General features: G+C 41.2%; 1 protein-coding gene across 3 annotated transcripts; it reads right to left on the bottom strand.

Annotated features, from left to right (window-relative positions):
• Positions 1-18,830: 18,830 nt before the first annotated feature.
• MTMR7 (myotubularin related protein 7) lies at positions 18,831-131,519 on the bottom strand. 3 transcript variants are annotated; one of them, XM_047771873.1, is made up of 14 exons: positions 131,366-131,519; positions 86,986-87,108; positions 85,639-85,801; positions 72,073-72,230; positions 66,436-66,564; positions 62,716-62,850; positions 52,879-53,011; positions 37,348-37,457; positions 35,050-35,175; positions 33,398-33,447; positions 30,325-30,525; positions 25,219-25,359; positions 23,191-23,317; positions 18,831-19,696 (listed from the first exon to the last, which is right to left on the bottom strand). In XM_047771873.1, exons 1-14 carry the CDS (start codon positions 131,387-131,389, stop codon positions 19,334-19,336), a joined length of 1,983 nt encoding a protein of 660 aa, XP_047627829.1. In that variant the 5' UTR covers positions 131,390-131,519; the 3' UTR covers positions 18,831-19,333. The 3 variants fall into 3 exon arrangements, with proteins under 3 accessions (XP_047627829.1, XP_047627831.1, XP_047627830.1); XM_047771875.1 differs by lacking the exons at positions 85,639-85,801; positions 86,986-87,108 and having other exon boundaries at positions 131,366-131,498; XM_047771874.1 differs by lacking the exons at positions 85,639-85,801; positions 131,366-131,519 and having other exon boundaries at positions 86,986-87,049.
• Between the last annotated feature and the right edge of the window lie 2,049 nt (positions 131,520-133,568).

The following is a 133,568-nucleotide window of genomic DNA, read 5'->3' as shown; positions in this document are numbered from 1 at the left end:
GTGATCATCACAACCCAATTTTACAGCATTTCCATCCCAAACCCTTAGTCCATCCTCCCCACTCCCAACCTGATTTCTTTGGAAATCATAAGTTTTTCAAAGTCTGTGTGTCAGTATCTGTTCTGCTAAGAAGTTCATTGTATCCTTTTCTTAGATTCCACATGTAAGTGATAGCATATGATATTGGTGTCTTACTCCCTAACTTCACTTAGCATGATGATTTCTAAGTCCATCCATGTTCCTGCAAATTCCATTATTTCATTCCTTTTTATGGCTGAGTAATATTCCATTATGTATAGGTACCACATCTTTTTTATCCATTCCGCTGTTGATGGACGTTTAGGTTGCTTCCATGCCTTGGCTGTTGTATATAGTGCTCCAATGAACATTGGAGTACATGTATCTTTTTGAGTCATGGTTTTCTCTGGATAGATGCCCAGGTGAGGGATTGCTGGATCAAATGGTAATTCTATTTTGAGTTTGCTGAAGCATCTCCATACTGTTTTCCATAGTGGTTTGACCAGTTTGCATTCCCAACACCAGTGCAAGAAGGTTCACACATCCTCTCCAGCATTTATTGTTTGCAGACTTTTTGATGATGGCCATTCTGGCTGGTGTAAGGTGGTACCTCATAGTAGTTTTGACTTGCGTTTCTCTAATAGTGATGTTGAATATCTTTTCATGTGTTTTTTAGCCATCCGTATGTCTTCTTTGGAGAATTGTCTATTTAGATCTTCTGCCCCCCCCCCCTTTTTTTTTATAGGCAAGAAATACATTTATTAGGATAGGACGTTTATGAGAAATGCAAACAGGCAGGCAAGGAAGCTCTGCCCCTGAGGATCCAGTGGACTACAGTTTTGTCCTCCAAGGGGAGTGGGGATTGGAAAAGCCCATCTCTTCCTTTCTGGAAGTAGCAGCTCCTCCTTGGTGTCCAGTAAGGTTTGTATTCAAATCAGCAGAAGGACAGTCCTCAAACTCTTGTCCTTGGTCTGAATCTGAATCTGAATGCAGGCCTAATCCCATCCCCCACCCAATGACCTGAGGCAATTCTCACACTTCCACTAGTCAAGCAAGCCTGCCTTGTTCTGATGGCTTTTTTGAGCAGTTTATTTACTTACAGTGATCTCCCAATGTCCCCTAAGTTTCCCTCATTTCCTGTGGTCCTTTATTGGGACTTCTAAAACTGCCTGTGCCTACTCCATCCCTATCATTCCTCCCTCCAGGTTTTTACCCCTTTTATGCTTAAAGGGGAAATTGGGTGAAGACCATTCAGTAACTACTTCCTGCTGAGGTAGGATATAGATCTGCCTAGGGAAGGAGCAAAACACCTGGCTAACTGTCACTTTTCTGTTGGGAGGGCTGTAGGCCAATGTCTCTCTGGTTAACATTATTTTCCCAGCCATCTTAGAGATTAAACAGTGTATGGTGAAATGTAGCACCAGGAGGACCAGCACTTCCATGAGTACCTTTGGGGCCAGGAACACCAATGGTACCAGTGGGGCCAGGGGAACCAGCATCACCTTTAGCACCAGGTTGGTCATCAGCACCAGGGGGACCAGCGAAGCCAACAGGACCCAGGGGGATCAGGCTCACCACATTTGCTAGGGAAACCTCTCTCACCTCTTGCTCCAGAGGGGCTGGGAGCACCAAGGTCCCCAGGAACACCCTATTCACTGGGTTTGTCTAGAGTGGCATTAGTAAGTCCAGGGGGTCCCTGAGCTCCAGCTTCTCCATCTTTGCCAGCAGGACCAACAGTGCCAGGGGGTCTGGAAATACCTCACTCTCCAGCTTTGCCAGGCTCTCCAGCAGTGCCCAGTCCACAACATTCGCCAGGGGGTCCAGGTGGGCCAGCAGGTCCAGGTTCATCTTGGTCTCCTCACTTGCCTTCTCCAGCAGGGCCAGGGGGCCTTGACTACCAGTTGGGCCAGGCTCTCCTTTGCTGCCAGGAGCACCAGGTTCACTTCTCTTGCCCCTGGGACTGCCCATTTTTTGATGGGGTTGTTTGGGTTTTTTTTTTTTGGTATTGAGCTGCAGGAGGTGTTGATATATTTTTGGAGATTAATCCCTTGTCAGTCGCTTCATTTACAAATATTGTTTCCCAATCTGTGGATTGTCTTTCCTTTTGTTTGTGGTTTCCTTTGCTGTGCAGAAACTTTTAAGTTTAATTAGGTCCCATTTGTTTATTTTTATTTTTGTTGTCATTACTCTAGGAGGTGGATCTGAGAAGATGCTGCTGTGGTTTATGTCAGAGAGTGTCTGGCCTATGTTTTCCTCTTAAGAGTTTTATAGTATCTGGTCTTATATTTAGGTCATTAATCCATTTTGAGTTTATTTTTGTGTATGGTGTTAGGAAGTGTTCTAATTTCATTCTTTTACATGTAGCTGTCCAGTTTTCCAAGCAACGCTTATCGAAGGGACTCTCTTTCCTCCATTGTATATTCTTGATCTTTTGTCATAGATTAGTTGACTGTAGGTGCGTGGGTTTGATTCTGGGCTCTCTATCCTGTTCCACTGATCTATATTTATGTTTTTGTGCCAGTACCATATACGGTTTTGCTGACTAGCTTTGTGGTATAGTTTGAATTCAGGGATCCTGACTCCTCCAGCTCCATTTTTCTTTCTCAGAATAGCTGTGGCTATTCTGGGTCTCTTGCTTCCAAACAAACTTTGAAATATTTTGTTTGAGTTCTGTGAAAAATGTCCTTGGTAATTTGTTAGGGATTGCTTTGACTCTGTAGCTTGCCTTGGGTAGTGTAGTCATTTTGACAATATTAATTCTTACAATCCAAGAGCATGGTATGTCTTTCCATGTGTTTGTGTCATCTTTGATTTCTTTCAATAGTGTCTTACACTTTTCAGAGTACAGGTCTTTTGTCTTTTTTTTTTTGTCTTTTCATCTCTTTAGGGCCACACCCACAGCATATGGAAGTTCCCAGCCTAGAGGTCAAATTGGAGCTGTAGCCACCAACCTACGCCACAGACAAAGCAACACACGATCTGAGCTGCATCTGTGACCTACATCATAGCTATTGGCAATGCTGGATCCTTAACCCACTGAGCGAGGACAGGGATCAAACCCACATCCTCATGGATGCTAGTCAAGTTTGTTAACCACTGAGCCATGACGGGAACTCCCGTCTTTTGTCTCTTTAGGTAGGTTTATTCCTAAGTATTTTGTACTTTTTGATGCAATGGTAAATGGGATTATTTGCCTAATTTCTCTTTCTGATTTTTGTTGTTCGTATATAGAAATGCGATTGACTTCTGTGTATTAGTTTTGTAACCCGTGACTTTGCCAAATTCATTGATGAGCTCTAAGTTTTCTGGTAACATCTTTAGGATCTTCTAGGTATAATATCTTGTCATCTGCAAACAGTGATAGTTTTACTTCTTCCTTTCCAATTTGGATTCTTTTTATTTCTTTTACTTCTCTGATTCCAGAGCTAGGACTTCCAAAACTGTATGAATAGAAGTTGTGAGAGCAGATGTCCTTGTCTTGTTCCTGATCTGAGAGGGAATTCTTTCAGCTTTTCATATTTTACCATGTTGAGGTAGTTTCCCTCTATGCCCACTTCCGGGTTGGTTTTAATCAGAAATCGGTGTTGAATTTTGTCAAAAGCTTTTTCTGCATCTATTGAGAGGATCTTATGGTTTTTATTCTTCAGTTTATTAATGTGGTGTATCACACTGATTGATTTGCAGACATTGAAGCATCCTTCATCCCTGGGATAGATCCACTTGATCATATAGTATACTATACAGTTTGCTAGTATTTTGTTGAGGATTTTTGGGTTTATGTTCATCAGTGATATTGCCCTGTAATTTGCTTTTTTTTTCTAGAATCTTTAGTTTTGGTATTGGGGTGATGGTGGCCTCATAGAATGAGTTTGGGAATGTGATATTGCCGTGTAATTTGCTTTTTTTTTTCTAGAATCTTTAGTTTTGGTATTGGGGTGATGGTGGCCTCATAGAATGAGTTTGGGAATGTGATATTGCCCCGTAATTTGCTTTTTTTTTTCTAGAATCTTTAGTTTTGGTATTGGGGTGATGGTGGCCTCATAGAATGAGTTTGGGAATGTTACTTCCTCTGCAATTTTTTAAAATAGTTAAAGAAGGATAGGTGTTAGCGCTTCTCTAAATGTTTGATAGAATTCACCTATGAAGCCATCTGGTCCTGCACTTCTGTTTGTTGGAAGTTTTTTAATCATAGTTTCAATTTAAGTACTTGTGATAAGTTTGTTCATCTTTTATCTTGGTTTAGTCTTAGAAGATGGTACTTTTCTAGGAATTTGTGCATTTCTTCTAGGTTGTCCATTTTATTGGCATAACATTACGTATAGTCTCTGATCCTCTGTATTTCTGTGATGTCCATTGTAACTTCTTTTTTCATTTCTAATTTTATTGAGTTCTCTTTTTTTTCTTGATGAGTTTAGCTAAAGGTTTATCAATTCTGTTGATCTTTTCAAAGAACCATCTTTTAGTTTCATTGATCTTTTCTATGATTTTCTTCATTTCTATTTCATTTATTTCTGCTCTAATCTTTATGATTTCTTTCCTTCTGCTGACTTTGGGCCTTGTCTGTTCTTCTCTCTCTGGTTGCTTTACATGTAAAGTTAGGGTGTTTATTTGAGCTTTTTCGTTTGTTTGTTTCCTGAGGTAGGTTTGTGTTGCTATAAATTTCCCTCTTAGAACTGCTTTTGCTGCATCCCATAGGTTTTGGAGTGTTGTGTCTTTGTTGTCATTTGCTTCTAGGCATTTTTAAATTTCCTCTTTGATTTTTTCAGTGATCCATTGGTTGTTTAGTAGCGTTTTGTTTAGTCTCCACGTGTTTGTGTGTTTTGCAGTTTTCTTCATGTTGATTTTCAGTCCTATAGTGTTGTGGTCAGAAAAGGTGCTTGATATGATTTCAATTTTCTTAAATTTACCAAGAATTTACTTGTGGCCCAGAATGTGATCAGTCCTAGAAGAATGTTTCATGTGCACTTGAGAAGAATGTGTATTTTGCTGCTTTTGGATGGAATGTTCTATAAATATATATTAAGTCATCTTGTCCAATCCATCATTTAAGGCCTGTGTTTCCTGTTTGATTTTCTATCTGGATGATCTGTCCATTGCTGTAAGTGGGGTGTTAACATCCCCTGCTGTTATTGTGTTCATGTGATTTTTGTCCTTTTAAGGTTTTAGCAGTTACCTTATATATTGAGGTGATCCTATGTTGGTTGCATATATATTTACAACTGTTATAGCTTCCTTTTGGGTTGATCCTGTAATCGTTATGTAATGTCTATCTTTACCTCATATTCTTTCATTTTTTAAAATTTTTTTATTTTTTTGTGCACCACAGCATGTGGAAGTTCCCAGGCTGGGGTCAAATCAGAGCTACAGCTATTGGCCTATGCCACAGCCAACGCAGGATCTGAGCCATGTCTTCAACCTCCAGCTCATGGCAGGGTCGGATCTCTGACCCAATGAGTATGGCCAAGGATTGAACCCACATCCTCATATATGCTTGTGGGATTCATTTATGCTGCACCATAATGGGAATTCCATAGTATTCTTTATTTTAAGGTCTACTTTGTCTGATATGAGTATTGCTACTCCAGCTTTCTTTTGATTTCTGTTTGCATGGAATATTTTCTTTCATCCTCTCACTTTCAATTTGTATGTTTCCCTAGAACTGAAATGTGTCTCTTGAAAACAGCGTATATATGGGTCTTGTTTTTGTATCCATTCAGCCAATGTATGTCTTTTGGTTGGGGCATTTAGTCCATTTACATTTAAGCTAATTATTGACATGTATGTTCTTATTGCCAGTTTATGAACTGTTTTGGACTTGTTTTTGTTGGGTCTTTTTTCTTCCCTTTTTTGTTCTCTTGTGATTTGATGACTATCTTTAGTATTGTATTTGGATTGCTTTTTCTTACTTGTGTGTGTATCTATTGTAGATTTTTGGTTTGCAGTTACCCTGAAGTTTAGATATAGGAGTCTACAGATATACAAGATTGTTTTAAATTGTTGGTCTCTTAATTGCAAGTGCATGTCTGGTGTCCTTCATTTGTACCCTCCTCTTACGATTTCTATTTTTGGTAGTATATTTGTGTGTGGATGATTTCCTACCTTTATTTATATGTATGCCTTTACTGGTGAGCCTTATCATTTATAGTATTTTTGTTTCTAGTTGTGGCCTTTTCTTACCCACCTAGAAAAGTTTCTTTAGTATTTGTTGCAAAGCTGGTTTAGTGATGCTGAATTCTCTTGGCTTTTGCTTGTCTGCAAAGCTTTTGGTTTCTCCTTCAAATCTGAATGAAAGCTTGCTGGGTAGAGCAGTCTTGGTTGGAGGTTTTTTCCTTTCATCACTTTAATTATATCATGCCACTCCCTTCTGGCCTGCAGAGTTTCTGTTGAAAAATCTGCCTGTAACCTTGTCTGGGTTCCCTTGTATGTTATTTGTTTCTTTTCCCTAGCTGCTTTCAATATTTTTCTCTGTCTTCAATTTTGGTCAGTTTGATTAATGTGTGTCTTGGGGTGTTCCTCCATGAGTTTATTTGATATGGTACTCATTGTGCTTCCTGGACTTGGGTGAGTAATTCCTTTCCCATGTTAGGGAATTTTTCAACTATTATCTCTTTAGATATTTTTTCTGGCCCTTTCTCTTCTTCTGGCACCCTGGTATGATGGTTGTTCATACATTTAACATTGTCCCAGAGTTTTCTTAGACTGTCTTCATTTCTTTTCAATTTTTCTTCTCTTTTCGGTTCTGCATCAGTCATTCCCACTAGTCTGTCCTCTACCTCACACATTCATTCTTCTGCCTCCTGTATTCTGCTGTTGGCTGCTTCTAATAAATTTTGTATTTCAGTTATTGTATTTTGCATCTCTGCTGCTTAATCTTTAAATCTTGTATTTCTTTGCTCAGTGTTTCTTGTAATTTATCACTCTTTGCCTCCAGTTTATTTCCAAGTTCTTTAATCATCTTTCCTACCATCAGTGTAAAGTCTTTTTCATGGAGGTGTGTAATCTCCAGATCACTTGGCTGTTTTTCTGGGGGGCTTTCTTGCTCCCTTATCTGAGTCATAATTATTTGTCTTTTCATTTTGTATAGATTTTTGCGGACTAATAGAGTTTTAGCCTCTCTTCTGTTGTCTGCCCCCATTGTGGCTGAAGTTGTTACAGGGGTTTGATGTAGGCTTCTTGATGGGTGAGACTGGTGCCTGCCTACTGTAGGTGGAGCTTATTCTATCCAGTGTGTGGGGCTTTGTCTCTGGGTGAGATTAGAGGCAGCTGTGTGCTTGGGTGGGGTGGGGGGCTTTAGGCAGCCTGTTTGCTGATGGGTGGGGCAGTGATCCCACTCAGATTATTGTTTGGTCTGGAGCTTCTCAACCCTGATGGGTGGGGCCAGATTTTTCTAATATGGCCACCTCTAGAGGAGCACAGGCTGATGATTATTCCTGAGAATTTTGCCTCCAATGTCCTTCCTGCACAACGACCCATAGTCATCCCCTGTTTTCACAGGAGATCCTCTAAGAACTGCAGTCAGGTCTGACCCAGATTCCTGTGGAGTCTGCTTTGCCCTGGGACCCAGTGTATATGTAGGCGTGTGTGTGCATTAAAAGAATGGAATCTCCAGAATTCCCTTTGTGGCTCAGGGGCAATGAATCTGACAACGATCCATGTGGATGTGGGTTTGACCTCTGGCCTTGTTCAGTGTGTTGAGAATATGGTGTTGCTGTGAGCTATGGTGTAGGTCACAGATGCAGTTTGGATCATGCATTGCTGTGGCTGTGGTGTAGACTGACAGCTGCGATTGCAATTCAGCTCCAGGCCTGGGAACTTCCCTATGCCTTGGGTGCAACCCCCTCAAAAAAAATAAAAGAATGGAATCTCCATTTCCCCTCAGTCCCATGGAACTCCTGCACATATGCCCTGCTGTCCCTCAATGCCAAATGCTCTGGGGGCTCCTTCTCCCAATGCCAGATCCCCAGGTGTGGGAACTTGATGTGGGGCTCAGAACTCTTACTCCTGTAGGTGAGTCTCTGTGATACAGTTACTTTCCAGTCTGTGGGCTACTCACCCAGCAAGTATGCAGTTGCTTATATTGCACAATCACCCCTCCTACCATCTTGATATGGCTTCCTCTTTGTCTTCTAGAGTAGGATTTTTTTTTTTTTTGTCTTTTTAGGGCTGCACTCATGGCATGTGGGGGTTCCCAGGCAAAGGGTCTAATCGGAGCTACAGCTGCCAGCCTACGCCACAGCCACAGGAACGCCACTTCCGAGCCACATCTGTGAACTACAGCAATGCCAGATCACAGCAATGCCGGATCCTTAACCCACTGATTAAGGTCAGGGATTGAATCTACATGCTCGTGGATGCTAGTCAGATTCATTTCCGCTAAGCCACAATGGGAACTCTAAATATCTTTTTTTGATAGTTTGTAGTCTATTAGGTTGAAGGTTGTTCAGAAGTTGGTTGTAATTTTGTTGCTTTTATGAGAGAAGGTGAGTTCTAGTCCTTCTACTCTGCCATTAATCCTGTCTGCAAGAACAGTTTTAGTAATAAATAGTATTTAATTTTTAGGCAGTCCAGTTTTTAATTAATTTAATTGGATTTGCTTTAATTTGCACTATGCGAAGCAGTTTTCTTTTATGCCACATTACGGAATGAACATATTTTATGGGGAGCCATGAAATATAATTAGGTAGAAAATGTTGAACTAGATACCTGAGGCTTGATAAGGTAGTACCCAAATCACAAAATTTTTTTTTTTTGCTATTTCTTGGGCCGCTCCCACGGCATATGGAGGTTCCCATGCTAGGGGTCCAATCGGAGCTGTAGCCACAGGCCTACGCCAGAGCCACAGCAACGCAGGATCCGAGCCGTGTCTGCAACCTACACCACAGCTCACGGCAACGCCGGATCCTTAACCCACTGAGCAAGGGCAGGGACCGAACCCGCAACCTTATGGTTCCTAGTCGGATTCGTTAACCACTGTGCCACAACGGGAACTCCCAAAAAAAAATTTTTAATGCCTGTTATTGTTTCAGCTTCATCCCTACATGATTGCCATTCCAAATGCCAGCATACAATACAGATTTTACCTTTCTTCATTCTTCTTTCTGTGCATGTTTCTGGCAATAATACTTTAGAAAAAACAAAATTATTTTCTTAGACTTAAAAAATGCTTATTACTTAGTCTGTGTTTGTGGAAGGATAAGTATTCACATGGACTAGAGAGATAAAATTTGGATAGAGAAATTAACTTTATTAATGACTCTTCTTCCTGGTACTGTGTTAATGGCATGCCATTTAATCTTCGAAATGACCAGATGAAGAAGGTATAATTATTATTCTGGATGTATAGATGAGAAACTGAGGTAAGTGTTTCAAACTTGTGGCAGAATCTTCTGAGTATTCAGACACCTCTCCCTACTGCACTGGCCACAGAAGCTTCAATTTTCCCAGCAATCATCACAGTGGAGGATGTGGTAGTCCCTATCTTTTGCCAACCATCAGGAAGCTTTCCTAGAAACCCATTGCAGCTCAACAGGTTAACCTAGCATAGCATCTGTGAGGATGCAAGTTTTATCCCTGGCCTAGCTCAGTGGGTTAAGGATCTGGGGTGCTGCAAGCTGTATAGGTCACAGGTAAGGCTCAGCTCTGCCATGGCTGGGGCTGTGGCATAGGCCCACAGCTGCCACTCTGACCCTAGCCTGGGAACTTCCACATGCTGCAGGTTTGGCTGTAAAAAGAAAAAATAAAAACAGGCAAAGTCCAAAACAAGAGAATAGCAGACCACAGCCATTCTATAAGGATATTAATTTATTCCATCTACTAATTTTATTAAGCATGTACTAAGCCTGAGGCACTGTGGAAATACTATACAGCAATGGTTCAAACATGGTCTAAATGTTTAGGTAATTAACCACCTTCCCCTCCACAAAAAAGCATTATTTTCTTACATCGTAAATCTCTTCTATAGCATCACATAAGTAATTCATCTCTACATTTTTTATTCTTTAAACTTGAACTATCCCAGTTTCATTCTATACCAGCCAACATACCTAATATATGGTATGTTAAGGTATGTTATCTATAATTGTTAGATAATCGCCTAACAACCCAGTTAGTAAAAACAGGAGTCTGATCATCATTACCTGCATTTAACTGACAAACTACTTCAGATAATAGGTCATATAAGTAATCCAGGATGGAAAATATTCAAGTGATGTTTTAATAATTTTATGGCTGTATTATTTTCTTCTGAAAATTGGCCTTATTGGAGAAGCAGTGCCAGAGGGAGGGAAAAAAATGCCGGCCAAAGCAGAGATTCTGACTTTGAGCACATAATAGAAGACTAGATGGAAATAGTCTAGCAGGATAGTACAGAAAAGCTTAGGAATTACTAGATTATTCAGAGCATGAGTTTGTCATGGGTAGAAATTTAAAGGCTAATATCTCGAAGAAGAAAGTGTTCTAAATAAATGAGATACATGATGAAGATGCCTGTTTGAAAGTTGGAAGGTTTCTAGGAATAACCTAGACCAGGAAATTTATATTGGAATAGAGATTGACAGGTAAGTGTAATCATAATTCATATAGGGTTAAATTGAAGGACAGCTCAGATTCTGTTTTAGGGGAAGAAAAGAAACAAATTGTGTTTGTGCTCTGAAAGAATTAAAACCTATCCTAGAATTTCCCTTTTCTTCACCTTCACTTATTCTGAAAAATTTCCTTTGTTAATTGCTGAATCATGATCAATCCCCTACTTCTTACCATTAAAATTTCTTGAAAATCACTAAATAATAAATCAGCTGAGCTCTAAATATTACTAGTTGGGAAGTAATCTGCCTTGAGTCAGTTTTACTTTGGTTTATTCCCTATGATTTAAACCAACTGCTTTAAGTAAAACACTTCCTAATTGATGTTTGATTTAAAATGAAGATGGGCTATTCGAGATTTTAGTCTTGTTGGATTAGCCATGCTCTTTTAAGGCCCCATGAAGCACAGTAAAATTTTCATAAGCAATAAATGTAACCTTTAAAATAAATTTCAGTTAACTTCTAATAAGTAGTCTAAATGAACATATGCATAAATTTATAATGTTTTGTAAAATATTTGGTGGGGACTGAAAAAAAAAGTTTGATATGAAAGACCTCCCATTAAACAACTAAATTTTAAAATATCCAATAGTTATATTATTTGCTTTTCAAAATAAATGCATAGTTCTGTTCACTGTCATTTTTTAAAAAATTGTTATTATTTATATATTTACTTTTGTAGATGTGTGCTGCCAAATGGAAGAAGTTATTTCATCATCAGTATTAGGCAAAGAAGTTTCTAAAAGTTAATAATCAACTACAAGAATGGTATGGTGTGAATTACGTTATAAAAATGCAAACGCTATTACAACCACATCCTAAGTATCATTGACAAGGTATTCCCTACCACATACCGTGTATTGCAGAAAATGTACTTAATTTGGAACTAATAGAACACACTCAAATTTTATATTCCAAAAGAATTATTCTTGCTTTATTTACATTAACAGAGTACTTTTATATTTTAAGGCTCCAACATAATAAAGTTCTATTTTAAATACGTTTGACACAATTACAATAATACTGTATTATTTCATTTACATATATTGCTACATTCCCTCCAGTCCTTCATATTAGAGAATGCAGCCATGTAGTTTCCTTGCCCTTTCTGTTTTTTTCCAGTTTTATTGATATAATTGATGCGTATCACTATATAAGTTTAAAGTATACAGCATAGTGGTTTGACTTGAATTTATCTTGAAATAATTACCACAATAAGTTTACTTATTATCCATCATCCCATATAGATACAATAAAAACAGAAAGCAAAAAACAAATATTTTTCCTTGTGATAGCATTTAGTGTTTATACTCTTAAACTTTCATATAAGTCATACAGCAGTATTAACTAGAATCAGCATGCTGTTTACAACTCTAGTATTTATATATCTTGTAACTATACCTTTTGACTACCTTTCTCCAATTCCCCATCCACCCTCTACCTCTACCCCTACTTGAAGTTAACCACAAATCTGATCTCTTTTTTTTATGACTTTAGGATTTGTTTGTTAGGTTATGCATGTAAGTGAAATCATATGGTGTCTGTTTTTCTCTGACATTTCTATGTCTAAGACACTTACTTCTTCATTTCTAATTCTGATAATTTTTATTTCTTTTTCTTGCCTCATTGCTCTTGTAATGACTTCCAGGACTAGGTTGAGTAGAAGTGGTCAGAATGGGTACCCTTGTCTTGTTCTTGAGCTTAGCAGAAAACCTTTCAACCTTTCATCACTGAGTATTATATTAGCTGTGGGCTTATCACATATTGCCTTTATTATGTTGCAGTACATTGCTTGTATACCTAATTTTTTAAATTTAACTATGCATGTAAGTGAAATCACACAGTGTCTGTTTTTCTCTCTTATTTCACTTAGCATAATGCCCTCAGTTTCATTCATATTGTTGCAAAAGGCAAGATTGCTCATTTTTTATGTCTGAATACTATTCCATAATGTATGTACTTCTTTGTTCATTCATCTATTGGTTGACAGGTTGTTTCCATGTCTTGGCTATTTTAAATAATGTTGCTGTGAACGTGATACAGATATCTTTTTGAGTTAGTGTTTCCTCTCCTTTGTATATATTCTCAGCAATGAAATTGCTGGATCATATGGTAGTTCTGTTTTTTAATTTTTTGAAAATTGTCCCTATCGTTTTGCATAGTGACTGTACCAGTTTACAGTCCCCATCAACAGTATACAGGGATTCCCTTTTCTCCACATTATCACCAGCGTTTCTTACCACTTGTCCTTTTGCTGTTGGCCATCCTACCAGATGTGAGGTGATACCTTATTTATTTATTTTTTTAATATAGTTTGGTTTTGATCTGTATTCCCTAATGACTAGTGATGTTGAGCATCTTTTCATGTACCTGTTTGCCCTTTCATATATCTTCTTTGGAAAAATGTCTGTTCAAGTCTTTTGCTTATCTTTTAATTGGATTATTTATTTTTGCTGTTGAGTTGTAGGAGTGCTTTATTTTGAATATTAACCCTTTATCAGATTTTTTTTTTCCATTCCATAGCTTGTCTTTTCACTTTATCAGTTGTTTTCCCTGTGCAGAAGCTTTTTAGTTTGGTGTAGTTCTTATTTTTTATTTTGTTGCTTGTGCTTTAGATTTATATCCAAAAAAATCACTGCCAAGATATACAATGAGCCTTTTTTCTGTTTTCTTCTGCAGGTTTCCTGGTTTCAGGTCTCACATTTATGTCTTAATCATTTCAAGTTAATTTTAGGGAGTGTTATAAGATAGGTGTCAAGTTTCATTCTTTTGCATATGAATATCCAGTTTTCCCAGCACCATTTATTGAAGGGATCATCTTTTCTCCACTGAGTATTTTTGGATCCCTTGTCAAATATTAATTGCCCATATATGCTTGGGTTCATTTCTGGGCTCTTGATTTTGTTTCATTGATCCATTTGTATGGTTTTATAGAAGTACCATACTTTATAGATTATTATAGCTTTATAGGATAGCTTGAGGGCCAGAGTGTGATGCCTCCCATTTTGTTCTTCTTTCTTAAGAATACATTGGCTATTCTCTGTGTTCTGTGATTCTATATAAATTTTAGGATTGTTTTTACTGCTGTAAAAAATGCCATTGGAATCTGATGGGAATTGCATTGAATTTGGTTGTATGGTCATTTTAACAATATTAATTCTTCCAGTTCAAGAATACAGGATACTTTTCCATTTATTTGTGTCTTTGATTTCTTTCATCACTGTCTTACAGTTTTCAGAATAGAGAATTTCACTTCCTTGGTTAAATGTCTTCCTCAGTATTTTATTGTTTTTGATGCTACTGTAAATGGGATAATTTTATTATTAGTATAAAGAAATGCTAGGGGGAAGAGCTTCTTTGCCTGCCTTCTTATATCTCTCACAAGTGTCTTAATAAATCTATTTCTTGCCTAAAAAAAAAAAAAAAAGCTATTGACTTTTCATGTTAATTTTGTATCCTGCAACTTTACTGAATTTGTTGGTTAGATCTAACAGGTAGGGTAGTCTAGAATTTCCTATGTCTAAAATCATGTCATCTGTATATAGAGACACTTTTACTTCTTCATTTCTAATTCTGATGATTTTTATTTCTTTTTCTTGCCTCATTGCTCTTGTAATGACTTCCAGGACCAGGTTGAGTAGAAGTGGTCAGAATGGGCACCCTTGTCTTACTCTTGATCTTAACAGAAAAGCCTTCAACCTTTCACCATTGAGTATTATATTAGCTGTGGGCTTATCACATACAGCCTTTATTATGTTGCAGTACATTGCTTGTATACCTAATTTTTTGAGAGTTTTTATTGGGAATGAATGTTGAATTTTGTTACATGTTTCTTCTACATCTAATCAGATGATTATCTTTCTACTTTCATTTCATTAATGTGATTTATCACATTGATTTGTGTATGTTGAACCATCCTGCATGCCAGGTATAAATCCCACTTGATCATGGTGAATGATCCTTTTAATATGCTGCTGAATTCAGCTTGCTGGTATTTTATTGAAAATTTTTACATCTGTATTCATCAGGGATATCAGTTTGTAATTTTCTTTTTTGGTGATGTCCCTTTCCAGCTTTGATATCAAGGTGCTGCTGGACTCATAAAAAGCTTAGGAGTGTTCCCTCCTCTTCAATTTTTTGGAAAGAATTTGAGAAGGATTGGTGTTAATTTTTCTTTAAATGTTTTGTAAAATTTACCAGTAAAGACCTCTAGTCCTGAACTTTTCTTCAGTGGGAGAATTTTAATGATTCAGTCTCTTTACTAGTATTTGGCTTATTCAGACTTTCTATTTTGTCCTGATTCAGTCTTGGTAATTAGTATGTTTCTAAGAATTTTGCATCTCTTCTAGGTTGTCCAGTTTCCTGGCAGACAGTTGTTTATGATAGCCTCTTATGATTCTTTATTTCTGTGCTATCAGTTGTAATGTCTCCTTTTTCTTTATAATTTTGTTTATTTTGTGTCTCTCTTTTTTCCTTTGTTATTCTAGCTAAATAAAGGCTTGTCAGTTTGGCTTATCTTTTCAGAGAATCAACTCTTAGTTTGGTTCATCTTTTCTGTTTTCCTTGTCTCTATTTCATTTATTTCTGGTTTGATCTTTACTGTTTCTTTCCATCTACTAACTTTAGGCTCAGTTCTTCTTTTCCTGGTTCCTTAACTCATAGAGTTAGGTTGTTTACTTGGTATCTTTCTTGCTTCTTAGTGTAGGCATTTATTGCTCTGAACTTCCCTCTTAGAACTGCTTTTGATGTATCCCATAAGTTTTCGTTGTGTTTCCATTTTCATTTGTCTCAAGAGACTCCTTGTATTCCCTTTAATTGCTTCTTTGACACATTGTTGTTCAGAAGAAATCTAACTCTATGTATGTGTTCATGAATTTTCTAGTTTTCTTCTTGTTACTGATTTGTACTTTCATACCATCGTGGTCAGGGAAGATACCTGCTATGATGTCAATTTAATGAATTTGATGACTTGTTTTTTGGCTTAATATATGCTGTATCTATCCTAGAAAATATTTGCATGCACTTGAGAACAATGTGTATTCTGCTGTTGTTGAACAGAATGTTCTGTATATAGCTATTAGGGACGTTCGTTATATAGTGTAGTTTAAATTTGCTGTTTCCTTATTAAGTCTCTCTCTGGATGATCTATCGATTCTCTAGAGTGTGCTATTAAAGTCCCCAACTATTATTTTATTGTTTTTATTTCTCCTTTTAGCTTTGTTAGTTTTTGCTTTATCTATTTACATGCTCTAATATTGGTTGCATAAATTGTTATGTCCTCTTGATGTACTACTAACCCCTTTATCATTGTATAATGACCTTGTCTCCAGATTTTTTTTTAATCCATTCCGCTGTTGTATGTCTTTTGACTGGAGAATTTAATCTGTTTAAAGTAATTATTGATAAGTAAGGACTAACTGTTGCCATTTTGTTCATTTTAACACCCTATTTAAATAACAACTTCAATAGAATTCCTAAGCTTTACACTTTTACTACTCCCCTTCACATTTTAGTTTATTAATGTTACAATTTACATATTTTTTTATGTTGTATAACTAATAACATATTATTGTAGTTACATTTTTTTTCCTGTTTTGTTTTTATTTTCCTAGCTATGGTTATTTTTTACTGTTTTGTTTTTTTTTTTAACTTTTAAACTAGAGTTGTGAGTTATACACCACCATTACCCTATTATAGAATCCATCTTTGCCCAAATATATATTTGGCCTATCTTTTCATAGAACCAACTCAGTTTTATCAATCTTTTCTGATGTTTCCCTTGTCTCTGTCATTATTTGTCATCTGTCAAATGAGTGTGTGTATGTATGTGTGTGTATATATACACACACATGCATATATATAGCATTACCAGTTTTACACTGCCTTATGTATTCCTAATTATATTTCATTGTTTTTCTAGTTCCCTAATCTCCTTTTAGAGGATTATTCTGAATTTTTTGACAGTTCATAGATTTCTGTATCTTTAGATTAGTTATTAGAGTTTTATTAGTTTCTTTAGGTGGTGTCATAGTTACCTGATTTTTTGTGACCTTTGATTCCTTGGAATCTACACATTTGAGTAAGTGGTCTCCTCTTCCAGACTTTGCAATTTTGCTTTGACAGAGATGGTACTTTACCAGTCAGTTCCCTTTGGGTTTCTGGCATGTCTACTGGTAATATCTCTAGGCAAGTGGAGCCCGCTATTAGGGTCTATTTGGGGGCGAGGCATCTGTTCAAGCACTGCGGGGGTGGGGAGGGGTGCTGGCTGAGATGGGTAGTGGTTCCCTGTCTCAGTGAAGTTGTAGGATGGGCTTCAAGGTTGCTTGGATTCTCCGGTCAGTGTTTTCTGGTCCCCGTGTGTAGTTAGGACAGTTGGGACTGGGTACTATACTCAGCGTTAGGTGAGGCTCTGAAATCAGCTTCCTGCCCTGGTGGGGCAGCAGGATGGGACACAGGGCTTGCACAGCTCATTGTGTGCACTGAATATCTTGGTCTGGTGAGGCCAGCAGTTTTGCTGTGCAGACAGGGAAAGCTATGGGCTGTGCTCTCTGTTCAACTGCCATTGTAAACTGGGCTGTTGGATGGGTTACACATCTTCCCATGGGTTCTGGTAAAGTTCCCTGGTCAGGCAAGCTGATGGCTGTTTTCAACAGTAAGTGAGGCTATGGATTAGCTTCCCTGCTCAGGCACAATGTGAAAAGCAACTCAAAGGTCACTAATGCTCTTTGTTGTGATCTTAACCCTAGCCAGCCTGTACCCCAAGTTCCCTGGCCAAACAGGGCCACTGGCTTGGTCTGAGGGCAGTCAGCTCTGCCCATTTACTTCTCAGCTCAGAAGCTGCTGGGTTACGCAGCTTTCAGGTGTTCTTACCAACCCTTCCAGTCAGATGGGGCTGGGGGCGATGCTCTACAGTGGGTGAAGCTATGTCTCTCTGGCTTCTGCCTGGGAAGGACTGAGAAGGCCCATTTCAGAAAATTTCCACATTTTCCTCAACTGGCTTTCTGGTCAGGAGGGGCCAGGAGCCATAATCTGCAGCAGGTTGGGCTATAGCTCAGCTCTTCTGCCTGGACATGGGCAGACCAGGTGCAGAGCCAGCAGAACTCTTCCTTTGGGAGCCCAAGTTAAGCAGACCTGCACCCTTGGAACTTCCTGGTCAGACTGCACCACCTGACTCTGCACATGAGCAAAGCTGCTAGTTGGGACTACTGCTTGGGCTCTGCAGGTAAAATGTCAAATAAACCATATTAACCAGTTACACAGTTTCTAAAGTGACAGATGACAAAACTTATCCCACTGGTTAAATAGAAATGACAACCAAATTCTCTAGTTCTTAACTGAGATTTTCCCTCATTGAAATATTTCATGGATCAGGCTGGTGGTTGACCCTGTTGGTAATGTAGCCTATGGAATAGTAACAAAAGGTTGGTATTTAAAAAGCTAATATGGGAGTTCCCGTCGTGGTGCAGTGGTTAACGACTAGGCACCATGAGGTTGCGGGTTCAATCCCTGGCCTTGTTCAGCGGGTTAAGGATCTGGCGTTGCCGTGAGCTGTGGTGTAGGTTGCAGACGAGGCTTGGACCCAGCGTTGTTGTGGCTCTGGCGTAGGCCGGTGGCTACAGCTCCGATTGGACCCCTAGCCTGGGAACCTCCATATGCCACAGGAGCGGCCCTAGAAAAGGCAAAAAGACAAAAAAAAAAAAGCTAATATGATTTGAATTCATATTTAAGAACTAGAGAGTAAATGTTTCTACTTTATTAGGTATTTGACTGGTGTTACAGAAAAGTGAGCTATAAGTTTTAGCAGTTTTGTAAATGATGATAGGAGAAATACGAAATTCCAGAAAAAGGCAACATAATTATAACAATTCAAAATATATTATCTAAGGAAAACTTAAAGTGATTATTAAACATGAAAAATAAGCTTAAACAATCCCAAAGCTCATCAGTTACAGAAACAGATCTATCAACCAAAATGTTGGTTGAAATACCAATAACAGGGTCAGGAAGGAAGGTAACATCAAATATTTTAGGAAACAAAATATGCACCTGGGGAGTTCCCGTTGTGGCTCAGCAGGTTATGAATCCCACTCTTATCCTTGAGGATGCAGGTTTGATCCCTGGCCTCGCTCAGTGGGTCAGGGATCCGGCTTTGCCATGAGCTGTGGAGTAGGTCGCAGACTAAACCTGCGTTGCCGTGACTGTGGTGTAGGCTGGCATCTGCAGCTCTGATTCCACTCCTAGCCGGGGAACCTCCATATGCTGTCAGTGGGACCCTAAAAAGCAAAAAAAAGAAAAGAAAGAAAATGCACCTTGGAGGTGACATAAGGGGAAAGACGTGATGATAACAAATGTGAAGGAGAGAGGTCAGGGCACTTTCTGAGCAGATGCATGCTACGCAAGGAAGATTTAAACTGATCACCTCAGGTGATGGTAGAGGTCATTGCTTTGTATTGAATAAAACTTCCATAGTCTAGAATGATTTTTAAAATGCATAATTTTCCTTGTATTTATGCAATAAAAGAAATGTCTACTTGCTGTTCTTTAACACCTGAAGAAACCAAGACGTGGACTTTTTTTCCCTTCTCATTGCTACATTTTATAATCCTCAATGACCTGTACCATTTCTTGAGGTTTTTTTTTTTTTTATTTGAAATTGCACTGTTCCCTTTTTTTTTTTTTTTTTTTTTGGAAAGTGTTTCTTGTGTGTCCTTATTAGGGAACCCCACAGGGGAACTTCAGGCAGTGAGAAACACTGCTTCATCGGAATCACGGTCTTTGGCACTATCCTCACTCGGTGCACACTCCCCACCACTTGGAGAGCGGCAGCTCAGGTCCTCCACCCCAGACTCCTGGTCACTGTTGGCTGACAGATCTGGGTCTGAGCTCTTCAAATTGTCTTGGGTTAGAATCAGAGCAGAATCTTCATCGCCTTGTGAAGGGCTCCTTGATGGAAATGATTTCACATTCCCACTGTAATCCTGGGGAGTGTTGGCTGTGCTGTTGTCTGAGGTAGAAAACCCTGAGTGTTTGCTGGGTTCACTTGGCTTACTCTTCATTTTAGCGCGATTTAACTGGACTTTCTGAATTTTTTCCAGCCTCTAAAAAAGAAATAACAATTTCAGGGAAAATCATAAGAAATATATGTTTTTATATGTACATGTCTTTAGTATTCATTCCCTTCCAGCTGGGTATAAAGTTAAGAACATGTGATTTAGATGGACTTGGGTTCAAAGCTAGGCTTTATGTCCTTAGACAAAATAAGATTCTGTGAGCCTTGTTTTCTTCATCTCTATTTAATGATGGCACTGCCGTAGCAGAGCTTTTCTATAAAATGGCAAAAAACACAGCACAGGTAAAGCACCTGGCAATGAGTAGTCATCCTTCTTTCTGTATCTATATGGTTTTCCGTAATGATTTTCATCCTAGGAATTCAAAATACATTTTAAAAAAATCAGGAATGAAGTGTTCATTATCTAATTCTTTACGATATAAGTAACTTACCTTCTTAAAGTGTATATTTCACTGGTTTTTAGTATATTCAGAAGGTTATGCAACCATGCACTACTATCTAGTTCCAAAATGTTTTTATCATCCCTAAAGAAAATCCTATGTCCCTTGGCAGTCATTCCCCATTCTCCACTCACCACAATCCCTGATAACCATTAATCTACTTTTGATCTCTATGGATTAGCCTATTCTGCATATTTCATATAAATGAAGTCATGCAATATTTAACCTTTTATGTCTGGCTTCATTCTCACTTAGCTTTTTTCTCAGGGTTCATCCTCATCATAGCATGTAATCAGTACTTCATTCGTTTTTATGGCTGAATAATATTCCATTGTAAGAATATTCCCATATTTTGTTTATCCATTCATCAGATGCTGGACATTTGAGTTGTTCAAACTACATTCTACCAGATTTCATCCTTCAGTGTCAATAAGAGCTATTATTGACAAATATTACATACATATTCATTCAGAACTCAATTAAGTTGTTATGTCCAAAAACACTATGCTTGGTAGTATGAGGAAAAGAGATAAATACAGATCCAGCTTTAAAGAACTTTTACTACAGAGTTCACAAAATGTAGAAATCTGGAAGAGGCCAAAGTTATTTAAGGAGTTCCCATTGTGGCTCAGTGGAAATGAATCTGACAGGCATCCATGAGGACGCAGGTTCAATCCCTGGCCTCTCAAATGGTTAAGGATCCGGTGTTGTCATGAGCTGTGGTGTAGATCAAAGATGTGGCTTGGATCTGGTGTGGCTGTGGCTGTGGCCAACAGCTACAACTCCGTTTGGACCCCTAGCTTGGGAACCTCCATATGTTGCGGGTGCAGCCCTAAAAAAAAAAAAAAAAATGTTATTTAATATAGTGAGGTGGGTATAGTTTGAGGGAAGGGAATAGAGAAAGCTTCAGGGAGGAAGGAATATTTTGACAGATGTAAACTTGGATGTGCTAAGAATGGTTAGTCTTTTTGGCAGGAGGGACAGTGAGAAGCAGAAAAAAAAAAGGAAGGCATCTGCTGTGTCCAAGAAATAGAGAACAGGTAAATTCAAGCAAGAGGCACAGTGGAGAATAAAGCTGAAAAGGCATATTAGACTGGACTGTGGGAAAATCTCAAAGGTCAGGCTAAGGAATTTTAACTTTGCTATAAAGCAAAAAGCCAAAGGTTTTTAATTAAGCTACTTTAAGATATTCTATTTTTTTTTTTTTTTTTTTTTTTTTTTGCCATTTCTTGAGCCGCTCCCGCAGAATATGGAAGTTCCCAGGTTAGGGGTCGAATCGGAGCTGTAGCTGCCTGGTCCATACCAGAGCCACAGCAACGTGGGATCTGTGCCACGTCTGCAACGTACACCACAGCTCATGGCAACACCAGATCCTTAACCCACTGAGCAAGGCCAGGGATCGAACCTGCAACCTCATGGTTCCTAGTCGGATTCGTTAACCACTGAGCCATGACGGGAACTCCAATTTTTTTTTTTTTTTTTTGGCCAGGGGTCAAACCCACACCACAGCTGTGACAGTGCTGGATCCTTAACCCTCTGAGCCATCTGGGAACTCCCTAAATAATTTTTTATTAGTATTTTAACTAGAACAGACTGATAGAATCCTGACCCAGTGATGACATGAGTTGGACTTTGAATAGCAGCTTTTACTACAGCCCCAGAATTCTAAAAACTTAACCTGTGCCTCCTTTCAGTTATCTGCATGTGTTCTTTAATTCAAGGTCTTTCAGCCCTGGTGGTAACTCACAGTAACCTATGGCACTTTAAAGACTCTCCATCAAAACCTCTAGGTTTGGAACCCAGGCATGATGGGTTTTTTATGAGGGGGTAATTTTGATGCACAGAGTTAAAAAACATTGCTCCAATAATAAAATTAAGGCAGAGTTCTCCATGTAAAGTCCAAAGATGTTTAACTTGCAAATTTATAGTAGACCAAGATTTATACTTCAAAAGTTCTCAAAACCAGCAATTTAATTTCCTGTGTTTGTCTTACCCATCTGGCTCCAGTTATGCACTTGAGTTTGCAACCCTAGTCTATGATATTTATGTCACGAAAGGTGATGTTTTCTAGGAATGATATGAGGGAAACAGAGGAGTCAGCTTTACCAACTGCCTCTGAATGACCATCTCTCTTGTTGGGACCTCTGCACCATTTTCCCCAGGCCATCATTTTCAGAGATGACCTGCAGGTGACTATCTGCTGCAAGAAGACTTTGTTGGACCCTAACTTGTTGATATTTTGCCAACCTTCATGTCGACCTGTACGAATCAGAGAGTTGGAAACTGGAACTTGACTGCTTTATGAACTATAATGAAGAACTTCCCCAGCCTTCATCCTTATACTTTTTTTCTATACTGCATATGATATCGGGGCTGGAGGATGGGGAAAGCATTCCATCTTATTTAAAATATTCAGCCTCAATTCAGAATTCAGGTACAGACAACTTGAGCTGCTTGCCAATTCTTGAGCAAGTGAATAATGTGATAATAGTATAGGATTTTAAGAAAATGAGTGGGGCAGAATAAAGCAAAGAATCCAGGTGGGTTTGGTGAGCAACTAAACAAGTGGTATACAATTAGGACAAATATGTAAGTACATTATAACTTCCTCTGGCCAAGTACTGGGCAGTGAGAAAAATCAAAAAATAGACTACCGACAGTCTCAGCTATTATCATTTATAGATTAATACACTGTCATTATATAACTATTCTTAAAAGTAGAGAAATAGGTGTTTACCACCGCTGCATTATCTAATTTTTTTCTTTCACTTTGAATCCCATTTTTTTCATGTATGCTCCAGAAAGAATTCGTTTTAGTTCTCTCAAATAATAACAACAAAAGTAACCAACAGGAGGAACAGCCAACCAGTTCAACAAACCACAGGAGTGAGCCAAGTCAGATGGCCCACGTGTACTAAGTGCCTAGGTTTGGCTTCAGTGATCCGGATGCTAACCAGGTTATCCTCTGGCTAAAGATAGGAAATGGCCATGTTGCCATATTTCACACACCCTAAGGCAGGAGAGGCTTTCCCAGAGCAGTGACTGTCTAGAAATAAGATTAACAAGAGCAAGTGTGTCTTACTTCTTCTAGGGCCTCTAGTTCCTCCTGTAGCTGCTGCGTCTCCTCCTTCACAGCCATGAGGTAATCGGTGACAGACTGTCGGGGCTGCAGCCCCTTTTCAAAGCGGTTATACATCCCGTTCCAAAACCTGGAAGGACACAGAGCCTTGTGATACACCATGTCACAATCGCTATATCTCAGTCTCAGGGCTCTTTCAAACAGTCCCACAGTCCTAACAATAACCAAGTGCCAAGTGCAGGCTCAAGAGAGCCATTCACTTAAAGTCATCACTTCATGTTGATGTTTTCATTTTCTTTTGGGGAGTGTAAATTCATGAAGAGTCTCCATGTATAGAGAGTACATCAGAAGGCATATAATACATACATATTTTTAAATAGGCTGAAGTAGCACATATTTCCATTTTTTTGGTTGGTTAAAAACGGCTCTTGAGAGTTCCAGTCATGGCACAGCGGAAATGAATCTGACTAGGAACCATGAGGTTGCAGGTTCGATTCCTGGCCTTGCTTAGTAGGTTAACGATCCAGGGTTGCCGTGAGCTGTGGTGTAGGTTACAGACACAGCTCAGATCCTGCGTTAATGCAAGTCTGGGGTAGGCCAGCAGCCATAGTTGCGATTAGGCCCCTAGTCTGGGAACCTCCATATGCCACAGGTTCAGCCCTAAAAAGACAAAAAAAAAAAAAAAAAGCTTGGTTTGAGGAAAACTAATATTTGTAGTAGTAATCAGAATCTTTCAGCTGCAAATGGAGTCTTGTAAATGTGAGGTCTTTAGCTTGTTTTTAATCACAACCACAAATTTACATTTGCCAATAAAGCCTTCCTCTTTCATCCTACACAATAAAGCATACTGGAGTGCAAATGGGAGTATAAGTGTACCTTGTTTTATTGCACTTTGCAGAGATTTCATTTTTTTACAAATTGAAGGTTCACGCAACCCTGCATCAAGCAATTCTGCAGTACAGTTTTTCTCACAGCGTTTGCTCACTTTGTGTCTCTGTCACCTTTTGGTAATTCTCAGGTTACTTCAAGGTTTTTCATTATTATTTGGTTTGTTATGGTGACCTGTGATCAGTGATCTTTGATGCTGCTACTACTACTCACTGAAGGCTCTGATGATGGTTACCACTTTTTAGCAAAAGAGTATTTTTAAATTAAGGTATGTATGTTGTTTCTTAGACATAATGCTACTGCACACGCAACAGACCACAGAGTAGTGTATACACTAGGAAACTAAAAGAAAATCTCACATGACTCTATTGCAACATTCACTTATCACAGCACTTAGGAACCAAACCCACAGTATTTCCGAAGTAAGCCCGTAGATGGTATTATCATAAGGGTCTACTCTTTACTTAGAAAAGTACTTGGAGAGCAGGGACTTGGTGTCACTATTTGTTTTATCCTCAGTGCCTAGAACAGTGCTTGATTCTCAATAATGTGTTTGCTGACTGGCTAATAATAGCAAATTAGTTGTAAGACAGTGGATTGCACTGTATCTCAACAGCTCTCAAAACTGCTCTTTCACACAAAACAGAGGCTTTTTTTTTTTTTTTTTTGAGAGAATATTCTTCGAATCTGTAGGGTGCCTTCCTGCTCTCCCATCCCAGTACACACAGTCCTAAACTAATTTATTTCTACAGAGACATAGTTCCATTAGTCTTGACTGAGCAGCAAAAGAGGGGAAGCTGTGTGATGATCACTACCTAAACTTGTGATTCCACATTTAATTTCTAAGGCACTTGCTTTATTCAGTCAGTCCTTCCTTCTTTCCTTCCTCCCTCACTTCGAAATAAACTGGAACTTAAATTTTTTAAGATAGCATTACCACAAAATATCACCTTCTAAAGAGAATTCCATATTTAGGGGGAAAGGAAAGGGAAAGGAGACACTGACAAAAATACGAAATCAGATATTTAAACATTTGTGTGCCTATGTCTGAAAAAGCTCAGTGTTTCATACACGTCAGCCTCCAAACAGAAAACAGTGCCAGAATCTTAAGTTCATGAGCATACCAAGTAAGGTCCTACATACTTGTACATGAAGTTGCAGGGCGCTGTGGAGAGATGAAGGGTTCCCTGGGTCTGCCTGTGATCGGCTCTAAACAGAGGGTTCATATAGTCGGCCCGATTCTTCCACAGGTGAGCCCATAAAGAGTATGTTCTTTCTTGAATTCTGTTATAAGGAAAATAAGCCTGAAAGTGACTTGTCTTGATTCTTACAAAGAGCAGCAGGTAATATTAGAGCTAGGAAGCAATCAACAGAAATGAATTATCAGGTATCCCTGTTCTCTATTTACAGTGTCTGTGACTTCACAGTATAGCAGCAGAATACTGGACAGCCTCAACTCCTGCTCTCTATACTGGCCTCAGCAAGATGTCAGATCCCTCTGAGTGTAAAATAAGACCACATAAATTTTTTTTGGAGTTCTCCCCCAAACAGTCATTGGATTTGGGGGGCCAGGTACTATTTAAATGTTTCAGATATTTTTAATCCTCACTGAATTCCTATGATATCTGTCCCTTTTATAGATGAAGAAACAGGGTGAAAGAGATTTAATTTCCCAAGGTCACAAAACCAGGGAGTGGAATGGCCAGGATTCAGAACCAAGCTGATAACAGTACACTGGCTAATCTACAGCTACAAATCACATAACCTTCTAGGAAAACAGGTGAACCATAGAGGATGTACTCTGCTACTTTTAAATCATTACCACTTAACAAGGGTCAAACTTGAAAGTTCCTTGGAGAGAGAGAATTAAGATGGCGGAATAGAAGGACTGGAGCTCAACTTCTCTCCTAAAAACAACAAAATCCACAACTAAAGACTGAGCAATCTCCACCCAAATGAACTGGAAACCTTAAAAAAGATATCCTACTCCAGAAGAAAAAGAGGAGGACACATCAAGAGGTAGGAGGGGCAACTTCGTGATATAAACAACCCCATATCCCCCGGATGGGAAGCCCCACAGACTGGAAACTAACTGGTTCACAGAGACTCACCTACAGGAAAGAGAGGTCTGAGCCCCACATCAAACCCTCACGTACAGGGATCCAGCATTGGGAGAAAGAGCCCTTGGAACATCTGGCATTGAAGGCCAGTGGGGGTTGTGCGCAGGAGCTCCACGGGACTGGGGGAAACGGAGACCCCATTCTTAAAAAGGCGCACACAGACTTTCATGTGCACTGGGTCCCAGGGCAAACAAAGCAAAGTCTCCATGGGAATCTGCCTCAAACCTAACTGCACTTCTTGGAGGACATCCTGGGAGAACAAAGGTGAATGTGTCCTGTTGTGAGGGAAGGACATTGAAGGCAAAGCTCTTGGGAATATTCAGCAGCTTGCCTTTCTCTGGAGGTGGCCATTTTGGGAAAATCTGGCCCCACCTGTCAGTCAGCCTGAGAAGCCCCAGGGCAAACAACAATCCAGGTGGGATCACAGCCCCGCCCCTCAGTAAACAGGCTACCTAAAGAGCCCTCAGGCACACAGCTGACTCTAATCCCATCCAGAGACTAAGCTCCACCCACCAGAGGGATTAGAATTGGCCCCACCCACCAGTGGGCAGACATCAGCCCCTCCCATCAGGAAGCCTACAGCAAGCCCCCATACTGACTTCAGCCACAAGGGGGCAGACACCAGAAATGAGGGAGGCTATACCTCCATTATCTGTCAAAAGGTCACCACACCAAAAACCTATACAAATGAAAAGACAGAGAACTATAACTCAGATGAGGGAGAAACAAAAAACCCCAGAAAATCAGCTAAGTGTTCAGGAGACTCTCAGCCTCCAGGAAAAAGACTTTAGACTGTTGATGCTGAAGATGATGCAAGACACTGGAAATAAACTGGAGGCAAAGATGGATAACTTACAGGGAACACTGACCAAAGAGATACAAGAGAGAAAACTTCAACAAGAAGAGATGCAAAATACAATAACCAAAATAAAAAATGCACTAGAAGCAGCTAAGAGCAGAATACAGGAGGCAGAAGAACGAATAAGTGAGATGGAGGACAGATGAGTGGAAATTATGGATGCAGAACAGAAAAGAGAAAAAAGACTGAAAACAAATGAAGAGAGTCTCAGAGAACTCTGGGACAACGTGAAACGCACCAACATCCGTATTATAGGGGTGCCAGAAGGACAAGAGAGAGAGAAGGGGACAGAAAAAATATTCCAAGAGATAACAGCCAAAAACTTCCCTCACATGGGAAAGGAATCACTCACTCAAATCCAGGAAGCACGAGTACCATATAAAATAAACCCAAGGAGGAAGACACCGAGACACATATTAATCAAACTGACCAAAATTAAAGACAAAGAGAAAATCTTGAAAGGAGCTAGGGAAAAGAAACAAGTAACATACAAGGGAACCCCAATAAGGTTATCCACAGATTTTTCAGCAGAAACTCTGCAGGCCAGGAGGGAGTGGCATGATATACTTAATGTGATGAAAGGAAAAAACCTCCAACCAAGATTACTTTACGGAGGAAGGAATTCATTCAGATTTGAAGGAGACATCAAAACCTTCACAGATAAGCAAAAGCTGAGAGAATTCAGCAACACTAAACCAGCCTTACAACAAATACTCAAAGAACTTCCTAGGCAGGAAAGAAAAGGCCACAATCAGAAACAAACATACCACAAATGACAAGGCTCACCAGTAAAGGTATATATACAGTAAAGATACAAAATCATCCATGCGCAATTATACCATCAAAATCAGAAATCATGAGAAGAGGTGGGTACAAATGCAAGACACTGGAGATGAACTTGCAATTAAGAGAACAACAACTTAAAACAACCTCACATACATATAGACTCATATCAAAACTTCAGAATAACTGCAAACCAAAAATCTACAATTGATACATAAACAAGGAATCTCTGGAGAAGAAATATATCTCATAGTAAATAAGTGCATAATCCACCATGAAGGGGGTCATTTGACATCATTCTTGGAATGCTGAAGTCTTCTTACATCTGACTCTGATTTCCCCTCCATCAAAGAATTTATGATAATTATAATTAAATAATGCCACTGTACAATTAAATAATACAATTCTACAATTGTATTATTATAATCATTTCTCTCCATGGTACAATGTAAGGTCTATAATGTCTTGTTTATCACATCACCTAGAATGGTGTAATGCCTATATTGAAGAATCATGAAGATGTAACAAATTGTGAGGACATATTTATATAGTTACATTGTTTTTAACCAATTTATGCATTTTATATTTTACTTATTTTCAGAGGGTGTATTACTTTTGCTATTCTTACCAGTTATTCTTTTTATTATGCTCTATAAAATATTTAATGGTATATATGGCTTTCTTCTTTATAAATTTTAGTTGCATAACATACACAATATAACGCTAATTTTTAAAGAAAAATTGAAATGTAATAGACAATACTAAATAGTAAAGATGAATGCCATACAAAATGGGATAAAGTATAGAATAAATTTCCTATTTGTCTCAGCATATTTTCCATTCTACTTCTCCAGAGGGAGTCACTTAATCTGTTTCTTAAGATCCATGATATAATAATCTGTGTGAATGTAATTGTGTTTAAATATATGTATTTAATCTGTAAAAATAAAAATAAAATTTCAAAAAAAAAAAAGTTCCTTGGAGAAAACATAAATTTGTATCTACTAGAAAAAGTTACTTTCTTCTTGTTGAGACAGTATAAAACTAGTGGAGACTATTTTATTTGAACTGACCATTTCCAAAATTAAATCTGTTATTATATATACCACAGTTAAAATCATCTTATGAAAATTTCAAAAATGTTTTTTCATTTGCAGTTCATAAGTCACTTTGCTGTTAAGTTTTTGACTTTATAAAAAGTTCACATTTTGGGAGTTCCTGTTGTGGCTCAGTGGGTTACAAACCGGGCTAGTATCCATGAGGATGCAGGTTTGATCCCTGGCCCTGCTCAGCGGGTTAAGGATCTGGTGTTGCCATGAGCTGCAGTGTAGGTCACAGACAAGACTCAGATCCCAAGTTGCTGTGGCTGTGGTGCAGGCTGGCAGCTACAGCTCCCATTTGACCCCCGGACTGGAAACTTCCACATGCCATGGGTGCAGCCCTAAAAAGCAAAAAAAAAAAAAAAAAAAAAAAAAAATCCACATTTCATCTATTCTTTCCCTCTTGATAAAAACAATACAGTTTTAATCTGAGTTTCTAATTTACTTTCCTGGTTATACAGTAACTACCCCCTGCCCCATCCCTCAGTGAATGCCTGAAACTGGATAGTACCAAACCCAGGATATATATATTTTTTGCTATACATACATACTATGGTGAAGTTTCATTTATAAATTAGGCACAATGAGAAGACACCTGAACTGCCAGCATCACTGCCCTTGCACTTTGGGGCCATTATAAAATAAAATAGAGGTTACTTGAACACAAGCATTGTGATACCGGACAGTCAATCAGTGATTAACAGGCAGGTACACTGGATGAAGGGATGATTCTAGTCCCAGGCGGGACAGAGAGGGATGGCATGAGATTTCATCATACAACTCAGAATGGCCCACAACTTATTATGGGAGTTCTCTGGCGGTCCAGTGGTTAGGGCTCAGTGCTTTCACTACTGCAGCCTGGGTTCAATCCCTGGTCTGGAAACAGATCCCACATCAAACCATTGCATGCCACAGCCAGCCAAAAGAAAGAAAAAAAAAAGATGACCAAAAACACAACAAAAAATTGTTTACTTCTGCAATTTTCCATTTAATATTTTTGGACCATGATTGACGTCAGATAACTGAAATTGTGGAAAGTGAAACCATGGATAAGAGGAGACTACAGTGTTTGCTGTTCTTATTAGGACAGTACATCCACCATAGATGTCTTTTACCTTTTAAATGCAAAAATCACTTTCTCTGACTCCAGGAATCATCCTTCCATATCCGTGTGTCCCAGTCTGCCTACCTGTCTGTGGACATCAGGCAGAAACTGAGCAAAACAGACTTGTACCTGTCTTTGTCAGCTGATGACATTAAACGATTAAAGTGATGTCCTGAAAAATTATAGATGTGTGGGTAAAATAGTCTTCAAAATTACGAAAGCCCACCTGAAATTCCCAGTTACAAAAATCTTTAAATAAAAATTAAGCACTGAAACACTTACTTGAGTTCTTGTCTCTCCTTCTGGCTGTTACATAGGAAGTTCCCAAACTGGCAGGAATAGATGTGATGTTGAATATGAATCAGAAATCTCTCGTTGAACTCAAAGGCACAGGGAAACTGTTCCATTAACTGCCAGACACACTCAATGAACTGGTCAATAACTGGAGAGATTTCTTTGGGATCACCGTCTAGGTTGCCATATCTGTTAAAGTATTAGAGGCTTCATGTCCAAGTTTTTTTTTTTTAAATTAGAAAGCTATACATGTAAAAGCAATCATAAAAGCAACCCTAGTTCCTAAACAGATCTGATCTTATAAACTAAAATGCAGAAGAAGTGGAAAAAATAACTTCTAAAACCCCAATTTCAAGAGAAACTTTGTAGTGAAGGTCTGGGCAGAGAAGGGACACATTTTCATGCTGTAATACAAAAGCAAGTGTTAGTGTTGAAGACAAAATTCCAGGAGTCTTCCTGTGGAAAAAGAGCATCCTTTAATTCAAATTTTAAAAGTACAGCAGAACTTTTGAAAATAAATCCTCCACTTTCTTTTCATTAGTGAGTGGGAGTGTGGGGAGAAATGCCTAAGCAATTTTAGAGTTTTTCACTTTTGCATTGTTTTGTTGGGAAGAAATGAGGAAGAAAGATAACTTGAAGAAACTGTGATTCCCCAAGTTTCTAGGGATATTTCCATTTCTAGAACAGTGTTAAAACTTGTCCACATAATTTATTCCACATGACCTCAGATTCCCATATGCCTTTATATCTCCTGTATCTTTGCTTTTCAAGAGTAAATCAGAATCTCCTCCCTCACATTTGTACTGATATTAAAATAAAGATTGTTTAGTCCTTCACACTATTGAAGGACTAAGATTTGGGTGGCATCAAATATATAATGTATTCTTCTAAGCAACGGATAATCAATGTGAGGAATAGAAATGAGCAAGGATGGGTTGGGCAGTTTTTCCATGGGTGGAAACATTAGAAACTGTCTGAAGACCTCTCAAAGGATTTAGTCCCACTTACCTTTAGTAGCTTTAAAAAGAGTTGTCCTAGAGTTCCCGTCATGGCTCAGTGGTAATGGACCCAACTAGGATCCATGGGGATGTGGGTTTAATCCCAACTTGCTAAGTGGGTTAAGGATCCAGCATTGCTGTGAGGTGTGGTGTATGTAGACCAGCAACTGCAGCTCCAATTCGACCCCTAGCCTGGGAACTTCCATATGCTGCTGGTACGGCCCTAAAAAAAAAAAAAGAAAAAAAAGAAAGTTGCCCAATATAGTCTTTCCTCACAAAACACATATCAGCCATTTCTATGTCCTTCCTTCCTCACTCCCTCACTCTCTCCCTTCCTTCCTCCCTCCTTTCCTTCCTATCTTGCCACATCTGTGGCATAAGGAAGTTCTCAGGCCAGGAGTCGAATAAATGTGTAGCCACAGCCACCAGCCTAAGCCACAGCCACAGCAACTTGGGATCTGAGCTGCATCTATGACCTATACCACAGCTCATGGCAATGCCAGATCTTTAACCCACTAAGTAAGGCCAGGGATCAAACCCACATCCTCAAGGATATTAGTCAGGTTCCTTACTGCTGAGCCACAACAGGAACTCCAGCCATTTCTATATTCTGTCTGTCCATATAGCCTCTATCTCAGAGATCCTAACTGCCTAGCAGACAATGGAACCCCCTGAAAGTGAAAATAATTGTGATCTTAAAGTTACTTAATTGTTTGGGGGTTTTAATTTTTTCATTTGAAAAATCAAATCATTGTGCTTTCCTCAAAAAATAATTATAAAAACAGAATTCCCGAAAATGACACAATAAATACTCAACTGATGCGAAATGCAAAAATTATAAAAATATGGGCAGCTCCATAAATTCAGTTTATTTTAGGAAAACATTCAATCAAAAATGTAAATCAAAAATCTAAATTACTATCATCATGCTACCTCAATTTAAATTTTAGCTCCCAAAGACGAGACCATTTTATACCAGCTGCAATACATAACATTCAGGGATGAGAGACACAAGAACAGCACTCAGGCATTACCATCAACACTGATCAAAGGAAGCCAACAGCTAATGTTTATGGAAAGCCCAGTCAATGGGCTAGTGGGCAAGGAGCCAGGTTAGTTACATAGTTGGCTTTAAAAGCCCTTCTATAATCCTATGCAACAGAGAGGGTCTCCCCTTCTCACAAATGGGAGACCAACCCTCAGGACAGATGCCCAAGGCCACACAGTAAAGGCCACAGCCTGAACTTGGGGTTGGACCTGCTGGACTCAAAGCCTCAGCCATTATCCTATAGTAGCTCTCCAGAGACATGTGGGACAGACCTTTCCTGTGACACAAATGCCCTATAACAAGCCCAATTTCACTCCCAGGGTGGAAGACCAAAGAGGAACTGTCCCAAAGACATTTCACGGCTTGCAGCTTAACATGAATGTTCACTCTTCAAAAATGGAATAATTTACTACAAAAAAAAAAAGAAAAAAGAAAGGGAGTTCCCGTCGTGGCGCAGTGGTTAACGAATCCGACTAGGAACCATGAGGTTGCGGGTTCGATCCCTGCCCTTGCTCAGTGGGTTAACGATCCGGCGTTGCCATGAGCTGTGGTGTAGGTTGCAGACGCGGCTCAGATCCCGCGTTGCTGTGGCTCTGGCGTAGGCCAGTGGCTACAGCTCCGATTGGACCCCTAGCTTGGGAACCTCCATATGCCTCGGGAGCGGCCCAAAGAAATAGCAAAAAGACAAAAAAAAAAAAAAGGAATAATTTAGTAAATCAAATGTGAGTAGAAGGAAGGGAGAGCCCATCCTTTCTGGATCGATTAATGAACAGACTTCTCTGTCTCTTCTGGAACAATTTAACACTAATTAGTTCTGCTCAGTAAATACCAAGATCACTCAGAGTTAGAACATCTTTATCTGTGATACAACATATATGACAAAATTTTTACTTTCTGAATCAGATACACAAGGAAACTTTAAAAACAAGGCTATTTTCCCCAACTCAACTGAGAACTTCAGAAACAGATTTATTTTATCTTAAGCATTCACAACAACAGATTTTAAAATATTTACCTGTGATTAAACTTATGACCAAAGGAAATCCAGTCCTTTTCGATTAATACCTACACAAGAAAGAATATAAATATCATGGAGAGAAGCAAACGAGGGAAAATAAGAGACAGAAACCAGAGTAACCATTGTGGCTCAGTGGGTTGAGAATCTGACACAGTGTCTGTGAGGACTCGGGTTTGATCCCTGGCCTTCTCATTGAGTTAGAGATTCAGCGTTGCCACAACCTGCAGCATAGGTCATAGATGCAGCTGGGATCCCACGGTGCTGTGTCTGTGGTGTAGGCCAGCAGCTACAGCTCCAATTCGACCCCTAGCCTGGGAAATTCCACATGCTGTGGGTGCGGCCCTAAAAAGAAAATAAATAAATTTAATGTAATTTAAAAAGAGACCAGAACCAATAATTCTGAAAGAGACAGAAGATTCTTAAAGCAGGAGTCACTGTGGGTTTGGAGCACATTAGAAGTCTCAGCCCTGCTTTGGAGTTAGGGGTAACATGGGTTTATGCTCTCAGATTGTCTGGATTTTTAAAAAATATTAATCAAATAATATAGGACAGTGCCTATATCCCCATCAACAACACCAATGCTCTAAAATGGCCAGAGATTTCCCCTTAAAAAAAAGAAGGATTAGTTGAAGTTTGGCTCTGACAACTCGGTAAACTGAACTGGGAGGAATCAAACAGAGCCAGTGGTGGTGGAGGATGGTGTGAAGGAGAGGCCCCTGGCTGTGTGTGACTCAACCTCCACACTCCAGATGTAAATGAAGGACTCCAGCTCCTAACCTCAGTCCAGTGTCACTCTGAAGTCCCAGGACTGTTACGGTAATAGGAAGTTCTCTGACACTTTCCAAAAAAGAAAAAAGGCACGAGAGCAGAAACCTGCTACTTCTCTTGTGCCCAGAGTGTCAGCTGCTAGTACTCGATAAAGGAGACCCAGCAGTGGAACTACCCCGTCAGGCTGCCGGTCAGCATCTCTCCCAAACATGGACTTGGGATCCTCTGAAGCTCCTTTTACCAAATCATGTTCAAGAGGCACGAACTAAGTAACCTCCCAGCCACTAGCAAGACCCTGCAGTCATTAGCTAAAGCTTCACCATTCCAGGCAACTACACAAATATTCTGCAGTTGGAAGCGACATGTCAAGTTTTGATGCACAGCTAAAAGCTGCAAAGTCTAGGAGAGGATATATGCACAATTTCAGCAAAGAACACAAAAACACTAAGAAATTTTTGATATTCTCATCCAGAGTTGTGAAGGACAACTTAAAATATAAAAGCACTAAGGGAAAACATGTTCTCCTGCGGAAAGTGTTTTCTATTAGTCATATTACCCCAAACTTGAAAATGCATGTCGAACTTGCAATGTATTTATTCAAATGATGTATAAAACTATTTTACAAACCACTGGATATTTACTTTATATTTGCTCCCCAATTCACCTTTAACAGCATTGTTGTGAACTGGTTCCAAAATCCCCAGAAATTCACCTCCTATTCCAAGCTTATTTTAACTTTCCCCTTTAATTAATCTTGCTGACTTACTAAGAGAAAAACATGTTGAGGAGCAGGAGGGAAAGATGCCATTAGTTGCCAAAAGAGAGGTCCATTTTGTCTGGGCTCTGCATGTGTAGGACAGTGGCCTGCTAGCCACACTCACCATGAAGCCCTTCAGGGTCCGGTAGTGAGGATCCAGCAGGAGGCTGGCCACCGAGCACACCTGGGCTGTTCTGTCCCAGCCATCAGAACAGTGAACAAGCACGCTGGCCCCTTCCTCTGAAACTGCCTGAAAAAGGAAAGAAAAAAAAAAAAAAAGGATTGGCAAAGAGTCACACAGAATGGCTATCAGTAAGAAAAATCTCTCAGAATTAGATTTGTTCTTGGACTCACAGAAAGAACCAGAAAAAGATATACAGGCAACCCCCCCCCCCAAATTCAGAGATCCCGCAGTGGCACAATAGGATCAGCAGCATCTCTGGAGTGCTGGGACACAAGTTCAATCCCCGGCCTGGCACAATGGGTTAAGGATCTGGTGTTGCCACAGTTATGGAGTAGGTCACAACTGTGGCCTCAATCTGATCCCTGGGCCAGGAACTCCATATGCCATGGGGCAGCCAAAAAAGAAAATAAACAGAAACAACAACAACAACAAAAACAGAACTCATTTATTTATTGAGTGTTCACACCCCCTCTAATTAGGGCAGAGCCAGGGAGTAGTTTGATGCCGATAACTAAAACATAACATCCCTTTTCTTATGTCCATAAGCCACCACCCTGGCCACCTCACAAGCTTCTGCACCACATATAACATGCCTCCCACCCACCTCCCACCCTCCCTCCTCCCCACTGGGTTTCCACCGAAGCCTTTCCAATACTGAAACTCTGGGGCTGCTGCTGCCTCAATCATTCTCAAAAAGGAAAAGACAAGCAGGAGTTCCCATTGTGGCACAGCGGAAACAAATCCAACTAGGAACCATGAGGTTGCAGGTCTGATCCCTGGCCTAGCTGCTCAGTGGGTTAAATCTGGCATTGCCATGAGCTGTGGCGTAGGTCGCAGATGCAGCTCGGATCTAGTGTTGCTGTGGCTGTGGTGTAGGCTGGCAGCTACAGCTCCAATTCGACCCCTAGCCTGTGAACCTCCATATGCCAAGGATGCGGCCCTAAAAAAAAGACAAAAGACAAAAAAAAAAAAAGGAAAAGACAAGCAAATTATAAACTGTAAAACTATGAAGGTAGAGATGAAAGGATAAGAACCAAGTAATGGCTCCAGGGCTGGGGAAGGAGGAGGAAACAAAGGTAAAATTATAGCAGCAAGTCTCTACTGAGAAAAGAATCTCCACATGCTATTGCAACAGTGCACAATTTTTAGCTGAGGATCTCAGCAGGAAATGCAGATTGAGAAACATGGTGGAGATTATGTCACACCATTTATCACTATCTAAAATTCCATTTTTATTCAGGTCTCCATTTTCTGTCTCCCACACCAGGACATAAAGAAAAAAACCTGCTCTGGCTGATTTGGCATTGCATCCTTAGCATCTAGAAAAGTGGCCGGCACTGAACAAGTATTTGTTAAATAAATGAAATCTCTAATAAAGTGGAACATACCATGTCATTAGAAAAGACAGAGTTGTCTTTAGGTATAAATCTGAGGGGAATTGATTTTAAAGAAAAAAAAAAAAACACTGAACAACAAAATAGATAATGCACTTTTTTGTTTGTTTGTTTTAAGCAGCTTTTATGGAAGTTGCAGCAAAATCTTCCTCTGGCAGAATGGAATCTACCTGCCAGGTTCAGGATCATGACTTTTGTTTATGCCATTACTGAAATTGAGGAATTATGAAGATGGAAGCCTCAGGCCTGGACCACTGAAATGACTCTCATTTGGTTATAATCTGCTATAGAAAATCCCTTCCTCCACCCAGGACCAAGACTAACTGAGGAGAGACTATTGTGAAAGATTTTTACCACTTGATTGCCTTGATGACATACTATTGACTGAGCACCGTCCTCTCGCACAAAGTCCCATCTTCAGAAGGCAAACTTCTTAGGAGTTCCCATCATGGCTGAGTGGTAACAAATCCAACTAATATCCATGAGGATGCAGGTTCAATCCCTGGCCTGGCTCAGTAGGTTAGAGATCCGGCATTGCCGAGAGCTGTGGTGTAGGTCACAGAGGCAGCTTGGATCTTGTGTTGCTGTGGCCGTGGTATAGGCTGGCAGCTGCAGCTCCTTTCAACCCCTAGACTGGGAATTTCCATATGCTGTACCTTCGGCCCTAAAAAGAAAAAAAAAAAAAAAGAAGGCGGCAAACTCCTCGGAGGTATGCAAAGCCAGCTCCCCACTTGGCATCTCCTGATTAGCAAAGTAGAGCTCCTGGAGAGGGAGAGGATCTCCAGCCAGGAGTCAGGTGCATGGCTGCTCTGCCCCATAACTTACACACCCTGCAATCACCTACCTTTGCTATGAAGATTCCTGCATCCATGATGGCCTTAATGTGCCTCAACCAGCCAGAGTTCTCCAGTCCCCACAGAAAATCACTCATGGAGGGAGATTTCAGTTCACACACTGCAAGATAAATCATGTTATAGAGGCAAAATACAGGAGAGCTCTCATTTCACAAGTGATGGTTTGTTTACAGTTCCTTCACTGTGGTATTTTCTGGAAGACTTGAGTCAAAACGTAAGTGCCCAAGCATACTAATCCTGATTCTACTGAACCACTTCCAAGGAAGGCTTTTCTATCTTCTTTGGTCCCAGGGGATGTGGCATCTGTTTAGAAGTATTACACTGGTAAACCTTAAGGTCTAATATTAATGAAAATCCTTGAATGTTGCCATGGTAAAAGTAACAGAAGATTTTTCTTCCAGCAAAGATATTCAAAAGTGGTCACCAATGAGCACTTGAGTAAGAGTGCTATGGAAGAAAGGACTTAGATACCCAACTCTGGGACTTTCCCAGTTAGAACCCCATCATACAAGCCTTTCAGTTCAAGGACTGCTGTAAAACCGCAAAACAGAACTGCCCTAAGAGTCTTAGATGGAAGTGAAGGAACTCCTGCCAACAACCCTACCCAATGGGAGTAAAGCATGTGAACTTAAATATGAGACCCTATACCTCTCAATGCTCCTAGAGCATCAAGCTGGGGGTCTTCCCTTGATTGAGAATGGAGATAACCTGTATTTTTCAAAACTAAGCCAGGTATGCAAACCCATCCATAAATTATCACAAGCAATTTCATCTCAGGAGCTTATCTTTTAGTTAACATGCAGCGTGAAAAAGCTTTGGACCTCAGTGTTCTGTCTACCTATCACAAATATAACATTCCAAAGTTTATGGGGTTTATACATACAAAGCCCTTCTGAAGAATCCTATAAATCCATTAAGAAAATGAAATAATGTTCCATAGATTTTGTCTAAGTGTATTTTACTCTGTGTGTCAGTGACACATGCAGGGAAGAGGGAGTCTGATCTTCCAACTCTGTCAGTAATTAGCAGTATAATTCTGCTCAAGTCATTTAAACCCTTTGGACCTTGATTTCTTCATTTTAAAACAGGGAAGGTGCACTGAATTATATTTAAGTGCCTTTATATATAATTCAATTTTTTTAGGACCAAATTCAACTCTGTTAAGTCTTTGAAAGCATCATGCATTTGCAATACATAATAACCATTAACAATGTTTATCAACTATGCCAGATAACAGACAGTTCACTGGTACTTCCTGCAACATAAGAGCCACGCACACAAAAAACCCCACAAGAAGTTAAATTCTGAGTCAGAGGTGTCAGCAATGATAAAGGAAATAATGCTGAGATTTCTAGCAAAAGGCCCATCTTAAGAAAACCCTCCTGTGTTCCCCTAGACTTTAGTTTTATATAACTAACCCATACACATTAGAATCATGATGTGTATGCAGGCAAGAGCAGATGCTACTGTTGAAGGGCATGAGCTTCTCAAATTCCAGCTCCGTCCCCACCAGGGTGTTTGACCTGGGCCAGGTACTGAGCCTTCATCTTCTCAATGAGGGGAAAACACCTCCCTCAGATAATTGTCAAAGGATGAAATAATACACATAACTTATGCTGGCAGATAGAAGGTTCAAGCACGGTAGCCACGATATGCATTTTCTCATTTGTTCATCCAGCTGGTTTCCTTAGATGCAGGGGGCATTAGGCTCATTCCAATTTATGAAAGCTGAAGTTCCTGTCATGACTCAGTGGTTAACGAACCCAACTAGTATCCCTGAGGATGAGGTTTCAATCCCTGGCCTTGCTCAGTGGTTAAGGATCCAGCGCTGCTGTGAACTGAGGTGCAGGTGGCAGATGCAGCTCAGACACTGAGTTGCTACGGCTTTGGAGTAGGCTGGCAGCTACAGCTCCGACTGGACCCCTAGCCTGGGAACTTCCATATGGCACAGGTGCGGCCCTAAAAAGCAAAACAAAACAAAACAAACAACAACAAAAAAAACTTCACCATCCAAAGTTGCAGCTTCTAGTCGCATGCGGCTACTGGACCCCTGAGATGTGGCAGGTCTAAATTGAGACAGGCTGTGCATATAAAATATATCCCAAATTTTATTTTATTTTTATTTATTTATTTATTTTTGTCTTTTTGCCATTTCTTGGGCTGCTCCCGCGGCATATGGAGGTTCCAAGGCTAGGGGTCTAATTGGAGCTGTAGCTGCCAGCCTACGCCAGAGCCACAGCAGCGCAGGATCTGAGCTGTGTCTGCGACTTACACCACAGCTCACGGCAACGCCAGATCCTTAACCCACTGAGCAAGGGCAGGGACCGAACCCGCAACCTCATGGTTCCTAGTTGGATTCGTTAACCACTGCGCCACGACGGGAACTCCTTAAAAATTTTTTTAATGTGGTCACTAGAAAATTTTAAATTATAGATGTTGTCTACGCTTTGACCTCCATCACACTCTGGGACAGCAGTGATTTAGACTGCTCAGGGAACATTAGTCTGATTTGTAGGCTTCAAATACTTTTGCACATGTGCCCCTCCAGTGATTTTTAAAACTACGTACCCTCATGTGCAGCCTGGAATGATGCATCGTAATGAGACTGGAAGGGTGTTTGCGCTTTGCAAGGCAGCAGAAGGGTACCTGGTGAGGTGAGACAGGCTGCTGGCTCACACCTGGTCTAGAGCATCTCTAAGGCAGGCGGTATTTTAGGAAGGAGCATGTGCAGAAATCAGGGCCAGAAAGCTATTCAGCCAGGATGTCTCAGGAAATCTTCCCATGTGTTCAGGGGGTATACAAGCAGCATGGAGATAGACGCTCAATCTGCAGCCATGGACAGAGCTGGCCCCAGTGAGAGAGTGAGCCAGGTACCACTCTGTTCTCAGGGGTTGCTCTGTCCTTGGGGCTGCTGCTGCAGTACCAGCCAGGCACTCCACACAACCAGCCTTGGTCTCTGTCCCAGCCCTGGCCATGACTCAGACGCTCAACCTAATCCTAAAACACGCACATTTCACATTCCCGTGGTGGGGTGTCTCAGGACCCACTGAGGCCTTTAAATCCCCTACAGACAGCATTCACTTGCAAACAGTTGGATTGATTTTGTTTTTTCACCTTTTTTTTCCAATGAACCCGCCAAACTTTCTGGTTGTTCCAATGGGACTTGGGGCTAGCTGGCATCTTCCTTCATTTCATAAAGTCCAGGGAACTGGAGGGATGTCTTGGCACCTGAACTCTAGAGCTCAGTCCAAGAACAAATGATCCTTTTCGCCCTCTCTTCTCACCAGGCATGGAAATGACAGCAAGTTTAAAAATAAAGATGCCATGCTTTCCAGCTAACCTGGAGGTGCCTGGGCCTTGGCAAGAGGGGACGGACCAGCTGGCAGGACAAGGCCCTGCAATGTGCGGGAGAGGCTGCCCTCTGCCCTGAGCTCTGGCCCGAGTCAACCCCCTTCCTTCCACACCAAGAATGGCCCTTTACTAGCATGTCTGCTTTCAGAAACATTAAACGTGAATCCATTCAGCAAAATAGCCTCCCCAGGTTTCCCGCAAGGTGACTGCTGAGAGGGTATTTTACCCCAATGCTGAGTGGCAGCTGTGAAGAACAAACAGCCCTGCAGGTGATAAACACACATGGGCAGATGGGGGACACTTGAGACTGAAACAACTCCTGGATTTTTAAATATAAATCTGGTGAGTTTGTTTGAACAAACTCAGGATAAGGCAGAAACACTGACCTGTTCACTCTGGTTGCCAAGTCCAAGCCAATATTGACAAACCATTCTGCTGAACAAGGCTCATTTCAGCTGACCTCAGAGGCTTAAGCCACAGATGACAGCAAACCATACTTACTAACCGGGGGTTTAATGCCCAGGTCCAGTGATATTTGTTTCACATAACAGGGCAGCTGTATCCCACAAACATAAACATAACCCTCAGAAAAGACAAGATGATTATGGTGCCTGAGGAAATATGAAATGTATTTGGAAGGAAATGAACCTCCGATGATCTTCCTTAAATACTTCTTATCTCACTTCTTCCTATACAGGGGCTGGTGGGGCCAGTGAGGGTGCAAAGTCGCCATGTGAACCCTGTGGGAGTGGTCTTGTCTCCTAAGATCTAACGTTGACATGTACATGGCACTCCATTAATTGCCAGCCTGACACACAACCGAGTTCTCTTCAGGTGTGATTTGTCTCTTTCCCATTCTGAAGTCAAGAAGCCAAGCCCAACCAATGAAATGGTCTTCAAAGAACTAGCAAAATGATGATAATCTCCCTTGATTGAGCATCCCAGCAGGTGCGACCATCCAAGGGGACTTAATTCTGGCCTGTACAAGGGAGATGTTTGGTAAAGCCCATTTTGTAGTCTGCCCTGTTTACTTAGAGCCCATCATGGTGACACAGAATAAACTGCAGTGAACTGTGTTGAGTTCACTGCTGTCGGTGGTGCTCCCCCCACCTAACTCCACCCATGCCAACTGACGTGGACCCTCTTTATAGAGGACTTTACATTAACTGGACAGATTTGTAAATAAGCTTCTCCACTGGACACCAACAAAGTTAATGCTTATTCTTTAAAACAGTTCCGGCTTTGTTGGTGATGCTATTTTCTGAGATCTCCACACAATTAATAATTCCACAAAAGCCATTTTTGAATACTCTTGTTCTCCTTTAAAGAATTTGACGATAATATAGAATGGCAAGGTGCAACCCAGCCTAAATGCTGTATACCTGCTTGCATTAGCATCATAGATAATAGTATATAAAAACATACATGTGCATGAGTGTGTCTAGCTACTAAAAACATGTATGCATATGCAAATGCATGTACACATACACACACACTCCAGTAATACTAACTGCCCAAAGAAAATCAAGCATCAGCCTCACAAAAGAATGCCCCAATAACATTTATTAGCTTTGCATATGAATTTTGTGCCTAAGGACACAATGCGCAGCACATAAGTTTTAAACTATATATGCCCATTTATATTACTTTTCCATATATGAGGCTTGGGGGGCTTGGTCATTTTCTCTCAATGAGCAGGAACTCAACTAATTAGAGCTTAAGGAATGATAAAGTCTAAAGCAGAAGCGTAAGGCCAATGGAACAGAGAGGTCTAGTCTGGGAAGAAGAAGGGGCGCTGGGAGGCTGGGAAGACGGGTTGATGTGATATGTTAGTGTAGATGCTGGAGAGATGAGTGCGTATCGTGTGAGATTAAGATGCTGGCAGCAAGTAACTGAAGTGTGGAATCAACAGTGTGGGTAACCGAGGACCCAACAGGTAGAGATCCTCATGGTGGCTGAGGAGAGTAGCCAGGACCAATGCACTCTCCCAACCTGAAACCATACTGTCACCTGCAAGCAGATACTGAAATACCAAATCTCAGCTACAACCTGATGGAAAAACAGCTGGCCATGTCGCTAACTTGAGTCATGTCTATCTTTAGCTTTATGGGAGACACTTTCTTTTACAAGTCCTCCCTTTATCAAAGGCCCTAGGTATCCAAAAACTAGCTGTCATGACGAACAAAACAGAAACAATAATTCTAAGGGTGAAAAATTTTTAATTAATCTTTGAATTGTCCCAGTGAAGCATCTTGAGGATAAAAACAAACACTCTTCTCTCATTAAATCCGTTTACACTATTTGCTCACTCTTCTGTTTTCTCTTGTCCTCTCCTTTGTGAAAGTCACCCAGAGATGAAGTCTTTGGCCTTGACATTGATCAAAACATTCAACCGTCTGACTAACCCAAGGACAGCCCTCAGGCAGAGTGCTGACAAGCAAGGGTCATGCTGTTTTCCTGCAATGATTTCTGCCCTACACCAAAATCTGTAATAGCATTTTGTATTAGTGAATCAAGCATTTTTCTATCCAACGCCCAGCACAAAGAAAACTCTCGATAACTCTCTGATGTACAGATGAAGGTCTGAGATAACTACGTAGTCCTAATTATTAAGTACTGTACTTAAACAGGTGTACTCTACCTACATTTTCTACCAAATAGGGTACATTTACTCCCAATGTGCAGACTGCCAGGAAGCTTACCAAGTCATCCATGGTTACTTCCAGCCATAACTGAGCTGGAATCCAGGCCACAACACAGACCCCAAAGGCTCATGCTCTGCCTTGGTGCTTAGAGCATTACTGCCTAGACCAGAAGACACCATCCAGCCCTCTTCAGCCACATTCTACATCCTCTTACAGCACCACAGGGAGCAAGGTGCATTTCTTTCTTCCAAATGACCATGAATTGATAACGAGCAGAGCCTGACAGACAGACCTGTTGGTCTAGCAAGACACTCATTAAAAACCTTCCTGGTGGATGGAGCCATTCAGTCCACTTTAATGGGAAAGTGGGTTTACTACATGGAAATTAGTAATCTCAGGAAATTAATAATGGGGGAAAAGTCAGAAGACAGAGAACCGAAAAAAGATCAACCTTCATAGCCTTTTGTGAGCTCGTATGTGTAGAACTTCATGACATAAACTTGTCAGCAATGGGAGTTCCCTTTGTGGAGCAGCGGAAATAATTCCAACTAGCATCCACAAGGATGCAAGACTGATCCCTGACCTTGCTCGGTGGGTCAGGGATCCAGCATTGCATGAGCCGTGGTGTATGATGTAGATGCAGCTCAGATCCCACATGGCTGTGGCTGTGGCACAGGCCAGCAGCTGCAGCTCCCATTCGACCCCTAGCCTGGGTCCTTCCACATGCCATGGATACAGCCTTAAAAAGCAAAACAACAACAACAACAACAAAAACCCAAAAAACTTATAGGCAATGTAACAGGAAATACTTTAACATGAACAGCTTAAATCTAAGTATCTATAAAGGGTTGAACTCTTCCATTTCTTACAGCCACCACCTCATAAAGAAATGAGGTGAGGAAGAGGGTAGCAAATAAAAAGGACAGTGGAACTGGGAGCTACAAACTTACCTCTGAGGAAAGAGAAATATTTCATGGAAACTGTGGAGATGAGTGTGTGAGGGACTGTTCCCTTTCAGACCTGGGTGCACCCAGGACAACGTGGGAGGGACACTGGAGCAGGGTAGTCCTAAAAAATGATACTCACTGCACGGTGGCTCATGTGACATACACCAACTTATCTGGGCTCAATAGTCCCTTCCACTCTCAACCAAGTTTGGAATAATCAGGCCTCAGAACCTTCACACAGAGATGTGCAGATCAGGTATCAGCTTTGGGCCACCTGATTGTACCCCAAAGCTTTCTCTGTCAATGCCACCAATTCTAGGGGACATGACAGAAGTGCTTACCACTTGGGACCTGCTAAAGGGATTCCAGTCTTTTCAGCTGAGTCTGACAAACAGCCCTTCACTACAGAGCTGTCCAAATCGCTGAATGGGCACCGGGCCTCTGCGTCCATGCCTGGGTGTGCTCCAACCTGATCCGGGGTCATACCGAGGTTGATATTGCTGTCAAACTGCTGTGAAAATGCCTACAGGGCCCCACCTGTGGTTTATGAAATTATTTTTGATGAACTTGTGTTGTGTGGACACAGACAACATCACAAGACAAGCACTTTTGTGCCTATGAAACTGTGCTTACTCCATGTCTCCTGAATGAAGAAATTAAGAAGTTATCTGTAACAAGTAGGGGACCAATCAACTACCTGCCTAGCTGCCTGGGTTAATTAACCCAGCTGCCTGGGTCCATTAACTTATCCATTTTACGCAGTACTGACTTTAAACTATAATCTTATTTCCCAAGAAAAAGCAAAATCCACCTTACACTGGATAGCACTTTATAGTTTGCAAGAAATCTTTTAAAATAAGTCTGTAAGTTAGCCACCATATATAGCTTACATGGTTTTACAAGTACATGAAACGAGGTTTGTTCATGTTTATTCAGAGACTAAGACAAGAACCCAAACCCACATCTTCAGACATTCAGGCCAGGGCACTTTCTACCCAAGCCCCTACCTAGAGAGGTTGTAAAGCCAGAGTGTGGTGTCAGGATTCATACTAATGAGGTGAAAATCGTGGTTCCACTTACTGCTGTGAATTTATATAAGTATCTGAGGCACTGTGCCTCAGTTTCCTTATTTGTAAAATGGGGCTATTAAGAACAGCTACAGGAGTTCCCACTGTGGCTCAACAGGTTAAGAACACAACATAGTCTCAGTGAGGATGTGAGTTCGATCCCTGGCCTCACTCAATGGGTTAAGGATTCAGGACTGCCTCAAGCTGCAGCATAGGTGGCAGATGCGGCTCAGATCCTGAGTTGCTGTGGCTGGGGCTGTGGCAAAGGCCTGTAGCCGCAGCTCTGATTCGACCCCTAGCCTGGAAACTTCCATATGCCATAGGTGCAGCCACAAAAAGACAAAAGAAGAAAAAGAAGGAATAGCTAAAATATGACTGCAAAGAGAATTACTTGAATAAAATCACATCTGAAGAAATTAAAAGTGTCCAGTACATAGTAATCACTCCATACATGTTATGTCATCATTACCATGCAGGTGGATATCTATGAGCCTACCCAATAAAAGAACCACAAATCAACGAAGATCAACTGTAAGATGATGGAAAGTACTAGGCTTAAACCTTGCTTTGTTATGTGACACAGGGAAGGATACGCTTTTTAAAAGTTTTTAATTAAAAACATAATACACTAGACTTTGTAACTGAAGAGAGCTGCTCCTGGTGGCCTTGAAGAAAGAAACTGTTGTGTTGTAAACAGCTTATGTGGAGGTCCACGTGGCACAAAACTCTAGGACCTGAGGGTGATGACCCCCAGCCAGCAGCCCTCGGGGTTCTCAGGAGAATTCAGCCAACGACATGAATCAGCCTGGAAACAGATTCTTCCCCATCCAAGTTTCCAGATGAGAACACAGTCCAGCCAGGCCCTTGCCTGCTGCCTTGTAAAACCTTGGGCAGAGGGTGCCTGGGTCCCCATTTATACATGACACGTGTATCACTTCTTTAGTTGCCCAGACTTGTGAGCCACAGAAACCCTGACATAATAAGTGTCTTGTTTTTTGTTGTTGTTGTTGTTATTACTATTTTTTTTTTGGTCTTCTTTTGCCATTTATTGGGCCACTCTCGCAGCATATAGAGTTCCCAGGCTAGGGGTCTAATTGGAAGTGTAGCCACCGGCCTATGCCAGAGCCACAGCAACACGGGATCCGAGCCGCATCTGCAACCTACACCACAGCTCATGGCAACGCCGGATCTTTAACCCACTGGGTAAGGCCAGGGATCAAACCCGCAACCTCATGGTTCCTAGTCGGATTCGTTAACCACTGTGCCACAATGGGAACTCCTGTTGTTGTTGTTGTTATTTAATGTAACAAACAAACCATAGAGAATATTTTGTAAAGAAAGAAGGAAAAAGAAAAAATTCACCCACTGTCCTCTCAAGCTAACCTAATTAGCATTCTGGACATTCTTTATAAATACGGCTTACTGTACAGTGAATCAGAGTATGCCTACAATTCTACAACCCGAATTTTTCACCTACATTATATACATCCTCCCATGTTAGTAATGTTGTTTTTTTTTGTTTGTTTGTTTTTTAGGGGCTGCACCTACAGCATATGGAAGTTCCCAGGCTAAGGGTCGAATCAGAGCTACAGCTACCAGCCTACACCACAGCCACAGCAATGCCAGATCTGAACCATGTCTGTGACCTACACCACAGCTCGAGGCAACACCGGATTCTTAACCCACTGAGTGGGGCCAAGCATCAATCCTGCATCCTCACAGATACTAGACGAGTTCATTTCCACCGAGCCACAATGGGAACTCCACGTTTATTATTTTTAATGGCTGTAAAATTTTCTATGAAGAGGTAGAAGAAAATCATTTAATCAGTCTACTCTTATTGAACATTTCTGTGGCTTCTGAAATTCTCTATTATAAGTAAAATACAATTATCAAAATAGGTCTTATATGACTTTATTTTTTTACATGATTTTTTGGATTAGTCCCTAATCCCTAAAAGGAAGCAATCTGGTAAAGATACATCTCTTTGAACAAAATATATTGGGTATTTCTTGCCAATTTCAATGATACTGGAAATATTTAAAGTACTAGTTTTACCACATTCTTTTCATATTGGATATTTTAACTAAATTTAAATAAATTTAAAAAAATAAGTGAAAATGGTATTTAACTTACATTTCTTTAATTATCAGAGCAAGTTTAAATGTTTTTCTGTTTGTTTCAACTTAATACTTTTTCTTCTTTTTTTTTTTTAAAACAAAAACAGGCAACATTTATTGAGAAGTTCCTACATATCAAGATCTAGCTATTCATCCATTAATCTTTTTTCCCCTTAATGTGAAATTTATTTATTTATTATTTATTTTATTTTATTTATCTTTTTTTTGGCCATTTCTTGGGCTGCTCCTGTGGCATATGGAGGTTCCCAGGCTAGGGGTCGAATCGGAGCTGCAGCTGCCGGCCTACACCAGAGCCACAGCAACACGGGATCCGAGCCATGTCCGCAACCTACACCACAGCTCAAGGCAACGCTGGATCCTTAACCCGCTGAGCAAGGCCAGGAATTGAACCCGCAACCTCATGGTTCCTATTCGGATTCGTTAACCATTGCGCCACGACAGGAACTCCATATTTACTTTTTATTTTTTTTAATTACTCAAATGAATTTATCACATCTGTAGTTGTTTAATGATCATCACAATCCAATTTTATGGGATTTCCATCCTACAACCCAAGCAATTCCCCCCACCCCCCAAACTGTCTCCTCCAGAAACCATAAGTTTTTCAATGTCTGTGAATCAGTATCTGTTCTGTAAAGAAGTTTGGTCTGTCCTTTTTGCACATTCCACATGTCAGGGAAAGCATTTGATATTGGTGTCTCGTTGTATGGCTGACTTCACTTAGCATGATAGTTTCTAGGTCCATCCATGTTGCAAAAAATGCGGGTATTTCATTTCTTTTAATGGCTGAGTAATATTCCACTGTGTGTATGTACCACATCTTCTTGATCACTCCTCTGTCGATGGACATTTAGGTTGTTTCCATGTCTTGGCTATTGCAAATAGTGCTGCAGTGAACATCGGAGTACATATGTCTTTGCAAGTCGTGGTTTTCTCTGGATAGAGGGCCAGGAGTGGGATTGCTGGATCAAATGGGAGTTCTATGTTTAGTTTTCTGGGGAATCTCCATACTGCTTTCCACAGTGGTTACACCAATTTACAATCCCACCAACAATGTTCTAGGGTTCCTTTTTCTCCACACCATCTCCAGCACTTACTGTTTGTAGACTTTTTTGGATGATGGCCATTCTGGCTGGTGTAAGGTGGTACCTCAGAGTGGTTTTGATTTGCATCTCTCTAATAATGAGTGATGTTGAACATCTTTTCATGTGTTTCTTGGCCATCTGTATGTCTTCTTTGGAGAACTGTCTGTTTAGATCTTCTGCCCATTTTTTGATGGGTTTCTTTGCTTTTGGTATGGAGCTGCAGAAGGTGTATGTAAATTTTGGAGATGAATCCCTTGTCAATTGATTCACTTGCAAAGATTTTCTCCCATTCTGTGGGTTGTCTTTTTGTTTTGTTTAGGGTTTCCTTTGCTGTGCAGAAACTTTGAAGTCCCATTTGTTTAGTTTTGTTTTTATTGTCAAAACTCTAAGAGGTGGATCTGAGAAGTTGCTGTCATTTATGGCAGAGAGTGTTGATACTAGAAATATTTAAAGTACTAGTTTTACCACATTCTTTTCAGTATTGGATATTTTAACTAAATTTAAATATTTAAATAAATTTTAAAAAATAAGTGAAAATGGTACTTTGTTCTAACTTACATTTCTTTAATTATCAGAGCAAGTTTAAATGTTTTTCTAGGTTTGTTTCAACTTAATACTTTTTCTTTAAAAATATTATCTTAGATTGAGTTGCCCAACTTCACTGAGACTCAGCTTCTTTAGCTGTAAAGTGCAAGATAATATTACATACAGCACACTGTTGCTTGAAATCAAATACAGGCAGGCCTTGTTTTATTGCATGTCACAGATATGGTGTTTTTTATAGACTGAAGGATTGAGGCGGCCTCGCGGGCAAGTCTGTTGGTACCATTTCCCAACAGTATTTGCTCTCATCACATCCCTATATCACATTTTGGTAATTCTGAAAATATTTCAAACCCTCCACCAGCAAAAAAGATTACAATTCTCTGAAACCTCAGATGATGGTTACCTTTTTAAAGCAATATACATATGTATTTTTTTTGGGGGGTGCATCTGTAGCATATGGAAGTTCCCAGGCTAGGGGTGGAATTGGAGCTGCAGCTTCAGGCCTACACCACAGCCGCAGCCACAGAAACATGGGATCTGAACCTTGTCTACAGCCTACACCTCAGCTTATAGCAATGCCAGATCCTCCCACTGGGCAAGGCTAGGGATCGAACCCACATCTTCATGGACACTAGTCGGGTTCTTAACCTGCTGAGCCATATTGGGAACTCCCCAAATATTTTTAATTAAGGTATATACCTTTATTTTTTTTACACACAATGCTACTGCACACTTAACAGACCTCAGTATAGTGTAAACAGACTGCATGCATGTGCACTGGAAAACCAAGAAATTCGTGTGACTCGCTTGTTGCGACACTCATTTACTGAGGTGATGCAGAACCCAGCCCACACTACCTTCAATGATTGCCTGTTATGGAATCATTTAAGTGAAAATACTGATGAAGCCTGGCACGCAGCAGTGGCTCTGTTTTAATTAAATGAACAAATCAACAAGTAAGTGGTCAGTTATACAGAACTATACGGTGGCCAACAACATTCATCTAATAATCATGTAGCATCCAGGCACCATGAAACTAGCAGTGGGGGAGAAAGGGCAATTTTCTGGGCAACATACAAAAGATGGACCGTGGTGACCAAAAAAGGAGCAAGGTGTCACTGCCAGAACATCTACCTTGAAAACAGGGATTTACAGGGAGGTATCCCAATGCAGCATGACCTCGAAAGCCCAGAAGCGGGAGTCATTCCGTGTGCACCTCCCACCCCCCAACTCCTCTCCCAAGGAAAGGGTGCCCTAGAAGATTTTTATCTCCACACCTGAGGATAAGTTTCCTCTGCCTTGGAAAGAGCCAATTCCAGGTTTTTCTACTGCCTGTTTCAATGAAAAAAAGAAAACATAGGGCATCCTTTTATTGTTTGAGGGGAAAAGCATTATTTATATGACAAAAGGAAAGCCTCTGTGGAAAGCACTTAATCAGCTATGAAATTTCCATGTAACTGAGAGGCTTCATTTTTATCTCACTGGCAGATGTTTGGGCCACAAAATAGTTAGGGTTAGAACTTGGAAATCGAAGTTAACGTTCAATCAGCTCTATAAAAGACCCACACTGGATGTGAACTCAGTCCTGGATTTCAGTTTCTGATGAAATATCCTGTTGCTCTTGTTCAGAGAGAGCTATTTGGGGCCAGAATGCAAACAATTTTTCATTTCTGCTAGGAAGAAGCTATTCTGATAATGATGGTAACAGTGGTAAAAGAAATTTGGGGGAAAAAGTATGAAGGAAATGCATTATTCCTCTTCCTATCAGGTGACTGTCACACCTTCCCACCTCTCTGGCGCCAAGGACAGCTCTTTGGAGGAAAAGCCTCAGAAGGCAGGTCTGATTGCATCACATCATCAGCTAAGCCTCCACCAGGGGTTTATAATTTACTTGGTAAAAACAGATAGTCAAACATTGGTCAAGTCCCCTGAAAGGCATCCAGAAAGCTGTCCTTGCTTACCACATGGACATAGAGCTGGACAAGCAGCGCCAAAGTGCCATGATCCCTCTTGGGAACTTGGGCTGTTTGCTGGTCCTTTCGAAATAATGAGTCAGACCAGAGGTTTAAGGGCAGGGGAAACGGTTCCTAATAAGAAGCTGGATAAATGCTAATTTTAAGACAAAAGCCAAATGGCCATGTTACAAGCACCCCTGGGAACAGAAGAAAATATATATTCTCAAAAGTCAGCTTATGAAATTACTAAATGAAAAAAAAAAAAGCATACAAATGCTTTTCCTGATTCTGATAATCATGAACACACTTCATAACTAAAATGAGATACCCCTTCCATGACAGTATCACGCTGGTCCAATTTTTCAACATCTAAAAGTCAGAGTTTATAGCAGCGACGGCCACACTGGCTACTCGCCAGAAGTGTACAAAGCTCAGGGCCCAGGGCATCCCCGAGGTTGTCTGAGATGCAGCAAGTATCACGTGGAAATCAGATGGAGACCATTCGGGGGGCAGGATTGTTTTCTTTTTACAGATGCAGGAAGAAGTTTCTTCTAAACATTCAAATGCTCAATTTTAAACTATCTGCCACCAGGGGCATCAAACTGTGGACTCCCAGACTGTCAGGGCTGGGAGGGTCCTCAGAAATTATTAGTCCAACCCTCTCCCTTTACAGCAGGTAATAGGGCCCCCCAAAAGCGACATGATGTGTTCAAAGCTGCACGCTGACTGAAACGATCCCACGAATTGGGAGGTTGTGGGGGGGGGCTGTCAGGCTTGTCTGTGACACTCAGGTTCCTCCAGCTCCACCACTAGGTTCTCACTGCATCTGGTTCTGATTATACAGAGCATGGCATGAGTTACTGAGAGCAAATGTGCACCCCCAGAAAAGGGCAATGCAACACTTTCTTTGTCCCTCTTCATTCCAGACCCCACATTTCCTGTTCGGACAGGACAGCCCCGTCCCTTGCACACAGCTCCACCTGCCTGGGGCTTTCGCCCCAGAACTGCAAGCACATCCCTTGCAGCCTCTCCCAGTCCTGAGTACAGAGGCCAGTGGTGCATTCTCCTTTACCCCTTCTGTTCCCACTAGAGCCAGAAGTGCAGGGCCTGGCAACACACTCCTCCCTGGGCCTGCCAATCATGATGAAACTGGTTCTGCTCAAAATGTACAATTTCTGGCAATCATTTTAAGGCTGGTTGGGCCACAGGACTAATTCCTATATATTACATAATGCAGCTTTGTGATTTCCTCTCCCCGAGCACGGAAGCCTGAGCACGTGCATCTGGTGATGCTCCCTGCCAGGAGGGGAGGGTGGGGGTGCACTGCAGTGGTTGCTGCTGAGAGAAAGGAGGACCAAGACCCCCAGCATCCTTACAATGGCCATTTGGCACCTCATCTTATATAGAACAGCTGGTGATTGCTTTAAAGGCAGGACTGCTTTATCTCCAAGTGGTCTTGAACGTGGGTCAAACTAGTATTATGAAGGAAAAAGAAAACAACATCCCTGTGGACTTTTATCTTAGGTGTTAGGTACCATTGGAGAGAGCCTGGCAGCTAGCCATCATGGGACAAAACCACTCCACAGGGCATAAAAAATAAGACCAAAACCTGTCAAATGTCTAAAGAGTACCTGCAATTTGATATTCTTCCCCGCTAATCCCACCCCTGCAAACAACATCACAGAAAGACACAATTTTCACATCAAGAGACTATCTCATTCCACTTTGACATTAAAACATTCAAGTGCATTTCTTAAAATGCTGTGCATAAGGAAATGGTTTACCTTCCAGCATTTTTTGCAGACTGTTCCTCATGACATGGATGTTCTCTATCCCGATAAACTGAAACTTGATATTGGAATAATTGTCTTCATTCTCATAGCCTTTCCCTGCAGCACGATTTGCCATCGCATTAAGCTGCAGTGTCAGCAAAACAGAACAGTCACCAATGACATTCAGGACATGCAACAATCACAAAATTTCATGGCTGTCCATAAGAACACTCCAAATGATGTGCAGAAACATGCTTTAAATCACAGCAACATTGTACCAGGCTAGGTAGCTTTCAGACACTTGTGGATGAGCTTAAATTCAACATCAGTTTTTTCTGATGTGGGAACATTTCTTAGATGGGAAGCATCCTATAGATAAGGTGCCTCTTGCAGGTCCCGGTCAAAAATGCCAAATCCACTGTGGGATTCTGTACAGAGCCAAGCTGCCCCTACCTGACACTGAACCTGACAGCCTGAGGTTGGCAGAAGAATAAAAGGAGATACAGTTGGCAACTTAAAACTCTGTAAGTTAAACTTTGATATCTCCCAGTATTAGAATGCCAGTACACACATGGATACGCAGGAATGGCTACGTCATTCTAATTTGCCTACAAGAATCCCAATGCAACCTTGGGCAGGAGTCACTGAATAGAATGAAGAGAAAGTAACAGATGCGACGTCTCCCGAGACTATTTCCTGCGACCTCCCTATTTAACTCCCCAGAGAAGTTTTTTTAAAAAATCACATTATCATAAGTTCATATATGAGAAGCGGTGGTTCCTAGTGCAAACTGAGTTAAGTGGTAACGAACTTGAAAGAAATATATGAAATGCAAACTTCTGCTTTATTCCTGGGTAACTAAAATCAAGAAGAGCAAGTCCTTGGAGTTCCCATCATGGCTCAGCAGTTAAAGAACCCGATTAGCATCCATGAGGATATGGGTTCGATTAGCTCAGTGGGGTAAGGATCCAGGGTTGCCGTGAGCTGTGGATCCCGTGTTGCTGTTGTTCTGGCATAAGCCGGGGGCTACAGCTCCGACTGAACCTCCGTATGCTGTGGGTATGGCCCTAAAAAGACAAAAAAAAAAAAAAAAAAAAAAGACGGGCAAGTCCCACCTTAGCTGGGAACCATACAGATTTCTAGAACGAATGTACTGTTGCTATACTCCATTCTTGCTGCTTAGCTACGCGAGTCATCATGCCCTAGACATCAGTATTCAGTGACACTCTTCTGCCCACTCACAAAGGGCAGGAGGGCTGGCCCAGGCAGAGAACTTACCACCAGAAAATATCCCTTTTTGGGACTGCAGTGCAGTACTGGGTGGATATTAATGAATACTCTTCAAAAAGCCAAGTTTAAAAAACCAAGTTCAGTTAAAAACATACATATTCTTTTTCTATTTTGCTTTTTAGGGCCACAATTGAGGCACAGGGAAGTTCCCAGGCTTGGGGTCCAATTGGAGCTGCAGCTGCCAGCCTACACCATAGCCACAGCCACACCAGATCTGAGCGGTGTCTGCGACCTACACCATAACTTGAGGCAACACCGGATTCTTAATTGAGGTCAGGGATTGAAAATGCATCCTTATGGATACTAGTCAGGTTCATTGAGCCACAAACGGAACTCCTGAAACATATATATTCTTTAACCCAGATCTCCTATTTGTGAGAATCTGACTCATTAAAATACTAGCACAGGGAGTTTCCATCGTGGCTCAGTGGTTAACGATTCCAACTAAGAACCATGAGGTTTCGGATTCAATCCCTGTCTTTGCTCAGTGAGTTAAGGATCTGGCATTGCCATGAGCTGTGGTGTGGGTTGCAGATGCGGCTCAGATCCTGCATTGCTGTCGCTCTGGCGTAGGTCAGCGGCTACAGCTCTGATTAGACCCGTAGCCTGGGAACCTCCATATGCCATGGGTGCGGCCCTAAAAAAGGACAAAAAGACAAAATAAATAAATAAATAAAATAGTAGCACACAAAGACAGATGTCCAAGAATGTTTACTGTAACCTTTTAAAAATAATAGTCAATATTAAAAAACTAAAAATCTGTGAATGACTCAATGGAGAAATAACTGGATAAATTATGGTATAGTCATACCCTGGATGAAAAGAGGGGAGAGGAGGGGAGAAGAGAGATTGGGAATGGGCCCACAACATGTTCCGTAGAAAGAGTCAGCTCCGGAATAATATGCATACAGTTATCCCATTTTGTGGGTAAAACCAACCAACCCACAGACATGCGTTTATGTTCGTGCCTGTTGGAATAAGCAGAATAAAAATGAATGGAAGGCTATACCAACTTAGCGGCAATTACAGAAGGAAGACAGAGGTGCTGCATGCAGGGTCCTATCAACACAACTGCAGATGCTCCTCTATTCTTTGTTACAGAACAGATATATTAGGCTTATAATTTAAATAACAGAAATAAAATGTAGTAGAAGTAAAAAATAATGCAGCAGAGGCAAGCTGCTGCCATCAGGGGCTCAGGGTGTAGATGCCTCACTTTCTTGCTCCAAGACTTGGCTCACGTGACATCATGTGGGGCTTGCCTCTCCCAACGCTGTTTCCACTTTACAGAAAGACTGTTCCCTTTCTCCCAGGCACACCATGAGATTAAAGGGTTTTGTCTTAATTAAGAAAAAATATTAAAACAATTCTATTTTTAAGAAATGTACATTCATGGTTTAAATTTTTAAAATACTTTAAGGGGAAAATTTTTCTAAAATTACCTATAGACATTGTTCTTTTGAAACATACTAGTATAAAAATATCACTGGTTTGTATAATTATTTTCCAAAGCTGTTGGCTCATCCTTTATAACAAGCTTCATAAATAAAATCTTTGATAAGATTCTTGCAAGTCTCTTTATGCTACATGCTTATTCTGTTATCTTTAACTGTTTAAGTTAAGCCTACATACCAGAGGTACTCTTTTTAAATTGTGCATTGAGTCAACACCAAAATACTATTATTATTTTAACCTATAATTAGGACTCTATGTTCACCATTTTTTAAACAGCTGATGACTTATGACCTGGGAGAATTTATTGATGGTCTTCTTTAAAGGCAAAGGAGCAATACAAGATGGCCTCTTAAGTCAATGGTACTTCTCATAATGAACAGAAGGTGGCAGTATTTAATCTACCATCTCAAGTGTACTTTCTCAAGGTTTCCATGTATTTATAGGGCCTGACCTGAACCCTCAAAGCAGGAAATACTGTTTTATAATTAACAAAAATTCAGAAGCTATCTTGGACCTAGGGGTATATTCATTTAGATAAAGTATCTCTTGTATCAATGAAATACTAAGTTCTGTCCCTTAAGCTGAGAATTCCATTTCACATCCAAAGAAAAAGCTATTCATTTTGCTCCTAACAATTCTTAAATAGTGAAAGAAACCAACCTCAAAAGGTCACATACTCTTTATTTCCAACTATATTAGTGTTTCTGAAATGACAAGCTTATAGAGGTAGAGAAGAGAGTAGGGGTTATTTTTGGTGATGTAATAGTTCTATACCTTGACTGGGGTCCTGAATATACAAACATACATATGTGATAAAATTTTATACAGCTAAATACACACACACACAGACACACACAAGGTTGGTGGATTGTGTCAATGTCAATATCCTGGTTGCATTTATTGCACCAGTTTTTGCAAGACATTACCATTGGGGGAAAGTGGGCAAAAGAGACATGGTATCTCTGTAATATTTCCTACAACTGCATGTGAATCTAAAACAATCCCAAAATACAAAGTTTAATTTAAAAAAAATGCTCAAATAGATAAAACAATGGAGGTAACTGCAGTCCAATTTCAATCTATGCTTAAGGAACACAACAGACGACTGAAAAGTGGAAATGGAAAACATGCCCTGTTTTCTAACCCAAAGCTACTCTGCTATGTGATCCTCTCTACATCTCTGGGTGCAAAGAAAAGCTCATACATCAAACAAAAAAACTCTCTTGTTTCTCAACAAACACTTAACCAATACCTACTGCATGCCAGGCACTGCACAGAATAAAAATGTGGGAATAAGAAGCTTCTCTGAAGCCACAAGCTGATCATCAAGTATAGAAACGCAAGCACATGACACCAAGTAACAGCAGAGACAAGAGCCACCAGGACTGGAAGGAGCCAAGTGCCTGCTGGAGGCAGAGGCAGGAGTTAGAACCTGGAGCAGCCCCGTGGGGGCATCAGGGGTATCATTTCATGATAGAAGGGAGACTTGAGAAGGAAGGAAGGATGGAGAGAAAGGTGGAGGGCATCCCAGATGAAGTGATGAGGAGGAAACAGGTGGGGACCAAATCAAGGAGCAGGTGGGAATCGGCAAGCCGACCAGGGCTGACACAGAGGAAGGTTCAAGTCTGGCGGCAGCAGCAAGAGGGGAGGCTGGAAATGATCAGGGTCCTCTGTGAACAAGCTAGAGTTAAGAAGTGCTGACTTCATCTGTGACAGTTAAGAGCCACTGAAGGCTGCCGAGCAGACTCAATTGAAAAACTTGAGATTTTTGTATCCATGACAGAGAAGACCCACTGGAACGGAGCAGAGGACCTGGTCTCCACAGCAAGCCTGTGGAGACCACTGATGACCACAAGCCTAGGCCTCCAGCTGCCACAGAACAGGCCCCCAAGGAAGATTTACCGAAAGGCTGACCCACCAAATAAACGCCTGAGGGACAGAGTAAAATCAAGAGGTGAACAGGCCAAGAATGTTAAAAAACATAAAGAAAATTTTTCCCCTTCCAATTTTAAATCATCAATCAAATATATTAAAACCATGGAAACTCAGTCAACGATGAACTTCATATCAAGTTAAAGGTCAGTCCAGTCCCTCTCCTAAGTCTCGGAGTCTAAACTTTCAGCAGAGTACATCCTGTCCCTGAATGACAGAACCTGATCTGACGTGGCTGGAAAGTGGGAACTACAGTTGATCTTGGCAGGAGGACCAGGCCACACCCTCGCCTATGGTGTCAGTTAACAGTCCTCTTCTCTCCATCTGTATCTGATGAAAGGAAGAATTTAACTTGTGACATAAACGTGAAAAGAAGAGGTGATTTTATTTCTTGCAACTGCTGTCTACAACTGTGCTAATCAAAATCCTCCTTTCCTCCCCCGAAGGAAGAACGAATAGCTTTCTGATCACAGTCAGGAAGTCACCATTCAACTCCAGTTAAAATCCCAACCTCATGTATGATGCAGAAGTATCTCTTTGCATCATTATAGGCTGTTTGGACTGGTGAAGGGTCTGCTCTGGTACTTTCTCTTTTTCCTTTTTCTTCTAGGTTCTATCTGGATATTGGGGAGGGGGGAGGAGAGAAACATCTCTTTGTGAAGCTGGACAAGACTGTCATTCTCTCCATCAGCCATCACCACCTTTTGGTTAACACAAAGCATCACTGCCTCTCTAGCCTAAGTGTCCAAATCCGAGGGTGCGCACATGGAGCTAGGGTGTGTCCAATCCTTGGATGGGTTGGGGGAGGAGGTACACAGTTCACGAGGCACACATGGGAGACCTACCTTGGCGTGGGCCTGTCCCAAGTCCTCGGCTTCCCTCCCCAGCGGGTAACTCACAGTCACAAGCAGCTAGGAACCTCCAGGGGGAAGCAGGACACCAGCTAGATGGCTTATGTGTAACTTCCTTTCTCAGTGTCCTCCTGACCTACAGGTCATCCCATCCTTGTCCTGCTAAAGAGGTAAAAGCAGAGGGCCCACTGCACTAAACCCCGCTGCCTCTTCATTTCCCCAGTTCAATGCCGTGGCGGCCACCAGCAAGTCTGTGACACACACAAGCAAGTCACATCCTAGCTTCTCTTGTGTCTTGTACTCCAATCTTTATAGCTGATTCTCCTAAACATCCCCTCAGAGGATTCGGTGAGTGGAAACTACCTGGCTATGGATTCCAGAGAAACAGAAAAACTTTCAATGAGACATACTGTTACACAGCAAAAGGAGCACTTCTGAGGTGAAATCAGAGGCCATCAAAATAAAGTTATCTCTGGAGGAGGAGCCAGCACAGAAGACTGAGTGTCTGATATACAAGTCTGCAGTTTGTCCTTCCACTCTGACTTTCCAGCCTCCCTGGGAATCTGCACAGAGGGGCAACCTCCCTGAGCCCGAGAGTGGACAGGAGGCTCCCCTGGAGACCATGGTCAATGGACAGCACCATAATCTAACAGAAGTGTGGGCTCAGCTTGGATAAGCCTAGATCTGAATCTGCGCTCTGACCTCAACTGTGTGACCTTGGGCAAATGATTTAACCTCTCTAAACCTCAGATTTCATCCATACAAAGGAAAGAACAGCTCCCAATTTGCAGGAGTGGTAGAAGAATTGAAGGAAGAAGCTCAGTAAACTCCTAGAACGAAGTAATGATAAAGTCATGAATGAAGCTGAGATAAAAAGACCGGGATCTCATTTTAACAATTCCGCAAAGATGGTGTCCACACCACAGCATCTAATAGCTTCTTAATGTACCAAATCCTACTGGGAACATTTGACCTCAGGGGTGTGGCATTTTTTTTTAAAGGGATACCCAGTTCAAGCTGAGGACCTCACTGCCTCCTGAAATTTTAATGTCAACAAGCAATTCAGAATCTTTCACCTGGACAGGACGAGCCTCGCTCCAAGGACAAGAATGATTTCTAACCTTTCTCTTTTCATTAAACCTATGGGCAAACCTGGCCAGGGCACCGTTTGCCGCCCACAGCAAACACAGACCCACCTGGTCTCCTGGCTACAGAGGAACAAAAATCAACAGACGTGATCTTTAAAAGAATGAAAGCTCTAAGCAAACAGTTTAAAGTTCCTGTGAAGGTGTGCACCTGGGTGAACAGGAAGAGGGCGCAACATGTATGAGACACCAATTTTCTTTAATGGATCAGCATCAAACTTCTTATCACTGAGAGCAAACACACTTAGTGCTAAATACACCCTTCCAATCGAATCCTTTGGATTAATTTATTTTAAATCTGGACTATGCCTGGCTCAACAGCTGCCACACTGCCCAGAAGCTTTACAGAACGCATTACACACTTGGATTGTTGGCTCTTACATCAGCAGGTGAATCTGTTTGCCTTTATTTAAATCTGGTAAAATGGGATTAAAGAAGGGCATTCCAATTCACTAAAGCCCCGTCTCTTCTTCCCTTTTCTTAGTTTGCCTTCTGCATATGTGTCTGAGATGCAGGCACTCATTCAGTCCTTTTTGACTGTTAGAAAATTCAGAGCAGATCCACTGTCCTGACACAAAAGGTATGATGAAGAGGAGGGAAACAGTCAAGGTGAGAAGGATGGTGAACCAGAGAGAAAAGCACACATCAAGAGAGAGCAGTAAAAAGTCAGGGGTCTTCTGGCATCTTTCGAGTGAAAGTCTTCCAGCTGAGAAGCTCTGATTTTCCCACTCCAAAGCCCTTACCTGTCGCTGTACTTTGAGAATTTATCTAAAAGGATGGGAGTCTCTTCCCTATGACCTACGAGAATGGGAACCAGCTGTCACATGTCAGTCCCTGGGTTCCACGCCTACTCTGCTGCCTGGCATCCTGGAGTGATCCATCTTCACTGCCTCACCCACGGCCACCCCGTAGCTGCCCTCTTGTCAGCTCAGACTGTTGTTTGGTCAGTGCTGTAAGGGCTTATCTAACACCAGGAAGACATCAAACTCAGTGATCGAGACCATGAATCACAATATTTGATGAACTGGGACTCAGAGGAGCAGGGAAACTGCCAGGGTTAGAATAGCTACATAATGGAGAGCATCCAGTTTCTATGATTTCTCACAGCAGCCATGGGTCTGTACTATTACCACATCCGTACTTACCTACCCCTACATCAGTGCATACTCTGAAGTGACTTGGGCCATTAATCCTATTTCTTCCTTTCTGTTCTAATGTTTCTTATGCCCTTATGTTCTTTTTTTTTTTTTTCAATAGCTTCATTGACACCAAATGCACATACCAAACAATTCATCCATTTAAAGTGCACAGTTCAACGGTGTTTGGTATATTCCTAGAGCTGCACAACCATTACCACAATCTATTTGTATTATAACATTTTAATCACCCTAAAGAGAAACCCTCTACCCATCAGTTGTCACCTCCCATTTCCTCCCATTCCCCTGTCCCTAGGCAACCACCAACCTGCCTTCTGTCTCTATGGAATTGTCTGCTCTGGACAGTTCATATAAATGGAATCGTACAACCTGCAGTCCTCTGCGACTGACTTCTTTCATTGAGCACAACACTTTCAAGGTTTACCCACATGGTAACACCTATCACTACCTCATTCACTTAGTAATAATGGCCAAAAAATACTCCAGGGAATGGATATAACACATTTTACTAACCCATTCTCAGCTGATGGACATTGGCTGCTTCTATTTGTGGGCTATTACTATGATGAATAAATAGTCACGCACAAGTTTCTGTGCAGACACATGTTCTCATTTCTCCTGATGCAGGAGTGGAATTACTGGGTCATATGGTAACACTTACGTTTAACATTTTGAAATCCTAGTGTTCTTTCAAACTTTTTTAGGAATAAAAAATGTTTCGCAGTATAATTTATAAAACAAAGGTTGCTTAAAATCCTCCTCTCAACCTACAGGAAAAACCGCTGTTAACCGTTTAATATGCATACCCTCAAATTTTCTTTAATACAGAGTATATAACTTTTATAATATAATTAAATTATTATTACATCAACGAGATTACATTATATATATTTTCCATAGCTCACTCTTGCTGCTTCACAGTACACCCACATGGAGAAAGAACATGCCCCTCTCTTTCATCAGTCACAGGTCCTAATACAGTTTCATAACTGGCACAAAATCCTAATGCCAAATACGTTGAATAAAGACCATTACTCTCTGTCATCTCATTTTGTCCTATACATTCCAGACTTCCTGTATGGCTCACAACATTTTGTCCTATATATTCTATGCCTTTATAGATGATTTTGTTTCCATGTATTCAGTGGCTTGTATTTCTGAGGACTCCATTCGTGTGCTGGTTTACAAAGACATGGGTCTAAGGAATGAAACTGGAATTTATACTGGACCTAACCCTGACTAGTGTCAAAAACATATAAAGTTGAGTGGTAGGTAAGTGTAATATGGACTTCAGCTACCTATTGATGACTAGATCTATTATTTCCTATGGGTTGTTTTATTAAATTATAAAATGAAGATAGGAACACATGCATAATTGTAAAATAATATTTTCAAATAAGAGGTAAGTACAAAAGTCTCTACCCTCCCCCAAACTCCCCTTTGCCATGGAATTTTAAGAGGTTAGTTTTTATGCTTCCAGATCTTTTTCTAGTCTAATAGAAATTTTTACACACCTATAGTTTTGTTTTCTTCTGTAACTTCAACAGCATACATATTAATTTGTGACTTTTTCTTTACTTAACATGACATTTTGCAAATCTTTCCAAGTCATAGGTAAACATCACTACAAGCTGAATTTGCAATAGCTCTTACAAAAATCAAGCTGTGGGAATTTCACAGCAAATTTCATGTTGTCAGAGAAGAAAAAGGTTCTTTCACGCATCAAATCAAAAAATCATCAGAAATAATCTCCAACATTAAGCCATGCTTTTGTCGTGTGCACTCTAACCCCAGCACACTGCTAGGAGCAGGGGAAATATCAGAAGTCCCTGCTCATGCCTGGCCCTTTGGGAGCTCAGGTCCTGGGAGGCGCCCACCCTTTGGCAAGGGAAACAGCCCCTCCGTGGGTGGAGCTCCCTGAGCAGATGGAGCGGTCCCTTGGTCGCTTGGCTTCCCCTCACTTCCTAGTTCCTGATCCAGTGCTGCGAAGATATGCATCGTCAGCGTGGTGACACTTACTTTAGGCCTGGTGTCCACGACGTAAATGAAGTCGCTTCCTGGATTGGCCTTCCTGATGGCCTGGAGCATTTGCTCATCCTCCAGGCACCGGGCACTGAAGCCGGACAGGGGCTGGCTGCTGCGACAGATAGAGGCCTGCAGGGAGAGCAACACAGCGGTGTTGGGCAGCCTGTGCAACCACAACCCCCCCACCATCTCCTACCATCCCGAGACCCTTGGAACATCCCCCGCCCCCCAGAAAAAGGGCCACCCTCCCACATTCACTTATGCCCCACACCAGCTTGGAAAAGTATCAACGCCTTCTGGAAATCCAGGTTGGTTTCTTTTTTAATTCAAGAAACCACTACCTGGGCAAGCAGTGCACAAAGTTTCTCTATTTAAGAAATGAGGAATGTGTGAGGATGTCTAGGTAGGATCCGAACAATGAAATGGAAAATCATTTAAATATCCTACTTTCCTTTTACCAGTACTGTTTCCTCTTCCCGCCAAAGGATACAGTAAATATTTTCCTAAAATTTATAAAAATTATAAAAGTTACTTTAGTGCTTTCCATCATGTTTTTTTTACTAGTTCACTTAGAAACATCACAAATACCAAAAACCAGTTCTAATCCTAAAAGGGTAAGTCTTCACTGTGATGAAACCCAGGCAGCTGGACAGCAGGCACAGGCCTGGGCGGAACTAAGTACCTTAGAAGCAAGGGGTTTCCTGGGAATCAGTCTGCATCCTATCCTGCAATTTCCTCTATTCTGCAATTCACACGGAGTATACTGTGTTGTCAGACAATATACACAACAGCTTACATAGTTCCCTGAGTTCTTAAAAGTGAGTATGGCTACAACTTAGTAACTGTAAAACTTTTTGTGCAAAGTTCTTTTTATGGATTTAGATTTTTTTTCCCCTCAGCTTTTCAAAATATCAAAACCATCACTTTTATTGGGCAAAAACATACCTGTCACAATGTGCTACCTTATAGAAGCCAAAGAATGTATGAGCCCAGGGCCATGTACTATCAGATTCCTTCTGCAAATGGTTCTATGAACTCTGATAGAGCATTTGGGTTTAGATTTTAATATTTGAATTGAAGTCAGATCACCAGATACAATGTGGAAATGACTCTTTCAAAGACTACACCGGATCCGGGCGGGCCAGGCAGGGAAACCCCTCCTGGAATAGTCATGACCCAGCCTGTTCAGAGCACCTGCACTGCAGGGCTCTATCCTGGAAGCCACCCCAGCTCCAAGTCCAAGCACAGCTTAAGTGTCCTGCAAGCCCATCCCAGGACAACATAGCCAGGGTTTGGGTTTCTCTAGGAAAAGGTGAGCATTGGTGCTCCTCGCTGGAGAAGGGGGACGTGTTTCCCACTAACTACGTGATCCTCCAGCTAAGAACCTGCTGGCAGGACTGAGAACTGCAGACCCGTAACCCAGCAACTGTCTGATGGTTCCAGTACATTCCGTAACAGAGAGGGGCAATTAGAGGGGCTCAAGGACTCTGGGCCTGCAGCCAGAGTTCAGGAGGGTGGTGCCCAGGGAGTGGGAAGCAAAGCCAAGAAACAACCGAGTGGCTCGAGGCTTGTTGAATTTTTGAGTTGTTGGCAGCAAAAGTCCAGCAGCAGCATGGAGATGTGACCACGGATAGGAGGCCAGCCAGAGAGGGGAGGGCCAGGAGCAAGGTGCAGTGATGGCCGGGACTAGAGCAGGGTTTGGAGCAAAAGGCAAGCAGCACTCGACAGACAGAAAGCAAATCGTCACAGATGGCTCTCACTGTGCTTCATCTGGGCTTCTTGTGACTTCTGGCCTTTAGAGGGGTTGGGTCAGCCACCTGCTCTGACAGGAGCAGAGAAAAATGCTGACTGCCTTTATCTGGGCTAAAGAAATACTAATTAAGGACAGCTATCACCAGGCCATTTCTTAGATTCCTTCAGAAGAGCTAGGTGAGGAAGAGAATGTTTTTTATTTTTTGCTTTTTATGGCTGCACCACGGGATGTGGAAGTTCCCAGGCTAGGGGGCAAATCAGAGTTGCAGCTGCTGGCCTACACCACAGCCATCACAATGCCAGATCCTTAACCCACTGAGTGAGGCCAGGGATCAAACCCGCATCCTCATGGATACTAGTCAGATTCTTAACCTCCTGAGCCACAACGGGAACTCCCAGAAGAGACATATTTAAGTGGTGAGATTTGTCTGAGAAAGCACACAGCACACCTAAACTCACTCAACTGGTGGGTCTCCAATTAGGAAACGAGACCAGTTTGTTTCATTTCCTAATGAGACAAACTATTACTAATCACCTTCAGTCTGAGAGCAGTTTTAAGGGGAGGATTAGGTCAGAACAGAGTTTCATATACACTATGAAATGTAATTGATCAATCAAACAGTATAGATTAAACAGACTATATTTTAATATTTTAGTAATTACATGTTCTTAATAATCTATAGACAGGCTCCAAACAGACTGCATCACTGACTCTGTGACTGTCAGCAGAGCTGCCCACTTTGCAGAGAGGGGTCAGTAGTCTCCAGTGCTCTTGCCTACCCTACCCACACCCCAGATAGTCAGACTGTGGAAAGGACCTCCCCACTGCCTGGCAGCATCTCTTACAGACGTCAGCCACTTGAGAGCAGAGGTCAAACACCTCAGCAGTAAACTGGCATGAGAGCCTCATGTAAAGGGCTACTAATAATTAAAATAGCCAGTATTTTTTGAATGCTTACTATGTGGTGGGCACTATTATAAGAACTCTGTGTTTTTTATTTAATCTTCCCAATTCTGACATACAGTAACATTTATCATTTGCTCCATTTTAGGATAGAGACCATCAAGCACAGAGAGGTAAAGTAACTTGCCTAACATCACATAGCTAGTAACTGGAGAAGCCAAGAATGGAATGCAGGCAAAATATTTCCTGATTCAAAATTTTGGATTCAGTGCCAAATGAGGCTATATTATCTAACCTGAAAAACAAACTTTTTTTGCCTGGGTGAAGTCAAATGACTTCTAAAGCAGAGAGAAAATAAAGTTCTATTCTGTTGATGCCATTGTTACATAGGGTCTCTTTTAATTGCAGACAAATTGTAAACCTATGTAACCCAAGGAACTATTTTTTATGCTGATGATATTTTTTTAAAAATGCCTTTAAAAAAAAGAATGTGCCGGGGCTTTGGTGGACTTTTCTAAACTGGGCAGTCCAAAGGTTCTCCAACGCAGAGCCTCCCAAGGTGATCAGTTAAAAAGGCTGGTGTGTTATGGAGTTCCCATCATAGCTCAGTGGAAATGAATCTGACTAGCATCCATGAGGAGGAAGGTTCGATCCCTGGCCTTGACCAGTGGGTTAAGGATCTGGCGCTGCCATGAGCTGTGGTGTAGATCGAAGATGCGACTCAGATCTAGTGTTGCTGTGGCTGTGATGTAGGCTGGCAGCAGTAGCTCTGATTCGATCCTTAGCCTGGAAACCTCTATATGCTGCAGGTGTGGCCCCAAAAAAAGGCAAAAAAAAAGTCTACATGTGTTCTGACTCCATTCCACTCCTTTATTGTCAAACATGGCAACTCAACTTCTACATGACGTTAGGTTTGAGCACAGTGGTATTCTGTCGTGTCACACACACTTCAGAAAGCATTCAAACCCACAGGCACAGCAGAAGGCCCCTGGAAAATGCCTGTTTATAATAAAATAAGAAAAGCAAAGCATGAAACAAAAGCATGCCTTGAGACTTACGTGGTTATCTCTATAGTAGTAAGAAAGGGCAGGAAACCGCCGTCTGCTCCGGAATTTGGAACTCCCCACTATGATGTGTGCCGTGGCTGACTTGGGAACATACAGTTCGGTAGGGTAAGAATCACAAACCTGTTGTGGAAAACACAGTGGGGATTTTAGGCAATCCAGTCATGCTTTTGCACACTGCCACCAGAAATTCCATGTCACTGAGCTTATAGGCTGCATATTTAAGTTTTCTTATCCAAGTTACAGAGACGCTATTTTGAGGAAACTAAAAGCCACTTCAGAGAAATGAAATGCTGGTTCTATGAAAACATGGGAAAGCAAAGCAAGACACTCTTTCACATCCTGCCCTCGTGCACGGCCCTTCTCTCCAAGGGCTCTTCGTGGGAGGCAAGATAGTGACAAACAAGCATTTCTTTCATCCAAAAGGGACAAATTGAAATTCTGCCTCCTGGCAGCTGGGAAAACTTTAGCTGTCTGCTTTGGCTGAAAGATAGCCTGAGACTAGCCGACAATGTCCTAAAATGCAAGCATCCGTGGTGACCTTCTTAGGGCACCCTCCTATCCTTGGTACACCCTACATGTACTCCCATCTGAGCCGGCAGGTGGAGCCCATGCCCTCTCAGACCCCTCCCCTCCATCCTCCCAAAGCTCACCCACTCTACGGATCAACATAATTCCTCTCACGTGAGCTCCCAACATTCCACCCATTACTACAATTATAACAGCTTCTGGTTTCTTATTTTTCTTTTTTTTTGTTGGGAGGTGGGGGAGGGCACAGCAGCACATGTAAGTTCCCAGGCTAGGGGCTGAATCAGAGATGCAGCTGCCACCCTATGATACAGCCACAGCAACGCAGGATCCGAGCTGCATCTGTGACCTATACCACAGCTCAAGGCAACACTGGATCCTTAATCCACTGAGCAAGGCCAGAGATCGAACTTTCATTCTCATGGATACTAGTCGGGTTTGTTACCACTGAGCCACAATAGGAACTCTGGCTTCTGGTTTCTTATGTGCCAACTTTATAAGTGGTAAGAAATGATTCACGCATTTCGTGCACCTCTAGGAACAATTCCCACAGTGGAAGCCCTGGTGCCTTGGAACAATCTCTGGATTTTGTCAGAAATAGTGGTTTAAAACATGGCTCTGATTTGCCAACTTCACTACCCTTGGGAAGTCAAACCACTGAGCACGTGCTACTCTTAAAAATTGATACAGAACAGAAATGATGTTCCATGGGGCTGATATAAGGATCAGATCAGGTAACACCCACGACAAAACTCTTCCTAAACCATTAAGTCTGACAGAAATGGGAGTGGTGACAATAGTAATAGCAGTTGACCTGTTGCTGGACACACATTTTGCTTTAATGGTAGCCAATCCATCTTTTTGCAACATGAGGACCATTTAGATGGCAGTTCCAGAACTTTATTTCCTAGAAGTTAAGCACTTTCTGGAGCATCTAAGAGGATCCTCAAGCAGGTGCAGCACAGGGGAAATGCTGCCTCTGCATGTCCCCTCACAGCCCTGCCGTCCCAACCACTCCAAACAATGGGGGTGAAGAGAATGAAAACCCACTGCAAAGCTCACATCAATTGTTCTGTGATGACACCCTCCCTCGCCTGCCCTCCTGCCTTCACCAGTTCCCAGACTGCTGAACCACACAGCAGGAGACAGAAGGGCCACAGAAGTGACATTCTCAGACCCTAAGTGTGATTTCAGCATCTCCCAAAGTCATTTCAGCAAAGATTACCAAAGCTGTCAATGTGGGCTCTGGCACCAAGACTCTGGAGGAAAATCCCGGGACCAAGAACAGATGACCCAAGCTACTTGGAACCTGTTTACTGGAACGAATGCCACAGACACTCCCCTTCCTTCCCCTGCAAATCTGGCGTCCGGACCTCTGTGAAGTCAGTCAGTTAGACCCTTACTACACAGACCACACCTGCACGTCTGAGTTCAAGAGACGTAGTCACTGCACCAGCCTTAGGACATTTTCCTAAAATAACAGTTTGAAAAAGGAAATCAGTAGGTTTTCAGTAAGTTGGGCATTACCTACTTACTTCGTGATGACAGCACTAATGAACTGCCAAGTTATTTATGATTATGCAAAATAAGAATAATAAAGTCATGGATGAGATTCCTGGATGTTTATCACGTGGGGCCTTGGCTTTTGGGAATAGCACAGAGGTGAGCAGGAAGTGCTGGAGCTCCCCCCGTGTCCATTTACAGCCTCCCCAGGCCTGAGCCAGCTTGGCTCAGGTCACAGCCCCACGTGCACCACTACTGATAAGGGAACGATAACAGAATGGCAACACCCAGAGCCCACTCTCCTCCACGCTTGCGGCTCCAACCTACCCGAGACCTAAATGAGGTTGGTCCGCTCAGGGTCCCTGCTCTTCTCGAGGACAGCAGGGAAGACCTCCTGCCCTCTCAGGCCACAGGGCTCTCCCTCTCTGCAGAGTAGGAAAAGGTGGGCCAGTGGGGCTGGCACGTCCCAGGGCCAAGAGTTCAACAACCCAAGCCCCGTGGTCAGCAGTCAGGCTGCACCCGCCGCCTGACCACCCAGCTAGGAGCAGAACATCATAAGCGCAGGAACTCTTGAGTCCCCAGAGACCCCAGAATCAGTGCTTAAATATGAGGCGTTGGCGAGGTCTTACGTGGGAAACTCTAAGAGAAATTAAAATGCCTTCAGAAAATAGACTTGGGGTGCCAGCTAATTCAGGTTCAAGATGTCACTTCTTAACCAAACTGGACAAAAGTAAATTCGTCCCACTTTCATGAAAGTGGACAGCCCTTCCCAGTGGAAATAGAATGATCCTGGGGAGCACTGGTGGCTATTGGTTTTGCAACAAGCTCGTGCAGTTGTGGATTCTGAGACCACTCAATGAGCCTCCCAAAATTCTGTCCGGTGCAAAAAATTACGTAAGAAAATTCAGAGAGAATATGAGAAGTTCAGAAAAGTGGGAAATACTTGAATTTCAAATTTGCTTTACATTCACTCTGTCTTAGCCAACAGAAGTGGGTTAAATTAAAACCATTTCTGAATGTTTTATTAAAAACTAATAAGGGAGTGATTTTCTTTGTTCTCCACTAAATAAATTAGCCTGCCGAGAATACTGACATGTCTCGCTTGGCCTTTTTAAGACGAACGATGACAGAGATGATGATGAAAATTAGCCTGCCCAGGACCACAGGGACAGAAAAGGCCAGCACTGGTTCTGGCAGCTAAGTTTCTGTGCTCTGTGTGGGCCACTACTTCCACCACGGGCAACAGCTCCCTCTCCATCAGAGGACAGCACCAGCTCCACTTACCTCAGAGAACTTGTGAAAAGAAAGAAAGAACTCTTATAAAATATGGGAGGAAAAAGTAGACGTTTTTCTCATGAGGTTAAAAGCAAAAGTAATAGATGATGAAATAATCTTCCCAATGGGCTATTAGTTAGAAATATCTTGAAAGAACCAACTTCTATTGCATTTATAAAAGGGTAATAAATGAGGGTTTACCACCTTTCTCCTTATTTCAATGACAAGTGTAAAATCAGAAAATCCCCTGGGTTTTCACCTATTTGGTCTCAACACAATTTGTTGATTGTTAGTTTTGGATCGCTGTGTGTTAATTTTGGAAAAAATGCTGAGTAACTCCTGTTTTGCAGTCTCTATAATGCAGGACATAAGTGACTAAATATGAGTCATGTTTGTGGTGCTTAAGTCTAGAAGGAAACCTCATCAAAAAGAGGAAGAACCGCTGTTTCCAAGAAAATATTATTCCATACGATGTGACTTAGCCTCATTTTCTTCCTCACCCAAGGGTGTATCATATTTTTTAAAAATGTTAGAGTGTTTTTAAATAAACTTGGATTTTCTTTAATAAGCTTGGATTTTCCTTCATTCCAAGGCTAAAAATTCGCTGCAAAGGTTGGCCTTAGCATGGGAACAAACTATTACATTAGCCAGATACTTATAATGATTGAGACAAAAAGAACCCAAATGTCTACTCACAGTATAAGATTGTGATTGTTTGACATAAGTACAATTACAAAGAAAATCCAGTATCATGAAAGTGGCCATTCTATCCCCAATAATCTATAAATTCAAGATATTCAGGAGAAGGACATGGAAGGACCTGACCTATTAGATAATAAATTTTATAATAAAACTATAAATGACCATAATTAGTAAAAATGTAACTATGGAAATTGTATAGCATAAACTGGGACAAAAGTTAGCAAATATAACAATATTTTTTTAAAAAACTATATGCTAAAAGCATGACACAAAATAGGAAACACTAACAAATCAAAACTTCTGAGGATTAAATGATACCCTAAAAATAATACATAAATATCTCCTTAAAAGGAGATTAGATAGCTAGGATATAGCCATACTATGTCATATTACATGTTTTAAAATGATATAAAATATATTTTTTGACAGGAAAACATTCATAATATGCTATGTGAAGAAAAGTAAAATGCAAGGCATCTGTAATATGATTCCATTTTTGTTGTATATATTTGAACGGTTCTTTTTTCTCTATATTTTCCAATCATAAAGAATGAAATATATTACCATGTAAGAAAAAAGTTATTAAACTGTGCAGATGAGAAAATAGAAACTGAATAAAAAATTTAAAACCTACTAGAAGAATGTTAGGGCAATGGGATGGTGGAGGTTTTTTCTTCTTTCTCTCTTTTGAAAATTCTCTGCAATGCTTTTACTGTACTTTTATTACTGAAAACACTTGAAAAATTAATAGGAGACCAGAGTTCCCATTGTGGCTCAGTGTTAGGAACCCGACTAGCATCCATGAGGATGCAGGTTTGATCCCTGGCCTTGCTCAGTGGGTAAAGGATCCAGCATTGCCATGAGCTGTGGGGTTGGTTGAAGACAGCTCAGATCCTGCATTGCTGTGGCTGTGGCATAGGCTGGCAGCTGCAGCTCCGATTTGACCCCTAGCCTAGGAACCTCCATATGCTGCAGATGGGGCTCTAAAAAGCAAATAAATAAATAAATAAATAAATAAATAAATAAATAAATAAATGAAAATTAATAGGAGAAGCAACAGTGATTTGTGAGTCCACCATCAGGAGACTATGGAATCAGTTTGGCCATGCATGCTTCCCTCCGCCTCCCATTCCCTTGTAACTGCAGACGTGTTTCCCCACATTTCTCTGGGGAAGCCTCCTGGTGACCTTGTGTACCAATCAAGAGTTCAGTGAGTACAGAAACGGGCTGGTGCCAAACTGCCATCAGAGCCTCTGTGACATCCCCACTCATCACTCACTGGGCTATAAAAAGACTTGATGGGAGAAGGGAAGTGCTGGCCAGCTCTCCCCTGAAATGCCTGGCTGAGAGGGTGGCTTTGGGTCCTCTCCAGGTTTCCAGTCCTTCCACCATTAGAGGGGATGCTCTCTAAGACTGCTTCGTTCAAACTTCCTGATTCCAGCTGCATGCAGGTAGGGAACAGAGCTGACCATGACTGAGGGACACTTGGAAATCCACATATTAGCACCTAGAAAGAGCTAGCAAAACTAAAGGAGATGAAAGAGGAGTCTTGCTGAGCTATGTGAAAATCATGTTTTCATCTGGATTAAGTATCTGCATTTCACTAAATGCCTCCGTACTCACTCTGTAATCTCTGTTCACGTCGCTGAGCTGCCAGTAATTATCGAGGAGGCCCATTCGCTTGTATTCTTCACTGAGATCGATGAGCATCCAGCCTTGTTCCCTTTCTTCCCTATCCAGCTTGGGGTTGAATGAAAAGCAGTATAACTCCTCATATTTCACTGCAAGAAAAGGGAGAAAAAAGTCAAGCTAGGTCAAAGCCAAAAGCAAATCTCCCTCAAAGCATCCTGACTGGGCTGGAGAGGCCAGCCTAACTCCTCACCCCTTGGACTCTTCCGGGCACCCCATCTCTGTGCTGGGGCCACCCACTTCCTCCCAGTAAAGACAAGAAGACCTCGGAACAACCGGACTCAACTCTGCAAGAGCTTCTGTCCTTTTTGGAACATGGCCTTCTCTATTCTGTGCTTTTCTGAGTTGCTTTTGAAAGCAAATATATCTTCAGACCACATAAAATATGGAGCTTAAAAGATGAAGAACCTACATGTAGTTATAACAGCTAAGACATGGAAGTAACTTAAGTGTCCAGTGACGGAAGAATGGATGAAGATGGTATGGTCCATATATACAATGGAATATTACTCAACCATAAGAAAGAATGAAGTAATGCCATTTGCAACAACACAGAAGGACCTAGAGATTCTCATACTAAGTGAGGTAAGTCAGACAAATATTATATCACTTTTATGTGGAATCTAAAAAATAATACAAATTAACTTATTCACAAAACAGAAACAGACTCACAGACATAGAAAACAAACTTATGGAGACCAAAGGGGAAGAGGGGAAGATAAATAAGGTGTATAGGGTTAACAAATACACACCTCTATATATAAAAGGGATTAAACAACAAGCACAATGTATAGCATAAGGAACTGATAAACAGTATCTTGTACTAACCTATAATGGAAAAGAATCTCAAAAAGAATATATAGGAATTCCCACTGTGGCTCAGTGGCAACAAACCCGACTAGTATCCATGAGGACCCAGGTTCGATCCTTAGCCTCACTCAGTGGGTTAAGGATCCAGTGTTGCTGTGAGCTGTGGTGCAGGTCACAGACGTAGCTTGGATTCCCGAGTGGCTGTGGCTGTGTCGTAGGGTGGCAGCTGCAGCTCCGATTTAACCCCTAGCCTGGGATCTTCAATATGCAAAGGGTGTGACCCTAAAAAGATAGAGAAAAAAGGGGAAAAAAAAAGTATGTGTCTGTATAGCTGAACCACCTTGCTGTACACCTGAAACTAATATAATATTGTAAATTAACTACAGTTCAATTTCTTTTTAAAAAAAGAATGTATTAATTCCTTAGACATCAAGAACTCAATTTGTTTATGCATGTCAAGCTGGAATTTGTGATGGCCTCTCAGAGGTACACAGAGGCCAGGCCACTGCCATGTTTTGCTGCTTACAGTGTTAAAAAAAGAAATAACAAAACAGTTGAAAAAGCCATGGAATATATAAGTGTTTGTACTGAAAACACTTGAACTTTTTAACAACTCCATAAATGTCATAATTGTACTGCTCATACAGTATCTATCTATAGGATTCAGTAAAAAATATCAATTCAGAGTTCCTGATACTGAGGGGCAAGCTGAAGGATGTTAGACTTCTCTCAGTTCTGCCAGGATAACTCTGACTTTCTGCATTGCCCTGTCTGCTCATGAAGCCAGGCCCGAGAGCCCTTCCCTATAAGATCGAGCCTCTGGAGTTCCGTGGCTCAGCAGAAACGAATCCGACTAACATCCATGAGGATGCAGGTTCGATCCCTGGCCTCACTCAGTGGGTTAAGTATCCAGCATTGCTGTGAGCTGTGGTGTAGGTCGCAGACATGGCTCAGATTTGGCAGGGCTGTGGCTGTGGTGTAGGCTGGCAGCTACAGCTCTGATTCAACCCCTAGCCTGGAAACCTGCATATGCTGTGGGTGCAGACCTAAAAAGACAAAAAAAAAAAAAAGATTGAGCATCTGGTTTTCCTGCTCTGGCCTTGTCACACTGAGGGAGGCAACTGGACCAACAATGTCCAACAGAAATATAATATAAGCCACACATGTCATTTAAAGTGTCTTGTAGCCACATTAAAATAGTAAAAAGAGGAGTTCTCATTGTGGCTCGGGGGTTAAGAACCCAACGTAGTGTCCATGAGGATGTTGGTTTGATCCCTGGCGTCATTCAGTGGGTTAAGGATCCGGGATTGTTGAAAGCTGTGGCGTAGGTCACAGCTGTAGCTTAGATCTGGCCTGATGTGGCTGTGGCATTGACCAGCAGCTGCAGGCTCTGATTTGACCCCTAGCCTGGGAATTTCCATATGCTGCAGGTGTGGCCCTTAAAAAGCAAAAACAAAACAAAACCAAAAACAGTAAAAAGAAACTGAAAATAATTATAACAATAGATTTGGCCCAACAGATCCAAAAGATCATTTCAGCATACACAGACTGTGAAACATTAATGTTTTATACATTTTGCTTTGTATTGTCTTTGAAATGCTGTGTGCATTTCACACTGATCAGCATATCCAGATTGGGACCACCCGAATTTCAAGCCCTTGGCAGCCCATGTGGCTAGTGGCAGACCACGGGGCAGGGCCAGTCTAAGCACACTTCTGGTGAACATAAATGTGGCTGATACTCAGGGAACCCTTGTTTCACTCCAGATTCTGTTCTAATGACCCAACTCAATGTCATCATGACAGGTGGGCCTTGCTGCACAAATGATAAAGCTGAGGCAAAGGGAGGCTTTGGAATATCCTGAGGGTCACAGAGCTAGAAGATGGGTAGTCTGGCCGGACAGCACATGCTCTCACCACCATACTCACTGCTCCTCCAAGACAGACCCCTCCTCCTTCTCCCCAGAGGGGCCCATTCTGTATATTTTCTGTCCTCGTTCCATCCCCCAACCCTCCTATTTTTTCTCCAATAGACTTCTCCTCACAGTCCTCTTAGATCATGCCATTTATTCCTTAATCTTCTGATGGCATTCAGCACTCCTAAACATGTGTCTGGAGGCCCAACCAAGCATCTCACCACCAGCAAGAGGCTGCAGTAACACAGGCAGCTGAAGGTCAAGCTCAGTGTCAGCTTCTTTTGATGACTATAGAAATGACTCATCTACAAAGATGATAAGGACTATATTTTAAGTATTAGACTTTTGCATGAGACACCACTCTTTCTTATAAAAAAAAGAAGCAAGGAGACTGGGATTTCTCAGTGAGATAAGCTGGGTTGTATTTCAGTCTCTCTTGATGTCACATTTCTAAACCTGAAAACTGAGCACACTGATGATTCAACAAAGAAGAAAACACACAGAGGCGTGCGCGTGCGCACACACACACACAAGCACACACACACACAGCATACACACTTCCAGTAAAAAAAACAGTTTCTCATCATCTTAGCAAACTGAGCAAACGGCATATAAAACTGACAGCCTGTTCTGGGAACAGCTGGCTTGACATTCACATATGTTTTCCATCTCTAAGTACCATTTTCATGACTCAGGCTTCTGATATCATAATGTTAACCACAAATGCAATTTGTCTAAGATGCCAAAAGAATCTCCTGAGAAAGCCTTGGTTCCCTCATGAAAAAAGAGCTAAGGAGGATGGGGTCAAAATGGAAGTTAAGTTCCCTTTGTTAAACACCTACAAATAGGTTTAAAGGTAGAAGAAAAAAACCATGCCAAGACTATTGATCATTTTCTGTGGATGGGCTCATCCTTGCTGTCATTGGGAAGAGGCAAAGAAAAAGTACACAAATTAAAAAATAACTTATAAGACATTAATTAATAAGACCACTCTTACCCACTTCACTTCTAGGGACACATACAAATTGAAAGTGAGAGGATGGAAGAAAATATTTCCTGCAAACGGGGATCAAAAGAAAGCTGGAGTAGCAATACTCATATCAGACAAAACAGACTTTAAAATGAAGAATATTTTAAGGGACAAAGAAGTTCATTACATAATGATCAAAAAATCAATCCAAGAAGAAGAAATAATAATTTTAAATATCTACGCACCCAACATAGGTTCACCACAATATATAGTGCAACTGCTAACAACCTTAAAAGACAAATCGACAATAACACAATAATAGTGGTGGACTTTAACACCACACTTATAGCAATGGACACATCAACCAGACAGAAGATCAATAAGGAAACACAGGCCCTGAATGAAGCATTAAACCAGATGGACTTCATAGATATTTATAGGACATTTCATCCAAAAGCAAAAGAATACACATTCTTCTCAAGTGCACATGGAACATTCTCTAAGATGGATCACATCCTGGGCTACAAATCTAACCTTGGTAACTTTAAGAAAATTGAAATCATATCAAGCATCTTTTCCAAACACAATGCTATATGACTGGAAATCAACAACAAGAAAAAAAACTGCAAAAAACACAAACACGTGGAGACCAAACAACACGCCACTAAACAACCAATGGATCACTGAATAAATCAAAGAGGAAATTAAAAAATAGCTGGCAGCAAATTACAACAAAGAAAAGACACTCCAAAACCTATGGGATGCAGCAAAAGCCGTTCTAAGAGGAAAGTTTATAGCAGTACAAGCCCACCTCACGAAACAAGAAAAAGCTCAAATAAACAAGCTAACTTTACATCTAAAGCAGCTCAAGAGAGAAGAACAGACAAGACCTAATGTTAGTAGAAGGAAAGAAGTCATAAAGATCAGAGCAGGAATCAATGAAATAGAAACAAAGAAAACCATCGAAAAGATCAATGAAATGAAAAGCTGGTTCTTTGAAAAGATCAACAAAATGGATAAACCCCTAGCCAGACTTATCAAGAAAAAAAGAGAGAGCACTCAAATCAATAAAATTAGAAATGAAAGAGGAGAAGTAACAAGGGACATCACAGAAATACAAGGGATCATAAGAGACTACTATATGCAACTATATGCCAATAAATGGAAAACCTAGAAGAAATGGACAAATTCTTAGAAAAGTACAATCTTCCAAGACTAAACCAAGATGAAATAGAAAAGATGAATGGATCCATCACAAGAACTGAAATTGGAACTGGGATTAAAAAACTTCCAGCAAACAAAAGTGCAGGACCAGATGGCTTCACAGGCAAATTCTATCAAACATTTAGAGGAGAGTTAACACCTATCCTCTGAAACTATTTCAAAAAATCACAGAGGAAGGGACACTCCCAAACTCATTTTATGAGGCTACCATCACCCTGATGCCAAAACCAGACAAAGATACCACAAAAAAAGGAAACTACAGGCCAATTTCACTGATGAACATCAACACAAAAATCCTCAACAAAATACTAGCAAACCACATCCAACAATACATTAAAAGGATTATACATCATGATCGAGTGGGATTTATCCCAGGGATGCAAGGGTTCTTCAATAGCCGCAAATTCAACAGTGTGATATACCACATTAACAAACTGAAGAACAAAAACCATGTGATCCTCTCAATAGATGCGGAAAAGGCCTTTGATAAAATCCAACACCCATTTCTGATAAAAACCCTTCAGAAAGTGGGCATAACGGGAACCTACCTCAACATCATAAAGGCCATATATGACAAACCCACAGCGAACATCATTCTCAATGGTGAAAAGCTGAAAGAATTCCCTCCGAGATCAGGAACAAGACAAGGATGTCCGCTCTCGCCATTACTCTTCAACATAGTTCTGGAAGTGCTAGCCACAGCAATCAGAGAAGTAAAAGAAATAAAAGGAATCCAAATTTCAAAGGAAGAAGTAAAACTATCCCTATTTGCAAATGACATGATACTATACCTAGAGAATCCTAAAGACTCTACCAGAAAACTGTTAGAGCTCATCCATGAATTTGGCAAAGTCGCAGGATGCAAAATCAATACACAGAAATCGACGGCATTTCTATATACTAACAATGAAAGAGCAGAAAAGGAAATTACGGAAGCAATCCCGTTTACCATTGCATCCAAAAGAATAAAATACCTAGGAGTAAACCTACCTAAAGAGACAAAAGAGCTGTACTCTGAAAACTACAAGCCACTGATGAAAGAAATCAAAGATGACACAAATAGATGGAAAGGTATACCATGCTTGTGGATTGGAAAAGTTAATATTATCAAAATGACTATACTACATATGGCCATTTACAGATGCAATACAATTCCTATCAAATTACCAAGGACATTTTTCACACAACTCGAACAAAGTATTTGTGTTTGGAAGCACAAAAGACCCAGAATAGCCAAAGACATCCTGAAAAAGAAAGACGGAGCTCCCGGACTTCAGACTATACTACAAAGCAACAGTCATCAAATCCAAATGGTACTGGCACAAAGACAGACATATAGATCAGTGGAACAGGATAGAAAGCCCAGAATTAAACCCACGCACCTACAGCCAACTAATCTATGACAAAGGAGGCAAGAAAATACAATGGAGAAAGGACAGCTTGTTCAATAAGTGGTGCTGGGAAAACTGGACAGCCACATGGAAAAGAATGAAATTAGAACACTCCCTAACACCATACACAAAAATAAACTCAAAATGGATTAAAGACCTAGATAGAAGACCAGACACTCTCAAACTCCTAGAGGAAAACATAGGCCAAACACTCTCTGACATAAATGACAGCAACATCTTCTCAGATCCACCTCTTAGAGTTTTGACATTAAAAACAAAACTAAACAAATGGGACCTACTCAAACTTCAAAGTTTCTGCACAGCAAAGGAAACCCTAAACAAAACAAAAAGACAACCCACAGAATGGGAGAAAATCTTTGCAAGTGAATCAACTGACAAGGGATTCATCTCCAAAATTTACATACACCTTCTGCAGCTCCATACCAAAAGCAAAGAAACCCATCAAAAAATGGGCAGAAGATCTAAACTGACAGTTCTCCAAAGAAGACATACAGATGGCCTAGAAACACATGAAAAGATGTTCAACATCACTCATTATTAGAGAGATGCAAATCAAAACCACTCTGAGGTACCACCTTACACCAGCCAGAATGGTCATCATCCAAATGTCTACAAACAATAAATGCTGGAGAGGGAGTGGAGAAAAAGGAACCCTAGAACATTGTTGGTGGGATTGTAAATTGGTGTAACCACTGTGGAAAGCAGTATGGAGATTCCCCAGAAAACTAAACATAGAACTCCCATTTGATCCAGCAATCCCACTCCTGGGCCTCCATCCAGAGAAAACCACGACTTGCAAAGACATATGTACTCCGATGTTCACTGCAGCACTATTTGCAATAGCCAAGACGTGGAAACAACCTAAATGTCCATCGACAGAGGAGTGGATCAAGAAGATGTGGTACGTACACACAGTGGAATATTACTCAGCCATTAAAAGAAATTAAATACCCGCATTTTTTGCAACATGGATGGACCTAGAAACTATCATGCTAAGTGAAGTCAGCCGTACAATGAGACACCAACATCCAATGCTTTCACTGACTTGTGGAATCTGAAAAAAGGACAGACTGAACTTCTTTGCAGAACAGATGCTGACTCACAGACATAGAAAAACTTATGGTCTCTGGAGGAGACAGTTTGGGGGGTGGGAGGATGTGCTTAGGCTGTGGGATGGAAATCCTGTGAAATCAGATTATGATCATTATACAACTACAGATGTGATAAATTCATTTGAGTAATAAAAAATTTAAAAAAAAATAAGAAGACCACTCTTGAATTGGGAGAATGGGTTGTCACTGAAATTATGACATTTTTCTCTTTCAATTATTTATTTATTTATCTGGCTGCATCCATGGCATACAGAAGTTCCTGGGCCAGGGATTGAACTTGTACCACAGCATTGACCCAAGTCACTGCAGTGACAACGCCAGATCCTTAACTGGCTGTGCCACGAGAGAACTCCTCTCTTTCATTTATTTTTAAGGAAAGGGGTAAAAAACCTTATATTTGGCCCAATTTATATAAAATTCTACAGGAGGGCAGGGAAACCCACATTTTTGTCAGCCTTTGGCTCAGTCTTGCTAACGTGGGCAAGTTTGTTTCTTACCCAGAGGCCACCCCAGGTGAAGTCCTCAGCTGGGGGCCCCATACTCTGAGAAATGAAAAAGTACCATTAACACAGCTGTAAATTTTACTGAATATCTCCCATTCACACATTCTGTTCCCCTCAACTCCATCTTCTGCAAAATAGACAATAGAATGTTCAAGTATCGATGGGGAGGTAGGTTAAAACCAAAAACAACCAAAGTAGGGCTAGAAAAACCTCCAGTCTTTACAGAATATGAATGGAGAGAAATATTTATCTGTACTGGAAACATGTTAAAGACTCCACTGGCTTCTCACATCACAAAGTGTGACCCCTCACATCCAGCATAAACCATCTTTTGCTGCTAGTGGCCTGGCAGGTTTCACTAGCAGGTGCACTGAAGGCCTTGCCCTATGGGCCTTATGACTAGAAGGCACAAGAGCTCCTTCAAGAAGCAAATACTCAGCATGCCTTTGGACTGGGAATCGAATTGAATGTGCACCCCTAATCTTAAAATTTGAAGGAATTCCCGCCATGACACAGTGGGTTAAGAATTCTATTGCAGCAGCCTGGGTCACTGCTGAGGTGCAGGTTCAATCCCCCTGTCCCCTACAGTGGGTTAAAGGCTCTGGCATTGCTACAGCTGAGTTACAGGTTGCAGCTGTGGCTTGGATTCACTCCCTAGCCCAGGAACTTCCACATGCCACGGGTACAGCCATGAAATTAAAAAAAAAAATTTTTTTCCAGAAAAAGTTATCTGAAAGTCATTCTAGTATTTTACTTTATTTATCTACCTAAATCATATAATTGCTCAACAAATGCAGACCTGAAGGGTTTTCTACCTATTCAGAATGGAAAATGGCAATTTCTCAAATAGTCCATTAGATTAAGAATGAGTAGCATTTTGGCTATGTCTCTAGGAAGGCCCAATCAGTGTTTCCAGACTAAGTGGATAGCATGTGCTCCACCTGACCAGATACATGTGATGGGACTGTTTATTTTATTATTATTGTTATTATTATTATTATTATTATTTTGTCTTTTTGCCATTTCTTGGGCCACTCCCGCAGCATATGGAGGTTCCCAGGCTAGGGGTCCAATAGGAGCTGCAGCCGCCAGCCTATACCACAGCCACAGCAAAGCGGGATCCAAGCCGAGTCTGCAACCTACACCACACACAGCTCACGGCAATGCCAGATCCTTAACCCACTGAGCAAGGCCAGGGATTGAACCCGCAACCTCATGGTTCCTAGTTGGATTCATTAACCACTAGAGCCGCGATGGGAACTACGGGATTGTTTATTTTATGTTAAGGCCACTGTTCAGCATGAGCCTTAGAGCTCATCAATTTGATACATACTGCGCTCATCAACTCCTTCCCTCCCAGGTAATTCCACTTCCTACTTCCTGGAGAAGATTCAGGCCATCAAGTGGAAACCCTTTCCACTTGGAACCACCAAAAGCCTACAAATGGCCCTGTCTCTGCACCCAACCTCTGCTCCTTCCCTCCCAAAAGAAAGGAAATGGTATTCATTCCCCCAAATAAGAGAGCCTATGGGCAGAAGAAAGCAATTAGGGAAAAAGAAATAACCTAGCTTGTTTCCCAGGAATTGGATTGAAAAGGTTATGAAGACAGAATATTTAGAAAAAAAACATGGGGCCATTCTCTCTTGTTCTAGACCAACTGGGAGAAACATAATTTTGTAAGTATACTAAAATCCAAAGTCCCTTAAAAATCGAAAGGAAACTTGTAACAACCAATGTAAAACCTAAATAATATAATTCTACTATTAATAGTTACACATATTTTTTAAAAATCGAAAAGAGAAACACACATGAATCATACCAGTGGACTGTGAAGGGTGAGGAAAGGAAAGGAAAAGTCACCACAATCAAGAAAAAGACACAGCTGAGGGGGGTGGTTTCAGAACCCAAAGTAACAGAAGTTAAATTGCTCTCCATGCTCAACTTAATTTGGGCAGCTTAGAATAAGTGTAGGAGTTCCCACTGCACTGCAGTGGAAACGCATCTGACTAGTATCCATGAGAATGCAGGTTCGATCCCTGGCCCCATTCAGAGGGTTAAGGAAGGATCCCATATTGCCTTGAGCTGTGGTGTAGGTCGCAGACACCGCTCAGATCTGGCATTGCTGTGGCTGTGGTGTAGGCTGGCAGCTGTAGCTCCGATTCAAGTTCTAGCCTGGGAACTTCCAAATGCTGCAGGTGTGGCCTAAAAAGTGAAAAAATAAATAAAATAAAAGTAAGATGAAAAACCATTTGAAGAGGGGTGAGAAGCTAACACAGCTATTACTGGATTTTGCATATTTCAAATAAAAATAATGAGACCCTTCTGGCCTATTTTCAACAAACAAGTGTTCGAATTAAACATTTGGACTGTGGAAGCTTATGCTTAGCAGAAAAGGGCTACTGAACTCAGAGATTAAGATCATCAATAAGAAGGAAATTGTTACAGAAAAACTGCTTAGGCGGTAAGAAGAGCTGTCAAAAGTTAAATTAGGCAAATGAGACTGACTACATCAATGCTGAAATTTTAAAAATCATAGTAAATATGCAGAAGAATTAGAATAAAACGGGCTGAAAAAATGCTATAATTTAGTAAAAAAAATGGGAAAACAAACAATAGAGATGGTTTAAATATTAAAGGGCCCACAAACACTGCAGAGGAAAAGATAATTGATACAAAAATAAACAGCAGGGGGCAAATTAGAGGGAGGAGAAAAGAAAGAACATGGGAAAAAATGGAAGCCCTCTGAGAAATACGGGTCTTCTAATCAGAAAAATGTATACCCTTATTAGTACATCATATCTACATCAGATCCAACACACACACACACACACACACACACACACACACACGCACGCACGCACACACGCACACACGCACACACACACACACACACACACACACACGCACGCACGCACACACACACCCCTCCTCTGAAATATCTTGAGGAAGGACAAGGCATAATTTGTAAAACGTCCTGGGATGGTCTGACAAGCCACCCTACCCACAAAGGAGATCCACCTTTCTGACCTCCACCCAGATTCAAACCCTGCTTCCAAGGCTACAGGCTGTCATATGTCCTAATTTTAGTCCTGCCTCTAACATCACACTGTGAAGCTGCTTGAATTCTATTTCCTCTTCCCACACTCATTAAAGTTCTATGTTTTATACAAACTGGCATTTCTAATTCCAATGTTTCTCAATGCTCGTGGCTTTTAGAAAGTCTTCTACAGTAATGGCTTTAATTCAATTAACTGCTATGGTTTCTTTCTTCGGTCTCAGGCTACAGCTGATACCGAACTCTCAAAACTTCATCTTTAAGAGAAAGTGTGTATTTTTAAAAGCAGGGGAACACAGCGATTTTCCTCCCTGGGGACCCTGGCAATGTGAATCCAAGTGCTCGCTGTCATCAGGGGCCAGAGCCCTCACTGACACTGTGATCTACTCTTCTAGCTGCTCAGCCCTTTCCCGGTTCTCTGGGCTATTCCTATATCCCATTAATCCAGTCAGAGCACATTTATTACCCAGTCCATCCATTAACCAGTGACACAGAAACTGCTGGCGCACCACTTCTCTCTCATTCTCTGCTGCGTGCAACCTAACGCACATCTTCCCAGAACTTCTGCTCCAATTATGGTGTGCCCTCCAAAAAGTTCAATTGCTTTTCTGGCTAACTCTGCAGTTCTTTTCCACACACTGAGATGAAAAAAACCTCAACGGGCTCACTTGAAAAGGGAGCAAAGTCAAGTCAAACTGATGGGACTTTGAGCACTCCCTGGCATCCCCTCCATCACTGGAGCTTCAGCTCTGGGCTCTTGACAGATGATATGGTTAAATCTTAAGAATCTGAGGACCTAACCAGATGCCTTGAAGAGTTTACAGCCACACTTGTTCCCCTGAATCAAAAAGCATTTAGTGGAGTTCCCGTTGTGGCTCAGTGGTTAAGGAATCTGACTAGGAACCAAGCGGTTTCGGGTTCGATCCCTGGCCTTGCTCAGTGGGTTATGGATCCGGCATTGCCACGAACTGTGGTGTAGGCTGCAGATGCGGCTCGGATCCCAAGTTGCTGTGGCTGTGGTGTAGGCTGGCGGCTATGGCTCCGATTCGACCCCTAGCCTGGGAACCTTCATATGCCGCGAGAGTGGCCCAAGAAATGACAAAAAAGACAAAAAAAAAGCGTTTAGTAAAGTAACTAGTATCACAATAATAGCACAACTATTAGTAAAGTAACCTTTTTTTTTCTCCCTTTTGGGCTCCCCATGGCTTATGGAGCTCCAAGTCAGAGATCGGATTGGAGCTGCAGTTGCAACCTCAACCTACACCGTAGTTGCAGCAACAACAGACCCTTAACCTACTGTGCTGGGCTGGGGATGGAACCTACATCCCAACACTCCCAAGATGCAGCCAATCCTGTTGCACCACAGCAGGAACTCCATCTTTTTCTTTTCTTTTTGTTTTCTAGTAAACTAATCTTATTAATGACTTCTGTGGAAACTCTGTTACAATTATATAAATGATCTCTTTTCACTGTATATTCTCAGAACATTTAGATGGCTATTTCTTTTAAGCAAAAGAACACAATTCACACAAGCCACACACACAAGAGACACTTGTGTAGAATTTCTTAGATTTCTAGCATAGTAAGCTATAAATTTTTCAAACTTATAGTATAATAAACTATAAATCTGAAGACCCCTAGAGGAAGGCTCTATAACCAGAAAGTAACAGAACATACATTTTTCAAATCAGCCAAACATTCTTACCACAACATTTAAGAAGGTTTAGGAGAATCAACACAAACGTACCTCCAACATTTACTGATGCTAACAAAGATCTAGTTACGCCAACCTCGGGAAATACACATTACTCTAAAAAGCAACCTTAAAAGAAACCAAACCTTAAAAGCCCCCAAATGGGCAAAGCTGCGTTAGACCTGTTGGATATCTGTGTTTTCCACACAAAACAATTTGCGGGTTTTCCCTTAGGCCTCAATCAAAGTGGCTTGATTACCACAGCATCAGAAAGACATGATTTTAAGATGATTTTTACCCTGGAAGGAAAACATAACTATAACCCCCTTGGAGGTAAAGTGAATCCTAAGAATAATGAAAGGGGTTCATATAGTAAGTGACTCAGACAAGGGCCCCAAAGACAAGAAAAGGTATCATTAGGATTTCTCAGCATCATCTCTGAACTCTGGGATAATGGGTAACTATTAAGTATCATCCATCTTTCTTTTTTTTTTCCTTTAGGGCCGTACTTGTGGCATATGGAAGTTCCTAGGCTAGGGGTCTAATTGGAGCTACAGCTGCCAGCCTACACCAGAGCCACAGCAATGCCAGATCCTAGCCACGTCTGCGACCTACACCACAGCTCACGGCAACACTGGATCCTTAACCCACTGAGCGAGGCCAGGGATCGAACCCACAATCTCACGGTTCCTAGTTGGATTCATCTCCCCTGCGCTACAAAGGGAATTCTTCATCCATCTTTCTTCAGCATCACTTGTGAATGTCTCAGGAGCAGCCCCAGTGAAGGCCGAGCTGCTCAGCCCCACCTGGCCTTGCGAGGCGGATCAGAGAGATGTACACGTCATGGCAGTCTCTTTCCTGTGGGATGACGAGTTGTAAGAGCTGAAAGTTCTTGCAGCGAATGAGCAGAGGGCACCCAGTAGCAGTTGTCGCCTGTTTCTCGATGGTGGAAATCTGGCTGTGAAGAATCTACAAGCAAAAGTTAATGTGGATAAATAAGCACACGTCACAGACACACACGACAGAACATAACACAGAACACCGAGCCACACAGGTAGATAAGAAACGCTCCTGGCCCTTCAGCTGGCTTGCACTCAGATGACAAGAAGTGAGATGTTTGGGAGAAGAACCAATGGTCTGAATTTATCATTTTATTTTTCCAGGCCAAGTTTTCTGGTATCCAAGCTAATTACATGAAGCAAATTATTCTGGATATAATTCTGCACAGGCCCAGGTAAGGAGCATTTGGGTAGTCAAATGTTGAAATGCAATGAATAGCTAAAATTAAATAAGGTCAAGAAGTTAGTAAAATAAACTTTCCAATCAACAAAAATTAGAGACAGCTCCGCTGGGAGGGGCCACCATGCTCCTTAATTCCACATGGAATGCTTGAGTTCAATAGCAACTTGAGATTGTTGTTTCCTAAGCTGTTGGTGGTCAGGCAGGCTGCAGAGATTTATTTTGAAGGAAGTCAGGCTGAAGTGCTCTGGCATTTCAGGAGGGTCTCTGCTCAGCCCTCAGTAGCAACACTTCATTCTTTAAATTCCTCTCCAGGAAGTAGTGCCTGCCACCTCCTGCTGAAAACATAAAGTCTACAGAATACAGAAAAGGCAAAATCTACAATTCAGGGATTCTGGTTCTGGTCACAGTGTCATAGCTAAATGGCTATATCAAATAAGAACTATCTATTGGTCTCACTATTGTGTAGCAGAAATACCTCATGATGGACTCTTCCCTAGATCTTTTCTTTTTTCTTTTTAAAGTTATGAGAAAACTGCCACCAATAATAAAATGACTAAATGGCCTGCAATACAGGATCCTACGAATAAAGCAGACTGCAAATAAAGAGCTATATAAATGCTGTACCTGGTACACAAACATTACTGAACCTCTACTTGACAGCTGTGCCATGAAGCGCCTCTATCTCTGGCCATCTCTATGTCTATCTTTGATGATGTTCAAATAATCAGTGTTTAAAGTGAGTAAACAGATCAAGCGGATGTGACTCTGTACAGAAAAAGACAAAACTCACATTCCAAAAAGAGTCCTCTGAACATCCAAACACCAAAATCCCACCCTCCTCACCCTGAGGACAAAGGAATGGAGGATCAAACAATGGAAAACACTTAGAGCCAAAAATAAGGAACGCATACCCATGTTTCCTTTCTTGTGTCAGGTGCATTTTCCACAAATATGACATGAGTAGCCGTCAAATACAAAGTACCGAGGGCCGCTTTTTTAGAAGATATTCGATCTACCAAGCGGACATTTTCAACCTAGAGAAATCAGTTTGACAGGGTTATAGTAAAGAAAAAGGGCTACTCACAAAAAAATTAATGAGTAGGTAACCTCATGCTTAATCCAAATATGATTTTGAAAATTCTCCCAATAATAAAAACCCAAACTTACCCATTTAATTCGATCTCAGAATGATTCTGTATATCAAAAGATAAAAGCTCACCAATTCCTTGTATATAACCTTAAATGCACCACAAAAGATGAATAGACCCTATTCTCGAAGAATATCCTTTCTGTGTTTTAAATAGGTCCACACTTTTACTTCGCTATAATTACTGTAATTCTAATTTAAGGCAGGAAGTGTACACATGCAAGTTGAGACTACACAGTAACTATGTATGAACTACATTCTACTAAAGAAAAAATAATGTATTTTCCTGCATTTCTCAGTGGTAGAAACAGCCCCAAGGCTGTTTGTTTCCATATAAACTAGGAGGGAATACAAATCTACACATAGGAGCAAAAACTATCAGAGAAATGTTCTGCATGCTTACCAAGAAAACCTACCAAGTTACAATGCTAATATTTATGTCAAAAGTCTTTCTAATAAATAGAATTCTCACCCCTGAGGTAAAATTCAAACTGTTAGACTTCTGGAAATAATGTTTATCAAACATGTATCTCTTGGAGTTCCTGTCGTGGCACAGTGGTTAGCGAATCTGACTAGGAACCATGAGGTTGCAGGTTCCATCCCTGGCCTTGCTCAGTGGGTTAAGGATCTGGCATTACCACGAGCTGTGGTATGGGTTGAAGATGTGGCTTGGATCCCGAGTTGCTGTGGCTCTGGTGTAGGCCAGCGGCTACAGCTCCAATTCGACCCCTAGTCTGGGAACCTCCATATGCCGTGGGAGCGGCCCAAGAAAAGGCAAAAAGACAAACAAACAAATAAACAAAAACACATATCTCTTAAATGTAGAGCAATTTCAAGAATATATGCCTTGAATGTATATTATGTGTGACTGGGTCACTACGCTGTACAGAAGAGACTGACAGAACACTGTAAACCAACTATAATGGAAAAAAATCATTTAAAAATTAAAAAAAAGAATATATGCCATGGAATCATTCCAATATGACATGTAAAGGAAATGACAAGACAATCTCTACAGGGAAAGAGATGACTGAAGCAAGAACAACTCTAATAAGGCAGAGCCATCACAGCCATGGGATGAAGGTTCCAGCAATGACGGCCGACTTGGTGATGCTACTTCCTACTGCCAAGGATCAACCATCAATCAGACACTGGCTCATCCTTCATTTCTCAAATGAGGGTACTTATTCCTTCCTGAGGCAGCTTAGGAAACTCCAGTCTCTCATGACTTTGATTTGCACTTCCCTAATGGTTAACGATGTTAACATCTTTTCAGGTGCACACTTGTTTTTAATGGGAACACTTGCATATTTGAAAAAAAAAATCGGTTTAAAAATGATTTTTTTTTTCTTTTTTGGCTGCACCCATAGCATGTGAAAGTTCAGGGGCCAGGGATCAAACCCATGCCACAGTAGCAACTGGAGCTGCTACAGTGACACTGCCACATCCTTAACCTACTACTTCACAGGATTTCTTAATCTTTGAAGAACTCTTAGATTCTTGGTATATGATCAACTTGGAAATGGCGTATTAATGTTTTAATATTGCTTATATTTTATCTGCTATAATTGTTTTATTTTTGTTTTCCTTTTTGAGCTTTTTGTCTCTATGCTTTTAAGAAAGATTAGTCTATATTAACCTACTTGTGCTACTTTTCTCAGGTAAAATCATCACGGTTATGATTACATAAATTAATTAGGAAGTTTTCAACATACAAATTACTTAGCATTTAAAGCAAATATAGGCACTGCTTTATACAGAAAAAACTCTTTAATAATTCTTTCATTTTTTTGTGCAGTTGATCCGTTCAATTTTTTTTTTTTTTTACTAAATCTCATTTTGACATCTATTTTCTTTTCAAATTATCTTTTTATTGCTGATTTTCAAATTCTTACAATCTTTTAATTCTTGTCTCAGGGTAAATCCCTATCCCCTCCTTCCTTCTCTCATCCCTAATACTGTGAAGTACAACCTTACTTTTTTGTAATTAGATATGCAAAGGTTTTTCTTTCAAGTCACAGGTCTTATATTTATCAACTTAATTTTTCACTTTTCTAATTGTTAATTTCTGCTTGTGTTTGTTAATAAATGTTTTCTTTCCTTGGATCTATCATGTGGTTCTGTTTTCTTTGTTCATTTCTAAATTCTCAGATTTCACAGCTCGTTAATTTTCATTCTTTCTGATTAATAATAACCTTTAAGCCTAATCATCGTCTTCCAAGTAAATCCTGCATCTTAAAGAGTTTTGTTTGCAGTATTATCATTCTTCTTGCTTTCTAGGTAGTTTACAACTCTAGTTTTTGTTTTTGTTCCCACCTCCACCCATGGCATATGGAAGTTCCTGGGGCAGGGATCGAATCTGAGCCACAGCTGCAGCAACGCCAGATCTTTAACTCATAAGCCAGGCTAGAGACTGAACCCATGCCTCCACTGTGACCTAAGCTACTGTGATCATATTCTTAATTCACTGTGCCACTGTGAAAACTCCTATAACTGCAATTTTTATTTCTTCTTTGACCCAAGAGTTTTTAAAGACAGTTCTCCTACTGTAACAGCACAAAGAACCATATCCAATCTCTTACGACAGAGATTGGAAGATAACGTGAGAAAAAAAAATATATGGGAGTCTCTGTTGTGGTGAGGTAGAAACGAATCCGACTAGGAATCATCAGATTATGGGTTCAATCCCTGTCCTCGCTCCGTGAGTTAAAGCCCTGGCATTGCTGTGAGCTGTGGTGTATGTCACAGATGCAGCTTGGATCTGGCGTTGCTGTTGCCGTGGTGTAAGCCCGCAGCTGCAGCTCTGGTTTGACCCCTAGCCTGGGAACTTCCATATGCTGTGGGTGTGGCCCTAAAAAGCAAAGAAAGAAAAGAAAGGAAAAAAAAAAAAGAATATATATATATATATATATTATATGTATGACTGGGTCATTTTGCTGTATAGCAGAAATTGACACAACATTGTAAATCAACTATATTTTGATAAAAAGTAAATAAATAAAACACCTATCTGGGAAAAAACAGTAAATTTTTCAATCCCACATGATTGGATTTTTTAAAAAATACTTCTATTCCCATTTTATTTTATTTTTTTGGCCACCCTCAGCATATGGGGTTCCTGGGGCCAGAGATCAAATCCAAGCTGCAGTTGCTGCAGTGGCAACACCAGATCCTTAAACCACTGTGCTGGGCTGGGGGATTGAACCTGTGTCCTGGTGCTGCAGAGACGCCACTGATCCCATTGCACCACAGTGGGAACTCCAACTGGATTATTTTATTTAAACTTTTCATTTTGAATAAGTATGAAAAAGATATTACAGAAGAGACTGGGAGGAGAAAAGCAAGGGGATATGTTATTTTTAGGACATTTCTATGGGGAAAAAACTCATTTGCATGTTGAAATGTGTCTAGCTAAATTAACCAGAGGTGCAGCGGTGATGTATCAGTTAACAACATCTAAACGTGAAACATAAATAATTTTCTCTGCACTTAGGACAAATGAAACAAAACTTTATCAGGGTAACCATTTTGAACATAAGATAATATTTTGTGGCCAAAATATTTAGTATGGATTATTCTCCCTATAGAAGTGAAGAAAGATTAGATTATTTTTAGAAAATCTCAGTGGAACAGAACAAGGTTCACAGATGGTGGTAACACTTAATGAGATTTTTCCATGTCTTTTTGTTAACTTTGGATGCCTCTGCAGGAAAATTACATTTCAAGATTCAGCCATCGTTCTCACAGGTCTCACAGCTGTCAAAAGTAATTTTGAAGTAGAAGGAGGAAATAAGAAATAAAAATGAGGGAAACACCAACAGCATGATTTCCCAGTGATGTAATAAAAGAAATGAGTAATAAAAATTAAAATTCTATCATCTGAGAAATTCTGTGAAGATGGAAAGCACTGTTCAGGGACCATTCCATGGTTTACACTAAGATAGCCAGAACACTCTTGACTTCGACACTACAGTCAGTCAATTCTAGATAAATGAAACAAATTTACAGAGTTCCTGTCGTGGCTTAGTGGAAACAAATCTGACTAGCATCCATGGGGACGCAGGTTCGACCCCTGGCCTTGCTCAGTTGGTTAAGAATCGGCATTGTGGTGAACTATGGTGTAGGTTGCAGACGTGGCTCAGGTGCCACGTTGCTGTGGCTGTGGTGTAGGTTGGTGGCTACAGTTCTGATTAGATCCCTAGCCTGGGAACTTCCATATGCCGTGGGTGTGGCCCTGAACAGACAAAAAAAAAAAAAAATATTTCAGAGTTTTGGCACCATCCTGAAGACCCACTGCTTCAATAACTCTGCCTCACTGTTTAACTTAATTCTACCTCATCTACACATATAACAAACTACAGGGTAATAGGGCCTCTTTCACACTTGGAGAGAGAATGACTCTTAGGAAACTACCAGATTCCTGAGACAAAGTTATGGCAATTCATGTGCACGCTCCCCAGAACACCATACTTTAAGACATACTCAGTATTCATACTCTGCAAATGGCTGTTGATCTCTGCAAAAGATATTGCAATGTACCATTGACTCTTGGACGTACATTTTTCTCATTCTGAAATTTATAAAAATGGAATGCACCCTGTGATTAATGTGGTAAGAAGCTGCTGTGTCGCTTAATTGGCAGCGCTGTTTTTCTTTTCTGCGGTACATAAAATCTCAGTGCATCTTACAATCACCAATGCCTCAGATTTGCTGATATGAAGTTGAGTTTTTAGTCACTGGCATGTAAGTGATTTTTGAAATCATGGGACTGGAAGAAGTTTCCTAGGGAGAGGATGTAGAATGAGAAGAGAGATCTGAAGAAATTCAGTGTTTAAAGCTCCGAGGGAAGAGGAGGAATCAGAAAAGCAAACTAGGGAGGATGGGCCAGTTAGGAGGAAAATCAGGAGAGGGCACTGTCAGGGAGAGTGTGCAGAGGGTGTGATTTAAGAGAGAGAATGGGAGTTCCCACTGTGGGTCAGCGGGTTAAGAATCTGACTAGTATCCATGAGAACATGGATTCGATCCCTGGTCTTGCCCAGTGTGTTAAAGGATCTGGCATTGCTGCAAGCTGCAGCATAGGTGACAGATGCAGCTCGGATCCTGAGTTGCTATGGCTATGGTGCAGGCTGGCAGCTGTAGCTCCAATTCAACCCCTAGCTCAGGGACTTCCATATGCCTCAGGTGCAGTCCTAAAAAGGAAAAAAAAAAGAGAATGTGTGTGTTTATGCTGAATGGGGTTGAGAGATCAAGTCAGGCAAAAACTGTAACATGCCCACTGGACTTAGCGACATGAAAGATGCAGGAAGGGTGGTGGGAGTCCTGAGATCAGAAGCCATAGCACAACAGCTGGAGAGTAAGCTCACCAGCACTAAGACAGAGAGATTCAAATCTTGTGGATAACGGGCCAGAAGCCAGAGCAGGTAGCCTGACTCAAATGCCATCCCAGAATAGCAAAACCAGAGCATTCCAAGAGCTTTCCAGAAGCAATGGGCACGTCAAGACAAAGAAGCCTGTATTGCCAACCAGGAGGCATCTCACATTGTGATGTACACAGGAAGTAAAATCATTCCCACTTGGCAGAGAAATACCTTTTAAAGGATTAGGAAAAGGAGCTGAGGCTTATTGGGCAAGAATTTGTTTATCCTGCTTAGGCTAAAGTCTCCCCAATCCTAAAAAGCTTTCTCCTCCGGCTTTTAAAACTGGCCTTTTTAAAAATTATGATGCATGTACTTCCTTACGCAATGTTTAAAAATTCAGAAATACAGAAAGAAAGAAAATCATCCCCAGTCTCATAATCCAAACACAAGCACTGTGAATCTTTCGGTGTACTTTAGAAAATCTTTTTTTTTTTTCTTTTTGTCTTTTTGCCTTATCTAGGGCCACTCCTGCAGCATATGGAGGTTCCCAGGCTAGGGGTCTAATCAGAGCTGTAGCCGCTGGCCTACGCCAGAGCCACAGCAATGCGGGATCCAAGCCGAGTCTGCAACCTACACCACAGCTCACAGAAACGCCGGACCCTTAACCCACTGAGCAAGGCCAGGGATCGAACCCGCCTCCTTATGGATACTAGTCAGATTGATTAACCACTGAGCCATGACGAGAACTCCTAGAAAATCTTTATACCTTATTTTCAGTGTTTTTGATTAGGTGGCAAAGTGCCAGGGGAAAGAAACCCTGGAATGGAGAGGAAAAATCTCATCTCAGCCTTTTGCTTTACAGAACCTTTCCTTTGCCCCAAATCTTCAAGAAAGTCGGTTGTATACCTTACTGTCTTCTTCGACTGGAGAAGGACTGTGTAATTAAGTAAGAGGCAGGTTTTAACTTAGCACAGTTGAGTCACGGAACGCAGATGCATAAATGGGTAGTTAAACAATCTTTAACCTGAACTAATTCAGTGGGAGCCCAAGATTATGCAAGAGGAGACTGTGACGATGTAAACACCCCTGCGAGCCAGAAGAAATTCTCGGGGGGGTGGGGGGGAGCTTTGGACCTTTGAAGAGAAGAGAATGAAGGTACTCAAAATAACTCTTACCAGCATCTCATGGATCAGACCAATCCCCACTGTCCACTGGCTTCTGGAAAAGTCGCCCAAATAGTAATAATAAGAACAATAAATATGCTTAGAGTACATACTGGCTGCCCCACACTATACTATTTCTCTGTGTATCTGACCTCAGTTAATACCCACAGTAACTCCATGAGTTAGGTCCTCTCATAAGCCCCACCTCACAGTTATGCTAAGAGCCGTAAGCAATCTCCCCAGGTCAAGGCTTGGTCTGGAGCTAAGGGCTGTACCTGGCAAGGCTTGGCCTGGAGTTAAGGGCTATCCAGCTCCAAAGGCCAAGCTCATGGGTCACCAAGGCTGTGAACTCTGGTGAAGACCTCTGAGGTCATTCTAATTCTGCTACTCCAAATTAATATGTTTAGGATAATCGGCTAAAAAATCATTTTAAGCAACTTTATACATGAAATTAGTATTTAAAAATAGAATGCTTTTGACAGAAAGTATCCGCGTTCAAGGACTCAGAGGCTATTATTCTCATGGGTCTTTCCTAAGAAATGTGCTAGAGAACAGGCTCCAAAATAAATAAATAAATAAATAACTGCAGTGATATCAACATAAGAACTGGTGGATAAGGTTAAACATAACTATTTATAGAACTAAGACAAAAATGAAGGCAAAAAGGGAGAGAAGGCTGGATGTAACAGCCATATGATTATAAAATGTAGAAATACTACAACTAGTAAAATGGGAGTGATTTGGGAAAAACATTTGCAAAATAACTGTACTTAGTAATTATATTGCTGTGACAGTATTATTTTCTGAGACTTCTATATAGAATCAAGTAACTGAGTAATTTTAAAAATGGATGCTTGAAATCAAAAATTATACTGTAAAACTATATTCATAAACCATTATTGCATTATTAAAATATTCTTCTTTGAGAGAAACCCAAAGACAGAAAGCCTGCAGATGGGATAGGAGAGCCCGGATGTTGGCACAAGGAGATGTTCGGGATTCTCGGAACCAAAAGAAAGAACACTAAATATCCACCTCCACTCAGCAAAATGCCTTTGTGTAAGACAGCGTTGGCTTCTGGGAAGAAGAAAAGGGTGACTAAGACGAAGCCTTTGTCCATCCCAAAGAATCTTACAGACTCAGTGGGAAAGACTGTGCCCCAGTTTAATGGCCTTTTCATTCCCATCCCTGCTCTGTTGCGGTTAGACTGAAGGAAACAAAGGTTTCATAAGCTTTTCTAGGCTGAGGCTGAAAAGCCTCAGTGAAAGCACCAGGCCCTGCGGGAACAGCACTGCCAGGCCTGAGGCAGGACAGTCGGCTGGGAACACAAGGGCAGCTGGGTCCTTCCTGGCCACTGGGAGTCAGGAGGCCCCATAAATCACAGGGAGACAGAGCCTCTCCTGAGCACCACCTCCTAATGTCAATGCAAATGGAACAGAAGCGTTTACTTCCTACCCTGGTGTTTGGCTCAAACTGGTCAAATACTGGACAAGTGAACATTCTCGGGTTCTGGAATCAGCTCTGACTATCTGGAAAAGAAAAACTCTCTGTAGAACAGGGAGTCCAAAGTGCAGGGTAGGTTAACCTTTTTTCTTTTTTTCTTTTTTTCTTTTTTTTTTTTGTCTTTTTAGGGCCACACCCCTGGCATATGGAAGTTCCCAGGATAAGGGTCAAATCAGAGCTGAAGCTGCCAGCCTACACCATGGCCACAGCAACACAGGACTCAAGCCACGTCTGTAATCTACACTGCAGCTCATGGCAACACCAGATCCCCAAGTCACTGAGCAAGGCCAGAGATCAAACTCTCAACCTCATGGACACTATGTTGGGTTCTTAACCTGCTGAGCCACAATGGGAACTTGAGGTTTAGCTTTTATTGAAAAAAAGGAAAAGGAATGGTACCAGCCACTGGTTTCACTTGAGCCAAACACCAAGTCCTCCATACTGTATAAATTAGGCTGAAGGTCATTGCCAATCACTTGAAGGCAGAGATCCAGAGGTTGTAGAACAGGGAGAAATCAAAATGTCTGCAGCAGCCAAAACTGAAGACAAGTTTATGTTCTAATCTAAGAAAAGCAACTAGATAAATAGTTTGTCGTGCTAAATTTGGTATCCTGACATTTTCTAACTCCAGCAACATTAAAAGTAAAGTATTTGTCTGCAAGTCAAGGGGCCTGGGCTCTGGTTCTGGTTCTGAAATGGAATTGTTGGGCCCAGACTGCTGAGCGGCTCTCTGTAGGTCCTGACTTCTGGAAAGGACCGACTGGGCATTTAACACCTTTCCGCACTCTCACAAGTCGCCCTCCTAACTCGGAGAGGTTTCAGAAAGACACACAAAACTGCTGTGAAAATGCATACAATAATGATTCGATATCAAATCCCAAGAAATTCTGCTACTTACTACCATGGTTGGCCAACAAAACTACCGTGATTTCCCAAGGAAAGGAGGCACCAGCCGCAGCAACGAGAGAGTCTACAACACAACACGCTCTCAGACCGGCCCAGAGGCTGCACAGAGGTCCAGTGCTCGACACCTCTGGGTGAGACCACCACTACACTTGGCTCCTTCTCAGACTCCAGGCTGCCCACCCAACCTGAGCTCCTCTCCTCTTTCATCCTAGAGGATCAGGGCTGTGAGGTAACGGCTGCCTGAGAATCCCAGGAAAACTTGGAAAGGCTTCCTGAGTTACTTCTACCTTTGATAACTATTATTTGGTTTTAAGCCTGAATTAATGAAGCATCTTACAGTGTTTAAAAGAAAGTATTCTGGTTTCCTTTAACAAATGATTTTAAACTGTATCTTCTTTTTTTAAAGTACTGTTCCTCGTCTTAATGCTCATAAAATTCTTTCTGATAAAGATGAGAGACCATTACATAAAATGTATGGGGTTTTTGTTTGTTTTGTCTTTCTAGGGCCAAACCTACGGCATATAGAAGATCCCAGGCTAAGGGTCAAATTGGAGTTGCAGCTGCCAGCCTACCCCACAGCCACAGCCACAGCCACAGGGGATCCAAGCAGTGCCTATGACCTACACCACAGCTCATGGCAACGCCAGATCCTTAACCCACTGAGCAAAGCCAGAGATCAAACCCCAGAGTCTTCATGGATACTAGTTGGGCTTGTTACTGCTGAGTCACAATAGGAACTCCCATAAAATGCATGTTTACAACAGAATGCCAACCTGATTTTTGAAAACATCGTATTTTATAATAAATCCAGCCAGCCATCCTTTTTCTTTCTTTTTTTTTTTTTTTAACAATCTTTAATGGTGATACTCAGGCTCCAATGTCACACAGACCCATCTGGCTTCACAGTGCCCACCCATCAAATTCCCACACCACTGGCCAGAAAGTTGCCAAGTGACAAGGAGGGCTTATACAGAAACCAAACCTGAGACCATGACAATGAAGAGAACCTAGACGTACAGGCAGAGTCCATTTTCCCTGAAATGCTCTTCACAGCATGTGAGCCACAAATGTGGGGATGCACAACACAAAAATGAGCCTCAACACCGCTATTTCAAAGGCATATCCATCACCTGGGCAGCCCTTAAGCACAGGGATTAGGCAGGGTGGCAGGGTGCAAGATGGGGGCACAGAAGCTCCAGAGGAGGGGCCAGCCTGGGACACACACAGTCCTGGCTTCCAGCAGTGCCCATACCCTCACCCACTAACTGTTGAGAATCACGGTGATCAGGCCAATCCAAGACTAACTTTCCGGAAAAGCTGACAGGTGATAAAGAAAGCATAATGGAGGAAGATCCTCCCAACTTCTCCCTTGAGCAGAAGGGGTGAAAAAAGGAAGGGTAATAATAACTGCAATACTGGCAGGAGTTCCCATCATGGCTCAGTGGTAATGAACTTGATTAGTATCCATGAGGACTCAGGTTTGATCTCTGGCCTTGCTTAGTGGGTTAAGGACCTGGCGTTGCCATGGGCTGTGGTGTAGGTCATAGGCACAGTTCAGATCCCGTGTGGCTGTGGCTGTGGTGTAGGCTGGCAGCTGCAGCTCCAATTTGACCCCTAGCCTGGGAACCTCCATGAGCTGTGAGTGCAGTCCCAAAAAGACAAAAAGACAAAACAAACAAAAAAACCCCACAATACTGGCTACCATTTCCTGAGCAACTACTGAGTGTCAGGTATGGTGGTAAGTGTTGTCCACACACTATTCCCAACCCTATAGCTGAAAGGCAGGCAGAGTGATCCCATTTAACAAAAGGTGAAACACCAGGGCCCATGGTAAATCAACTACCTGAGGTCCTGCAGCGAGAAGGCAGCAGAGCCAGATTTCAGACCAGGAGTGTCTGACCCCACAGCTGTCTCCCTAGATCTCTCCCACACTTCAGCCTAACACAGTCCAAGCCTAACATTGTAAATTAATGGGTCAAAAGCCCAGTCTCCATTTTCCCTAAAATTTCAGTGAGAGTTACACTGTTAACAAGTAAAAAGTTCTGGCTGAGCCAAGGCACTGATAATTTGGTGTAGAGCCTTAAGTTAAAACAGCCATGTGGGAGTTCCCATCGTGGCTCAGTGGTTAACGAACCTGACTAGTATCCATGATCCCTGGCCTTGCTCAGTGGGTTAAGGATCCAGTGTTGCCATGAGCTGTGCTGTAGGTCGAAGACGTGGCTCGAATCCCTAGTTGCTGTGAATGTGGCTACAGCTCCGATTAGACCCCTAGCCTGGAAACCTCCATATGCCACGGGTGTGGCCCTAAAAAGACAAAATAAAATAGCCATGTGAATTGCATAGGTTCACTTCATCTGGTCTGGAGGGGTGCACACAGCACCCCCACCCCCCACAGTACTAAGGCACCCAGGAAAGCCCAGCTCCCAGGGGTCCAGGACCAGCCCAACAGAGTCTTGACATGTGCACGGGCAAGTTCCACATCATAAAGTGCAATGACCTCCTGCAGCAGCAGAAGAACCGTGTCAGGAATCAAGCTGCTCTTCTACCTAGCCATGTATTAACTGCAGGAATGTTTTATTTATGGAAGAAGTCCCTGTGTTGCTAAGTAGGATATTTAAGCTTGAACCCAGACCTCCTGGACAATGAATGATTCCACCTGTGAGTAAACGCATGTGTGAAAGGAAAAGAGAAAAAGCAGCCATCTCAGTAGTAATGAATAAACAGTGCTTATTGGCAAACAAATCCATACCAGAGACTTGAGAGATTTCATTCTCATTCCCACTGAATGCACACTTCATGTTCCCTGTTAGCCTAGTGGTAACAACAGAGTTTGCAAGAAAGATGGGCTTCTCAATTATAGTTGCAAAATATTTTGATATAGAAAGAGAGAAAGGGAAGCAATAAAAAATTCTTCAGACCATTCAGAACGGTTATAATCTCTTACAACAGCGAAAAATAAGCATTCGATTTTTCCAAATATTTTTGGCTGCTCCTACATGTAGAAGTTCTGGGACCGGGGATCCAATTCGAGCCACAGTGATGACCTGAGCCACAGCAGTGACAATGACAGATCCTTAACCCACTAGGCAACTAGGGAACTCCTAATATTTCCAATTTGAAAAGAAGAATTTTCAGTACTCTACTGTATACTTTAAAAGTTGCTAAGAGAGCAGATCTAAAAAGTTCTCATCACAGGAAAAAAAAAGCTAACTATGTGAGGTGATGAATGTTAACTAATATTGTGCTAATCATTTTGCAATACATACATATATCAAATCATTATGCTCTACATCTTAAACTAATACAATGTTCTATGTCAACTATATCTCAATAAAACTAGAAAAATAAAATCACATGATAAAAGCTTACATAATACTTTTGCAAGAAAATTTTTAGCTTAAAAAAATGTAAAGATACACTTTTTTCCTAGTTCCATAAAGTTTCTTGACCACATAAACAGGGTAATCACGAAACTTTTCAGGAGTTTTCTAGTCCAGCCATTTGGCAGAAAACTGAGAAACACCAATCTTTCTCCCAAAAGGCAGATTTAATCTGTTTAAAACTATAAAACCAATGAAAGTCTTTTCCCAGGACCATTTTATTCAGAGGTCAGATATTGGAGAAGAACAGAGGGAAAGGCAAAAATCACAAAGCACAATCCAAGAAAATATATGGCATGCAACCAGAAGAAATACTTAAGACATTCTGCCCTTAGTAAAGTCCACAAAATATCTTTTATATAACACAGAGAAAGATGCTGGTGGATACACACATTTAGACTGCATGAAAAGAATCCTATTTTCAAGTTTCCTAAAAAAACTCATTTAAAAATGTATCCTGCTATGAAGCTAAATTATCTTCTAAAATATAGTCAGTAGAGTCAGATATAATATAAAGCAAGGCACCTATTAAAAATCCCTGAGACAGCTGCCATCCATCACTTTAAGCCCTTTTTAATTTAATTAATTTACAAATGAATGTTATTAATCTGTTGAGTATTTTGTGCTAGGGACCCAGACTAGTTATCCAAAAAGTCCTAACTAATGACACTGCCTGCAGATTATTGGACTCTACTGCTATCTTTCAGGACTCTTCCAGGAGCAAGGAACAGAAATCTCAACTTGATATGGCTTCAGCCAAAAGGGATTTTAGGGAAGCACTTATCCATAAAGATCAGACTGGCCAGGGGCTCAAACCCCAGCCCTCGCCCTTGTCTCTCGGCAAGGCCCCCTCCCTCTCTGCCAGCTCTGGGCTCTCAGCTCATGATGGCTCCAAAAACCCAGCCTCATTAGCCAGTTTCCCTGCAGCCCAGGCAGTTCCGCTGCATTTCACTGGGTCCCACCCTTAGCCTTAAGACAGTCAAGTGATCACAGGAATGACCTGAGGAGTGGCGGGATTTGAGCCACATCAAAATCCCATGGCCTGTGGGCAGAGCAGGCAAATACAGATGATGAGCAAGGCAGCCAAAGCCCAGCATCTGTCTGTCACACACTCCGTTCCCAGGCCATCACCCAAGCAGTCATCCTACCTCACACCTTTGTCATATCACATCACGTTGAAAGCCCCAGTGGTTCCTGGTGCTGATTAGGGTCTTCCACAACCTGGCCCTACCTTACCTTTTCAGCGGGTTCCTTTTTTAATCCCCAAACCATAGCCAATATCATAGCAATAATCGCCACTGATTATTCTCCAAAGATGTACTGATCCACCAGAATCTGTGTACTGCAGATAACCCCTCATTCTGTTTTTGCTCCTTCAGCATCTTCTCACCTATAGAGCCCGAATCTTCCACCTTACTTCCTCCAGCACCAACTTTTCTCTGGACAGAGCCAGTTTCAACTGGGCTAACTGAAGTAGGAGGTTCAGATTTGGAAAGACTAAAACCTCATCTGAAATAGACCCATAATCCAAGGAATTTAGACTGATCCACAGGCACATAGTGGTCAAAAAGTTCACTCCAGTAATCTTGATCTAATTTTCAAAAGTAAGAGGTAAGGGAATAAATGGGTTTATCCAGACTATTCTGTAATGCTGGTTGTACAAAAGAACACCAAATATAAATAAAGATCCTGACATTGCATGCATGTTAGCAGGATGGTTAGTGCGTCAGCTTTCAAAGTGAAAAACCTACATACATATTTCCCCGACTTGCCGGAAAATTTAAGACCTTTCTCCACCCAGGAATAGGGTACTTGTTACACATATTGCTAAAATTCCACCAATCTCCAAAAAATCCAATAAATAAAGCTACACACTGCAAAGGGTATATGCTGTGTGACATTAGCTTTTAAAAGAGAAAAAAAGTCAATCAACTTTCCAATAGAGATAAGGATGTTTTAATCCAGCTAAGGTCAAGGTAAAGGAAATATCTGGATGATTTTCAGATAGCTTTGAATGCCTATAAATGGGCAGGATGTCGAGTTTTTGTCTACCTGTACAACTGTTAAAACAGTTGATGTGACTGACATTTAACTAGATTTTTAAAATTCCCTGAGGGGCACAATAAAGCTAAAATAGTTAATGACACAGCCCCATAGCTACTAAAGAAATGAGAGTGCTAGCAATTCCTGGAAAAGGCAGAGAAAAGAAAAGGGAGCCCATTTTTGCTCAGGGGAAACTAAACGTTATGCCAGCAGCCAAACTCATAAATAAAAAGTGAGGCACTTGAGAGTTCTGCACAGGGCCCATATAATTTATTTTGGTAGAATGACCCTGAATGTGTAGGCTTAAAAGAACATGCGCTGTTGAACAAGTAGACAGTCCCAGGATTTATTTCAACACCACCTTAAAATAACCTCAACCAAAAATACCATTTTCAACAAGCATAAATAAGAGAAAAAGAGGAAGAAAGAGATTAAGAGGAAAATAAATGAAGAACAGATGCTAAGTCCATTGTGATTCAAAGAATAAACGTAGGGAGCAATCTATTAAAGATGGCTGGCTTAAAAACAAGCGTCATTTTGAAAAATAAAATAGTCTTGGAAGAATAAGACCTAGCTAGGAAGCAATATGGAAAGTCAAAGGCTTATTTTATGATGATGATGATTTTGCTCTAAAGATATTTCTAAAATTCTAAAATGCTTCTGAAGTTGACATATGTCTGACAAAGGCACTGCTCGGCAAAAAGACTAAACCGTCTACTTATATAGCTCTTTGGGAACGATGGGAAAACATTTTTCCAAATGCCAGTTGTGCCAAGAGGAACTGATTGCTGGTGCAAAGAGAGGAGAGACAGCCCAGCACAGAGAGAACTTAGTTGTGTTGGGCCCCTCACCCCTCCCATCATCCCCTGGCAAATTCCAGTGCCAGAGGACCAAGGAGTACAGCCCAGCCGCCTGGCAAGGCCAGCTACCAGCTCACTTACATGTTCCCAGATCTCACCCCTGGGCTCCGAGCCCCCAAGGACAGACTCCGTAATCGGCACCACATTTTTCTCTCTCTCCTCCTCTACGACAGTCCTCAGGAGCCCATCATTCCCATTCTGGGAAATGAGGACAGGGCAGAATACCATGCAGACACCAAGATGGGGAAGCCTCTTATGAGGTCCAATAAGAAAGGTTGCACAACTGCTCTGTCAGAAGAGCTCTGAGAGCCCTGAGAGCATGAGGATATCATGCAGCATGGCATGACCCCTCCATCTCCATAGCCAAGACCCACCTCCTAAAGGCTGCTTTTGCTCCCCTATCCCAGTCCACAGAAACCACCCTCTCTCCTGTGAACTGCTATGACTCCTCTGGTCAGTACTATTTCTCTCCCATTTACTCTACACCACCTTGTTACATGCTGGGTATTTTTTTTTTTTTTTCGGTCTCTTTAGGGCTGCTTTCATGGCATATGGAAGTTTCCAGGCTAGGGGTCAAATCGGAGCTGCAACAGCCTATGCCACAGCCACAGCAACATGGGATCTGAGCCACATCTGCAACCTACACCACAGCTCATGGCAAGGCAGGATCCTTAACCCACTGAGTGAGGCCAGGGATTGAACCCAAATTCTCATGGATACTAGTCAGGTTCATAACCCACTGAGCCACAGGGGAACTCCTGTTACATGCCATTTTTAATGGAACCACTCCAGTTGTTTCCAAGAATGTATACTCTCAAGGAAGGCACCAGTTCTCCATTTGCAACCCTCCTGCAACACCATGAACAATGCAGACCCACACTTGGATGGAAACTGTGGGAAGAAAGAAAAAGGAGACGCAGTCCTTGACTTATCGGCTTCCTGAAGCGATGGACCATGACCATGTTTTAAGGGCAATACAGGAACCCTGGACAGGAGGTTCCTTAAGGACAGGCACCGTGTTTTTTCATCTTTGTACCCTAAGACTTAGCACAGGCATGTGCTAAAATATTTGTCCAGTGACTGAAAATTAATAGCATTATGGTGAAAAAAAGTATTCGAGGGATCACAGGTAGAATCAGGTATAATTAATCAGGAATATTCTATTACTGAATTTGAATTTTGGACAAGAAGGTAAGGGATGTCCAATGGAGGAAGATGTTGCAAGGACAAGAAACAATGAAGAAAGGCAAACAGAAACTAAACAACCAAAAAAAAAAAACTTCACCTGCAAAAGTAAAAACGTTTAAACTAAGTGCCATGGGAATATGACTATTTCTTTTTCTCCTCATAGCTGGGGTATAGTATGCAGCTGTGGTTGACAAGTGTTTCTTTCTTTCTTTTTTTTTTGTCTTTTTGCCATTTTTTGGGCCACTCCTGTGGCATATGGAGGTTCCCAGGCTAGGGGTCTAATCGGAGCTGTAGCCACTGGCCTACACCAGAGCCACAGCAACACGGGATCTGAGCTGCGTCTGAGACCTACACCACAGCTCACGGCAACGCTGGATCCTTAACCCACTGAGCAAGGGCAGGGACCGAACCCGCAACCTCATGGATCCTAGTCAGATTCGTTAACCACTGCGCCACGATGGGAACTCCGACAAGCGTTTCTTAAAAGGTGCTGTGGGAACAAACAGCAGGTTAAAAAAAAAAAAAAAAAAACAGATGCACCATTAAGCTAGATTAGAGATTTTCTTTTTTTCTTTTCTTTTCTTTTTTTTTTTGCTTTTAAGGGCTGTGCTCTCAGCATATGTAATCTCGCAGGTTAGAGGTCAAATCGGAACCGCAGTTGCCAGCCTACACCACAGCCACAGCAACGGAGGATCTGAGCCATGTCTGCAACCTACACCGCAGCTCACGGCAATGCCGGATCCCTAACCCACTGAGCCAGGCCAGGGATTGAACCCACACCCTCATGGATACTAACTGGATTCATTTCCACTGTGCTACAAAAGGAATTCCCAAGTTTTTTTTAATCCAACTAGTCTTCACACTGGGAAGACATTCCCAGGTAATGTAGAATCTGTCAAGAAACTTTAGATCACTTTGCTATAGGTCATACATTCTTTACATGATTTCTGTGCATGAATACATAGCTTTTTGTAACATTCTTTATTTAAAAAGTTGAGACTGTTTTAGATACCATGTCCTTCCAGTTTCCAGGTACACTGTAGAGCCGAACTTGGAGTTACTGGGCAAGATTTTTTTTCATGCTGTCATTTGTAATGTTTTGTGAGAATTCTTGGAATTAAAGTTTGGGTTATAGTATTGCTTCACTTTTTAAAGCCTGGTTTTCCTTGCAAAACTAAAATATGTGAACTTGGTACTAAGTCCAGGTATAACATTTTTATTGGAAGTAATATTTATATTTTCTTGTAAAGTACTTTTGAATCAATAAAATGTTAGCATAAATATGAGAGCACTGAACCCTAGCCACTAGACTTCCAGGGAACACTAGCATAACTGTGTTAAAAAAATAAGACAACTGTTACCTAGACTTATTGCAATCAGTTTACAATGTATATGAATCATATTGTACACCTGAAAATAATAATACTGCTAGAGGTCAATATACTTGAATAAAAAAGGTTGGGAAAAAAAAAAAAAGATGGGAGTTCCCATTGTGGCACAGCGGAAACGAATCCAACTAGTATCCACAAGGACGAGGGTTCAATTCCTGGCTTTGCTCACTGGGTTAAGGATCTGACATTGCTGTGAGCTGTGGTGTAGGTCATAGACACACCTCTGATCCTGTGTTACTGTGGCTGTGGCTGTGGTGGGCAGCTACAACTTTGATTCAACCCCTAGCCTGGGAATTTTCATATGTTGCAGGTGTGGCCCTGAAAAAAAAAAAAGAGAGATGTGTCGAGTTCTCTGGTGGCTCAGCAGGTTAAGAATACATCATTGTCACTGCTGTGGTACAGGTCTGAACCCTGGCCCAGGAATTTCTACATGCCATGGGCATGGCCAAAAAAAAAGAAAAAACAAGACTGTTGAAAGATATGAAGCTTGGATACAATCACATTAAGCCATTTTCTTGATTGATTCATTCAAGGAATATTCACTGAGCACCTCTACTCTGTGCCAGGCACAGGGTGTTCTGGGTGCTGGGGATACTGCAGATGACACGGCAAAGTCATTTCCCACAGGAAGCTTACATTCTGCTGTGGCCGGGGGGAGGGGTAGACAAGGGAACAGGCAATAACATAAGCAAGCAAAATAAGAAAACATAAACGCATACCAAAAGGTGCTAGGGAGGAAATTCCAGCAGGATAAGCAGTTGGGTGGGAAGAAGCATGAGCACAGCCAGGGGACTCCTCTCCAATAAAATGACTGGGTATTTCAGTAGAGACCAAAATAAGTGAGAGAGCCAGCCACAAGGATATCTGGGGAAAGAGCATTCCAGACAAAAGGAACAATTACAAGGCCTTGAATAGGAAGATCTTTGACCTGTTCCAGGTGCTACAAGGCATCAGGACATCTGGACCGGAGTCAGTGATGAGGAGGGGCTGAGGTGCAACAGGCAGCTAGGGCATCTGTAGGGCCTTCCAGACGATGCCAGGGCATTGGCTTTCACTCTGAGTGAGGTGAAAAGCAACTGAAAGGTTTACAGGGAAAGAAAGGTAGCAGGATTTGGCAAATAAATCTTCTAAAAGTGGAAGATTTTCCAAGATCTTGGCTTACTGAGTATGAATATGTTGCAATATTAAACTACTTTTTAATTCTTGCCTACAATATAAGTTCCATGAAATTAGGGCAGCCTGTCTTGTTCACCACTTGATGGATCTTCAGGGCCTAAAACAGTACCTTGCCTACAGGGAACACTCAAGCAACAGCTGTTGCAGGTCCAAGAGAATGAATAAATGCACTCACAGGGTCTTTGAATCGATTCGCTTAGCTCAAGAAGGCAGAATCCCTTTCATAAACCACCACCCCTCACACAGGATGAACAGCTCACTTCCACAGGGAAGTCGACTGCGCCTTGAACATACGAAATACTCTGTGCTTTGCTACATGCCCTGAGGAGTGAAACTTTCCTTCAGCACTTGGCAATAGATTTCTTTCTCCGGGAATCTGTGATAAGCAATGTTTTAATACACGAAAAAGAGAAGAAAAGTAAACATACAATTTTTATAAAGTTGTCATAGCCTGCCACAAAACGTTAAGTGGGGGTTATTTTTAAACTATTTTAAATGGCTGTGGGAGGAAGGGTTGGGTTAATGTCCTGGGAAGTACTTTAACTCCCAAAGGCTTCAACTGTCCACCAGGGGAAAGAGCACCAGAAAAAAAAACAGTTTAGACTACCCCTGGCCTAAGAAATATGGTACAAAATGAGCTTCTTGGCCTCCCTCTGAGTGTAACAGAAGAACACAAAACGGAACCATCACACGGGACAAAGTCACGAAATCCTGAGTGTTTGGTCAAGAGGTTTAATTTCATGCATACTTCACAGCTTGTCCTCTTCAGAATGGAAAAACCAATAAAAATAAACTTAAAATAAGGATGAGAAAATGTATGTACATCTGTTCTATGAAAGCAAGCATTCCAGACACTGTTTGCCTGTGGAGACAGGACAGAAGTGATGACCAAACCTATCAATCAATAATGTGAGTTCAAGTGGGAAAGGCTGAAAATCAGTAATAAACAAATAATGTCCAAAGCACATGTACATGGGAGGTTACAGATTCATGTCTTGACCATTCCCCACAACCATTCAAATAATTGTTCATGGTGTTTATGACTTAATTGTATCCCTTTTGAAAACCTTAATGGTGACACCAATGCTACCATGTTACTGTCATACACTGAAAAAAAAAAAATTTGGACAAATCCATAGAATGTACAACACCAAGCATGAACCCTAATGTAAACTATGGGCTTTGGATGATAATGATGTATCAATGTAGGTTTATCAATTATAACAAATGAACCACTCCAGTGGGGGAAAACAGTGATTACAGGGGAGGTTATGCATGTGTTGGGGAAGGGATATGTGGAAAATCTCTTACTTAATGCTCAATACTGCTGTGGACCTAAAAATGTGCCTTAAAAAGTGTTTTTAAAAAGCAAAGGATTTGAGGGGGGAAGGATCAAGATGGCGGAAGAGGATGTTTCGCTCACCTTCTCCCACAAACACATAAAACAAAAATTTACATGTAGAACAACTCGCAAGGAACATCTACTGAACACTGGCAGAAGACCTTAAACCTCCAAAAAGGGCAAGAAACCCTGAGTAGAACAAAAGAAAAAGAGAAAATAAAGAGAGAGAGAGAGAAAAGGAATTAGGATGGGACTAGCACTCCTGAGAGGGAGCTGTTAAAGAGGAAAGGAACTCTCATCCTGGGAAGAAAACTAACCAACTGGGAGATCAGCCAAGATGGAGGGACATCAAAGTTGCTGAGAAAAGTGCAATAGCTGGACCAAGGAGGGCAAAGCAGGGTGAGAGCTGCACAGATAATCTGTACCACTGTCCCGGCCACCACAGACTGAGACACTCAGGTGGGGGCTGGGCACTGAGACTCAGGCTCTGGAGGTCAGTTCCAGGGAGAGGACTAGGGTTGGCTCTGTAGAGACAGCCTAAGGGGCTAGGGAGTGGTGTGCTGTGGGCTGGGAGTGGAGCGCCACAGCCAAGAGACCCAGAGAGGATGTCTGGGCCTGCAGAAGAAGCAAGGTGCCACTGTAGGGGAGGGTGAGAGGAGTAGGGGAAGATCGCCATAGGAATCTCTTCCCCTATGCATACGCAGACTCTGACTTGTGCAGGCTCCAGGAGACCAGGTGCCTCTTGTGTGGGCTATGGGTGGCCAGGCACCTCTTGCATGGGCTAAGGGCAGTGGGGGGCTAAGTGAGACATGGTGCCTCTTATGTGATCTACAGGTGGCAGGGATAAACCACAGCAGTCATCTAAGAAATCAAAGGGGGGGCATGGCCTGCCACCACTAGGGGGTTTGTGAACAGGCTCCATCTGTGTCCCCAGTGACCTCAGATGTTGGCAAAGAGGGCACTGCAACCGAGCACCAACCGTTGTTGCTCTCACTCCCCTGGGAACATGCCCACCCTGCTGCTGCTGCCAAATGCTCTGGGCACCACCTACACATGCCTGATCAATGTCACTTCCCAGGACCCTGCAACTAGGAGCAGCCTGTGCAGCACCTCCTAAGTAGACTAAGTGGGACCAGGTGCTTCTTGTGTGGTCTACAGGTGATAGGGGCAAGCCACTGCAGTTATCTCTGACTCCAGAGGTGGGCATGGCCTGATACCACTAGGGGTCCAAGAATAGGCACCACTTGCAGCCACAGTCACCTCAGAGAGCACCACAGAGGATGGCATTGTGACCAAACACTACCTGTTGTTGTTCTTACTCCCCGTGGAACTCACACACTGCCACTGCAAGTGCCATGTGCTTCAGGCACCACCTAAATCTGCCTGAAGCTCATCAACATTTCCCAGGGCCCTGCAACTAGGAGTTGCCTGCACCACCTTCCTGCAGGTGCTTGCTATTGTCAAGAGCCCAGCAACTAGGCACTGACTACTAGCCCTGCTCATTGCCTTCTCCCTGGGGGATAACACCCAGCACCCTATCAAGGGGATAACACCCTGCTCACATTGAGGAAAGAGACAGCAAATATCCAAACTGCCATGCCAAAAATAAATAGTAACCCCCCCCACAAAATACAAAGGGGCACTCTTGCATAGAAATAGCCCTCCAAGACTATGGTAGTTGGTTTTCCTAAACTCACAGAATAAGAAAAATAAACACAAAATGAAGAAGCTCAGGAACCATTGCCAATTAAAAAAGAACAGGAGAATTTACCTGAAGCAGCAAACAACGAAACAGACTTCTACAGCCTAACAGACACTACACTGAGTTCAAAAAGGAGATATTGAAAATACTGAAGGAATTAAGGGTATGAAGGAATTAGGAGCAGATATAAACAGTAGCACAGATTACTTTAGAAAGGAACTAGAAAATAAAAGGAAGATCCAAGAAAAATTAGAAAATTAATTTGCAGAGATACAAACTGAATTAAAGGCACTAAAGAACAGAATGAATTGGAGTTCCCGTCATGGCGCAGTGGTTAACGAATCCAACTAGGAACCATGAGGTTGCGGGTTCGGTCCCTGCCCTTGCTCAGTGGGTTAACTATCCGGCGTTGCCGTGAGCTGTGGTGTAGGTTGCAGACGCGGCTCGGATCCCGCGTTGCTGTGGCTCTGGCGTAGGCCGGTGGCTACAGCTCCGATTCAACCCCTAGCCTGGGAACCTCCAAATGCCGCGGGAGCGGCCCAAGAAATAGCAACAACAACAACAACAACAATAACAACAACAACAACAAAAAAAGACCAAAAAAAAAAAGAATGAATAATGCAGAGGGATGAATTGGTGACTTGGAAAAGAGAATAATGGAAATCACCCAATCAGACAGCAGACAGAAAACCAAATGAAAAAACATGAAAGCAATATAAGAGATCTTTGGGATAATATAAAGCTGGCCAATCTACACATAAAAGGGATTCCAGAAAGAGAAGAAAAAGAAAAGGGGGTTGAAAATATATTTGAAATGATGTCTGAAAACTTTCCAAATCTAAAGGAAACAGATATCAAGATACAGAGGGCCCCAAATAAGTTGAATCCAAACAGGCCTACACTAAGACATATTATAATAAAAAAAAAGGCAAAAGTTAAAGAGAAGATTCCAAAGGCAGCAAGAGAATCCAAACAGGCCTACACTAAGACATATTATAATAAAAAAAAAGGCAAAAGTTAAAGAGAAGATTCCAAAGGCAGCAAGAGAAACAGATATCAAGATACAGAGGGCCCCAAATAAGTTGAATCCAAACAGGCCTACACTAAGACATATTATAATAAAAAAAAAGGCAAAAGTTAAAGAGAAGATTCCAAAGGCAGCAAGAGAAAAATAAAGTATTAATTATAATGGAACCACCATAAGGCTATCAACCAATTTCTCTACAGAAACACTACAGGCCAGAAGAAAGTGACAAGATACATTAAAAGTTCTAAAAGGGAAAATTTGCAGCCTAGAATACTCTACCTGGCAAGAATATCATTTAAAATAGAAGGAGAAATAAGGAATTTCTCCAACAAACAAAAACTAAATGAGTACAGCAATATTAAACTCATTCTAAAAGAAATACTGAAAGGGCTTTTCTAAATAAAAAAGTAAGAAGAAATAAGATGGAGGAAATCACAATTGGAAAGCAATCACTTAAATAACCCAGTATACAGAACTAAAAGGGAAAAAAAAAAAAAACAAGACTTACTATAAAAGGGATGACAAACACAAGGGATAAACACAAGGAAAAGCAAAAGGACCAAAATGAAGATGTTAAAAAAGAACTCCAAAATCACAGAATCTGGGAAAGGAAAGTAAGAAAATCTAAACTCTTTTTTAAATAATGTGTTTGATCCTATGTGAACGATCAGGCTAAAGCAAGAGGATACAGGAAGGGCTTAACATACTTAAAAAATAGGGCAACCACAAATCAAAACCAAACATATTCACAAAACTAAAAAGAAGAGGACACAAGCAAAAAAATTAAAGGAAATCATATGACCAAAAAAATAAAGGAACAAAGGAGAAACATTGAATCAACTGGAAAAGAAGGTTTAAAATGGTAATAAAGACATACTTATCAAAAATTACCTTACATGTCAAAGAACTGAATGCTCAAATCAAAAGACACAGAGTGGCAGACTGGATCAATATACTGTCCACAGAGACTCACCTTAGGGCAAAGGACACAAATAAATTGAAAAGTGAGAGGATGGAAAAACATATTTCATACGAATGGAAAACACAGGAAGGCAGGAGCTGCAATACTCATATCAGACAAAATAGACTTCAAAACAAAGGCCATAAAGAAAGACTAAGAATGACACTATTTAATGATAAAAGGATCCATTCAAGAAGAGGATATTACACTCACCAATATATATGCCCCAACATAGGAGGACCCAAATACATACAACAAATACCAAAAGACATAAAAGGAGAAATTGATGGGAATACAATAATAGTAGGAGACTTTTTTTCTTGTCTTTTGTCCTTTTAGGGCCATACCAGTGGCATATGGAGGTTCCCAAGCTAGGGGTCTAATCGGAGCTGTAGCCGCCAGCCTATGCCACAGCCACAGCAATGCCAGATCCAAGCCACGTCTGCAACCTACACCACAGCTCATGGCAACACTGGATCCTTAACCCACTGAGCAAGGCCAGGGATCGAACCTGCAACCTCACAGTTTCTACTTGGATTCATTTCTGCTGCACCACAATGGGAACTCCAACAGTAGGAGACTTTAACACCCCATTCACATCAGTGGACAAAACATCTAGACAGAAAAATCAATAAGGCAACAGAGATCCTAAATGACACAGTAGAAAAGTTAGACTTCACTGACATTTTCAGGACATTTATCCAAAAATATCAGAATATACATTTTTTTTCAAGTGCACATGGAACAGTCTCAAGGATTGACCGCATACTAAGGCACAAAACTAACCACAACAAATTTAAGAGTATAGAAGTTATTTCAAGTATCTTCTCTGACCACAATGGCATGAAACTAGGAATCAACCACAGGAAAAGAAATGAGAAAAAACTGACTACATGGAGACTAAACAACATGATACTAAAAAACCAATGGGTCAACAAGGAAATCAAAATGGAAGGATGTTACAAACAATTATTTGCCAAAAAATCTGACAACCTAGAAGAAATGGACAACTTTCTAGAGACTTATAGCACATGAAAACTGAATCAAGAAGAAATATATCAATTGATCACTAGAAATGAAATTGAATATGTAATAAAAACACTAGATCACTAGAAATGAAATTGAATGTGTAATAAAAACACTCCCTACAAACAAAAGTCCAGGACCAAATGGCTTCACAGGCAAATTCTACCAAACGTACAAAGAACTTATACCCATTCCTCTTAAATTTTCCAAAAGGTTAAAGAAGGAACACTCCCAAAGGCCTTCCAAGAAGCCACCATCACCCTACTTCCAAAACCAAAGATACTACCAAAAAAGAAAATTATAGGCCAGTATCTTTGATAAATATAGACAAAAAAATTCTCAACAAAATCTTAGCCAAACGAATCCAACAATATATAAAAAAGATCATACACCACGACAAAGCGGGATTCATCCCAGGTTCATAAAGATGGTTCAACATACGCAAATCAATCAACATCATACACCACATTAACAAAAGAAAAGTCAAAAACCACATGATCACTTCAATAGATGCAGAAAAAGCATTTGACAAAGTCCAACATCCATTCATGATAAAACTCTTACCAAAGTGGGTATAAAGAGAACATACCTTAACATAATTAAAGCCATTTATGACAAACCCACAGCAAATATAATACTCAATGGAGAAAAGCTGAAAGCCTTCCCGGTAAAATCTGGAACAAGACAAGGATGCCCACTCTCACCACTTTTATTCAACATAGTATTGGACTTCCTAGCCACAGCAATCAGACAAAAAACAAAGGAAGGAAGGAAGGAAGGAAGGAAGGAAGAAAAGGTATCCAGATTGGAAAAGAAGTGGTAAAACTGTCATTCTATACAGATGACGTGATATTATATTTAGAAAACTCTAAGGAAGCCACACAAAAACTACTCAAACTGATCAACAAATTCAGGAAAGTAGCAGGATACAAGATTAACATTTAGGAATTGGTTGCATTTCTGTATAATAACAATGTAATATTAGAAAAGGAATATCAAAATATAATACCTTTTAAAATCACACCCCAAAAAATTAAATACCTAGGAATAAACCTGACCAAGGAGGAGACAGACTTATATGCTAAGAACTATAAAACATTAATCAAGGAAATTAAAGAGGATTCAAAGAAATGGAAAGATATTCTATGCTCCTGAATTCAAAGAATTAGAATTAATATTGTAAAAATGGCCATCCTACCCAAAGCGATCTACAGATTCAATGCAATCCCTATCAAATGACCCATGACATATTTCAAAGAACTAGAACAACCAATCCAAAAATCTATATGAAACCACAAAAGACCCAGAATTGCCAAAAATCTATATGAAACCACAAAAGACCCAGAATTGCCTCAAGCAGGAGGCATAACTCTCCAGGACTTCAGGCACTATTACAAAGCCACAGTCATCAAGACAGTATGGTAATGGTACCAAAATAGACATACAGACCAATGGAAGAGAACAGAGAACCCAGAAATAAACCCAGACACCTATGGTCAATTAATCTTCAACAAAGGAGGCAAAAATAAAAAATGGGAAAAAAGTCTTTTCAGCAGTGGACAGCCACATGTAAATCAATGAAACTGGAACACACCCTCACACTATGCACAGAAATAAACTCAAAATGGCTTGAAGACTTAAACCTAAGACAAAATACCATCAAAATCCCAGAAGAGAACATAGGCAAAACATTATCTGACATCAACCGTATAAACATTTTCTTAGGTCAGTCTCCCAAGGCAACAGAAATAAGAGCAAAAATAAACCAATGGGACCTAATCAAACTGATAGCAAAGGAAACCATAAAAAAACCCAAAAAGACAACCTATAGAATGGGAGAAAATAATTTCAAATGATGCAACTGACAAGTGCTTAATCTCTAAAATATACAAACAACCTATACCACTCAACAGCAAAAAAAACCAATCCAATTGAAAAATGGGCAGAAGACCTGAATGGACATTTTTCCAAAGGAGATACACAGATGGCCAAAAGCCACATGAAAAAATGCTCAACATCACTAATTATTGAGAAATGCAAATCAAAATTACGAGGTACCACCGTGCACCAGTCAGAATGGCCATCATTAACAAGTCCACAAATAACAAATGCTGGAGAGAGTGTGGAGAAAAGGGAACCTTCCTGCACTGTTGGTGGGAATGTAAATTGGTAAACCACTATGGAAAACAGTATGGAGGTGCCTCAGAAAACTAAATATGGACCATATGACCCAGCAATCCCACTCTTGGGCATATATCCAGACAAAACTTTCCTTGAGAAAGACACATGAATCCATATGCTCATGGCAGCACTATTCACAATAGCCAACACATGGAAACAACCTCAATGTCGATCGACAGATGAATGGATTATGATGCAGGGTGTGTGTGTGTGTGTGTGTGTGTGTGTGTACATACACACAATGGAATATTACTCAGGCATAAAAAAGAACAAAATAATGCCATTTGCATCAACATGGATGGAACTAGAGACTCTCATACTAAGTGAAGTAAGTCAGAAAGAGAAAGACAAATACCATGGGACATCACTTATATCTGGAATCTAATATACAGTACAAATGACGCTATCTATAGAAAAGAAACAAACTCATGGACTTGGAGAACAGACTTGTGATTGCCAAGGCAGAGTGGAGGGAGTAGGATGGACTGGGAGTTTGGAGTTAATAGTTGTAAACTATAGCATTTGGAGTGGATAAGCAATGAGATCCTGCTTATAGCACAGGGAACTACATCTAGTCACTTGTGATGGAACATGATGCAGAATAATGTGAGAAAAAAAATATATATACACATATATATTATGTATGACTGGGTCACTTTGCTGTACAGTAGAAATTGACGGAACATTGTAAATCAACTTTAATAGAAAAAATAAAAATCTTAAAAAAATGAACTGACAAGACAGAAAGACTGTCATCACGGAGAAAAAAAAAGAAAAAAGAAAAAAAAAGATTTGAAAATTATTTCTCCAAGAAGACACACAAATAGCCAATAAGCACATAAAAAGGTGCTGAGCACCATCAGCAGTCAAGGAAATGCAAAATCAAACAACAATAACAGACCACTTCACGCCCATTAGGATACTTATAATCAAAAAGACAACAAGTGCTGGTGAGGATGCAGAGAAATTAGAACCCTCACATGTTGCTCTTGGGACTACAAAATGGTACAGCCTCTTTGGAAAACAAGTTTGATAGTTTCTCAAAAGATTAAACATACAGTTACCATATGACCCAATAATTCCAATCCTAGGCATACACCAAAGAGAAGTGAAAATTTATGTTCACAAAAAAACTTGTATCTAAGTGTTCATAGCAGCGTTATTCAAAATAAACAAAGAGTGGAAACAACCCAAATATTTATCAATTGATGAATGGATAAACAAATGTGGCTGAATCTATACAACAGAATATTATTCATCAATAAAAGGAATGAAGAATTGGAGTTCTCTTGAAGCACAGCGGTTGTTAAGGATCTGGCGTTGTCACTGCAGCAGCTCGGGACACTGCTGTGGTTCAGGTTTGATCCCTGGCCTGGGAACTTCCGTGTGCTGAGGGTGTGGCCAAAAATAAAAAAAAAAAAGGAATGAAGTATTGATACAGGCCACAATATGGATGCGTTACACTTGAAAGGATTACACTAAGTGAAAGAAGCCAGCCACAAAGGACCACATGCTATACGATTCCATTTACAGAAAATGTCCAGAGTAGGCAAATCTGTAGAGACAAGAAAGCAGATTAGTGTTTGCAAGAGTGTGGGAAGAGAGAAATGGAACTGATGGGTATGAAGTTGGGTATTCATAATGGGAATGAAGTTTCTCTTCCGGGTGATAAAAATGTTCCAAAATTAGATAGTAATGATTATACAACATTGTGAATATAACAAAACCACTGAATTACAGGCTTTAAAAGGGAGAATTTTATGGTTATGTGATTTCTCATTTTAAAAAGTATGTCTAAAGTGGAAAAAAATCACTTATCTAATAAAGAAGTGGCAGAGTAAGAGTATAAACTGTGGTTCCCCTGACTTCAGAGCCACACTGCCCCCCCAACCATGCTAATAGTTGATGTCATCTTGCCAAATCAAGTATAGCTGGAATTCACTCATTCATTCATTCAACATATTCACTCAACCCACTCAGTATTTATTGAGTACTGGTTATGTGCTAGGCAATGTTTTTACTTTTTTTTTTTCCTCAATGGTGGTAAAATACATATAAAATTTACCATTTTAACCATTTTAAGGTGTACAATTCAGAGGCATTAAGTACATTCATAGTATTGTCTAATGACCTCCATTATCTCCAAACTTTTTTATCACCTGAAACAGAAACTTTACATCTATTAATAACTTTCATTTTCTCTTACCCCAGCCTCTTTTAACTTTTATTCTCCTTTGGTCTCTAAGAAGTTGCCCATTCTAGATCATGTAATATTTGCCCCTTTTTGTCTGATGTGGTTCACTTAGCAAAATGTCTTAAGGGTTCATGCATTCTGTAGCATGTATTAGCACTTTGTTCCTTTTAATGGCTAAATACTATTCCATTGTGTGCATGTACATTTTGTTTATCCATTCTTCTATTGCTGGACACCTGGACTGCTCCCATCCTTGTCTACTATGAATAATGCAGCTATGAATATGGGCATACAAACATCTCCTTTTGTCCCTGTTTTTAATTCTGTGTGGCATATATGTAACAGTGGAATTGCTGAATTATACTGTAATTCTATGTTTAAATTTCTGAGGGACCAAAATCTGTTTTCCACAGCAGCTACACCATTTTACATTCCTTCCAGCAATGTTCAAGAGTTCTAATTTCTCTATATCCTTGCCAACATTTGTTATTTCGAGTGTTTTTATTTTTGTTTTTACAACAGCCATCCTAATGTGTATAAAGTGGTATTCCATTGTGGTTCTGATCTGCATTATGCTAAGAATGATGCTGGACAGCTTTTCATTTGTGTATCTTTGGAGAAATGTCTATTCAAGTCCTTTGCCCAGTTTTTAATTGAGCTGCTTGCTGTTTTTTGTTATTGTTGAGTTATAAGTCTATTTGTTTGCTTTTTGAAAATAGATGCAAATACCTGAATGAGAGAAAGCAAAGCAAAGCATTATTCACATTACAGAGAAACCATCTAGCATAGTAAATATGCTGGAGGGAGCTGCCGACGTGGCGCAGTGGTTAACAAATCTGACTAGCAAATATGCTGGAAAAAGTATTTGTTTATAGTCCATCCTGAAAAGTGATACGCAAAGGTGGTAAAGAACAAAAATTAAACTACTGACACTATTATGTATGCACAAAAGACATAATTCAACATTCAACTGAAAATAATTCAATGTTAATTAGTCCTTAAAAACAACGAAATCCGTAGAGATCTCTGACCTAACATAAAAGCATATGGTTTATGAGAAAACTATTCAGAATTTGTACTTATTGACTGAATTTATTTACATTGGACTATTTCAAAAGGACTTGAGGAGTTCCCGTCATAGCACGGCAGTTAACAAATCTGACTAGCATCCATGAGGATGCAGGTTCAATCCCTGGCCTTCCTCAGTGGGTTAAGGCTCCGGCCTTGCTATGAGCTGTGGTGCAGGTTGCAGATGTGGCTCAGATATTTCTTTGCTGTGGCCGGGGCATAGGTCGGCAGCCACAGCTCCAGTTCAACTCCTAGCCTGGGAACTTCCATATGCCACAAGTGCAGCCCTGAAAAAGCCAAAAAAAAAAAAAAAAAGACTTTACAAAAAAAAAAAACAGGCCTATTAAAAAAGCAGACCACTCTTTGTATTGACATCCTGTAGTTCCTCAAGGGGGTACCCAGAACTTATTAAAGACATCACCTGTGTCTAGCAGGCATCTCAGAGTCAGTACATCCAAGACTGAGCCCAGCTCCCTCTCACGTCACCCCCAATCCTCTCTTCCTGCAGCTGCTCCCATCTCAGCAATCCACCCTTCCAGTGGCCCTATCTCTGACTCATCTTTCCTCTCCTCTCATACCTATTCCATCATTAAATCCTCATCACTCTACTTTTAACTCATGTCCAGGGGATTCCCACCTCCACTGCTACCCCAGTCCCCTCCTTCCATCTCTGCCTGCCCTCCCACCTCCATCCCGTATATTTTTTCCCACGATCCTGTTAAATGTAGGTCAGAGCTCAGATCCCTTCTGTGGATCTCCTCACTCCCAGAGTGAAAGTCTGCACACTACTGGCCCCTGATCCCCTCAAAACTCATTCCCCCAGTGATCCCATTCCCTGCCACCACACACAGTCTTCCTGCTCCTCCTGGAAGACTCTATGCACACTCCTACTTCTGGACCCTCTGTGGTGGTTCTCAGGTAAGTGGATGCCCTGCTCCCTCACTTTTAGGTCTTGCCCAAATGTCATTTCATCAGAAAGCCTGGATTATCAGCATATACCAAATAACCATCCTAACTCACTCCCCCCAACATCCCTCTGACTTGTATTTTGCTATTTCTTCATAGAATTTTCTCCACATTCTCTCTCTCTCTGTCTCACACACAAACATCCTGCTAACTAGAAGGCTACCTGGCAGCTATCTGCATTTACACAGTATAAAATGAATATGGATTCTTAAGGTCCATGACCCACAGTGTTTTCGGTGCACCCAACCCACACTCAGGAAGACCAGACTTAAACTTTTGTTAAACCTACTAGAAGTGAGGATTTCAAGGAATGTAGGTGGTTTCTGAGGAATGCTTAACTACAACTCTTGGGATTATTTGGCTTAGACCATCCATTCCTACTTGGAAAATTAAAGAAAACCTAACTCCCACAGCTATCCTTTTAAGTGACATGTAACCGACTTATCAGCCTTGCTTTTGAAATGAGTGCATGTCTGTGATTACACAGACTACCCCCCAATACTGTTAAATATTGGGTAATGGAAGAACCTTTAACAACTGGGCAATAATCTGTCTTTAGGAAGATCTAAATTCAAACAAAATACTGACATTGGTTCTTTTTGCTACAACCAAAATGCAATAATAAGAAACAATGAGGGGAATGTTTGATAATAAACAGAGGCAGCCCATCAGCAGCCTCAAGGCAAGAGCATGTGCAGGGCTGCAGAGACCTGGGCCTGCAAGTATAAAGGCACCAAGAATCCAATCACTCGGTGTCTCTCTCGCTCTCAACATCAAACCCAAGACAGCATTGCTGCTGAGGACGCAAACTTTGCAGCTGTAGTGTCTGTTTCTGAATCCTCACTCTACCCCTTGTAACTGACTGATTTAAGTTATTTCACCTCCATCTCCTCATCTGTAAAATGGAGATAAAACAGTATTTTCCCCATAGAGTTATTGTAAGGACTATTGAATTGAGTGTCTGGCACACAGCAAAGGCTATTTCGGGATTTTTTTCCATCAGTCTTGTTGTTGTATAAACAACCACGAAAAGTATATTTAATCTTGGAGTTCCCATCATGGCTCAGTGGTAACAAATGTGATTAGTATGCATGAGGATAGAGGTTTGATCCCTGGCCTCACTCAGTGGGTTAAGGATCTGGTGTTGCTGTGAGCTGTGGTGTAGGTTGCAGATGCAGCTCTGATTTGACCCCTAGCCTGGGAACGTCCATATGCTGTGGGTGTAGCCCTAAAAAGACCAAAAAAAAAGTATATTTAATCTCACCAATAAACAAAACTCTGTAAATTAATGAAAAACCACGTTTCAAATATCATTCTCAAGAATGAAGGGAAAAAAACACTTAATTCTGCTACCCTGCTAAAGCAGACACAACTCTAGAGGAAAATGTAGCAGAATACCTCAAAAATCTTTAAGATAGATACAAAAATGGAAACAGAAAGTATACTTCAGAAATGTAATGGGAGGATCAGTGGAACAACTTAAATACACTGATACGTATCAGTTACTTCCTTCAGTGACAAAATGGAGACAAATATAAGAGAAACTTATTTAAAAACTGTGACATGTCTGAAATTTCAATCTGTTTGCAACCTAACCAGGTAGGCTGCTGCAGTTTCACGATACTGAAGAACGACACAAGACTCCTGGGTCAGAAACAAAGGACTTTGATACTCTCTGCTCAGCAGAAAGAAGGGCTCCAGGTCAGCCTCAGCCGCCCATGCCCCCTCCCCAGTCCAAGAGGAAGAGCAGCTCAGCAGATGCTGCACACAGGGCAGCCCTGTGTCCCAGATGAGGAAACTCAGGGCTTCAAGCGCAAGCCATGCCAATCTTCTAACAGGGCTGCTAGCCTGACTAGCTAGCCTTTGCCCCCAGGAAAACACTGCCTTTATTACGCCGGACAGCAAACAAATCTGCCCTTTGCCCAAGGAAGGAAGTCTTTTTCTCTTCCAAGGATGTCTGCTATAAAATCATCCTTGAAAATATACTTCAGAACAAAGGCGCCGAAACATTTAAGACCCACAAAGACCTAATTGCTTCCCAACACTGACAACCTTATAAATGCATCCACACAATGTGAGACCGTGTAGTTAGAGCAAATCACTTTTCAGAAGGATATTTAATAAAGTGAGAAACATACAAAACACAAGTGCCCACCCCTCAAAGTTACACACACACACACAAAGAGAGAAAGCAAACCTAATTTTGTTTGATATTGCTTTTCCACTTCTATGTAAAGAGCTCACAATATATACAAAGTTAACAGCAATTCCTCTTGGGTGCTGAGAATATGCATGGCTTTTATTTTCTTCTTTTTTGAACGAAATTTTCTGTAATGTATTACCTTTTTAATCAGAAAAAAAAGGCTTTTTAAAAAAATATACACAAATATGACACCAAGGCAACAAACGACAAAAGAATAACTGGGTAAGGACGACTTGTCAAAATTCAGAATTCTTTTGTTTCAAAGGATACCACTGATAGGGATGGAGTAGGCACAGGTAGTTTGCAGATGTCCTGATGAAGGAAGGATCACAGATAGAGATGGAAAGCTAGGGGATGTTGGGAGCTCACTGTAAGTTAACAAATTGCTCAAATAAGCCATCAGAACAAGGCAGTCTTGCTGGACTAGTGGAGGTGTGAGAATTGCCTCAGGCTGTTTGGTTGGGGATGGGATGAGGCCTGAATTCAGATTCAGATCAAGAGCAGGAGTCTGAGGACAGCCCTTCTGCTGATTTGAATACACGCCTTACCGGATACCAAGGAGGAACTACTATTCCCAGGAAGGGAGAGGCGGTCTTTTCTGAACCACACCCCCTTTGGATGATAAAACTGTAGCCAACAGGATCCTCCTTGCCTGCCTGCTTGCTTCTCTCACAAGTGTCCTATCTTAATAAATCTATTTCTTGCCTATCACTGTCTGAGTCTGTGTTCTGGCTAGGTTCAGGCTGTTAGTGCTGTCAATTTCACCATCAAGACAGTGAAAAGAAAACTGACAGAATAGGAGATTTGCAAGTCATATATCTGATTAGGGACGTATACCCATAATTTATAAAGAACTCGTGCACCTCAATAATTAAAAATGACAAATATCCCAATTTAAAAAAATGAACAAAAGATCTGAAAAGACAATTCATCAAAGAAGATATACAAATGATCATTACGCACCTGAAAAGATACTCAATATAATTAGTTATTAGGGAAAGGCAAGTCAAAACCATGATGAGTACCACACCCAGTAGGATGAATAAAATGAAAGAGACAATAACAAGTGTTGGCAAATTTAGAAAAAAAAAATGAGAATTTTACACATTATTGATGGGCTTTTAAAATGGTGTGATCACTTCCAGAAAACAGTCTGTCAGTTCCTCAAAACATCAAACATAGGGTTGCCATATGATTCAACGATTACACTCTTAGAGAAGCGAAATTTTGCCTAAGAGAAATAAAAACATACTCCCCCACAAAAATTTGCACAAAGTTCATAGCGGCATTATCTACAATAGCCCAAAAAACACAACACAAATGTCCAACAACTGATAAACAAAACATGGTACATCCACAAAATGGATAAAAAGACATGAAGTACTACAGATGCTACCAGTTGAATAAACTTTAAAACAGCAAGCCACAAAAGACCACATACTGCAAGGCTCAATTTATATGAAATGTCCAGAAAAGGAAAATACATAAAGTCAGAAAGTGGTTGCTGGGGGTAGTGGGAGGGAGAAATGGGGATTGACTTAAGGGTTTCTTTTTGGGGTGATGACATGTTCTGAGATTTGATAACTGTGATGGTTACATAACTGTGAATAAACAAAAACAGAATTGTATACTTTAAAAGTTAATTTTATAGATATAAATTCTATCCCAATAAAGCTGTTTTTAAGTATATAGACACACACATATACTATGCACACACACACACAAAAACAACATTGAAATAGAAAAAGATATAAGTGGATAATTCAGAAAAGTAACAAAATGGCCAACAAGCATATTTTCAAAAATGCTTCAACCTCACTAGAAATAAAAATACAATGAAATAATGAAGTGCTATCATGCCCCTTTATCAAAAAATTTTAAGTAATAAAGCAATGGTACAGTGAGAAAGACATGATGCCCTATTTCTGAAAACTGATATAACATTTTTGAAAAGTCATTAGGAAAGATCTATCAGCCATAAAATTGTTCATCTTCTGTGATGCAGTAATTCCATCTCGTGCTCTATCCTAAAGGAGTAATCACATATGCACATAATAATTAATTAAAAAGATATCCATCATAATATTATTGGAACAGCCTTATGGGGAAATGAGTAATGTGATAATAACATTTCCATAGGATAAAAAAATACTCTTCTAAAAGCGTGTTTTCAAAGACTACTATAGGATCAGATAAAAGTATACTACAAAATTGAACGGGGTGATCCTAAACTTCTAAGCAAAAAGTTTGAGCATTCACGCAAAGAAAAAAATATCAGAAGGAAATAATACTCAAACAATAACAGTGGTTCATTTCTATATTTTCCCTAATATAAACTCAAAAGCAAATATACTTGTATAACTTGAAAACATATTATTTTTTAAACACAGATGAAAGAAGATATAACAGTGCCAACAGTCTAATAACAGTGAATGACGCAAAGAAAGGCAATCTTCTTGTGGCTCCATTGATCTCTATCACAGAGAGATCTTGCATACGAGATCACTACTTTCAAATGGAGGTATGGAATTGTGGCTTATAAGTTGTTGAGTTTGACATTAATTCTATGTAAGATTTTAGAATGGCTCCTTTAAGGGACTTTTGTATGAACCTAGAAATAGAAACCAACCATCAGCAGGAGATGTCACTCAATCATCCGCTGACTACTTCATTTTTTTTTCTTTGATGAACTATTTGGAGAGGTGATAGAATGCCAGTTTATCAAACAGCAGATGATAAACAGTAGGGAACTAGCACATCCATCACCAGGATGCAGAACCTGAGAAATGAGAGGGAAGTAACTTAAGCTACTAAGAAGTTGCATCCACCTAGCCTAGTTTCTTTCTTGGATGAGACCATAGATGAGGTACTAGAGGGCAAGGTTGTTAAACAGTGGATGGCACCCAACTGAGAGGAAGAGCAGATGTGTAACAGAGTAAGGGATTAAGCAAGACGATAAATCCAATGAGATAATATTCAACAGAGCTAAGTGTAAGATACTCTCGTTCAGGCAAAAGGCAGGAGAAACTTGACTTCACAGCCCAACATGTGGGGACAACTTCAGTCCTTCCTTCCACAATTAGCTCATCAGAAGGCCACAGAAATGTGGCTTGATGGCTTTTCTTTTTTTTTTTTTTTTTTTTTTTTGCTTTTTAAGGGCCGTACCTGCTGCATACAGAGGTTCCCAAGCTAGGGATCGAATTGGACTTGCAGCTGCCAGCCTAAACCACAGCCACAGCAACCCAGGATCCAAGCTGTGTCCGTGACCTATACTATAGCTCATAGTACACCAGATCCTTAACCCACTGAGCGAGGCCAGGGATTGAACCCATGTCCTCAGAGATACTAGTCGGGCTCGCTACCTGCTGAGCTACAACAGGAATTCCCCCCAAAAAGTTTTTCTAAACCCTAGGCCATATGAGAAGCTTCCTACTACTGAAAGATATAATAAGCATCCTTATGAAGTCCGTTCCTACTCTCAGTCACTCTACTCTGTACAATAAGAAAACTGTACCAGAGATTTTTCCCAAGGGCCCAAAGCCCAAATCTCTAAGAGTGGATACAGTTTGAGCAAACTATACTCAAGTGAATAATATATAATCATTAAAATGATAAATAGGGGGATGACTTCGAAATATAGAATAAATATACAAAATAACAATGAACAAAAAGTTTAATAAGAGAAAAGTTCCCATTGCGGCTCAGCAGGTTACGAACCCAACCAGAATCCATGAGGGCATAGGTTTGACAGCTGGCCTCACTCAGTGGGTTAAGGTTCTGGTGTTGCTATGAGTTGCAGGGTAGGTCACAGATGCAGCTTGCATCCTGTGCTGCTGTGGCTGTGGTACAGGCCATCAGCTGCAGCTCTGATTTGACCTGGGAACTTCCATATGTTGCAGGTATGGCCGTTAAAAAAAATAGAAAAAAAAAAAGTTCAATAAGAGAGAAAAGCATGTTATTTATGACTATGTATAAAGGGCATATAATCATAAATTAGAAGTGAATTTGGAGTGATGTAAATATAACCTCATCTCATTAGGTTGTTTCTCTAAGAAATTGTTTAAATGTGTAACAAAAAAATCTGTACTCCCTTTTGAGGTAATCCTATCTCTTCTACCATTTAAATAATAACTTCCAAAGTATCTAGGTTCTGAACACTATATAAATCATTCTAAATTGTTAGATGTACATGAACAGAAGGGATTTAGTGATATAATATATAAGATATAATCAAAGTTCCCTCAAAAATTAAGCAGTTACTACATAACCCAATAATTCTACTTCTAGAGATAAATCCAGGAGAAATGAAAAGTTGTGTTCTCCCCTAAAATAAATATTAGTGTTTATAGCAGCACTATTCATAATAACCGAAAAGTGGAAATAACCAAAATGCCCATCCATAGATGAAGGATGCACACAATGTGGTATATCCACAGAATGGAATGTTATTCTGCAATAAAAAGGAATTCAGCACCAATACTTGTAGTTCCTGTTGTGGTTCAGCAGTAACAAATCTGACCAGTATCCATGAGGACACAGGTTCGATCTCTGGCCTTGCTCAGTGGGTTAAGGATCTGGCATTGCCGTGAGCTGTGCTGTAGGTTGCAAATGTGGCTTGGACCCTGCGTTGCTGTGGCTGTGTTGTAGGCTGGCAGCTACAGCTCCAATTCCACCCCTACCTTGGGAACATCCATATCATGCTGGTGCGGCCCTAAAAAAAAAACACCAATATGTGTTACGACTTGGATGAAACTACAAAAAGTTGTGCTAAATGAAAGAAGCAAGTCACAAAAGGCCACAAATTACATGACTCCATTTATAGGAAATGTCCGGAATAGGCAAATCTAATAGAGACAGGAAGGAGAAGAGAGGCCACCATGGCTGGAGTAGTGGATGAGGACTGACAGCTAATAGATACCGGGTTTCTTTGTGGGGTGATGAAAACATTCCCATTTAGACAGTGGTGAAAAGTAATGTAAATGTACTAAAAAACACAGAAATGTACACTTTAAAATGGCAGAAATGGTGAATTTTATGTTATTTTAATTCTCTTTAAAACTACATAGAATCACAAAATACTTAATACCATCGGAATATGGTACAATGCACAAGAAGCCTGGATTACTAAAGATAATACTAAAAACCGAAGGGCTGAAATTAAGAATTATTCATTCCTTGGGAGCTCCTGTTGTGGCGCAGCAGAAGCAAATCCAACTAGTATCCATGAGGATACAGGTTCGATCCCTGGCCTCACTCAGTGGGTCAGGGATCCAGCATTGCCATGAGCTGTTTTGTAGGTTGAAGACGTGGCTCGGATCCTGAGTTGCTGTGGCTGTGGTGTAGCTGTGATTCAAACCCTAGCCTGGGAACTTCCATATGCCACGGGTGTGACCCTAAAAAGCAAAAAAAAAAAAATTATTCATCCCTTCTATTTTCCAATTATTTCCTGTGGGCTTACTTGGTACCAGAAACTATGTTAGGTGCTGTGGACACAGGGATGAACAAGATGTGACCCTCACTTTCATAGGGCTCCCGATCAAGCAGGGGAGCTTGACATTAAATAATCACTTGAATGTAACAAAGGGCATAAAGTGAAATACTGAGCTCTGTGATTTGAATATACTTGGCAGCCCTGATTTAGATGCAGAATTGGGCAATGGCCTCTCTGAGGAAATTATATTTCATCTAAAATTAGGAAGAAGAGAGATTTAGGCAGGTGAAGAATGGGGATAAGAGTATCCTCCAGGTGGAAGAGCAGTTATTTTCTGTCATGAAGCAGAAAAGAACCTGTTATGTGATAAACTCACGAAGGCTAGTTGTGACCAGAGGGTGGTTAGAAAGATGACAATGGTCACAGGATGAAGCTAGGAAGTAAGCAAGGGGTCGGCACAGGCAGGATTCTCACTCTGTATCCTAGGGACAAAAATAACCCCCTGTAACCCACATGGTAAACATCACTCCAAACCTACAGAGCAGCCACCCAAGAATTTCAGCAGGGAAGTGACATGACCAATTGTGCCATAAGAGTGTTGCTCAGGCTCCCTATGGGGAAGAGGCATTAGAGAAACGCAAAGAGGGACTTGGGAGACTAGTTAGGAGAGATGAGAATAACAGTTCAGACCAGAGTCTAGGAAAGAAGGCATTTTCAAGGTCTGTTTTGGAATTTCTTTGGAGGTCATCCCATATTCTATTTTACAACTCAAATTTATACACGTGGGGAAAAATGTCTTCTAGAAAGACCAAAGCATAGAAAGTAGAGAGAATTTCACCAGGATCTTAGCTCTATCCAGACTTAAACCAAACCTTACAAAACACCTCAAGCGACTTATAAAAGTCCTCAAGGCTTTATATCTAACCAAGTAATACCTGAAACCCAAGTTTTCCCTAAGCTTCTTATGGGTTTTTTTCTTACCATCAAGTTTTCAGAGTGGCAAAGAAAGCCAGATAGCGAAGCAGGAACTCAAAAGGTCCACTGTAATGAGCACAGTGTCCTCACCTCAACCCAACTGCAAACTAGCTCATCCTTGGAATATTTTTCTTTCCCACACAGGAATCACTGCAGAAGAGAAACACCCTGCTTAGCATATGCCGTTAAAAGCTGCAGTTAAACACATGCAAGTGCGCATACAGGCACAGGCGCACACACACAAACCCAGAAAGAAAGATATACAAAGCATTCCAGATTATTCATGTGCATCTGTCTCCTTACACTGCACTCCAGAGACTGAAGCAGAGCACAGAGGCTGTGATGGATACCACACAGTTTACAAAGATTAAGTGAATGACTTTCATTGTAGTAGGAAACAACTAGACACTTTACATGCATTTCCTTTCCTCTTAAAATAACCCCCTGTAACCCACATGGTAAACATCACTCCAAACCTACAGTGGGTCAAATAAACTTTGTGTATACTCCTCAGAAGCCACCTAGGACATGAACTCAGGAAAGGCAAGCTACCTATTCAGTACCCCCAGAGGATAAAGAAAGCCAAAAACAAAGACGAGGAAGTTCCCATTGTGGTTCATCAGTAATGAACACGACTAGTATCCATGAGGATGTGGGTTCCATCCCTGGCCTCGCTCAGTGGGCTAGAAATCCGGCATTGCCGTGAGCTGTGGCATAGGTGGAAGACTCAGCTCGGACCCTGCATTGCTGGGGTTGTGGTACAAGACAGCAGCTGTAGCTCCGATTCAACCCCTAGCCTGGGAATTTTGTAGGCAGAGGGTGCCGCCCTAAAACGCAAAAAAAAAAAAGACAAATATGACCATCAATAAATATACATTTTATAACACAAGTTCTGTAAGCACTGTTCCCTTTTCCACAGATCAGCAAAAATTACTTTTGCAGTTCAAAATGCAAAATGAAATTGTTTAAAATATGGAATCACTAAGTTCCATAACAGAAACTAATACAGGGATGTAAGTCATTTATACCTCAAAACAAACAAACAAATGCATTAGAAAGAAGAAATCTGATTTGTGGTTACCAGAGTGGGGGTGGGGGGACTGGAGCTAGGTCGTCGAAGGGTACAAACTTCCAGTTATAAGGTAAATAAGTATAGGGATGTAGTGTACAACATGATAAACATAATTAATGCTGTTGCATATTACACATGTAAGTTGTTAAGATAGTAAATTCTAAGAGTTCTCATCACAAGAAAAAAACTTGTTCTATTTCTTAATTTTGTATCTACATGATGATGGATAGTCATTAACTCATTGCGATAATTATTTTACGATGGATATAAGTCGAATCATCATGCTGTGTACTTAAACTTATTCAGTGCTGTATGTCAATTCTATCTCAATAAAACTGGAAGAAAAAAATTTTTTTTTTAATTTTTTAATTGTTTTAAAAATATAAAACAAAATGATATTTAACTTCAAGGAATCATGTCATCATTTCTATCTATATATCACTCTTTTTTTTTCTTTTTTTTGTATTTTTAGGGCTGCATCCATGGCATATGGACATTCCCAGGCTAGGGGTCAAATTGGAGCTGTAGCTGCCGGCCTACACCACAGCCACAGCAACAAGGGATCCAAGCCATGCCTGCAACCTATACCACAGCTCACAGCAACACCAGATCCTTTAACCCACTGATCAAGGCCAGGGATTGAACCTGTGTCCTCATGGATACTAGTCAGATTTGTTACTGCTGAGCCACAATGGAAACTCTCTCTATCATTCTTAAGGTTTTCAGCATCTTTGGGGTAGTAATGATTTATCACAATACATCACATTTACACAACTGCCCAACAGCATTACCAATGTTCCTGGTCCTCCTTGGCACCTCGCATGTCAGGACTCAGCTCTTCTAAGACTTCCCTCACCCTTTATGGTACAGTTGATCTTCTATCCATCCCCCTTTCTGCCCAATGTCCCTTGTACACCTCTTTCCAGATGTACAACTGCCTCCCTTCCAGACCACGAGTTCCCTGGTGCCTTGTGCTCCCAGGACCTAACGTAGAGCCTCTCACAGAAAGTTTCTCAGATGCTTTCAGAATTAAACGAAGGAATAGACGGCTTGGATCCACCCAATCTCTGTAGTCTTTTGTCTCCACCTGCATTATCCTAAACGGGGTGGGTGGGTGTGTGTGTGTGTGTGTGTCTTTTTCGGGTTGCACCGACAGCCTATGGAGGTCTCTAGGCTAGGGGTTAAATCAGAGCTATAGCCACTGGCCTATACCAGAGCCACAGCAATGCCAGATCTGAGCCTTGTCTGCGTCTACCACCATAGCTCATGGCAACACCGGATCCTTAAACCACTGAACGAGACCAGGGATTGAATCTGTGTCCTCATGGATACTAGTCAGATTCGTTTCCTCTGCGCCACGTGAGGAACTCCTATCCTAAATGTTAATGACTCTCATCTCAATGAAATTTCAGACAAGTGTCCATTTTCCTCCATTTTTTTGTTTCCTGATAGAAGGGGATTTCTGGTTTGAAGTATGACACTGTTAGGGATGTTCATGAAAACAAGTTTTAAGGATAAATTTGAGAATGTCGCTTGCTATTCAGGTTTGTACAGAGTAAGTTTGTACCATAAACTAGAAGAGGCCTTTACACCCCAAATTCATATTCCACAGGCAAAAAGCATCCAGTGTCACGTCACCCTATCACCTTGCCGTTGATGTTCACATCAGATACCATTTTTACCAAGAGCCCCTTTCACAATGGCAAAGAAAGGACGCCCTTGGCAAGGACAGAGGGAGTCTGGGAGTTAAATTCCTCATTCCGGAATAAATTATTTAGCATCACTTAAACCCTGAAAGCTTTGAGCCACCTATCTTGTGGTTTATGGCACTCTCCTGTACGTTTACAATTTCCCGATTATGAAGCAACAATTTAATTCCATAGTGCAAAACCAATACAGTTTAAATTTAGTGCTGGAATTGACATTATCTTGCAAACTAAAAGATTTTATTCTCCCAACTGACTTGAAACAACTGCAGAGTTTCTTTTATGAAGAGGCACTTAGGAACCATTCCAGAATTTAGGAAGGAATTTTTCTTACTGGACTTACTGCAAAGCAATGGCCCCATGAGATGAACAGGATCCCTGGGGCCTCCTAAATTCTGGCCACTCAGAACCAGATGTGATTTAACTCTGTCAAAAGCCCCAGATTTTTGAACATGAGATCACCCTGGAAACACGAGGGGAGGCACTGAAGTGGTATTAACAGGAGATAGCCAACGGGTTTCTGAACAGGTTTATCTTAAGTTTAGGGTTTCTATCAGGGATGTCGATCATCTTTTTCACTCTAAATTATATTACTAGTACAACTATGAGTAGGAAGGTCTGGCATTAAAGCCAACTTCTCCAGTTATTTAACTAGAATGATGTGGGAGCAGTCCCTTTTTTAATTCGGCAAAAAACAATGTTTAAAATACACCAGTGAACGAATCTGTAAGCTGCAACCCACAGAAAAGGCAAAAGTGATGGAAGGATTGATAATGTCATTGAACTCTGTGTAAGGTCCACTGAAGCTGATAGCCTGAGGATGGAGAAGCAGAAGGGCGAGTTGGGCGGGTCTGAATCCTTAGATTCAACAAGCTTCAATGCATTCAATTCACCTGTGCAGAACTCGTTTCCTTACATATGTCGTTAGAAAGACTTCTCTTTCAACTGCTCAGAACAACCAACAGAAAAAAAAAATAATAAAATTTTTAAAAAGCGGCAACCTAGTGCTAGACCAGAAGGGAGCGTTTATCAGCATATCCGCAGCCCCCTTACTCAATAATCAGGGTTCCTTCCTGTCCATCTCTAAGCCACTGTGCACCCCAAGGACAAGAGGTTAGATCCCGAAACAGCCACGGCTAGGCCTGGGAGGCGGCAGAGGAAACCCAGCCTCCGGGCGACCGGGAGATGCTCAGGCGCTGCCTACTGCCTCGCTCGCTGGCAGTGCCGGTTCTGCTGGCGCCAGAGAAGCCGGGCCTTCCGCCGGCTCAGCATCTCTCCTCCCGCTCCCGCTCTCCCTCCACCGCCCGCCCGCGTGCCACCAACCTTGGGCGTGCGGATGTGCTCCATGGCGGGCCCGCGGCTGCAGGTCCCGGGCGGGCGCGGCCTCTCGCACCTGCGCGAGTGTGCAGCGCGGCGGGAGGGCACGGGGAGGGGGCTTTGGTCCCGGGAGCTGGCCCGGCGCGGGGTTGGCTCCGCCCCCAGGTGCGGCGACGCCCGCGCGAGGCCGGCGTGCGGGGCCCCGGGTGCCCGCGCGGCCCTAGAGCACGCGCTTCTGCGCTCCTGCCACCTGCGTGGCCTTCCGCCACCCCGCCTCGCGCCTGGCTGGGGTTGCCAGAGCCAGAACCGCTCGTTTCCTCTTAAGAAGGAGCAGCCCGCTTAAGACTGGGGGGTTACTGTTCCCCGAGACACAATGGGGGCCTTGTGTTGGGTGTGGCCTCTTGGAAGAGTGATGGGACTAATCCCTGATGCACGCCGCCCTTTGACTTCTTTACAGAGCGTCCCCGGATAGGTGGGACTTAAGGGTGGGGCAGGAAGAAGGCTACCACAAGCACTGTAGATCCAGTGTGATCTAGTGGGTTCTGTGTATTTCTGCACTTGAGCAGATGGCGGAGCATTTGGAATGGAGGTAGAAATGGCGGTAGCTGCAGCGCCCTGGAAGGTGCTATTAAGTCAGGCATCTCGCATCAACCTGCGACTTCACTGTTGGAAGAGAGGCTTTCCCTTGGCACCGTATTGGGTGTTCATTTGAAGACTTCACTTAGCTCTAACTGAACTGGAAGATGCAGATACAAAGCATCCATTATAAGGTATCGGGTTTTTTTTTCCATTTAAGATATTGCATAGTTGCCATTGTTAGTATTAAGCCATCTGGAAAAGCCAAAGACAAGAAATATGCATTGCCCCCTTTTTTCTTGCAACCCTGTGTATAACATTCCACCATAACCAATAATTGATGAAATTGTCCATAGCTCTTGGAATAATATCTATCCAATCTTTTCCTAGCTCTTACTCATCTCTCTTTTCACCTGGATTATAAATTCTTTGGCTGTAGACATTGGGGTCTGTTTTGTTTTGTTTAATCTCCTTTTGTTCGATATTTGATAGACACGCTGCAACCTTCCAAATAAATATTTAACCAATACAGTGTTGCATTTGTCTTCAAATTTCCAGATTCCCTTCATATATCTTTTATCATTACATCCTCCTTTCCCTGTGGGAGGCAATTAATTAGGACAAGTGCAATAAACTGATGTTTGCATATGGCAGAACTGACCCAGAGTATCATTTCTTCATTACTAAAAAACACCAGGAATAGTCAGGAGCACTCTGGTTCCAATTCAACTTCTGATTTCAGTTTCCTCATTTATAAAATGAGAAAGTCACCATCCTAAATGATCTCAAAGTTAGCTTCCATCTCCAAGTTGCATCAGTACTAGGAATTCTATATCCATTTTGAGGGGATACATTCTGAATGGGATAAAAATCTTGGAATTATGTGATTTCAAGGCTCTTCTATGCCTCTGCTAGTGAGTAATTTTTGCATACAAGTATTTCTGGCCTTACCTATTACCATAGTTTTTGTTTGTTTGTTTGTTTTTTAAGCACCCAAAACAGATTGGTAGGTTAAAAAATACAAATCTGAGAAAAAAAAAATTTGTCTTTTTAAGGCTGCACCTGTGGCATATAGAAGTTCCCAGGCTAGGGGTCCAATCAGAGCGCAGCTTCTGACCTATGCCACAGCCACAGCAACCACGCATCCAAGCCACATCTGCAATCTACACTGCAGCTCACAGCAACGATGGATCCTTAAGCCACTGATCAAGGCCAGGGTTGGAACCCATGTCCTCATGGATATTAGAAAGATTCATTACTGATGAGCTGCAAAGGAACTCCAATCTGAGAAATTTAAATAGCCTAGTGCTAAGAAAAAATTTCCAGGCTGACTTACAAATACATCTTCCATTAATCATAGCTATCAAATCAGCATTAGGTTAAAATAAGTCAAGAATTACAAAGTACATTCAAATTAGAATAAGTTAACAGAGTAATCTGGAAATAAAATAACAATAGGGAAAGAAATCTCTATGAGTAAACATTTTGGTTTGATCTAACAGTTCTCCAAGGAATCCTCCTTGACTCCCAGCTCCAATTGCTATCCAGCTTATTAGATCACAAGCTGTGTTGCCCCCAGACAGCCACTCCACACTTTCTGTTGCTCTCACTGCCTTATATCCCCATGTTTCAC

Source organism: Phacochoerus africanus, chromosome 3, assembly GCF_016906955.1.
Source record: "Phacochoerus africanus isolate WHEZ1 chromosome 3, ROS_Pafr_v1, whole genome shotgun sequence".
NCBI classification, from domain to species: Eukaryota; Metazoa; Chordata; class Mammalia; order Artiodactyla; family Suidae; genus Phacochoerus; species Phacochoerus africanus.
Note: the sequence above shows the minus strand (reverse complement) of the source record. Positions and strands in the feature narration are given on the sequence as shown.

Bases quoted from the DNA above. Each gene is read 5' to 3' on its own strand.
- MTMR7 (XM_047771873.1), bottom strand. From the start codon at position 131,389: ATGGAGCACATCCGCACGCCCAAG. The intron at 87,109-131,365 runs GTTGGTGGCACG...TGATTTCTCTAG, and splicing joins AGCACATCCGCACGCCCAAG to GTTGAAAATGTCCGCTTGGT. The intron at 25,360-30,324 runs GTAAGTGTTTCA...TCCTTATAACAG, and splicing joins AAGGAGAGACAAGAACTCAA to AATTCAAGAAAGAACATACT.